General features: G+C 38.9%; 7 protein-coding genes and 2 pseudogenes across 10 annotated transcripts; 6 read left to right on the top strand and 3 right to left on the bottom strand.

The window, feature by feature from the left end:
• Nucleotides 1-23,222: 23,222 nt before the first annotated feature.
• On the top strand, nucleotides 23,223-24,620 carry LOC145111778 (putative carbohydrate esterase At4g34215). The gene is made up of 2 exons (XM_079048053.1): nucleotides 23,223-23,863; nucleotides 24,181-24,620. The coding sequence occupies exons 1-2, from the start codon at nucleotides 23,282-23,284 to the stop codon at nucleotides 24,478-24,480; spliced, it is 882 nt and encodes a 293-aa protein (XP_078904179.1). The 5' UTR covers nucleotides 23,223-23,281; the 3' UTR covers nucleotides 24,481-24,620.
• Nucleotides 24,621-69,181: 44,561 nt separating this feature from the next.
• LOC145111716 (putative isoaspartyl peptidase/L-asparaginase 2) lies at nucleotides 69,182-70,869 on the bottom strand. Its single transcript, XM_079047985.1, has 4 exons — nucleotides 70,602-70,869; nucleotides 70,126-70,359; nucleotides 69,913-69,999; nucleotides 69,182-69,807 (listed from the first exon to the last, which is right to left on the bottom strand). The coding sequence occupies exons 1-4, from the start codon at nucleotides 70,761-70,763 to the stop codon at nucleotides 69,322-69,324; spliced, it is 969 nt and encodes a 322-aa protein (XP_078904111.1). The 5' UTR covers nucleotides 70,764-70,869; the 3' UTR covers nucleotides 69,182-69,321.
• An 11,100-nt stretch (nucleotides 70,870-81,969) lies between these two features.
• On the top strand, nucleotides 81,970-83,853 carry LOC145111593 (F-box protein SKIP2 pseudogene; annotated as a pseudogene).
• LOC145111648 (Mannose-P-dolichol utilization defect 1 protein) lies at nucleotides 83,823-86,325 on the bottom strand. The gene is made up of 8 exons (XM_079047930.1): nucleotides 86,024-86,325; nucleotides 85,519-85,672; nucleotides 85,058-85,130; nucleotides 84,849-84,915; nucleotides 84,723-84,782; nucleotides 84,337-84,397; nucleotides 84,202-84,243; nucleotides 83,823-84,097 (listed from the first exon to the last, which is right to left on the bottom strand). The coding sequence occupies exons 1-8, from the start codon at nucleotides 86,177-86,179 to the stop codon at nucleotides 83,988-83,990; spliced, it is 723 nt and encodes a 240-aa protein (XP_078904056.1). The 5' UTR covers nucleotides 86,180-86,325; the 3' UTR covers nucleotides 83,823-83,987.
• A 1,165-nt stretch (nucleotides 86,326-87,490) lies between these two features.
• On the top strand, nucleotides 87,491-93,061 carry LOC145111440 (uncharacterized). Of its 3 annotated transcripts, XM_079047824.1 has the most exons (10): nucleotides 87,491-88,139; nucleotides 89,007-89,064; nucleotides 89,611-89,681; nucleotides 90,064-90,159; nucleotides 90,553-90,632; nucleotides 90,708-90,861; nucleotides 91,004-91,141; nucleotides 91,224-91,871; nucleotides 91,952-92,490; nucleotides 92,566-93,061. In XM_079047824.1, exons 3-9 carry the CDS (start codon nucleotides 89,667-89,669, stop codon nucleotides 92,018-92,020), a joined length of 1,200 nt encoding a protein of 399 aa, XP_078903950.1. In that variant the 5' UTR covers nucleotides 87,491-88,139; nucleotides 89,007-89,064; nucleotides 89,611-89,666; the 3' UTR covers nucleotides 92,021-92,490; nucleotides 92,566-93,061. The 3 variants fall into 3 exon arrangements, with proteins under 3 accessions (XP_078903950.1, XP_078903901.1, XP_078903863.1); XM_079047775.1 differs by lacking the exons at nucleotides 87,491-88,139; nucleotides 89,007-89,064 and having other exon boundaries at nucleotides 89,662-89,681; nucleotides 90,064-90,632; nucleotides 91,224-91,526; nucleotides 91,593-91,871; XM_079047737.1 differs by lacking the exons at nucleotides 87,491-88,139; nucleotides 89,007-89,064 and having other exon boundaries at nucleotides 89,662-89,681; nucleotides 90,064-90,632.
• Nucleotides 93,062-95,062: 2,001 nt separating this feature from the next.
• Nucleotides 95,063-95,931, top strand: LOC145113237 (uncharacterized). Its single transcript, XM_079049347.1, has 2 exons — nucleotides 95,063-95,627; nucleotides 95,714-95,931. The coding sequence occupies exons 1-2, from the start codon at nucleotides 95,063-95,065 to the stop codon at nucleotides 95,929-95,931; spliced, it is 783 nt and encodes a 260-aa protein (XP_078905473.1).
• Nucleotides 95,932-100,612: 4,681 nt separating this feature from the next.
• On the top strand, nucleotides 100,613-102,432 carry LOC145111365 (protein RER1A-like). The gene is made up of 3 exons (XM_079047671.1): nucleotides 100,613-101,141; nucleotides 101,847-102,027; nucleotides 102,129-102,432. Exons 1-3 carry the CDS (start codon nucleotides 100,768-100,770, stop codon nucleotides 102,183-102,185), a joined length of 612 nt encoding a protein of 203 aa, XP_078903797.1. The 5' UTR covers nucleotides 100,613-100,767; the 3' UTR covers nucleotides 102,186-102,432.
• A 1,405-nt stretch (nucleotides 102,433-103,837) lies between these two features.
• On the top strand, nucleotides 103,838-105,498 carry LOC145111304 (protein RICE SALT SENSITIVE 3-like). Its single transcript, XM_079047610.1, has 7 exons — nucleotides 103,838-104,052; nucleotides 104,134-104,187; nucleotides 104,261-104,398; nucleotides 104,491-104,605; nucleotides 104,693-104,734; nucleotides 104,817-104,873; nucleotides 104,955-105,498. Exons 1-7 carry the CDS (start codon nucleotides 103,895-103,897, stop codon nucleotides 105,465-105,467), a joined length of 1,077 nt encoding a protein of 358 aa, XP_078903736.1. The 5' UTR covers nucleotides 103,838-103,894; the 3' UTR covers nucleotides 105,468-105,498.
• A 2,192-nt stretch (nucleotides 105,499-107,690) lies between these two features.
• Nucleotides 107,691-109,863, bottom strand: LOC145113227 (putative cysteine protease RD21C; annotated as a pseudogene). Its single transcript, XR_013710750.1, has 5 exons — nucleotides 109,421-109,863; nucleotides 108,906-109,141; nucleotides 108,675-108,815; nucleotides 107,979-108,210; nucleotides 107,691-107,792 (listed from the first exon to the last, which is right to left on the bottom strand). The product of XR_013710750.1 is annotated as a putative cysteine protease RD21C (transcript).
• Nucleotides 109,864-131,445: the final 21,582 nt, after the last annotated feature.

Below are 131,445 nucleotides of genomic sequence, written 5' to 3'. Positions count from 1 at the left end.
AAATCAGAACAGATATGAATACCATAACCGGTATCAAGGACCCAAGAGTTAGAATGGGGTGAGTTATTAGATAAGATAGTGTAAATACCTGCATGGTTGGGTTTAACTTTCCCATCCTTCACATCTTGCTGGTATTTTGGGCAGTTCCGCTTCCAATGTGACTTTTCATGGCAATAGAAGCATTCAGCCTCTTTTGGGTCAGAAGAAGGAGTGACGAAACCTTTCTTGGTTCCACTTGAAGAAGAGCCATCAAGGGTCCTAGCCTTGGTACCCTTCGAAGAGCTCTTCTTCTTCTTCCCTCTACCTTTCCCGATTGCCAAAACCGGGGCGGAGTTTGGAGTAGGAGTGTTAACAACCGACTTACCCTTAAGACCTTTACCAGTCCACATCTCATGAGGAGTTTTGGCAACTTTCTTTGTTTACAAGTTTATTTCATTTTCTACATGTTTTTAAAGTAGATTTTTATTTTATTATTTTACTTTTGCAAACAAAACCCCCCTTTTGTGATCAAAGTACCTTGCGCAAAGAGGTATAGACTTTTGTCTCGTGTCTCTATGGTTCGACCCTGCTTGCCTTGTACTACTTTTTAGTGCATTAAAGTAGTGTATTTGGAGTCTGTTGTACCTATATCATTTGTTGGTTTTGACTCGCCTAACACCATATAAACAAATAAACACTCTTATCAAAAAGTGTTTATTAAGTTAAATAAACAATCCTAAACATCCCTTTACTCTCTTCAAGTGATATTGTATAAATGTCTAATGCATAAAGTTATGCATTAAACACTTGTTCAATCTCACTTATCTTCATTTACAAAATCGTAATACATAATATAACATTCAAGTTTTGGTAAGTTTCCCTTCTAGACCTTAACGCAAAATTTGTTAACATTTTGGGCCATGGCTAGTACGTGGGGTGTAGTTTGAGAGTACGCTTAGCATACTAGCCCATTTGATGGTCGCAGGTTTCACCCACGTATGCAGGACGTACGTGGAGTACACATGGCGTATGTAGTGCAGGGGCAAACCCTAATTTTTAGGGTTTGCACCCTATTTAAACCTCATTATAACATCTCTTGGAAACTTATGATTAACCTCCATCTTCCCTTACCCTGAAAACGAAACCCTAAGTGCCTCTTGTGAGTTTTAAGCTTGTAAGTGTGATTTTGGTGATGTTTTAGTGAAAGAAGAAGAAGAACTCTTGGTGGTTGATTGAAGGGATAGCTTGAGCTTGTAGATCCAAGATTTCCTTCTCATTTGCAAGCCTTTTGAGGTAAAAAGCTCTCACCTTGATGGTCATTTGTGTTAGATCTACTTTATGGTGTTTCTTGATGATCACATGTGGGGAATTTTCCCCTGGAAATCCCTATGGGGTCTGGGTTTGCCCTGTAAAGGAGCTCGAACTCGGGGTGCTCATTGCAATATTGCGAGTAGGCTTCCACTTAATTCGTTTGTCGTTTCCAAAAAAGAAGAAGTAAAGATGAGCTTTTCATCTACTCCAGAAGCAATGGATGCTAGATCTTAGCTCCATTTAGGCCCTATGTTCATAAAAATGCAAAATTTATGGAGTATTTTGGTCCATGCATGTACTAAGATTTTTATTAAGCTCCTTTTTGAGCTTTGAGTGCCAATAAGCCATGCATGCATGTAAAGTTGCCATCTTTACGTGATAAATTACCCTTAGGGACCAGATTTGAGAGTATAGCTAAAGGTCTTAACTGATTAAGTGCCTATTGAAGAAATCTAGTAAGCAGAGGAGTGCGTTGGGCGTACGAGCTTAGTACGCCCCGCGTACTCAACAGTTGGGTGTTTGGGCTTGGCCTTCTCGGTTTGGGCCATAGTTTGGGCTTTCTAAGTTTGGGCCTTATTGGGCCATTAGACTTATGTTTTGGACTTGGGACTAGAATGTCAGGCTTCCTTGTATTTAGGCCCATGATGGGTTTTGGGCCCAATATGAAAGATTGCGCCATAAATTGGGCTTTGGGTTGCCATTTAGGATTTGGGCCTTTTGAGTAGTTGAGTTGGACTTTGGCTTTGGGCCAAGTTAGATAAAGGGTAAAATGGTCTTTTACATTTGTTATGGGTTAAGTAGCTTGGATTATTGGTTATGGGTCGAGATCCAATTAATAATTGGATGTTATTTTGATGATGATAACGCGGGGATTTTCCAGACCAGCAAACAGAGATTCATTTGAGTGATTCAGCTGCTAGAGGTGAGTTTCCTCATTGTGTTTATCGGGTCGAAGGCAACAATGCCGGCCCATGGTTTGTTATGTGTAACACCCTAAATCTGGTACGACTTGAAACCCTCCAGAATTTACATTTTAGCATAATTGGTCCTTTAAGTACGTTGGGCATACTTAATTGTACGCTTAGCGTACTATGTATGGATGGTTACGGTGGAGCTGGACGTACGATGGGCATACGTGCCAGGGGTCCAAAACCCTAATTTTCGGACATGAGGCCTATTTAAGCGATTTTAAGTCCCTTAGACTTAACCCTAGAGAGCCTCCACAGCCTTAGAACGTTCTTACACTCCAGAGAAACTTGTGAGACCATTTTGAGCTTTAAAGAGTGCATTTGTGGCCTTTTAGTGTTCATTCCAAGAAGAAGAGGTGGTCAAGCAAGCTTGGGACGAGTTGGTGCTTCAAGAACCCGCATCTTGGTCATCTTGCAAAGCTTCTGGAGGTAAAAAGCTTGAATCTTTCATCTTAAATCTCTAGATCTAACTAGGATTTTCTATCTTGTCCCTTTTGGTTGATTTTGGACCTCCATTGGGGAGTTAGGCAACTCCAGAGGATGGGAATGATAGATCTGGGGTCCCTTGGTCTTTTAGTTTCATAAAAATGGAGTCTTGAAGGAAGTATTGGCCTCATGCATGGGTTAAAGACCTTGAAAAGGTCTTAATGGAGGTGTTGGGTGTATATGAACCATGCAAAGGCATCAAGTTGCCAACTTTATGCCTTAGGATGTCATAAATGTAACGCCCGTGTTTCTGGGCTAAGCATTAATGATGATATAATAGTCTAGGTCAACCATTGGAACTCGTTTTGAAGTAATAAGAATGAATTATGTGCTTTAAACTTAATTATTATGATTAAGAATAAAAATAAGCGTCGAAAATTAATATTAGATAAAGCCGATATCTATGAAGGAAGTTATAGTGGTCGTGACAAGGATTCCGGATATATAAAGAATGTCGAAATCCGAGTTATAACGAAGAAGTTATTACATGTCGAAGTTTCGCGACAGAACCGGTACGACACTACGTGACGTAAATAGTGAATTTACGATAGAACGATTTTTAGCCTTAGTGATTTAAACGAAAGTCGTAGAGTTCGTTAAACCGAGAGTGTGCATAAAAAGAACACCTAAATCTGACTTCGTATGAGGAAGTTATGATTTTTCTAAGTTTCGACTTAGCAGTATGCAGCCCAAAACTCGGAATTTAGATAAGGTGATTTTTAGCCGAAACAATCTAAACGATAATCGAAGATCTCGTCGATATTAGTTCAACGGTAAAAAGACAGACGAAAACGGACTTTTCCTGTCCCGGCCCGTTAAAAATATAATATTAAAAATGAAGTCAAATTAGCCGACAGAGTCTAAACGAAAGTTGTAGAGCATAATTTTACCTACACGTGGATATAAAAAACGTCAAAAACGGAGTTCGTATGCGAAATATATGAATTTATGAAGTTCGGAACACAAACTTCGAGGTCTGACTGAACTCACGACGTGAAGATAGAATTTCACGACGTGAACTCAGTGAACGACACGTTTCGAGCCTAGAAGACACACGGCAAGCCTAGGAGGTTACCAGGATCAAAGTCACGACGTGAACACTTACGGTTCACGACGTGAATGTCAAATTTTCACCCTATAAATAGAAATCGAGGGTATCTGGGAATGGTTGCTAATTCACACTCTCTTTCACTCTCTATACCCTCTCTAGCCATCTTAAAACACCCCGAAGCCTCGGGAACCCCCCTAGCACCCAAAGAAAGCCTGAAGTTCCCGAGAAAAAGAGTTTTCCGAGCCGAAACTCTGCCCGCGTGAAGCCCGGTTTTTCAGAAAACATCCCGGTTTCATCGAAGAATATTGTTTTAAGGGACGAAGTGCTGTCCAATCGCCGTCTTATCACGTGAGTGTATAGTCACTTTCATCTTACACATATATATGAAGTATTTTATATAAAATACGTGCTATGTGTATATATGTTGTTTGTTTATTTGAGATGGATGATGAATGAATATTTTATACAAGTTTTAAACTGTATATGCATTTTATATCTACAAATATGTTGGGTAAAACATGGGTAGATGAAAGATTGTTTTATACAGATTTTGAACTGTATATGTATTTTTATACCTACAAATATGTTGGATAAAACATGGGTAGATGAAAGATTGTTTTATACAGATTCTAAACTGTATATGTATTTTATATCTACAAATATGTTGGGTAGAACGTGGGTAGATAAAGAATGAGGGATGAAAGATGATATTGATGTTATTGGAAGTTGCGCCTAATAAATAACATTGGCAGCTGCGCCTAATAAACAACAATGGCAGCTGTGCCAATTAGAGAATAAATGATGTTGTTGGCAGTTGCGCCTAATAAATAACATTGGCAGCTGCGCCTAATAAACAACATTGGCAGCTGTGCCAATTAGAGAATAAATGATGTTGTTGGCAGCTGCGCCTAATAAATAACATTGGCAACTGTGCCTAATAAAGAATAAATGATGTTGTTGGCAGCTGCGCCTAATAAACAACATTGGCAGCTGTGCCAATTAGAGAATAAATTATGTTGTTGGCAGCTGCGCCTAATAAATAACCAATTAAAGAGTAAATGATGTTGTTGGCAGCTGCGCCTAATAAACAACATTGGCAGCTGTGCCAATTAGAGAATAAATGATGTTGTTGGCAGCTGCACCTAATAAATAACCAATTAGAGAATAAATGATGTTGTTGGCAGTTGCGCCTAATAAATAACATTGGCAGCTGCGACATAGGCAAAGGTTGACTTCGTGCTTATTTCTTAGGTTAATCCTTAGGAATGAATGAACGAGGAATAACTGATTTCTTAGGGTGGGTCCTTAAGAGCAAAGAAGATAATGGGGGTGGGAAATTGGGCTGATTGTTTGATGATTAAACATAATAAATAAATTTATTGTGGTTGATGAAATTAATAAATTTATTATTTGTGGGTTGAAAACCCTATATGCTCACCAGGCTCCCAAGCCTGACCCACTCAACTTTTTATATTACATGTAGTGGACCTAGAGCATAGTTTAGATGATGAAGAAGGATTTTTGGATCATAGGCCAGTAGTTGTAAATAACTGTTGTAAGGCTTATGATGTACTGTTTATGCTTTTGGTCTGTATCGGAACATGACATCCCAAGGTTTTGATATATAATGAAGATACATATTTCTTTAAGAAATGTTTTGATAAATTTTTTTATCATGTTTTGTTTTGGGGACAAATTCCGCAACATGTTTTAAAAGATTACTCTGATTTTATTTCAAAAGCATAAACTAAATCGGTCTTTTCTGGCTGAGAAATTTGGGGATGTCACAGTTGGTATTAGAGCATTAGTTTAAGCGAACTAGGAATTTGTAGGATTTCTAGACTTAAACTTAGAATGCTAAGCGATGATTGTGAGATGAGTGTCTACCATATTTTAGACACGAGCACTAGTATATTTTAGGAAAGTTGCCTAAAATGATTTTATGTGCTAAATGCTATATGTTTGCCATATATGATATTATTTGTTCGGATATATGGTCTGTTGCCGACCGGATCTGGAAATTTTATGTGCTCAGGATTCTAAACGTTTAATTACGATATTAGAACTAGCATGTAACTTTTCGGAGTAATAAGGAGGAATACGCGTCAAAACCTTCCTCTATCTATATTTTTGTTCCGATATGCTGAACGCCTGCTTTTGTGGACATAACGTCATGGTAAAGACTCATAGTGAACTGCGTAAATGGAGGAAATGAGAAGGTTTACGATAGTAAATGATACCTATCGGAAGATATCGTAAGAATGGTATCTTGCCTCTAGAATACGTCTTATAAAATAACAGTACGTATAGAGGAGTACGGTACATCCGAATGTACACACTTGATTGGCGGGATGATAGAACGGTTGGTATAATTTCTGAAGTTGTCTTATCGTCTGGCGTTTCCATCACCAACCGAGTTGAAGCAGAATTGATGATTGAAGATATGCATGGAAGAAGTCCGAGTAGAGTCTAGGGAAATTTTTATGATTATTTGGACACATTCGTATGTGTTAAATTGTTTTGTGATTTTAGGAAATAAGAACTTGGGGACTGCGAGACAATACTTGGGACGATTATGAGTAGGTGTGGATAGTAGTAGAGGCCTATACTACTGGAAGCACATGACTCACACTTGGATCAGGGAAAGTCACAAGGTTACCAAAAATAAAAATAAGCGTCGAAAATTAATATTAGATAAAGCCGATATCTATCAAGGAAGTTGTAGTGGTCGTGACAAGGATTTCAGATATATAAAGAATGCCGAAATTCGAGTTATAATGAAGAAGTTATGACCTGTCGAAGTTTCGCAACAGAATCGGTACGACACTACGTGACGTAAATAGTGAATTTACGATAGAACGATTTTTAGCCTTAGTGATCTAAACGAAAGTCGTAGAGTTCGTTAAACCGAGAGCGTTCATAAAAAGAACGCCTAAATCTGACTTCGTATGAGGAAGTTATGATTTTTCTAAGTTTCGACTTAGTAGTATGCAGCCCAAAACTCGGAATTTAGATCGAGTGATTTTTAGCCGAGATAATCTAAACGAGAATCGAAGATCTCGTCGATATTAGTTCAACGGTAAAAAGACAGACGAAAATGGACGCCGGATGAAGAAGTTATGAATTTTTAACGGATTTTTCCTGTCCCGGCCCGTTAAAAATATAATATTAAAAATGAAGTCAAAATTAGCTGACGGAGTCTAAACGAAAGTTGTAGAGCATAATTTCAGCTACGCGTGGATATAAAGAACGTCAAAAACGGAGTTCGTATGCGAAATATATGAATTTCTGAAGTTCAGAACACAAACTTCCAGGTCTGACTGAACTCACGACGTGAACATAGAATTTCACGACGTGAACTCAGTGAACGACACGTTTCGAGCCTAGAAGACACACGACAAGCCTAGGAGGTGACGAACACTTACGGTTCACGACGTGAATGTCGAATTTTCACCATATAAATAGAAATCGAGGGTATCTGGGAATGGTTGCTAATTCACACTCTCTTTCACTCTCTATACCCTCTCTAGCCATCTTAAAACATCTCGAAGCCCCAGGAACGCCCCTAGCACCCAAAGAAAGCCTGAAGTTCCCCAGAAAAAGAGTTTTTCGAGCCGAAACTCTGCCCGCGTGAAGCCCGGTTTTTCAGAAAACATCCCGGTTTTCATCGAAGAATATTGTTTTAAGGGACGAAGTGCTGTCCAATCGTCGTCTTATCAAGTGAGTGTATAGTCACTTTCATCTTACACATATATATGAAGTATTTTATATAAAATACGTACTATGTGTATATATGTTGTTTGTTTATTTGAGATGGATGATGAATGAATATTTTATACAAGTTTTAAACTGTATATGTATTTTATATCTACAAATATGTTGGGTAAAACGTAGGTAGATGAAAGATTGTTTTATACAGATTTTGAACTGTATATGTATTTTTATACCTACAAATATGTTGGGTAAAACATGGGTAGATGAAAGATTGTTTTATACAGATTCTAAACTGTATATGTATTTTATATCTACGAATATGTTGGGTAGAACGTGGGTAGATAAAGAATGAGGGATGAAAGATGATATTGATGTTATTGGCAGCTGCGCCTAATAAATAACATTGGCAGCTGCGCCTAATAAACAACAATGGCAGCTGTGCCAATTAGAGAATAAATGATGTTGTTGGCAGCTGCGCCTAATAAATAACATTGGCAGCTGCGCCTAATAAACACCATTGGAAGCTGTGCCAATTAGAGAATAAATGATGTTGTTGGCAGCTGCGCCTAATAAATAACATTGGCAACTGTGCCTAATAAAGAATAAATGATGTTGTTGGCAGCTACGCCTAATAAACAACATTGACAGCTGTGCCAATTAGAGAATAAATGATGTTGTTGGCAGTTGCGCCTAATAAATAACCAATTAAAGAGTAAATGATGTTGTTGGCAGATGCGCCTAATAAACAACATTGGCAGCAGTGCCAATTAGAGAATAAATGATGTTGTTGGCAGCTGAGCCTAATAAATAACTAATTAGAGAATAAACGATGTTGTTGGCAGTTGCGCCTAATAAATAACCAATTAGAGAATAAATGATGTTGTTGGCAGTTGCGCCTAATAAATAACATTGGCAGCTGCGCCATAGGCAAAGGTTGACTTCGTGCTTATTTTTTAGGTTAATCCTTAGGAATGAATGAACGAGGAATAACTGATTTCTTAGGGTGGGTCCTTAAGAGTAAAGAAGATAATGGGGATGAGAAATTGGGCTGATTGTTTGATGATTAAACATAATAAATAAATTATTTGTGGTTGATGAAATTAATAAATTTATTATTTGTGGGTTGAAAACCCTATATGCTCACCAGGCTCCCAAGCTTGACCCACTCAGCTTTTTATATTACAGGTAGTGGACCTAGAGCATAGTTTGGATGATGAAGAGGGATTTTTGGATCATAGGCCAGTAGTTGTAAATAACTGTTGTAAGGCTTATGATGTACTGTTTATGCTTTTGGTCTGTATCGGAACATGACATCCCGAGGTTTTGATATATAATGAAGATACATATTTCTTTAAGAAATGTTTTGATAAATTTTTTTATCATGTTTTGTTTTGGGGACAAATTCCGCAACATGTTTTAAAAGATTACTCTGATTTTATTTTAAAAGCATAAACTAAATCGGTCTTTTCTGACTGAGAAATTTGGGGATGTCACTGTTGGTATCAGAGCATTAGTTTAAGCGAACTAGGAATTTTTAGGATTTCTAGACTTAAACTTAGAATGCTAAGCGATGATTGTGAGATGAGTGTCTACCATATTTTAGACACGAGCACTAGTATATTTTAGGAAAGTTGCCTAAAATGATTTTATGTGCTAAATGCTATATGTTTGCCATATATGATATTATTTGTTCGGATCTATGGTCTGTTGCCGACCGGATCTGGAAATTTTATGTGCTCAGGATTGTAAACGTTTAATTACGATATTAGAACTAGCATGTAACTTTTCGGAGTAATAAGGAGGAATACGCGTCAAAACCTTCCTCTATCTATATTTTTGTTCCGATATGCTGAACGCCTGCTTTTGTGGACATAACATCATGGTAAATACTCATAGTGCACTGAGTAAATGGAGGAAATGAGAAGGTTTACGATAGTAAATGATACCTATCGGAAGATATCGTAAGAATGGTATCTTGCCTCTAGAATACGTCTTATAAAATAACAGTACGTATAGAGGAGTACGGGACTTGTACCCGAACCAATTTTAGATCTGACGACTTCAAGGAGGACCGGTGTGGGAAGGTCCCTTATATGGAAGTCCTGATCGTTACGATTTATGCCTTTTCAGTTCAGCATGGTGGTGATACGATTTGGAGCAGGGGGATCAGGATCGGGATCTGGATCTGGGGCAGGGTCAGACGACACTGCCGATGGGATTGATGAGAGGTTGCGCGAGCTTATTGCAACCGAGGTTACCAGGGGAATCCTTGACGCTACCCCAGTCATTTTTGGGACAGTCAAGGAGGGCATGATGGAGATCATGGAAGAGAGACTCAGGGCATTCAAGGATGAGATTACTGCGGGTCAGGTTGGGGCCCGAACTCCCTCATTCCGGGAGTTCAAGGCGTGTGGGGCGCCATAGTTTTTCTGGGCTAGGGACCCCATTGTTAGCCGATGCTGGGTGACGGATATCGAGAACGCCCAACGCATGAGTTCTTGCCCGGATGCGAAAAAGGTGGGATTTGCTTCTTGTATGCTGAGGAACAGGGCCCGAGATTGGTGGGGCGAGGTTACGAGTCAGGTGGGAGCAGCCGGTGTGGCTGAGATGACATGGGCCGAGTTTGTTCGGCGATTTGATTTGGAGTTTTCACCAGCCATTGAGGTGCAACGACTCGTGCGGGAGTTTCATGACCTTCGGTAGACTACCGAGACTATGGCGGAGATCACCGCCAAGTTTCGGGAACGAGCTTTGATGATTCCGCAGTATGCTACCGACGATGACATGAGGAGGACGAGGTATCATTCCATGCTAAGGGATGATATCAGGGAGTTTGTGAGCTTCATAGGGTGCAAGACCCTGAACGAGATGGTGGAGAAGGCCTCTGAGCGGGAGATGGAGTTAGACTCCCGCACCAAGAGGAAGCCTGAGCAGGCACAGACAACAGTGGGTCAGGATAAAAAGCCTAAGACCTCGGATTTATCTAGTAGAGGCCAGCAAGGCCGGGGCCAGTGCGCCAAGTGCGGTAAGCCGCACAATGGAGCTTGTCGAGTAACAGGCTCGGGATGCTACGCATGTGGCCAACAGGGCCACTTGAGCAGGGATTGCCCCAAGAAGGGCTTGATTTGTTTTCACTGCAACCAGACCGGCCATAAGCGGGCCGATTATCCGAGGTTGCAGGCAGGGGGAGGAGCAGCGGCGACGCCCAAGCCCGCCATGACGAGGATTACCGATGGCCGCCCTGTCAAGGCGGAAGCTCCAGCGGTGAAGAGCCATGCATTTCAGCTGACTACCGAGGAGGCTCGGGCAGCTCCGGACGTCGTGGCTGGTACGTATCCATTATTCTCTGTTCTTATTATTTGTATGACATATGTGTACTTTTTGCTTGTATAGGGACCTTCTTGGTGAATGGTATGTCTGCTCATGTCTTGTTTGATTCGGGTGCTACCCGATCGTTCGTGTCACTTGCGCTTAGCAAGAAGTTCCGGGACGCGCCGGGAACTTTGGATTTCCCGCTCGAGGTAGAGATTGCAGACGAACGCACTGTGAGTGATGCGACGGTGAATCAGGATTGCGTCCTGAATGTGTTGGGCGAGAGGTTTCGCATGGATCTGGTCCCGATACCGCTGCGAGGGCTAAAGGTGATTGTAGGGATGGACTGGTTGGGGGCCAATGTGCCCATAATTTATTGCGAGTGCCAGCTGGTTAGGGTTCGAACCCCAAGTGGGGGAGAACTGGTTATCCATGGTGAGAGAGCCTCGAAGGGGCCGATTCTTTGTTCGGATGCAAGGGCTAGGAGGTTTCTGCAGCAAGGATGTACGAGATTTCTGGCTTATATCTCGGATACGAGGGTGGAGATCACGACAGATATGGGCAGCGTGCCGGTTGTGCAGGACTTTCGGGATGTTTTCCCCGAAGAGTTACCAGGAGTGCCTCCGGAGAGGCAGGTGGAGTTTCGTATCGACTTGGTGCCTGGTGTCGCTTCGATAGCAAAGGCACCATATCGTTTGGCACCACCTGAGATGCAGGAGTTATCTATGCAACTTTAGGAGCTGCTAGACTAGGGGTTCATACGTCCGAGCAGTTCACCGTGGGGAGCACCGATCCTTTTCGTGAAAAAGAAGGATGGATCGCACAAGATGTGCATCGATTATAAGGAGCTGAACAAACTAACGGTGAAGAACCGTTATCTGTTGTCGAGGATCGATGATTTGTTTGATCAGCTGCAGGGTGCGTCTTGGTTTTCCAAGATTGATCTTCGGTCGGGATACCATCAGATGAGGATTCGGGAGGAGGATATACCGAAGACGGATTTCAGGACTCGGTATGGGCATTATGAGTTTGTGTTGATGCCCTTTGGGCTCACCAATTCCCCAGCAGCGTTCATGGATCTCATGAACAGGGTGTGTAGACCGATGCTGGATCGGTTGGTGATCGTTTTTATTGATGATATCCTGGTCTATTCTAAGACCAGGGAGCAGCATGAGCAGCATTTGAGGGAGGTACTGGAGACCCTGAGGGCGAAGAAGCTTTACGCAAAGTTCTCCAAATGTGATTTCTGGCTGCGGGAAGTACAGTTTTTGGGGCATGTCATTAATCAGGAGGGTATTTCGGTCGATCCAACCAAAGTGGAGGCTGTGATGCGGTGGGAAGTGCCGAGAAATGCGTCAGAGATTCGTAGCTTCTTGGGTTTAGCGGGCTATTACCGAAGATTTATCCAAGATTTCTCCAAGATTGTTGTGCCATTGACCCGCTTGACCAAGAAGAATGTGACTTTTCGGTGGGGTGCGAATCAGCAGATGGCTTTTGAGACCGACGGAGGTTATGCGAGGCTCCGATTCTAGTACTACCTGAGGGGTTGGACGATTTAGTGGTGTACTGTGATGCGTCGATTTCAAGGTTAGGTGCGGTATTGATGCAGAGGGGACATGTGATTGCTTACGCCTCGAGGCAGCTGAAGCCTCACGAGGCGAATTACCCCACACATGACCTGGAGCTGGGGGCGGTGGTGTTTTCCCTCAAGATTTGGAGGCACTATGTGTATGGAGTGCGGTTCGCTATTTATACCGATCACAAGAGTCTAAAGTATTTGATGGATCAGCAGAACCTCAACATGCGACAGAGGAGATGGCTGGATGTGCTGAAGGATTATGATTGTGACATCCTATACTATCCAGGGAAGGCCAATATGGTGGCCGATGCATTGAGCCACAAGACGGCGGGGTCCCTGATTGGGAACGTTTGTATGAGGATGACGGTGATTTCTCCTTTTTTGGATATGATCAAAGGGGCCCAGGTCGAGGGAGTGAAAAAAGAGAATTGGAAGATAGAACGGATTTGGGGACAGTATCCTTTGTTTGTTAAGGATAGCCGCGGCCTTTTGACACAGCGTGGCCGAGTATGGGTATCCGTGACGGGGGGAGTGAGGTAGAGGCTGTTAGAGGAGGTACACAAGTCCAAGTTCTCTATACACCCAGGGGCTACGAAAATGTATAGGGACTTGAGGATGAATTATTGGTGGGATTGCATGAAGCGGGAGATCGCCTGGTTCGTGGAGCGGTGCTTGACCTGCAGGAAGGTCAAGGCCGAGAATCAGTGGCCGCATGGCAAGGTACAGCTACTCCCAATTCCCATGTGGAAGTGGGAAGAGATCACTATGGACTTCATCATAAAGTTACCTAGGACGGCGAGGGGTGTGGACGCCATATGGGTGATCGTAGACAGACTGACGAAGAGTGCCCACTTCGTTCCGATTTCTGAAAGTATATATGCAGAAAAGTTGGCGGATATATATGTACGAGAGGTGGTTGCTAGACACGGGGTGCCGGTGTCGGTAGTCTCCGACAGGGATGTCCGGTTTACTTCCAGGTTTTGGAAGAAGTTCCACGAGGAACTGGGCACTCAGCTACATTTTAGCATGGCGTACCACCCTCAGACTGACGGTCAGAGTGAGAGGACGATCCAGACGCTGGAGGACTTGCTTCGAGCATGCGTACTGGATTTCGGAGGTAGGTGGGATACATACCTTCCACTGGCAGAGTTTTCGTAAAACAATAGTTATCGTGCCAGTACTGACCGAGCTCCATTTGAGATGTTATATGGTCGGAGGTGCAGAACTCCGGTGTGTTGGGACGAGGTCGGGCATCGAGTCATGGGGAGCACTGTGGTAGTTCTCAAGACCACCAGACTGATTCAGCAGGTGCGTGACCGGCTGCGAGTCGCGTAGAGCCGCCAGAAAAGTTATGCTGACCGACGACGATCAGATCTTGAGTTCCAGGTGGGAGATTTCGTGTTGCTGAAGGTGTCGCCCTGGAAAGGGATCATCAGGTTTCGGAAGAGGGGCAAGTTGGGGCCTCGGTTCATAGGTCCGTTCAGGATCACGGCCCGGGTGAGCAAGGTGGCATATCGCTTAGAGCTGCCAGAGGAGCTTAGTCAGATTTACAATACCTTCCACGTGTCTCAGCTTCGGAAGTGTTTTGCTGACGAGTCCGCGGTTGTTTCCTTGGATGACATTCAAGTGGATGGGAGCTTGAATTATGTCGAGATTCCGGTCGCCATATTAGATAAGAAGACAAAGGGTCTTCGGAACAAAGAAGTGAAGTTGGTAAAGGTGCAATGGCTGCACTGAAAGGGCTCCGAATGGACTTGGGAGCCGGAGGAGGAGATACAGATGCATTACCCCGATGTGTTTACAACTACGGACTTCGAGGACGAAGTCTAGTTTAAGTGGGGGAGAGTTGTAACACCCTAAATCTGGTACGACTTGAAACCCTCAAGAATTTACATTTTAGCATAATTGGTCCTTTAAGTACGCTGGGTGTACTTAATTGTACGCTTAGCATACTATGTATGGATGGTCGCGGTGGAGCTGGACATACGCTGGGCGTACCAGAAGTACGCTGGGCGTACGTGCCATGGGTCCAAAACCCTAATTTTCGGACATGAGGCCTATTTAAGCGACCTTAAGTCCCTTAGACTTAACCCTAGAGAGCCTCCACAACCTTAGAACGTTCTTACACTCCAGAGAAACTTGTGAGACCATTTTGAGCTTTAAAGAGTGCATTTGTGGCCTTTTAGTGTTCATTCCAAGAAGAAGAGGTGGTCAAGCAAGCTTGGGACGAGTTGGTGCTTCAAGAACCTGCATCTTGGTCATCTTGCAAAGCTTCTGGAGGTAAAAAGCTTGGATCTTTCATCTTAAATCTCTAGATCTAGCTAGGGTTTTCTATCTTGTCCCTTTTGGTTGATTTTGGACCTCCATTGGGGAGTTAGTCAACTCCAGAGGATGGGAATGACAGATATGGGGTCCCTTGGTCTTTTAGTATCATAAAAATGGAGTCTTGAAGGAAGTATTGGTCTCATGCATGGGTTAAAGACCTTGGAAAGGTCTTAATGGAGGTGTTGGGTGTATATGAACCATGCAAAGGCATAAAGTTGCCAACTTTATGCCTTAGGATGTGTTAACAAACTTAGATCTGGCTTTTGGTCGTAAAGAAATCGAGTATTAAGCACTTAATGGAGAAAGTGCTTAATCTGGTTGTACGTTGGGCGTAACCCAGTGTACGCCGCGCTTAGTCCCAGACCCCAGTACGCTGCGCATACCAGGATGGTACGGCGAGCGTACGCATCACAGTTGGGCCCGAATCTGTTTTGGGCCTTGGAGCTTTTGGACCTCATTTAGTTATTGGGCATGGTTGCATTATGGGATTTGTGAGTCATATCATCTGCTATGGGCCATGGATATATTGATTGGGCCTTGTTGGGCCAAGAGGCCCATTAATGATTTTGGTCTTGGACTTTGGGCCCATTAGCAAAGAAATGATATTTGGGCCTTCATAGAAGGACTTGGGGTTGGGTTTCACTTTTATTATGTGATGTCCTAACATGGGTTAATACTATTGATCAGCACGGGAGGTTGCAGGCAGTTAGGAGAGTAGTTTCAGATTCTTCGGACGGAGGTGAGTCTTCTCACCATACCCATGGGTCTAAGGCACCAAGGCCGGCCCATTTTATGATATGTGATACACTAGCTGTAGTAGAGTTATGTGGTATGATAGTTAGCTTTGTGATAAGTTGTATGCTAGTGATTATGTAATGTTTGCATGAAAGACCATGGTGGGAGCCCATGACACTTGGATGTAAGACCATGTGGGGGAGCCTATGGCCGTCCGGCAGGGAAAGACCATGGGGGGATCCCATGTCACTTAGGTGTAAGACCATGTGGGGGAGCCCATGACATCCTTATGCAGGGATATGTGTTAGAGATAGCTTTACAGCTGATATGATATGTTATGTGATAGAGATAGCTTTTTAGCTAATGTTATGTGGTAGAGATAGCTTATTAGCTAATATGATATGTGTTATATGGATTGTGTGTGGGGTATGCTCTGGGAAACTCACTAAGCATTAGCTTACAGTTTGTAGATTTGTTTCAGGTACATCTGAGCCCAAGGGCAAGGGCAAGGCTTGATGGAGCGGCGTGCACTCTCTCACCGATATTTTATGGGACACTCTGATGTTTTTGAATAAAGTTGTAATGAATGTGGATTTGAAAACAATCTGTTATGGGATTTCATGGTTACTGGAAATATGTGTGACTAATTAAAAATGAAAATTTTCTTTTGAAAATTTGGGTCGTTACACTATGTTAGGATGCTAGATGTCTGTGTGAATCTTGCACGTGTTATGTGCTTGTATGCTTACCGAGCAAGGCCCGATGCCAGGCGGGGTCCGATGACCATTATGTATGCTATTTATCTTTGTGATTATTGCATATGTTATGTGTTTATCTGTTATATGATTATATGTACACTAGGCGGGGCCCGATGTCGGGCGAAGCCTGATGACTGACAGATCTGTATACCGAGCGGGGCTCGATGTCGGGCGGGGCCCAATGACGGGCAGGGCCCATTATGTGTTTATATATATGGTATGTGGTATTTTAAGGAACTCACTAAGCTTTGTACTTACGGTTTTCAGGTTATGTTTCAAGTACTTGTGGTTCGAAGGGGAAGAGATCGGGATGATTGTAGTGCAGACACCACCTCATTCGGCATTTTATGATTACTCTGATGTTTTATGATGTATTTGATACACTTTGTTCCACCATGGTTTTATGATGATGTTTTGGATACTAGATTTATTAATTTAAAAATGAAAATTTTGGTATTAATTTTGGGACGTTACACATAACCTTATACATTTGATACTTCTTCAATCTCACTTGAGGTTAGGAAATCGTAGATGAGATTGAGGAGAGAAAATCATAGATGTAGTCAGAGGAAATCACGACCAAATGCCATTTGCGATTTTATCATATGCCAAAATGGAAAGAAGTTAATTTTTTTATGCAATCAGAGCTCAACTGACGAAATCATAACCCAAATGATGAAATCACAGTGCATGAAGGTTCGCCTGCGATTCGAGAGATCAAATATCCTCATACCTTTATGTGGAGCCTAAGATTGTCTCTCCAAAATTAAGAAAGAAGATTAAGAGAAAATTAATGGATTCCATATGTCATTGTTGTAAATTTATGTGGAGCCTAAGATTGTCTCTCCAAAAGAGCCCTTGTGGAGAGAAGGGAGACTCCAACATATATAGCTACTTATAAGACCGTGACGCACCGATGTGAGATACACTAACACTCCCCCTCAGAGTCGGAGGCTCGATGAGGATAGACTGGGATGTGTTGAGCCACGGGGGTGCGGAACGCCGACTCAGATACCATGTAAATATATATGGAGCCTAAGATTATATCTCCAAAAGAGCCCTTGTGGAGAGAAAGGAGACTCTAACATATATAGCAACTTATAAGACCGTGTCGTACCGATGTGAGATACACTAACAATTGTTTTATATAAGTATAAAGATAAATATGAACAAAAAGTATAAGGATATTTAATTTTTCGATTCTTAATTCCACATGTCATTATTTTTTGAAATGATTATCATATGATAATGATAGAAAAAAATATTGAAATAATTATCATATGATAATGATAGAAAAAAATAAAGCTAGAATGACGTATGTTAGGATAGAATGATGTGTACATAATATGGCATTTGCCAAATATGATTAGATTTGTCCTATTTTTTTCTCAATCTTTTACGGTTATATTACGGTATTAACACACCATTAATGGAAACTAGAAATGAGGCCCGTGCGTTGCACAGGTCGGATTTTTTTTGTTGATGTTTGGCAGGTTACGAAAGTAGGATGCTATAATGTCATTCAAATACAATACAGTTGGATAGATTGAATAGAGTATAATGTCCTAATGTAAGAAATGAAAGTAAACAAATAAATTAGTGTACGTTGCTATTTTTTGCATTTAACGCTTTTAGCTGATAGTAAAAACATTTCGAGTCGAAATCCCATTCCTCATAACTTGAATAAAACCACCTGAAGAAGAAAAAATAACATATTTTCTATTATTATCGTATTGACATTTTTGTTGGATGAAATTGTGCATACTAATAAAAAGGTTACAATATCAACCCTTATCCATCAAGAATATGTTATTTAAAAAAAAGCAAAAAAAAACAAAACTTTTGGGACCATTTTTCCCAATTGCCATTTTTTTTTTAAATTAAAGCTAAACGAAACGTGTTTGTTGACCACAATTAGAATCTACCTCAAGGCATTGAATATTAGAAACGTTGCTGGTTTTCTCAACTTGAAGCCCACGTGGCGAAAATAACTACAGCAAAAACAATAATTATTTAGGGAAAATTATAGAATATAAAGTACAATGCCCATATTGGTAGCAAAATTTAAGTACATTGCTGTTTTTGTAGAGACATGTAAGTACGTTAGTGTTTCATTAATTATCACATTATAGATTGCCTTGAGTTTCAGAAGCTTCTTGGGAATATAACTGACAACAAAAGTCTGCCAACTACTCCTATGTGTAAACTGTAAAAATTCACATACATAATATTTATAATCATCATAAGAATTTGGAAAAAGATAATGTAAAAAAGCCAATATTGTATACCATACCAATGAAGGGTGGTTGTGTGTTTGACATGAGGTTATTTATCATCATACGAATCCATCTGAGAATATAAAAGGAAATATAACAACAAATTATCATCATGAATATTGTATGATATGATTTAAAAAAATGACTTTCAGATGTGCTTTTTACCTTTAACATGAGTTGTAGCTATTTTCAATCTGGTTTTCCGTTTGTTAAAGTAAAAAAAGATATAAACTTTATCATAAGCCCAAGATTTAGAAGAAAACGTCTGAGAGGGGTATTTGTGTAATTTATCGTAGTTGGTAGACTGATTTTTTGACATTCTGTTGGGCATTGAGAGATAAAAAGTACTTGAATGGATTTACCAAAAGAGTCTCGATATTAAATGCGACATTATATATAGGAAAAGTTGAAGAATCAATTTAATGACATGAATTAGAGGGTGTTTCGGATTGCTTGTTTAAAATGTTTATTAGCTTAGTGCTGGTTAATACCGGTAATGTGTATGGATTGCAAAATTAAATTTCTATTTATTTCGTATCAATTTTTAACTTATTAGAAACTCCTTATAAATAGGGAAAGCTAAATTACAATTTTGCCCTTAATTTATATAACAAAAAAGTCAATAATATGGGAGATGTCTAATTTGGTTATTTTACATCTATAAGCAAAATTGTAAATTGTCAAATACTGAAAGACAATTTATCAATTTATTACGTTTTGGAATTGTATAAGTTAGTAATAAATACTGAAAACCAATTTATCAATTTATCAATTTATTAATTTTTGAATAATAATTGAGAAGTAATTGAAAAAAAAATGTACTCAGATATCATACATTTCAGCTTTAATAGCTGCCGCTACATCAGCAATTGCAGGAAGACCAGATGAACAGAGGAACAATCCTAATTGGCTAAGGTTCTAAAAATAAAAAACATGTAACATCATTATATTTAACGGACAATCATATCAAAGGAATTAGAGTATGAGAGATTTTTTGGTCTTTCAAATAAAGAATAATGGAACTCGATTCCTCCCATTCACCATAAAATTGGTGAAATCCATCGAACATGATGTCTAAAAGAACATAACAGAATTGAATTCCGTTTTATAGAAACCAAACATACAATGGAATGAAATAGCGAATTCCAATTTCGTTGTAATTCATACCAGGAAAATCGGCATAGAAAGTGGTCATTAAATGCATAAAAGTTCTGAAAAAGTTGACCTGAAAAATTTACAAAATAAGTTATTAATTATTATATTATCTTACCAAACAGAAAATGTTACCTTAGTTACAGATAGAAAGTTGGTATGCATATATTTAAACAAAACTACAGCAAGATACTCGGAAAGAAAGGATATTCAACAGCTGTTACTTATGCTACAATTACTACATAATCATCAAAAACTTGAATCTTGAAAGCTTCTACCAGACAGGTGATTAAGTACCATTAACGGGCTAAATATGTTTGATTATGGGAATGAAAGTCATATTGCTTAAGAAGCCGTCTCTTCCCTTTGGTAGAAATTGGTGATTCTAAAATGAAAACCCTAAAAGAAAAATACAAATTAATTAGATAAATAGTAAGAACCATCTTTGTATCTTGTCTATGAAATTAATTGCTTTTGCAGATATCAAAAACTGGACTCATGCAAATAACACCAAACCATCTTTATATATATATATATATATATATATATATATATATATATATATATATATATATATATATTTATATATATATTAAAAATGTCCTAAGTTAGGAATAGTGAACATCCACCTTTTTTGGCAAAATTGGTCCTTCTTCTATATTAACTTTGTTATATTTAGTCTCTATTGCTATTGCTTTCTTTTTTGTCCAATTTATGCCAAGTTGTCCATTCTTTGTGGACACGTGTTCCAAAGGATTGCCACAACAGATTGAAAGGTTGGCTATTTTAGTCGCTGGTCAATGGGCGGTCAATGTCTTGAATTAGTGTCCTCGACACGTGTTGTGTCACCCTCTTCCACCTCCCCCGCTTCTAATAAGATGTGTTTCTCACTCATTCTTTCCTATCCCTCACCGACTCCTCCCTTTTTCTTTCCTTTTTGCTCATGAGACCACTCCAGAAAAATCTGCACACAAAATCGATTCTTCTCGTTCTTTCTCCACCGCCTTCTCATCCAGTATCTTCATCTCTTTCACCCGTCCGACATAGTCTTCCATACGCTCCCTCAGATCCCCAACGTCTACTCCGCCGATGTCGCAGGTTGAAACAAACACATCGAAACGTGTTTCCGATTCCGGTAAGTTTTCCATGAAAGATTGAAAACGGGGGTGGTTGTGGCAGATCCGACAGAAGGCGTAAGGGGCTAATTTCGGAAACTTTGCAGATATATATATATATATATATATATATATATATATATATATATATATATATATATATATATATATTAAAAATGTCCCGGTTTAGGTAACAGTGCATTCACTACAAGATAACCAAGTTTTTGTAAAGAGGTAATAACGTCAAAATTTGCATGACCCAAACGGGAATACCACACTTCAAACGATGCTTTGGGGCTTGAATGAGACACAAATGCTTGATGACTTGGGTGGAGGACATAGAGACCATTCTCACAGTTTCCGTTGGCTAGGACCTGCTTGGTGTGACGATCCTGAATAGAAAACGAAGGATAAGAAAGTAAGACATCCACCAACTTATCTTTAGTGAGTTTACTGATAGACAAAAGGTTGTGAATGAGATTCGATACAACCAAGATGTCATTCAAACGAAGATTATTATTGAAGATTGAGTGCCCTTTATGAGTGACAGGGAGGGACTTGCCATTACCAAAGGTAACAGATTCGGTACCTAGGGTAATTGAAGCATCGGAGACCGAGTGAGTGGTGGAAGTCATCTGATCGGTTGCGCCGGAGTCAACGAACCAATCAGGAACCAGAGACGAAACATGGCATTGAGATAAGAAGGCAGTGGCTAAGTCATTATCCTTCACATCGATCCCAACAGCAAATTTCTTTAAATCGGGACAAGCATTGGCATAGTGTCCATTGGTGCGACACAGTTGACAGTGGGGACTGCGTCTGCCACCCCGATTACCACGACCACCGCGAGACCCTCCATTGTTACCACCACGTTAGGGTTCACGACCCCCACGATTTCCAGGAGCAGTCGAAGCAGTCACAGGTGGTTCAAAATTGGCATGGAATGCGACTGGGGGTGTAGCGGAGTGATGTAGTGCCCGGATGAATAACTCGTGGCTTTCAGCCCGAGCGAGCAAGTCGGCGAAGGGCGGAGCAGGCCTGATTGATCGAACAGTAGTGGAGAAGGTCTCAAAGATGGGTCCGAGGCCACACAAGAACCAGTGCAACTGATCATCTTCATCAACGGGAAACCCGATCGCAGCCAACTGATCACACAGGGCTTTGAAGGCGCGACCAAACTCAACAATTGTTTTGGTTCCTTTCTGGATCAAGCGAAGCTGGTCACGAAGATTATGGACCCGTTCAATCGATGAGTTACCATAAGCTTTTTCAAGGGCAGCCCAAATTTGTCTAGCGGAAGTCAGACCCACAATAACAGTGATGGCTTCTTCCGATAAAGAGGCTTGAAGAATGATGATGCAGTGCTGATCGGCACTGACCCAAGACGTGAATTTAGGGTTCACAGCCACTTTTTCTGCAACAGTAATGGTGCTGGGTGGGCACGGGAGAGAACCATCAACATGAGAGAATAAGTCTTGATAGGTTAATATAGGGTGCATCTGATGCTTCCACAACAGGTAATTGGTGGAATTGAGTTTAACAGTTATCATGTGCATCAATGTGTTTAATGGGATTGATGCATCAGAAGAATTAGCCATGGAGGCGGAGGGAGGGAAGAACAGAAGAAGAAGAAGAAAAGACGGAAGTGAGAAGGGCAAGAAGAGGAAACAGGAGAGGACGATTTAACCCTCTGATACCATGAAAGTAAATTGGATCGAATGATCTCCTTGATAATAGGAGGAGACTATAAATAGATACAATAAATACAACAAAGGAATGAAGAAATAGAAAATTACAGGAACAACCCCTACATATATTAACTATGACAAGTTGTATAGATGTTAAAGTAAGTTCAAATAAAAACAGCAAATAGTGTGACAACGTAAAAACATTATGTTTATATTATTATTCTGTAATGAATGTTGTATATGTGTATTGTTGAAGTAATTTTAATATGAATATTAACATTTGATTATTCATATATTCGTTAAAATGTTATATATATATATATATATATATATATATATATATATATATATATATATATATATATATTAATGATATGTTCTATCTATGTATTGAGAAAACCGATTACACTAGCCTACTTTAGGATCATCAGAAATGACTTGTTAATTTGTTATCATATTCACAATTATATGAATACGTCCAAAAACTCACAAATCACAATTATAAGGATACATCCGAAAACAGCTGTGTGACTGTTTTCAAAGAACACCATTACGAGTTTATGATCCTCTCTCAACGACTCAAAACTAACTCCACTTTTTATATATTGTTACCCGTTTGGTATAATCTTAGTAATTAACAAGCAATTCGCAAATGTGACAAAAGTTTTTTTTATAGATAAAATGATAAATTAAACGGGGGGAATAATCTTTGCTTTGAAGTCGGGCAAATTATATTCTACTGCATTTCTTTGATTTATCGCTTTAAGAAAAAAAGAACCAAAAGACACACTACGTGCTATACCCCACGTACACACCCACAGCCAATAGAGATATGCTACTATTGTACCTCTCCTACGCTATTCTTTGGATCTCCTCCGCCGTTCCGGTAGTTATCGCCGCCGCCGGGAAGAGCATTTTCATCTTGGCCGGCCAAAGCAACATGTCAGGCAGAGGTGGCGTCGTGAATGACACCTGGGACAACTACATTCCACCGGAATCTTACCCTAATCTCGCTATCCTCCGTCTCAGTGCGGACCTCAACTGGCAATTAGCCACGGAGCCTCTTCACCGTGACATTGACACCGCCAAAGCATGCGGCGTTGGGCCTGGGATGGCCTTTGCAAGTTCGTTGTTGGGAAAGGATTCGAGCGTTGGGGTGGTGGGTTTGGTTCCTTGCGCAGTCGGAGGGACTAATATTAGCCAATGGGCACGTGGCGGGGAGCTTTACAAGCAGCTGATACGGCGGGCGGAGGCGGCGTTAGAGGGTGGAGGCACCATCCGAGGGTTGCTTTGGTTTCAAGGGGAGAGTGACACGGTGAACCGAGAAGATGCGGAGTCGTATAAGACAAGGCTGCAAAATTTTTACCTTCATGTGCGTGCCGATCTCCTTTTGCCGGTGCTTCCTATAATTCAGGTAATTTTTTTTATTTGTTTTTTTTTTTGGCATGAGAAATCATTTCACGCATGTATTAATTAATTTCAATCCAACCCCTTCATTTTTTTTTCATATATATGTCCATTTCAATATAATAATAATATAAAATATAAAAATCCGTTATATTTTAAACAAATGATACAAATATCATTACATTCTTATAGTCTTTTACCTTTATAGTCTTTTACCTAAAAGGTGATTATATTGTTAGAGTCTTGCAAAAACGTTGTTTGGTTTTTTTGGCTTATCTAAAAAAAGGTTACATGTTTTATGTTTTAAACGGGCATGGTATGCAGGTAGCATTGGCATCCGGGGAAGGAGAATACGTAGAGATGGTGAGAGAATGGCAACTAGGAATGGACCTGGTGAACCTACGAACCGTTGATGCAAAGGGTCTTAGCCTGGAACCAGATGGGTTGCACCTCACCACACCATCTCAGGTCTCTCTTGGCCACATGTTAGCCAACGCTTTCCTTCAAACACGGCCTTCCGCTCTTGCTCTCACGAGTGGTCATGTTTCAAGATTAACAATCTTCCCAAAGATTCTTTTCTCTGGGCTATTCGCTAATTTCTTAGGCTCGAGACTATTGTTTTAATTTTACTTATTAATTAATTGTAAAGGGAATATGATCATTGATGAAAGCATGCAATGCATTCAATTGCACGGAAAAAGCTTTTTACAAACGATTTTATTAATATATGGGTCTTGTGGCTTAAACCTAGGATGCTTTTCTTAAAGGAGTATAAGATATAGAGACGTTTTGTCTTGTTTTGTTTTACAAGTACTGATGTTGCGTTGCATTACCCCTAGCTTCTTTATTTTTTATTGAAACGTCATGATTTGAACTTGGATATATCATATAGGAATTAAGGAGATTAAGCCACCTGATGGTTCAGAGTAGTACTTTGTTATATGACAAAAAATTTACTAATGAATCAATATTCTGAGTAGAAAAATCTCACATTAAAATTGGTCACCGGTAACGACCCAATCTGTTCGTCACTATTTGTTGCTGAATATGTGTGTGTTCATTTAAAGCATTGGGAAAATGACTTAAATGTTCTACTAAGTTTCTAGGGTTGGTCCATTTAGTTCTTAAAGTATTTCCGGTTTGGTCCATTTAGTTCTTAAAGTATTTCCGGTGCTTTATAGGGACATAAGGTAGGAAACAACCTGCGTTTTTAGTCACAATAACCTATTTTAGCCAGTTTCAATGTCAAGTCAACTATTTTTGCCATATCAACCATTGGAAAGTCAACATCACATTTTTACAATTTCTTTGTTACCGGATCCAAACACAAACCCATCATCCTCTCTTGTTTTATCACGAGAAAATCTTTTATTTCTTCTCTCTACGCCATCTCCCTCTTGAACTACCTGTATCATTCCCTCCTCTTCCATTTCCAAATCTATTCTCCTTTCTGGAGATGAATTTCAATGAGTTTGCTTTGCTATCCATGAGTTTTATGCTTCAACATCTGTTCACGGAGGTTTGTCCCTCTGGCTTGTAGTAAGTTGTGTAACTGGATCTGGAACCCATGGAGTACTCGATTTCTTTGAGTCATTGCCTCCTTTCTGCATCATTACAGCTCCACTTCCCTTCATGCTTATAGAAACGCTCCCATGTGTTACCATTGCAAATCCATGTCTGTCAAGATCATCAAAAGCATAATCAGGTACTTAATCTCCATATCAGATCTCAAACAAAAAGAATATAATCAGTTAAATGTATGTAACACAAAACTATTCTTTGATTTTTTTTCTCTCTTCTTCACCACCAAATCGCATTCTCCTTCTTGAACTAGCTGAATCCTTCCCTCCTCTTCCATTTACAAATCCATTCTCCTTTTTGAACTACTTGAATCCTTCCCTCTTCTTATCAGACCGACTTCATAGTTGTGTTTGGATGCCATTGTTGAAAACTGTAACTGGGATTGAGTTGTCAAATTAGGGAGCCCTAATTTCCTAGATGACAAGGACGATTTCTACTTCAGGTTGTAAAGAAATACCCGAGTGAAAACCTCGCGACTCTCGTGAAGAGATACCTCTCCGGTCTAAAACTAACAGGTTCAACCACCACTACATCCATCACTCGACAGATCATAGAAATCGCCGCCTACTTCCTCCTACACCATGCCAAGAGTTTGCGGTGATCAGGGACTTTGGTAGTTTGTGAAGGATGAGGAATGAAAGGGAGGGAAGAACCAGGAAAACGTTGTCGTGGATTTGTGTAAGATCCAGTTTCTAGGTATTTGAAGAACGAAGGGAAGATGATTTATCACATACCTGGGTCAAGGGAAATGGGGTCTTAAGAAATGCTTATGTGGCAAGGGGTAACCGGTTTACCCTTTCAATTCTTCCAAAATGACCTAACAAACCCGACAAAAACTAATTTATGCCCTCATACAGCAACGAAAATACCTTAAGGACTAAATGGACCAACCTTAAAACTTCGTAGGACATTTATGTCATTTTCCCTAAAGCATTTGTAACATTTTTTTGGGGGTAGTTTTCAATTTAAATCTATATTTTTACCAAATAATATTTATAACTTGGTAACATTTTTTGGGTAGTTGCATATTTGATAAATAATGAAATATTGTTTTATGACATGATATTTGTAAAAATTTCATTAAAATATTCATAACATGGGTTGGAAGTCAGGATAATTTTAAAATTATAGTTAGATTTTAACTGAATTATTATTTATATTTAATTAGATTTTGATTTTTTTATTTAAAAAAAAATTGAAAAGAAAAACTCAAATAGATCATAAAACATATTTAAAAAAAAATTCAAAACAATTTGCATGATCTTTTTCCTTTTTTTTTTCTTTCTTTTAGTAGTGTGTGTCATACCCTATTTTATCACACTTTTATTTTTATTTTTATTTTTTAATTGAATAAAAATATAATTAAATAGAAATACTAATTGTAATTTTTTTATGATGTCCGCTCTAGCCCTCAAAACCATATCGAGCTCGTTTCTGGGGAGGTGATCAAAAGGTTTCGTTAAAAATTTCATATCCCAACTTCTTTGCTTCTCTTCTCTTCTCGAGCTTTTTGCTTCTCATCTCTAGCTTTCTTTTTCTCCTACGACTCTTAAAATTCAAATTATAAATTTCCAAACTACTAGCAACTCTGTGAATCTCATCTCCTTCCCTCTTGATACATACGTCCTTTCTTTTCGGTGTTTCCTACCTTTGTTGTAAGAACCTAAAATTTATATAAATTTGACTTTTAGTCAAATATTGACAAAAATGGCAAAACGGTTAATTATGAGAAAAAGATGGGATTATGAAGTTCACTTAATGAAAATGGCCAATAAGATTTTAAGTCACTAAGAAGAGGTTAGATGAGTAAGTTCAAGAGAAATAAATGAGAAGATGCATTTTTGGTCAAAAGTGTAAAATAGGAATTTTATGCTTTTTGGGCCAAGTTTGTGACGTAATAGATCTAGACCCGTATTAAGTTAGGAATATATGACTTAACTTAATTGTATAGTATGTTCCCACCTTCGCATGGATATAAAGATCATATAAAAAGGATAAGAAACGAAGAAGTTATGAAGGTTAGAAGTTGGGAAAAATATCCTAAAGTTGGAATGGAATCAACCAAGAGGTTGTCAAGCATCTACCGCGGTGCGGTGGGTTGATCACCACGGTGCACTGGGGCGTCTTCGTAAGAAAGAAATGTAATGTACTTTGCCCCACAGCGCAGTGTATGGGCACCACAGTGTGGTGGCCACAGTAGGATGCTAGTGGAGGAAGAGCACCACAATGCGGAAAGTAGATTGCCACGACGCGGTGGCTTAAGTGACGTCCATTGACCGAGGTCAAATGGTCACCATGGCGCGGTGAACAAGTAAGAGCGGCGCGGTTATGCACGCAGAACACATGTTATAACCTGTTAAGAACACATTCGATCCATTAAGATCGTCAGATCTATTGGGAGCTCAAAGGGGGCGATTTTGTTGCCCAAATAGTGCCAAGAGAAGATAGAGATGGTGGGTTGTTAGAATGTTATCCTTTCCACATCAAGGTATGATTTCTCTATTTTTGGTGAAATGTTTGATTAAAGGAGATTGGTTGAATTGATCATCCTACAGCTTGATTATAATGTTAATGATAGTGTGCAGGTGCTTTAATCAAGCTTAGAAAGTGATTTCCTATGAAATCTATGTATGTAAAGTGAGGGTTTGAAACCCTAACTAGTGAGTAGTCAATTGATGCATTAGATGTAGATTATAATGAATTGAGTAGTATGGGATGCTTAATTCATTAATTGGATTGGACTAAGAGAAGAGAATGAAGAGATAAAGTGTTGATCCATTAAGTGGTCATTTTGACCTTAAGAGTCATTAAGCTCTTAATAGGCTAAGATAAGTATTAAGATACTTGTAAATATGAATATGCCTAAGACCAAGAAGATGGACCCAGAATGCATCAATGGGGGAGTAGAGGAAAGTGGAACAACTAGTCTTCACTAACTGACAAGGTGAGTTATTACTCTCTCTCTCTCTCTAAGTTATTTTATACATTTTATGTATATATGTATGTATGTTTATGTATGTTAGAGGCATGTACCTCAGCATGACAAAGAGGAAGAAAAGGTAGTGCTATATAGATTATAACCCTATGTAAGATTATGTAAATGTGGTTATACATGTAAGACATGTATCTGAGCATGTATGTATAACCAAAGTATGTTCAAATGTATAAGGAAAATATATGGGTATTATAAGTAATACCCATAAAAGTAGATAAAGAAATAATAGGATTATATGCAATGTATTCCTATGCATGGTTAGAGATGAGAAGGGTACCCAAGAGATAGCAAAAAATGATAGAAGATGATTATATCCATTATAATCATAAGAGTAAGAATGTATGTTCAGACATAAATGGTATTGTGTAGAATACCAATATGTTACTAGACATAGTTATAGAATAAGTACTTAATGAGTTATGTTCTAGATATGTATTAGAAGATCTCTTGACGAGACAAAGAGATAGATTGTTCATGGGATTAGTGTTATGTGATGAGTCACATAACAAAGATATAGATGTAGAGATAGAGGTTCCTACGGGAACAAGAGCATGGTTCCTACGGGAACAAGAGCATGGTACCTACGGGAACAAGAGCATGGTTCCTTCGGGAACAAGAGATATAGGTTCCTTTGGGGACATGAGTGGGGTTCCTTCGGTAACAAGAAATAGAGATTCCTTTGGGAATAAGAGTATGGTTCCTACGCTGACAAGAGTAAGATTCCTTCAGGAATAAGAGCATGGTTCCTACGGTAGAAGAGTATGGTTCCTATAGGGACAAGAGTATGACTCCTTCGGTAATGTCCCTACAGGGTAAGAGATTATGATCCCTTTTGGGATGTAGATAGATGATTCCTGCGAGAATCCAGATTGTGAAAAGATATGTAACACCCATAAAATTCATGAAAAATATAAACTTTTAAAAACCAATCCATAAGTCATCATTGTTTAAAAAATAGTTTTCAAAACATGTTCAATATCAGAGTTTTCCCAAAATCATAAAACATAACACGAGGAGGTGCACGATCACGCCTTCGCCTTCCCGCGATCCTCTGAGGTACCTGAAACATAATCCAAAACTGTAAACCCAAAGCTTAGTAAGTTCCCCCAAAATACCAACACGTCACAATATCATAATAAGAACACCAAACAACACTAATACAGAGCCTTCAGTCCGACTGGAACGCCCTACCGGCTTGTAGTCTACCTGGTACGCTAACAGAACCTTCAGCATGACTGGTACGCCACACTGGGCCTTCAGCCTATCTGGAACGTTCTCTAGGGCTTCGGCCTGACTGGTACGCACCAGTGGCCTCCAGTCTATTCGGGACGCCCTGGGTCTGTTGGCCTTCAGCACAAAGTAGGACCGCCTCAACCCAACCATACATACACCGTGTCGACACACACACACACAGATATATATATATATATATATATATATATATATATATATATATATATATACACACACACACACATAACAGACAAGCATGCAAATAACCAGCCAGTAACAACAGACATATCTTACAAATCAAGAAGCATAGCATCATCCTATATACCAGGATACCGATCTAACATATCACTACAGTACAACAACATACATAACAAGATATCAAATCCAAAGGGTCGGCCTTGGTGCCTTCGACCCGCAAGTACAATAAGGAAAACTCACCTTGCAGACCGAACATAACTGATGAGGTCCGACTCTGAAATCTCAATTCTCTAACTGATACCTGTTCACGCCAAGTGAACAAATCCGTTAAGATCCCAAAATACCCTCAAGGTAAAACTTGGTCAAGGTCAAGAATCCATGTTGACCCAACACGTCGTGTTCCCCCTTGGCGACGCCGTGTTCCGCGAGCATCCAAACAGTCGAGAAAACCTCAGCCTACACGTCGTGTTCGCCCAAGTCCCAGCAGCTTAATACATTCAGCAGCCCTTTCAACTTCAAGAGCTCCAAAGTTCAGATCTAGACCAAAATGTGATTAGGAGGGGTAAAGTTTCCAACTTTATCCATTAGGACTACCAAAAAGGCCCCAAAAACCCAAATCACATGCTTGAAAAGCAAGGGCTTAGCCAAAATACTCTTAATCCTTAAGATCTGAAGTCCAACCCTTTCCAGAAGTGTTTACAACACCTAAACCATCCCAAAGGTTGGTGCTTTTTAGACATGCATGTCCAATGCATGTCTTGAACCCATATTAGGTCAAAAAGAGGATTTATGACCTAATCTCTATGCATGGCATCAAAACTTGGTTATAGACCAGATCCAAGCCACTACTACGTCACCTTGACCTGGAGATTCATAAAGTTGCAAACTTTATGAGATCCATCCCTTGAAACATCCAAGAACAAGGAGAAAAGGGACAAAACTCAAGATCTAACAACTTTGAATGATAATAATCGGGTCTTGGACACTTATAAAGGTCCAGAAGAGTGCCAAACGGAGGAATGGGGCTTGCTTGTTGGATCTGTGCTTCCTTCTTCCACCTTCTTCCTTCAAAACACCAAACTAGCTTCACAAATGGGAGAGGGAATAATTAGGGTTTCTTTCAGGGCGTGAGGAGCTGATGGGGGCTGAGGGTGAACAAAACCTAGCCTCCACATTCCTTTAAATTGGGAGAAAAACCCGAGAGATTAGGGTTTCATTTCAGCGGTCAACACGCCATGTTCCAAGAGGAAACACGTCGTGTTGCCCAAATAAAACATGCGCCTTGTCACATTTAGACACGCCATGTTGGTGCCTCCAACACGCTGTGTCCAAACCTCAATTATACCCAAGGGTGCTACCACCTTACCAATTGACATGAAATAGAAGTATATGGATGAATTTAGAAGTACATGAACATCGGGATGTTAAAATTCTACCCCACTTGAACTAGACTTCGTCCTCGAAGTCTGGCGCAACGAACAAATGCGGATAATGCTCCTGCATTTCAGGCTCCGGTTCCCAGGTCCACTCAGAGCCCCTTCGGTGCTGCCATTGAACCTTTACCAACGATACTTCCTTGCTACGCAAAACCTTCACCTTCCTATCCAGGATAGCCACCGGCCTCTCAACATAGTTCAGACGCTCATTGACCCGAATTTCATCCAAGGAAACCACTGCATCCTCATCCAATACGCAATTTCGCAGCTGCGAAACATGAAAAGTGTTGTGAATCTGACTGAAATCCTCAGGAAGATCCAATCTGTAAGCAACCTTGATGTAGCACCTGGTTCTTGGTATGTATTTTATTTCAGTGATTTTGCATTTTTGGCCTGGGACTCGGCGAGTTGAAGGCCCAACTCGCCGAGTAGAAGCGGGATGAGACGCGGGATTTAAGTGATGGACTCGTCGAGTCGGGTCCCGAACTCGACGAGTAGGCTCTGACTAGACAAAACCCTAATCTGAGGGTTTGCACCCTATTTAAACAACCTTATGCAGCCTCCATCGCCCCTTTATGCTCCCAGAAACCCTCCATAGCAAACCCTAAGTGTTTTGGTGCAAGATCTAAGGCTTTTGAGTGATTTTTGTGGGTTTTGACCTCAAGGAAGTAGGAAGAGCATAGAAGGATCACGAGGATACTGAAGGATTCGAGTTTGGTTCATCATTTGCAGTCTTTGAAAGGTATAACGTTTGTACCTTGCTTGCTTGTTTGTTAGATCCCTTTTTGGGGAAGATTTAGGGCTTTTTAAGCCATATGAGGTAGCCAACCATGATTGCAAACATGGTTGGGGGTCAAGACTTCGGATCTAAGTCTTGGGAGGGGTCACAAGGCAGATTTGGGTTGCTTTTGCACTCAAGGAAGGCCCCATGCAACATAAGAGCCATTTTAGAGCCTTTTTGGCTCAAAAGTCCCCTGCATGCACGTAAAGTTCGTAAATTTACGTGCTAGATCGAGCTTAGGGGCTTGGATCTATCATTTGGTCAAGTGTTGTACATCAGAAATCGAGGATTTAGGGTGTGGATGTTATCGACTCGGCGAGTCCGTTCTTGTGACTCGACGAGTCCAAGGCTTTGAGTCCCATATCTGTTGAGGGTCAAAAGGACTCAGTTGGGTGTTAGAAGGGTTGTAGCAGGACAGAAAGAGTGACCCAACGCATTGGACTTAATTTTAGACCTAGAGTTCATGGGACTCGACGAGTGCTAGAACAGAATCGGCGAGTCCAAGGCAATCTCCTTATGTTTGAAGATGAACTCGACGAGTTGTTCATACAACTCGGCGAGTCAAGGTCAGGACTTGTTCATCAGTTGAAGGTGAACTCGGCGAGTGTTCGTCCGACTCGGCGAGTCGGATGAAGGTTCATTGATGTTCGTAAGGAAGGGAACTCGTCGAGTCATTGCCAAACTCGACGAGTCGAGTCGTGGATAAGGTCGAGTAAAGGGGAGGGACTCGACGAGTTGACGGCATAACTCGGCGAGTCGGGTCAACTGGAAGTTGACTTTGACTTGGACTTGGTTAGGGGTAAAATGGTCATTTTACCCTAAGAGTAGATATCAGTTTCTAACTGAGTGTTTTGTGGGGATTGTAGCCGGAGGATTTCCGGAACAGCAGCGGACGGAGGTTTCCCGCACAGCTTTTCAGCAGTTTCTCGTACGAGGTGAGTTACCTTCCAGTAGGGGTGGGTCTAAGGCCACAATGCCGACCCACCAAAGAGGAGTATTTAGAAGATGATTGTCTTTGTGATAATTATCTTGGTCTGGTTACATGCTTTGGTCATGAGTTTTATTTGTATGACATGTTACGTGTATGATAGGGATTGGTTTCCCTGATAGCGGTCCTTAGGACCAAAGGGTAGGTCAGTACCCGGATATGCCTGACTGTATGTTTATATCTTGTTGTTGTATGCTAGTGGTAGGGGGTGGAATAGTCCCCAGTTACCGGTTGAAAGATACCGATGACAGTTACCGGTTGAAAGATACCGATGATGATTACCGGTTGAAAGATACCGATGATGATTACCGGTTGAAAGATATCGACGATGATTACCGGTTGAAAGATACCAAGGATATTATATGGTATGTGGTATGATGGGGGAACTCACTAAGCTTTGTGCTTACGGTTTCGGTTTTGGTTTCAGGTACCTCTTCGTCTAAGGGGAAGGAGCCGGCGGCGTAGCATCGCATCACACACACACATGATTTCCGCATGGAGCTTTCTGGGATTGTACTCTGATATGTATTATTTTATGACTTGGGTTTTCAGACATGATGCTTTGTTTTATGAGATGACGTGTTTTCACAGTATTTTCTTATGAATGTTTTTATGAGTCAGTTAATCAAAAAGAAATTTTTGGACTCGAAAATTGGGTCGTTACAAGTTGGTATCAGAGCCCTGGTTTGAGGGATTCGGACACACCCTCGGGGGTGTCTGGACTCAAACTGAGGGGCTAAAAGGTTTTTACAAGGAAAAATGGTTTGCTAAAATCTAAATGGAAGGATTTTAAGAAAGACGAAGTGTGTGATGCATGCGACCGGCTGGGCTCAAGTAAGTTTTCCCCAAGATACCCATACTTGATATGTTATGCTAAATGGTTTTGATTCAGAAAACTGCATGCTAGAATAGGACTAAGGATCTAGGAGGATGCCTTGTGTGCCTGATATATGATTCTGAGAATTGCATGCTAATTAGGGCTAAGGATCTAGGAGGATGCCTTATATGCCTGTTATATGAGCTGTATGCTAGGACTGTTTAGTTAGGGGAAGTGGTGGGGACTCCTAGTGCAGCTGATGGCGGAGGGTAGGTCGGAGAGTGCCCCAGGAAAGCCTGGGATGAGACTAGATGGAAAGGGATATTGGGTAAGGGACCTGGCAAAGTCGAGACAGTCCTTGAGGAAAGTACGGATAGATGTGGAAGGTAGTGTGGGCCCGTACTACTGGAAGCAGAGGATCCGTACTCGGATCAAGGAAGGTTGAGACAGAACCGGGAACCTTGGAGAGTGTGTTAGACCTCTCGAGAGTATGTATGATCTTGACATTATGCGTGTATTTTCAGCATGGTGACCACGCGACATGGAGCAGGAGGTTCTGGATCAGGATCAGGATCAGGCTCGGGTGCAGGATCCGAGCAAGTTGATGACGGGCTGCGCGAGTTCATCGCGTCCGAGATCACGAGGGGTATCCTTGATGCGACGCTGGTTATCTTCGGGTCGATCAAGGAAGGGATCATTGAATTGATGGAGGATCGCCTCAGGGCGTTCAGGAGTGACATGGCGGCCAGCCAGTCAGGATCGCACACACTGTCCTTCAAGGACTTCCGAGGGAGCGGTGCGCCGGATTTCCATGGGGCGAAGGACCCCATTGCTGCCAGACGATGGATTGCAGACATTGAGTCTGCACAGTTGACTAGCTTCTGCCCCGAGGGGTCGAAGGTGAGGTATGCAGCAGGATGCTTGAGAGACAGGGCCAGAGATTCGTGGGAGTCGGTTGGTGACTCTCTGGGAGCCTCGGCTGTTGAGGCTATGACATGGCCGGATTTTGTGACCCGGTTCAGGGCGGAGTTTGTGCCAGCTATGGAGCTTCAGCAGCTGGCCAGGGAGTTCTTGGACATGAGACAGACTACGGAGACTGTGGCGGAGATCACCGCCAAGTTCCGGGAGAGGGCATTGTTGGTGCCCCAGTATGCGGGTGATGAGGACATGAGGAGAACCCGCTACCATGATATGTTACGAGCTGACATCCGGGAGCATGTCAGTTTCTCAGCTTGCCCTACCCTGGATTCCATGATTGCCAGGGCTAGGGAGAGGTAGATTGATCTGGAGCACATCCGGAAGAGGAAGGCAGCGAAGGGGCTGACGACGGGGGCTTCGGGGAAGAAGCCCAAGGGATCCGATGGTAGGCCGAAAGGCCAGTCAGGGCGGGACCGCTGTGGGAAATGCGGTCGGTCACACGAGGGAGCTTGTTGCACTGGGTCGGGTTCAAGCTGCTATAAGTGTGGCAAGGTTGGGCATTTTGGCAGAGATTGCACTGCCCCTGCTCCTGCGATTCAGATATCAGACCTGATTTGCTTTCATTGCAATCAGAAGGGCCATAAAAAGGCCAGTTGCCCCAGATTGACAGCAGCAGCGACGCCGGCAGTGGCGCCGACTCCAGCGATAGCACGGGTTGTGGATGGCCGGAAGGCCAAGATCGAGGCTCCAGTGGTTCGGAGCCGAGCATTTCAGCTGACAGCCGAGGAGGCACGCGCTGCACCCGATGTGGTGACGAGGTATGATTTCTTATTTGTATGTTGTTATGTTATGTCGCTGTGATTTTGATATATTATGTGCCTTGCTTAGGATCGTTCCATGTGAACGGTATCCCAGTTCAGGTGTTGTTTGATTCGGGTGCCACCCGATCATTTGTCTCTCTTGCGCTTAGCAAGACGTTTCCAGAGTCTTCGGGCATGTTGGATTTCCCTCTAGAGGTCGAGATGGCGGACGATCGGTCGGTACGGGCGTCAGAGGTCTATCGGGATTGTGTTTTGAGGCTGTTTGAGGAGCGTTATCTGGTAGATCTGGTTCCCATACCTTTGCGGGGGAACAAGGTTATTATCGGTATGGATTGGCTGAGCCCCAATGGGGCAGTGATTGACTGCGCGCAGCAGTCAGTATGGATTAGGACCCCTAGTAGGGGAGAGCTGGTGGTTCAGGGCGAAGGGCCACAGCAAGGACCAGCTTTATATTCGGCAGCGAGGGCTAGGCGCTACCTCCAACAGGGTTGCGCAGGTTATGTCGCCTATGTTATGGATACCTAGGAGGCGGGTAGGGCGACGGTGGGCGATGTGCCCGTAGTACGAGAGTTTCCGGATGTATTCCCCGAGGAGTTGCCTGGGATACCTCCGGAGCGACAGGTGGAGTTTAGGATCGACCTAGTCCCTGGTGCGGCTCCAATAGCCAAGGCACCGTATCGGTTGGCTCCTCCTGAGATGCAGGAGTTGTCTACACAGCTGCAGGAGCTGTTAGACAAGGGATTCATTAGACCGAGTAGTTCTCCCTGGGGACCCCGATTCTATTTGTGAAGAAGAAGGACGGGTCGCATCGAATGTGTATAGATTATCTGGAGCTGAATAAGGTAACGGTGAAGAACCGTTACCCACTCCCGAGGATTGATGACCTCTTTGACCAACTACAGGGAGCGTCTTGGTTCTCCAAGATTGATCTGCGTTCAGGGTATCACCAGATGAGGGTCAGAGAGGAGGATGTGCAGAAGACTGCGTTTCGGACGCGCTATGGCCACTATGAGTTTGTGGTGATGCCTTTCGGGCTCACCAATGCTCCTGTCGCGTTCATGGACCTCATGAACCGCGTGTGTAGACCGATGTTAGACCGGTCTGTGATAGTGTTTATTGATGATATATTGGTTTACTCCAAGACGCGAGAGCAGCATGAGGAGCATCTGCGAGAGGTTCTGGAGACTTTGAGAAGGGAGAACTTGTATGCTAAGTTCTCCAAGTGTGAGTTCTGGTTGCGCGAGGTGCAGTTTCTTGGGCACCTTGTCAACCAGAACGAGATTTCGGTAGATCCGGCCAAAGTGGAGGCCGTGATGAGATGGGAGGTTCCGAGGTCTCCATCTAAGATTCAGAGTTTCCTAGGATTAGCCGGCTACTATGGGAGATTCATCCAGGATTTCTCCAAGATAGCTGTACCCCTGACCAGGCTAACGAGGAAGGTCGTGGTCTTTCGTTGGGAGCCTGAGCAGCAGGCTGCATTCGAGACATTGAGGCAGAGATTGTGCGAGGCTCCAATCTTAGTCCTGCCAGAGGGCATGGAGGATTTCGTCGTGTACTGTGATGCGTCCATCTCGGGTTTGGGCGCAGTATTGATGCAGAGAGGGCATGTCATTGCTTACGCTTCGAGGTAGCTGAAGCCTCACGAGGCGAACTACCTGATGCATGATTTAGAGCTGGGGGCTGTTGTGTTCACCCTCAAGATTTGGCGTCATTACCTCTATGGGGTTCGTTGTACGATTTACACGGACCATAAGAGCCTGAGGTATCTCATGGACCAGCCAAATCTAAATATGAGGCAGCGTCGGTGGCTTGATGTGGTAAAGGATTATGACTGTGAGATCCTCTACCACCCGGGGAAGGGCAATGTGGTGGCCGATGCGCTTAGCCACAAGGCAGCGCCGATCAGGGAGATCTGTCTGAGGATGACAGTGGTGACTCCACTGTTGGAACAGATTCGGGAGGCCCAGCAGGAGGCCATGAAGGAGGAACATCGGAAGAGAGAGTGGATTGTGGGGCAGGTTTCCTCCTTCGACTATGATAGCCGAGGGTTATTGACTCTTCACCGTAGGGTGTGGGTCCCTTATCATGGAGGCGTGCGCCAGATCCTGATGGAGGAGGCACACAAATCCAGATTTTCTATCCATCCCGGAGCGACGAAGATGTATAGAGATCTTCGTCCTGACTATTGGTGGCCCTGCATGAAGCGGGACGTAGCATGGTATGTGGAGCGGTGCTTGACATGTAGGAAGGTCAAGGCCGAGCACCAGAGGCCACACGGCAAGATGCAGCCGTTGGATATCCCGCTGTGGAAATGGGAAGACATTACGATGGATTTGATCACAAAGCTTCTCAGGACCGCGCGGGGAGTGGATTCGATTTGGGTCATCGTCGATCGATTGACCAAGAGCGCCCATTTTATCCCGATTCAGGAAAGTATTTCGGCCAAAAGGTTGGCCGACATCTATATCAGGAAGGTAGTGGCGCGGCACGGGGTGCCAGTATCGGTGATTTCAGATAGGGATGTGCGGTTCACTTTCAGGTTTTGGAAGAAGTTTCATGACGAGTTGGGTACTCGTCTGCATTTTAGCACCGCCTTTCACCCGCAGACGGATGGTCAGAGCGAGCGGACCATCCAGACATTAGAGGATATGCTGCAGGCATGTGTTTTAGACTTCGTAGGTAGCTAGGATACCTACCTTCCGTTGGTGGAGTTCTCGTATAATAATAGCTATCATGCGAGTATTGACCGTCCTCCCTTCGAGATGTTATACGGGAGAAAGTGCAGAACCCCGATATGTTGGGGTGAGGTTGGCCAGAGGGTCATGGGGAGCACCGAAGTGGTGCTCAAGACGACAGAGAGGATTCATCAGGTTCGGAGCAGACTTCAGACTGCTCAGAGTCGGCAGAAAAGTTATGCCGACAAGCGCCGATCGGACCTGGAGTTTCAGGTCGGGGATATGGTTCTCCTGAAGGTGTCACCATGGAAGGGCGTCATCCGATTCAGGTAGCGGGGCAAGTTGGGTCCCAGGTATATTGGACCCTTCAGGGTTATAGCCAGGGTGGGCAAGGTGGCTTATAGGTTGGATCTGCCAGTCGAACTCAGCCAAATCCACAACACTTTCCACGTCTCCCAGTTGCGGAAGTGCCTGGTGGACGACTCGGCAGTGGTACCATTAGAGGATATTCAGGTCGATGACAGCCTGAATTACATTGAGCGGCCTGTAGTGATTCTCGACCGGAAGTCGAAGGATCTGAGGAACAAGAGGGTTGAGCTGGTAAAGGTGCAATGGCAGCACCGGAAGGGCTCGGAATGGACTTGGGAGCCGGTGGAGGAGATGATGGAGCATTACCCAGAGCTGCTCCAGGATCGAGCAGCAGACTTCGAGGACGAAGTCTAAAATAAGTGGGGGAGATTTGTAGCACCTGGTTCTTGGTATGTATTTTATTTCAGTGATTTTGCATTTTTGGCCTGGGACTCGGCGAGTTGAAGGCCCAACTCGCCGAGTAGAAGCGGGATTTAAGTGATGGACTCGTCGAGTCGGGTCCCGGACTCGACGAGTAGGCTCTGACTGGACAAAACCCTAATATGAGGGTTTGCACCCTATTTAAAAAACCTTATGCAACCTCCATCGCCCCTTTATGCTCCCAGAAACCCTCCATAGCAAACCCTAAGTGTTTTGGTGCAAGATCTAAGGCTTTTGAGTGATTTTTGTGGGTTTTGACCTCAAGCAAGAAGGAAGAGCATAGAAGGATCAAGAGGATACTGAAGGATTCGAGTTTGGTTCATCATTTGCAGTCTTTGAAAGGTATAAAGTATGTACCTTGCTTGCTTGTTTGTTAGATCCCTTTTTGGGGAAGATTTAGGGCTTTTTAAGCCATATGAGGTAGCCAACCATGATTGCAAACATGGTTGGGGGTCAAGACTTCAGATCTAAGTCTTGGGAGGGGTCACAAGGCAGATTTGGGTTGCTTTTGCACTCAAGGAAGGCCCCATGCAACATAAGAGCCATTTTAGAGCCTTTTTGGCTCAAAATTCCCGTGCATGCACGTAAAGTTCGTAACTTTACGTGCTAGATCGAGCTTAGGGGCTTGGATCTATCATTTGGTCAAGTGTTGTACATCAGAAATCGAGGATTTAGGGTGTGGATGTTATCGACTCGGTGAGTCCGTTCTTGGGACTCGACGAGTCAAAGGCTTTGAGTCCCATATCTGTTGAGGGTCAAAAGGACTCAGTTGGGTGTTAGAAGGGTTGTAGCAGGACCGAAAGAGTGACCCAACGCATTAGACTTAATTTTAGACCTGGAGTTCATGGGACTCGACGAGTGCTAGAACAGAATCGGCGAGTCCAAGGAAATCTCCTTATGTTTGAAGATGAACTCGACGAGTTGTTCATACAACTCGGCGAGTCAAGGTCAGGACTTGTTCATCAGTTGAAGGTGAACTCGGCGAGTGTTCGTCCGACTCGGCGAGTCGGATGAAGGTTCATTGATGTTCGTAAGGAAGGGAACTCGTCGAGTCATTGCCAAACTCGACGAGTCGAGTCGTGGATAAGGTCGAGTAAAGGGGAGGGACTCGACGAGTTGACGGCCTAACTTGGCGAGTCGGGTCAACTGGAAGTTGACTTTGACTTGGACTTGGTTAGGGGTAAAATGGTCATTTTACCCTAAGAGTAGATATCAGTTTCTAACTGAGTGTTTTGTGGGGATTGTAGCGCGAGGATTTCCGGAACAGCAACGGACGGAGGTTTCCCGCACAGCTTATCACAGTTTCTCGTACGAGGTGAGTTACCTTCCAGTAGGGGTGGGTCTAAGGCCACAATGCCAGCCCACCAAAGAGGAGTATTTAGAAGATGATTGTCTTTGTGATAATTATCTTGGTCTGGTTACATGCTTTGGTCATGAGTTTTATTTTTATGACATGTTACGTGTATGATAGGGATTGGTTTCCCTGATAGCGGTACTTAGGACCAAAGGGTAGGTCAGTACCCGGATATGCCTGACTGTATGTTTATATCTTGTTGTTGTATGCTAGTGGTAGGGGTGGAATAGTCCCCAGTTACCGGTTGAAAGATACCGATGACAGTTACCGGTTGAAAGATACCGATGATGATTACCGGTTGAAAGATACCGATGATGATTACCGGTTGAAAGATACCGATGATGATTACCGGTTGAAAGATACCGACGATGATTACCGGTTGAAAGATACCAAGTATATTGTATGGTATGTGGTATGATGGGGGAACTCACTAAGCTTTGTGCTTACGGTTTCGGTTTTGGGTTCAGGTACCTCTTCATCTAAGGGGAAGGAGCCGGCGGCGTAGCATCGCATCACACACACACACACATGATTTCCGCATGGAGCTTTCTGGGATTGTACTCTGATATGTATTATTTTATGACTTGGGTTTTCAGACATGATGCTTTGTTTTATGAGATGACGTGTTTTCACAGTATTTTCTTATGAATGTTTTTATGAGTCAGTTAATCAAAAAGAAATTTTTGGACTCGAACATTGGGTCGTTACACTTGCCAACCTTGGCAATCACTTGAAAAGGACCAATATATCGGGGGACCCAATTTTTCCCTCTTCCTGAAGTGTATCACACATTTCCAAGGTGAGACCTTTAGTAACACCATGTCACCGACCTGAAACTCTAACTCAGATCGGCGGCGGTTGGCATTGCTCTTCTGCCAACTCTGAGCAGTCAGAAGTCTCTGCCTGAATTTTTGAATCAGCTCTATGGTCTATAGGACAACCTCGCCCCATGAGCCTGTGACCAACCTCGCCCCAACAAACTGGGGTACGACATCTCCGCCCATACAAGAGCTCGAAAGGCGGAGCACCAATGCTTAAGTCATAACTGTTGTTGTAGGAGAACTTTGTAAGAGACAGGTAGGAGTCCCAGCTCCTACCGAAATCGATAACACAGGCCCGCAACATATCCTCAAGGGTCTGTATCATCCGTTCACTCTGGCCATCGGTCTGCGGATGATAAGCAGTGCTGAAGTGCAACCTCGTGTCCAGTTCCTCATGGAACTTCTGCCAAAAGCAGGAGGTGAACCGAACATCACGGTCTGAAACAATGGAGACCGGAACCCACGACGAGCAACGATCTCACGAACATATACATCGGCCAACTTTTCGGTCGAAGAACTCTCCCGAATCGCCAGAAAGTGGGCACTCTTGGTCAATCGACCCACGATGACCCAAATAGCATCAAAACCCTTTGCCGTCTTCGGCAACTTGGTGATGAAATCCATCGAAATCTGCTCCCATTTACACATGAGAACCTCCAGAGGCTGCAGCTTGTCATACGGCCTCTGATGCTCAGCCTTGACCATCCTGCAGGTCATGCATCTCTCCACATACCAGGCTATCTCTCTCTTCATACACGACCACCAATAACTCAATCTCAAATCCTGGTACATCTTGGTGGCCCCGGATGAATAGAAAAACGAGACTTATAAGCCTCCTCCAACACAATCTGTCTAACCCCACCAGACATCAGATTCCAGACCCGACCACATCGGGTCTACAATCTGCGACTATCCGAGACCAATCTGACAATCTAACCCCTGATCCACTCTTTCTTCCAATTCTCTTCACGAACACCCTCAACTTGAGCCTCCCTGATCAATCCCAAAATTGGGTAATGCACCGATATCCTCATAAACGACACCCCATCTGAAGGTCCTGCCGACTTGCGGCTCAAAGCATTTGCCACTACATTCGCTTTACCCGAATGGTAAAGAATCTCGCAGTCATAATCCTTGACCACGTCCAGCCACCTGCGCTGCCTCATGTTCAGGTTCGAATGATCCATAATATACCTCAGACTCTTGTGCTTCGTGTAAATAGTACAACGAACCCTATAAAGATAGTGCCTCCAGATGTTGAGGGAAAAACTACAGGCATCAACTCCAGATCATGCATGGGATATCGCATCTCGCCCGACTTCAGCTGTCGTGAAGCATATGCTATCAACCGTCCTCTCTGCATGAGGATCGCCCCCAAACCAGTGATAGATGCATCACAGAATACCACGAAATCCTCAATTCCCTCTGGGAGGGTCAATACCGAGGCCTCGCATAATCTTTGTTGAAGGGTCTCAAATGTCGATTGTTGCTCAAGGCCCCATCGGAAATCCACCCCTTCCTCATCAGACGAGTTAGGGGTACTACAATCTTGGAGAAATCCTGAATGCACCTCCGATAGTACCCTGCCAAACCCAAGAAACTCTTGATATCTGAGGGAGATTTCGGAACCTCCCACTGCATTACAGCCTCGATCTTGGCCGGATCGACCAATATCCCATCCTGTTTAATGAGGTGTTCAAGGAACTGAACCTCTCGTAACCAAAACTCACACTTTGAGAACTTAGCATAAAGCCGTTCTCGCCTCAAAACCCCCAGAAGCTCGCGAAGATGCTCCTCATGCTGCACTCTGGTCTTGGAATACACCAGGATATCATCAATGAACACAATAACGGAACAATCGAGCATCGGCCTGCACACTCGATTCATGAAATCCATGAATACTGTAGGTGCATTGGTGAGCCCGAATGGCATCACTACGAACTCGTAATGCCCATAACGAGTCCGGAACGTGGTCTTCTCCACGTCCTCCTCTTTCACTCTAACCTGATGATACCCAGACCTCAGATCTATCTTGGAGAACCAAGATGCACCCTGTAATTGATCAAAGAGTCATCAATCCACGGGAGGGGAAAATGGTTCTTCACCGTTAACTTGTTCAACTCCCGAAAATCAATGCACATTCGGTGCGAACCATCATTCTTCTTGACGAACAAAATCGGCACTCCCCACGGAGAACTACTCGGTCTGATGAACTGCTTGCCTAGCAGCTCCTGCAGCTGAGATGCCAACTACTGAATCTCGGGCGGTGCCAAGCGGTACGACGCCTTAGCAATCGGGGCCACACCTGGCACAAGGTCAATCCTGAACTCGACCTACCTCTCGGGAGGCACACCAGGCAACTCCTCCGGAAACACATATGCAAACTCCCTAACAACTGGAACCTCTGAAACTGAAATATGGTCCCCAATCTGAGTGTCAACTAGATAAGCCAAATAACATGCACACCCATGATTAATATATTGTCGAGCCCTGGTCGTCGAACAAAACCCTAAATCCATCCTGGTGCCCTCTCCATAGATAACCAGTTCTCCCCTACTTGGAGTTCGAACTACCAAGCGCTGACCCTTACAATCAATCATAGCACCAAAATGGCTCAGCCAGTCCATACCCACAATCACGCAAACATCACCCATGGGAATAGGGATCAGATCGATCAGATAAGGCACCTCGAAGATCTCCAGAACACAACCCTGATACACCGATGATGCAGAAACCCCATGTTCGTTGGCGATAGAAACTCGCAACGGACACTCTAACTCCCCAATGGGCATATCAAACTTCCTACTGAACGATCGAGATACAAAGGACCGACTCGCACCTGAGTCAAACAACACTAGAGCAGGAAAGAGTTCACTAGGAACGTACCTAACATAGGCACATATAAGCATAACATAAAACATAATCAACAAGATAATGGATAGAAAAATACCAGTCACCACATCTGATGCCGCTCTGGCCTCCTCTGAAGTGAGCTGAAAAGCGCGACCTCGAGCCCTTGGGGGATCCGCCTTCCCCTCGCGCCCATCTGTGATCCTCAGTGTGGCTGGCGCCAGGGCCTACGCCGGATTGGCGGCGAGCAATGGACAGTTGACTGTCACATGGCCAACCTGATCACAATGATAGCAAATCCTGGAACTCAGAACTGGGGCCAACTGGCGGCAATCCCTCGCATAATTCCCCTCCTTGCCACATTTGTGGCACATACCTCCTGATCGACAAGCCCCGTCATGAACCTTGTCGCACTTCCCACACGTGAGGCCTCTCTAACCCCCAGATATAGAATTAGCGGCCATGAACCGCTTCGGCACCGGCTGCGACTGCGTCGGGGCTGGTCTCTTCTCTCTCGTCTGCAACTCTATCTCAATCTCACGCCGCCCGACGGCCTCCTACATCTCCAACAAAGAGTCATATCGCTGGGTGGAAACAAACTGCCTGATATCCGTCTTCAGAATGCTCAAGTAACTGGTCATCTGAGCCTGCTCCGATGCAAACTCAGGGCAGAACATGGCCCTCTCGGTAAACATCCTGGTGATCTCCGTCACCGACTCCGTCCCCTGCCTAAGGTCCAAAAACTCCTGGGCCAACCTCTCGCACTCCACTTGCGGCACATATATAGTACGGAACATCTCCGAGAACTGCTCCCAAGATACAACAGCTCTCTATTCAGCAAAATACGATCCCATAACAAGTCTGCACTAATCCTTCGCTCTGGACCTCAGGAGGTTCAGAGCGCACCTGACCTTCTGGTCAGTTGGGCAAGAGCAGGTGAAAAAGCATCCCTCAACATCAAATAGCCACCTCATGGCTATGATCGGGTCCTGAACTCCATCAAAAGTCATGGGCTTCGTACTGTCGAAGTCCCGATACTGAAAAACCCGACCAGATCCAACCCCTGCAGTTGCAACGGCCCCGGTAGCAGCAGCAGCCTCAGACAAAGCAACATAACGTTCATCAATGTACTCAATCATGGCGGTCTTAATAGACTCAAACATTTCTGGTAACTGAGCTCGAAAGCGAGCGACAACCTCCTCCTGTAGGATCTCCCTAATCCTGTCATCGGACGCAACTGGCCCACCCTGACTGCCAGCTCCCGATCCCGATCCGGACCCAGCCTCAAATCGTCTCGTCGTTACCATACTAAAAATAAATCAGGTAGATGTCAGATAACACACATATCATAACCGGGGAACCAACTCCCAAACAATTCCTAGGGGTTGTGACTTCCTTGATACGCGTACGGGTCCTGTGCTTTCATTAGTACGGGCCAATACTACCTTCCACACCTACCCGTATTTGTCTCAAAGGATCATAACAACAACCCCAACGATACAAACTAGCATGCTCACAAATGAGATCCTCACATCCTAGAGAAAAACTACATATCTCGAGACTGGCCGGCTGATCCCACACAACTCATCCTACCACTAACTGCCACACGACCCTCCATTGGTGCCAGATAACTATCGCATGAATACAATCACATGCCGCATAGTTTAAACAATCTTAAACTAAAAGACTCAATCCTACAACGGTTGGAATCAGACAAGAGTTACGCAATAGGACCAAATCTTTTACCCTAAGATCATTTTAACCTTGTAGCATGTGACTTAGTGTATTTACACAATAGCTAGTTCACATGCGAAAGAGTCAAACAACAATCAGTCAGGCATTCTATAAGAGATAAGGCATCATATATCAGGCAATTCTATTATACAATTCCTGAAGATCCCTATCCTAATACTAGCATGATGTTCTAACATATCAAAGCATAATCTCAAATAACCGTGTGGCAATTTGGGGTCTACTTACTGGCTCCGTCTGATCGCAAATGTAACACCCATAAAATTCAGGCCAATTTAAAACATTTTAACCCATTCAAAAATCATTAAGTTATTACAACTTGTTTTCAAAATAGATTAAACATCAAAGTATCCCCAGAACCAAATCACAAAATCATGAAATATGAGGAGCGGTACGATCACGCCTTTGCCTTGCCACGATCACCTGATGTACCTGAAACAATAAACTGAAAACCGTAAGCTCGAAAGCTTAGTGAGTTCCCCCAAAATACTCGTACACACATAACCATACACATACAACAATGAACATCATACTATGGGTCCAATCAACCGTCAGGTTGGAATACCCCAGGCCCTCAACCGTCGGATTGGAATGCCAACATACTACGAGTCCAATACAGACAGCCAGACCAACTACAGGTCACTAAGCATAGCCACATCCAATCTACCAGAATACCGATCTAACAGAGCATACCATCATATAGCCATCCTATCTACCAGGATGGCAACTAACATAACACAACAGTAACTATCTCAAATAACAAATCAAAGGGCCGGCCTTGGTGCCTTAGACCCTTGGGTATAGTGAGGATAACTCACCTTGCAACTGCCGAGCCGAACCACGAAAGCACAATCCCGAAGCACTGACCCCAACTCCAACACATATAGCCATCAATGATCCATTGACATAAATATCCAAATTACCATAATACCCTTAAAGGTCAAACTGGTCAAAGTCAAAGTCCTGGCCAAAGTCAACCTTCCTAATTGACCCTACTCGCCGAGTCAACCCGCTGACTCGCCAAGTTCCTAAACTCAGAAAACTCTCACATCACGACTCGACTCGCCGAGCCACCCCATGACTCGTCGAGTACAACAATCTTTGAGTCCTATCATGTCCAAATCACTGAGTCACCACTCAACTCGCTGATCTGATTCTTAACCAGAAGAGGTTGGGGTTTTGCGTTCTGACTCGCCGAGTCCAAGAACAGACTCGCCGAGTCCACGACAATCTTCAATAGACTCGCCGAGTTGTTCCTCCAACTCGTTGAGTTCATGCCTATCTTCAACAGACTCGCCGAGTCCAATAACAGTGTCGCCGAGTCCCTTTAGTCCTTTATTCATACAGAGGCTTTTCGAGTCATGCAGGGGCTCCAAACTGTAGATCCACTCTTCTAGGGCATGACTCTCACGTAAAGTTGCAAACTTTACGTGGAAACAAAGAGCTATAGGCCCAAATCAATCTAGGGCTAAGGTTTAAGCCAAGGATGCTTCACCAACAAGCCAAAGGCTGATACTTTGTGAGTTTCTGGACCAAGACAAGTCTAGATCTGAAGTAGCAACCTCAGATCTAGACCCCTAACCCGAAATAGATCTTTAACATGCCAAAATGGCCCCAAATCTCATTCTTGAATAGATATAAATGCAACAGAGTCAAGGTAACAGCTTGTTACCTCCAAAATGTGCCCAAGCTGAAGTAGATTCTGGATCTATACCAATCCCTTGATGCTAGCCTCTTGATCTTCAGGCTCTCTTCTCAAAACTCCTCCTCCAAAGCTCAAATATCTTTAACAATGGAAGCTCACACGATTTTAGGGTTTGCTGACTCTCAAGGGCAATAAAGAGGCTGAAGGGAGGACATATGGTCCTTTAAATAGGGTGCAACCCTTAAGATTAGGGTTTTCTCTTTTCAGCACCAACTCGTCGAGTCCAGCTGTCGACTCAGCGAGTTGGTCACTTAACTCGCGACCAGAACCCGCTCCGACTCGATGAGTAAGCGTACCTACTCGTCGAGTACCTTCTTCAATTTACACTTAAGTCCTTCAATCATACTTCTAAATTTTGGGATGTTACAGTAAACATCGCATCCTCCTTGATTATTTTAAAAACTATTTGAAAATTGTTTGAAAAATCTTTTTCCTCAGTTTGAGACTAGATTCACACGAGTGTTCCTCGAATTCACTCAAACCAAGGCTCTGATACCAACTTGTAAGACCCATAAAATTCATGAAAATTTTAAACTTTTAAAAATCAACCCATAAGTCATCATTGTTTACAAAAAAGTTTTCAAAACATGTTCAATATCAGTGTTTTCCCAAAATCATAAAACATAACACGAGGAGGTGCACGATCACGCCTTCGCCTTCCCGCGATCCTCTTGGGTACCTGAAACATAACCCAAAATTGTAAGCCCAAAGCTTAGCGAGTTCCCCCAAAATACCAACACATCATAATATCATAATAAGAACATCAAACAACATGCATAAAGAGCATTCAGTCTGACTGGAACGCCCTACCGGCCTGCAGTCTACCTGGTACCCTCACAGAACCTTCAGCATGACTGGTACGCCACACCGGGCCTTCAGTCTATCTGGAACATTCTCTAGGCATTCAGCCTGACTGGTACGCCCCCACTGGCCTTCAGTCTATCCGGAATTCCCTGGGTCTGTTGGCCTTCAGCACAAAGCAGGACCGCCTCAACCCAACCACACATACACTGTGTCGACACACATACACAACCATACACACACACACACTCACACACACACCATTTCTACCACATGTCAATCAATCAACTTCCCCAAATCAATTTTTCCCGCTCAATTTTCTAAGTGAATTCCTGAAATTACCCATTTAGTCAATTCTAATCGCCCCCAGCAAAATCAGGAGCGTGATCTTCACCTGTTTATTCTACATTTAAGAACCAAAAAATTTGGGATTTGAATCGGTGCTCTGCATATCTTCCGGTCTTGATTGTCTTCCTCATTTTCTGCCCTATTTCCTTATCCGATCCCTGATTATTTGAATTCAAAAGTTCTTAATCTGTTTTGAAATGACAATGATTATCAACGGTTAGTGCTAATCCTTATTCTTCTTCTTTGGGATTCAAGGCAATGTCTAGGTCGTGAAGCTATGGCGCCGTCTCCCCCCTCCCAGCTCTGACAACGAGGTTTGGAATTTAGGTTTGCTTTTTTACCCTTCTCCTTGACATTCCCCTTGACGTTTCCGGGTGGGATGATTTAGGTTTTTTGTATGAATATTGCTTTATAAAAATACTTATCTCAATATGATCTTCTATTTCTCCCTCCTTTCCTCCTCTCCTCTCTCTTTCCATCTCTATATTTTTTGTTATTTTTTGTTTATTTTTCGAGAATCAGGACCGAGGACACAAAAAGTGGACTTTTAGAAAGTATAGGCTCATCAAGAATGGTTTTGATTTTGCAGATAGATTTTGAAGCAATATTTCTTTGCAAGCCGATTTCAGTTTTTACATATGTTTTGTTCTCCAGATCGTATTCACAAACCCAATTTCTGAGATGGAGATAGATCTTCCATATGTTATCATCTTTCAACTGATTTTCTATGTTTCACATTTAACCCTATTTTCTAATATTGTTTTGGTTGAACATCTTAGCTACTCTAAGTAACTGGCTGGTGAATGATGATGAAAATATACGCAAACACGTGGGTGCAGTAATTTCAGATGTAGGCATATAGCATCTCTGGAGTTCTCATTCATTTGACCATTTCACCTAAAATCATAAAGCATCTCGATGATCGCCTTGAGGACAAATCTGTAAAAACACCTTTATGTTCTCTATTTCATTAACATCTATGTTAGGGTATTCCTATTTATGTAATATCTGCGTTTACCCTAATTGTTATTTCTTGATGTAAGTCCTTGTGAAAAATTATACCCTATAGAGGCTTTCAAATATATATATATATATATATATATATATATATATATATATATATATATATATATATATATATATATATATTGGAAGAAATTGAAGTATTTTCAATATTTTATTTGCCAAGATTACGATTTTCAACTCTGAATTTTTCCATTTACAGAGCATACACAGTTGGCCACATACTATCCTCATCCCTCTTCCCAGTTGAGCTTTCGGTCAAAGATAAGGTCAAAAACTGGGTCAAACTATTTTATAGAATATACTGGAGCAAAGGCAAAGGTTTGTGAACAGCTTATTTATGCATATTTTTAACTCAAATAGGATTACTTTTTCCTGTTTTAGTTTGCTAAAAATACATCTTTGCACTACTTTTTAGGTAATTTCCACTTGGATTGCAAGTTACAACTAGAGTTGCGAAAGTATCTTTCACTTAGGAGACAGCAGTGAGATTTCAATTTTTATTGGTTCTGATTTTGTTTGTTCTTGATATTTATGCTATTTTCTACACCGATAAAAATACGCTTTTCTCTTCCTATTACTCTCTCTAGAATCCGATGTGCCCAACTTTCTCCTTCTCGTAAGTGAAGTTTATTTTGCGATTTTTTCATTTGCCACAAAGAGAGGTAATTCTTATCTTTTCTCTGTGGTTTCTTTTGATTAGGGTTGTTAGTCTTATTTGCATCAAGTAATAAGTATGATGGGAACAGTAGTCTACATGATTTGCTTATTTTTTTTGGCTAGATATCTTCAACATATGACATCATCAGAAAACATAAAAGGAAATTTGCATTTTTTCAATACGTATTTCTATAACAAACTCCAAAAGGTATCCACTTTTAAATACTTCTCTAAATTATCTTTGTTTACTAATTTGTTTTTAGAGTTAAATGTAAGAAATAGCAACGTACTTCTGTTGATTTGTATATTATAGCATCTTATTTTTATTTCTCCTTATTATACCACTCTACCTCGAAAATTTAACTCAGTTGTAGCATATTCATCCAAATATTTGCTTAATTTTTTATATTTGATTGAATTTTGTTTTTTGGTTTGTAGATGTGTGAAGAAGCGGGTCAACCTATACGCCAAAGACTACAAAAACTCAAAAAGACTATTTGGTATGAATTGTGTGTTTACTCTGATTTTGGTTCTATGTCTTAAACAAAGATAAGAGAAGCTAAAGAGTAAAGTTTTAGTTCAGAATTAATTTCAGTGTCAATGCTTTTACACTTGCTTTAAATTTTAAAATTATTTCTATCATTTTATGACGACATGAGTTAAATTTAATTATTACAGTGTAAATGTATGATGAATTTGAACTGCTTGGAAGGAAGACAGTAAAGCGTGGTGGGATTTTTGTTTAATCTATTTTAAACATAATTTATCTAATCTTAATCTAGAAAAAATCAACATAATGAGTTACAAACATATTATGTACTAATGTAACCAATTTTGATTAATTATCTTGCGTTTAGCCCTTTATGTTTTTTTTTCTTTCATATATCAAAGTGTGAGGGAAATTTTCTTTAATATTTCAATATCGTTTATCAAGACATATTTGGTTAGATTAAAATGATAATAATAATATACTTTTAACTCATTAGTTTATAATAGCATTCTACTTTAACTTTTCCTATTACAACATTGTACTTTGTAAAATATCTTCCAAATATAAGGAAGTCGATTTTGTAATTAGAATGGTAAAATGTCGGGATAGGAAAGTAGAATGCTACAATAAACAAGTAAGTCAAAGTATGTTTCTATTTCTTGCATTTATATAAGTTTGGGCTAAATACAAGAAATTGACACACTTTCACTTTTCTGTTTGTTATAATATCCCAATTCTTTTACTATTTCTTGATGTGCTATGAAGTACGATCTCATCTTCTTCTACTTGATGTTCATAAATTTGATATTAGCAATGGGTATTATAGATCGAAATGAAAGTATGATACTATAATAAAAAAGAAAATGTTAAGTTGCTATGGTTGATGATATCACCGATTATCAAACACGCAAACATTTTTTCTTTTTTGCAAAACCAACTTATTCTTCTTATGCATACATTAAGTTAGGAATGTTAATTTATTTAGACTTTTGAGAATAAAATATTTTTAAATATCTAGACACCGAAAATTTTCAAGTGTTTTAAGGACCGGTTTCAAAATCCTAAGAACCGATATAACCAATTTCGGTTCCAAAATTAGTGTTTTAAAAACCAGTTTAAATACAAAAATAATATATGAAGATTAAAACAAGATTTGAAAGTCGGAAGTCCCGTACGCCCATTATTTTCTTTCCTATTTATTATGTTTTTTGGTAACCAATTAATTTTGATCAACAATGTAACCTAACGATTAATCATTAATATTTTGAAATATGAATCGTTTTTTTTTACAACCGTGGTATCCACAGGTTTTAAACCTAGTGTATATATATATATATATATATATATATATATATATATATATATATATATATATATAACAGACAAGCGTGCAAATAACCAGCCAGTAACAACATAAAGATCTTACAGATCACTAACCATAGCATCATCCTATATACCAGGATACCGATCTAACAGATCACTACGGCACAATAACATACATAACAGGATATCAAATCCAAAGGGTCGGCCTTGGTGCCTTTGACCCGCAAGTACAGTGAGGAAAACTCACCTCACAGACTGAACAGAACTGATGAGGTCCGACTCTGAAATCTCAGTTCTCTAACCGATACTTGTTCACTCCAAGTGAACAAATCCATCAATGGTCAAAGTCAACAGTCCATGTTAACCCAACACACCGTGTTCCTCCTTGGCCACGCCGTATTCGGCGAGCATCCAAACAGTCGGGAAAACCACAACCAACACGCCGTGTTGACTTGCAACACGTCGTCTTCGCCCGAGTCCCAGCAGCTTAATACATCCAGCTGCCCTTTCGACTTCAAGAGCTCCAAAGCTCAGATCTAGACCAAAATGTGATTAGTAGGGGTAAAGTTTCCAACTTTATCCATTGGGACTGCCATAAAAGGCCCCAAAAAACAAATTACAAGCTTGAAAAGCAAGGGCTTAACCACAATACTCTTAATCCTTATGATCTGAAGTCCAACCCTTTCCAGAAGTGTTTCTAACACCTAAACCATCCCAAAGGTTGGTGATTTTTAGACATGCATGTCAAATGCATGTCTTGAACCCATATTAGGTCAAAAAGAGGATTTATGACCTAATCTCTATGCATGGCATCAAATCTTGGTTATAGACCAGATCCAAGCCACTACTAGGTCACCTTGACCTGGAGATTCATAAAGTTGAAAACTTTATGAGATCCATCCCTTGCAACATCCAAGAACAAGGAGAAAAAGGGACAAAACTCAAGATCTTACAACTTTGAATGATAAAAATCGAGTCTTGGGCACTTACAAAGGTCCAGGAGAGTGCCAAACTGAAGAATGGGGCTTGCTTGTTGGATCTTTTCTTCCTTCTTTCACCTTCTTCCTTCAAAACACAAAACGAGCTTCATAAATGGGAGATGGAATGATTAGGGTTTCTTTCAGGGGTTGAGGGGCTGATGGGGGTTGAGGGTGAACAAACCCTAGCCTCCACATTCCTTTAAATAGGGAGTAAAACCCAGAAGATTAGGGTTTCATTTCAGCGGTCAACATGTCGTGTTCCAAGAGGAAACATGTCGTGTTGCCCAAATAAAACCCGCGCCTTGTCATATCTAGACACGTTGTGTTGGTGCCTCCAACACGCCGTGTCCAAACCTCAATTATACCCAAGGGTGCTACCACCTGACGAATTGACATGAAATAGAAGTATAGGGATAAATTTAGAAGTACCTAAACATCGGGATGTTACAAGATAGATAAGATAGAGAAATGTTACTCGAGAGAAACAATATAAGAGAGTTCTTTGTAAGAACTTAGATGTAATCCACAAGGAATAAAGAGTAAGGTATACACGAGGGATTTAAGAGAGGAAGAAATACTAAGGATCTGTGACGGGTCATAGGAGAGAGGAGTATGACCGGATAAGAATACCCGGTAATGTAGTGGGATGTTGTTTTCCATAAAAGATAAAGAAGATTTGAGTATGAGATGTGACCGTTGGGTCTAAATGAGGACATAATGTTGACTCGGTTCACAACAATATCTTGTAGAAAAAAAGGAATAATTTATTGGAAATAGTGTCTAAAGTTATTAACTAGTTGGTAATATTTCTAAATAATAATAGGGTCTTTTTGGTTTGGTCTCATGACACAAATAGCATTATAAAAATGGAGAAAATAAGTTGTTAATTTATTAAGGAATTAATAAATTAATTAGAAATTATTTTAGTAATTAATTAAATTGTTTTTAGTTAATTAAAGGGTTTAAATATTAATTAATCCAAGAGATTAATTGGAATATTTCAGAAGCTCCTCGAGAGTTGATATGGACAATTACTACATGTCCTTGGATAAGGATATGGTAGGTTTCAAATAAGGTAAGGATAATCCATAAAAGTTTGAAACCCTAAAGGATTTATCTGCTACCTATAAATATAGGGCTTGATATTAAACCCTAGATGACTTTTGGAGTCTGTATTCGTTTCCCAACTCTCTTTCTTCTCCATATACAAAAACCATAACCCCTCTCTAGGGTTATGGAATTTTAGAATAAACCCTAATAGGGTTTATTCCTTGTTTTGCTTTTGGATTCTTAGGTCTGACTACATTAGAGAAGTTCTATTTTAGGCTCTCTATCCATTGAAAGGTTGTCAATGACATGATCTAAGGATCAAGATGTAAGTATTCTATCTTTCTTTTGTTTGATTTTAACATTACGTTTCTAAAACTAGTAAAACCTAGATTCTAGGATGCCTGTGCACTTAGAAGAATCTTTTGATTATTCCACTACCTTTAGATAGTGTACTTGATGCAATAAATCCCCAACATAACTGATCACTTATCTAAGGGTTGATACTTAATTAGATTAAAGTTCGATAGTTATTGTGGAAGGCACACTTTGCTGGTTATTTGAAGATTATTCAACCAATAATAGTTAATGACTTATCCTAATGGAAAACTATTGGAAATGGGTGTCTAATGTCATAACTAATTGATATAACTTTGGGAATAATAACAAAGTCCTTTTAAGTTTGCCCTCTAGAGCTAAAATAATTAGAAAAAAGATTTAGGAGAGTAAGATAAATAGTTTATTAATTTATCATAGCTTGATAAATTAATTAGAAACTAGTTAAAATTAATCTAGAATTAATTTGGAACTAATTAAAATTAATTAGGAAATTGTTTAGAGGTACAGGGACTAAATATTGATTGTTCAATAGGTGAGCAACTGGAATATTCTAGAAACTCTAGAAGGGTTGGACGAAAATTGGAAGGGAATTATCCCTTGAAATTTTTGTCCATGTCTGTTGATAAGGCAGGGATTTGAATTAGTATTAAATCTGATTATTTAATTAATTCAAATTTTCTTTCTCTGCAGGTTTTCTCAGCTATAAATAGTCCTTCCTTGCCTTCATTAATTTCGATCCTAACTTCCTTGCACTCTGAGATTTCAAGTTTTGCAAGCCTCTTCTCCTCTCTCCTAATTTTCTGGTGTTTAGTCTTTTGAGTGTGATCATTTAGAGACATTCTCTTTTGGGTGCTAGGACCTTCCATAAGCTTCAATATTTTCGAGATCTACATGGATTCAAGAAGAAAATTTGATTTTGCTTAAAGGTTAGTAATCCTATCTCTCTTTGTAGTATTATTTAGTAGTTTCAAATGTAGGTTGCTATAACTAGTAAAACCTAGATCCTAGGTTACATGTATACTTAGGGTTATTTTAATTGCTTTTGTTGCCAAATTGTAGTGTATAGATGAAAACCTATCAACTATGTTTGTCAGCTACACAAAGCCTTATACAGGCTTAAGAAAGCTCCTCAAGCCTGGTACCAGCGTTTTTATGTCTACCTCTCCTCCATTGGATTTCACAGTAGTCGTTATGACACTTCTCTCTTCACTTTTCATCGCCGCTCTAAGGTCATATATCTTCTTTTGTATGTTTATGACATTACTCTTACTGTGTCATATCCGTACTTGATATCTCGTGTTATATCTCAGTTGTCATTTGAATTTGCCATGACAGATCTTGGTGTTTTATCTTTTTTCCTTGGCATTGTTGCTATTAGGACTATCCAAGGTCTATTCCTATCACAAACTGTGTTTGTCAAAAAAATCCTTTATCGTGCTGATATGTCTTCCTGCAATCCTTGTAGGAATCCCACATACATTAAACGCAAGCTTTCTGGAGCTGGAAATCCGGTTACTGACTCTACTCTGTACCGAAGTCTGGCTGGTGCTTTTCAATATCTGAACTTTCACTCATCCAAATATCGCCTATGCGATTCAGAAAATATATCTTTAGATGCACGATCCTCGCGAACCTCATTTATTTACAATTAAGCGCATTCTTTGATATCTTCTGGGTACTATGTCTCATTGTCTTCACATTCGTCTGTCTCATGTCAACCATTTGGTTGCTTATTCCAACGATGATTGGGTTGGCTGCCCTCAAACTTGTCGCTCTACTTCTGGGTTTTGTGTATACCTTGGGGATAACCTTATCTCTCATTCTCTTGGTCTTCCAAGCATCAATACGTTGTCTCTCAGTCTAATGTCGAAGCCGAGTACATGGAGTAGCTAATGTATTTGTTGAAGTTGCATGGATCCTAAATTCAATTCTTGAACTATCATTTCCATTATCTCGTACTACAATCATCTTTTTTGACAATGCCAGTGCCATGTACTTGGCTTCTAACCCATTTTAGCACTAAAGAACCAAACATATGGAAATATATTTACTGTAACGTCCCATTTTCACAACAAAATTTTTCAGTTTTATTTATGGTAAAACACCATTTTCATAAAATCCAAGTTAAGAAAAACCATTTGTTCCCAAAATACAATTGTTCAAAAATTAGAGTAATGTAATAAATACGAAATCTCCATGGCTGCTGATGAGTGTGTATAGTCATACCTTCGTCTTCCCACAATCACCAATCGTACCTGAAAAACATTTAATCCACAACTGTAAGTCAAATCTTAGTGAGTTCCCTAAAAATATCACATACAACACAACATAATAAACAACTATGGGTTATCAACAACCCGTGGGACTATCAAGAGTCCCAATGGGCTAACAGCACGCCTTGTGGGTTATCAGCAACCCTAGGGACTATCAACAGTCCCAATGGGCTAACATCACGCTCTGTGGGTTATCAGCAACCTTGGGGACTATCAGCAGTCCCAATGTGCTAACAACATGCCCTAGAGCTATCAGCAGCTCAGTAACACATAATAGCAGTCCCAATGAACATAGAAACAAGAAACATCTACACTAGTCTACCAGTCTAACAACTCACTACCATAAGTCGAGCCTCACACAGTACTCTACTTCACCATTAACATACCAATATTGAATTCATAGCTACATGTAATCAGAGGTGAGAAAACAGTCGAACAAGTGATACCACTCTAGAGCCACAACCAAGAGTGCTCAGGCTATCCTACATGACTACATACAACCCTTACATGACTACATACAACCCTTACAACACTCAAGAGTTCTCAGGCTATCCTACATGACTACATACAACCCTTACAACACTCAACTAGACGACTACCAACCTCTGGGTACTCTTGATGGGTTTTCAGCAAAACATACAATCCTATGTGTGCATGCAACCCTAATTGAATTGAATCTAGGTTTTCTCTAATTGAACATCCAACTTAAACACAAAAGAAGAAACCCTAGGTTCTATGTATTATAATCAAATTCACACAATAGGGATTAAAATACATACCTTGATTGTTATATTGTAATAACAATCTAAAAACCTTGCTTGAAAGACCTTTGGTAGCAAGCGCCATAAGTGTCGCGCCTCTAAAGGCTCACAAACAAACCTAGCAACCAAGATTACTATGGAGAGAGAGAGAGAGAGAGAGAAGGGAAGTGGAAAATTCGGCTCTAAGCCTTTCTTGGAGTGCATGGGACGAAATCCAACCCTATAGGGGTTTATATAGGTGATAAGGAAGGTTTAGGACAAGGCAGGTGTATCTTAAATAACATTAATCCATTAACTTCCTCCCTAAGGCTTCCAAGGCACCCTTAGTGCCCAAGGAAACTCTAGGAGCACCTAGATTTCATTCCCCCCCCCCCCTCCCTCTAAGGGATGTTCTAGAATGCTCAATGGTCAACTATTGAACATTGTCACCTTTAGTCCCTACAGTTTCAATTAATTCCTTTAATCCCAAAATTAACTCCAAGTTAATTTATGATTAAATATTAATTAAAGTATATGATTACTAATTAATATATTATTCACATAATACATTAATTAAATCATTTATTTTGATTTCAAATTAATTTATCAACCAAGTATTAAATTAATAAATCATTCTTCTCTCTCTAACAGTCATCCTATTCCATTGCCAGGTTTGAAGGCAACCCAAAAGGACATTGCTACTATCAATTCAAGTTTATAACAGTTATAGTTATGGACTTAGACACCTAATCCAACAGTCTCCCACTTGGATAAGTCTAATAACTATAGTTGCAAGTATAATTACCAAATTGACGAGCAAATTGTAGCTACCAAAAGTCGTTGTCGAACTCTGACCCAGTCAGTGGCATGTCCTTAGATAAGGGATCAAATATTCATCCGTTCTACAAGATATCGTATGGACACGAGACATGGATTATAATCAGTCTCTATCCAATAGTTGTTTCCCGATTTCCGTTTTATGACAACTGACTACAGACTACAATTGAACACATCAAATTAGTCCAGGCTTGGCCAAGCGCTTAGGGTGTCATCACTAAATCATCGAGGGGCCCACATATATCGCTTTTATCACATTTAGAGTAAAAGGAACGGATAAACTTTGACTCATATGCTTGTACTATTTACTCATCAAATCATACACAACAATACGTTTTAGAACATCAAGTTACTAATGCGTTTACGTATTATCAATGCGGAACCGACTTGTAAACAACAACTCATATGTCTCCGTTTCAAGAATATAAGATATTATCGTCTCACAGTCACCCGTGATAAAATCCATGAAGTGATTCAAATGAGCGTGGGTTTAATCCAATACTCAAATCCTATTTCAGGAGTACTCATGAACACTGCAGCAAACTTGTGCTATTTCTAAGCACTTAGACAATCTACAGACGGATTCATGACAGTCTTAATTCACTACTTACTTCCAAAGTATGACCGGCTGTGAATGTTTGAATAACCTAGTTATTCGGGAAGTAAAACATGCGAAGTGAAACACAAGAATAGCCTAATCCAATATGGTCTCAATCTTTTGAATATAAATAAAACACTTATTATTTAATCACCATATTAATTAGACCTTACTCATTGTATAATGTTTCGATCAATCAACTAAATACTTGAATTAAAACAATAGTCATCCCATGCTCGAAGCATGCACATTATGTTTATCTATGGTTCTTCCTTTGTGAAGTAGATCAATTGAACACATTTCCAATGATGCTCATTACACAATTCCCTAATCCTTATTATAAGTGTAAGAATACCAAATTCTTGTCACTACTAGAATTTGTTAGAGTCTAAACTTACATGCAATGTTCCCTTTTGTAATGTCAAGGTACCAAAGTCACAGAGACTTTGCCAATGATATTACAAAACATTCCACTGGAGATTTATTACAGAACAATTCCATGGAGACGAAGTCTCACATTCAAGGTACATTTCTTGAACATCCTTCTTGCATAAAAGTTTCTAACTTACACATAAATTCTTAATATCTAACTCCCATTATGGAAATATTTCCATAATTGCCATATGACTATCCATTCTAAATAGAATCCTATCTATTCAGAATTATATCAATATGGTACGTCCATTACTTATACTTCCAACTGTCCCAAGCAACCAATCTTTGGTAAACCTTAGATTGTCGTTGATAGTTGTTTAATGATTTTAGTCATATCCGGTTCTGATCCTTTTTCCTTCTTAATTCCATAGGCATTTGGAAAATCAGAGCGAGTGAATATTATAACATATGTGATCAATCCTATATCTGAAGCATATAGGATTCGATACATAATGTCTTACATAAAGACATGATACTTTATCAGTCTTTTGCTATAATATTTCCATATATAGAATTTCCTATGTTGAAGCATTTCAACATGACATTCATATACGTTCATGACTAAGTTCTATTAAAATTTCAATCTAAACTTTTAGATTCGAAATGAAGTATTAATACCCTCTCCCTTAAGTCTTACTATAGCGAAACAATTTCCAAATTATGCGACTTTGCAAATTTAGAACTTTGTTCCCTATAAATAGCATTGCTAACTTGCAACACTTAACATAATAATCACGCTCCCACCAGCATAACAATTATGTTCTTACCAGAATAACGATTATGCTCCCACTAGTTTTAACATGTACTCAGAAATCAATTGGACTTCTAGAAATCAATACCTATTGAATTTCTTACCAAAGTTCAGATTTCTGATACGTGGTGCTTTGATAAGTCTTTTCCAAGACTTCTCAAGCTCATACACCCTTCAATAGATAGGTTATGTGTGTGTCTAAACCTTTTCAGAACTTATAGCGATAAGTCCCAAATGTTCAAACTATTTGTCATTTCTCACAATTCGAACTATGAAAAGGGATGTCGTAATCATACTCGAATTTGAGAACGCAATTACCACAGCTGCTAACCCTAATCCTTTAAACTCTACTTGTGAAAGTGTTTCCTCACAATCATTTTCATGAAGTAGAGAGAAACCTCTTACCTATTAGATTTTATGGTGTATGTGTTCCTATCCATGTGAATTCGTCACTTCCAACCACTATCATAGAGACAAGGTTTATTACAAATTCAAAATTTTATGGACTGAACTCGCTTAATCTCAATTTCTTGCCATTCGGCAGCACAAGGGCCTACCATTGCTTCCAAGTTATTGAGCGGCTCACCCATACTGATCAATGTACTTTCATTAATCAAGGTGCTTTGTCTTATGCAATCAAATGAGAACTCATAGAACTCACATGCATAGTCAACTTAAATGGAATGACACAGAAACAAGAATATGTCAACACGATAGGTTACAAACCTCCATTCGTGTGCTAGTGATAAACAATAGTTTTATTCTTGATTAGTTCTTGAAACTATTCAAGATCATTAAGATTCCCACTGACCTCTTGACATATAAGATTCTATGTCAAGGAACATTTCTCGACAAACAAACATTTAAGAGTTAGTGCGAATTCTTATCAAGAAAAACACTTCATACAGTTGGTCTTAGTTGGTCTTTGTTTTATCCAAAACATCACAACTTACCAATTTCAAATGTGCAAGACTCCCACTGACCTCTTCACATATAAGATTCTCTGTCAAGGAACATTTCTTGACAAACAAACATTCAAGAGATAGTGCGGATTCTTATCAAGAAAAACACTTCATACAATTGGTCTTAGTTGGTCTTTGTTTTATCCAAAACATCACAACTTACCAATTTCAAATGTGCAAGAGTAAGGAACTTTCTACTCCACATTTCATGAGGTGTTATAAAACTTACTTAGAATATGTTACTCAAGGTATAACTTGGAGGAACGAGAGTATAACTCTAAACACAATTTTGGAACGAAGTATGACTCATCCTTTTGATTTAACCATTTCAACAATTCCCGATACCTCTTCTTAGTCATGTGAATGCACTAAGATGTCCTTAGAGGACCAATTGTGATATGGTTCCATAATCATTAGGATGATCATAAAACACGATACTAAAGTACTTCTCCTTTCCTTTCAGTCTGGAGAAACTTTTATCTTTCTGCCTAATTGGTTCTTCTTATTCGTTCTGCTATACATTGAAACTTTTCTAAAGTGTCAGAATTATACTTAATCATATAAGGATAACCATATTTACCAAACTTTTAGTAAATTATGACGAATAGTCTTATCGTTCTTTGTGGTGGACCTGAACAGTTCACATCAATGTGTACTAGATCCTTCAGTCCTTCACTTGACTCACATCTACATGTGAACAAGGAATTTGTCTTAATTTCCCAAAGATGAAGGTTCTCATTCATCACACAATACAAGTCGCATGATTCCAAGTTTCTGTCCAATTGAAACTTGGGTGATGAGAATCTTTCCTTATTTGGTAAATTTTTTACACTACCACAAATGATATAACTAAGAATCAAATCCATTTACAACATTTCTAACAATATATAAACACCAATTTTCACAAATTCCATTGCAAGGAAACATAAAATAAGACAAAATCAAAAAACAATTCTTTATTTATAAAATGCGGAAAACTTGTCCTTACAATGCAAATTCATATGAAAACTATGTTTCTAAATATTCCTAAGCAATCTATCATAACTCCTAAGCAGCAGCTCAAAATTCTGATCATCGAACCATGCGATTGAAATCCATCTCTTCGCGATCAGACTCAACTTACTCTTTCTTTAAGCTTCCTTTCTTTTCTTCGATCCTACAAAACATCAAAATGAAATCTTATCACATCATGTATTAAGAATCTATAAATAGGAACTTAATAGGGTTAGATAGTGGACTTATCTGAAGTAGAGTCATTCAGTTTGACTTTACCATCCTTGTGATCCTTAAGGTAGATACGGCAGCTTCGCATCCAATGCCCTTTCTCTTGGTAATAGAAACAAACAGACTCTTTTAGAATGGTGCATGGGACTATCTCAGACTCAGCCTTTCTCTTTACCATTTGGTCAAACGGTTTGACCTTGGCCGATCCCTTTCCATTGGGAAGAGAAAACTTTTCTAGACTTCCAATGTTGCCATTGTCAATGTCCATGGAAGTTTGGGAGGTAGATCTTCCATTCAAATTTGCTTTACCAGTGCGCCAAATCATTGTTGATTCAGTAGCGATTAACAAATATGTTAGATCAATAAGGGTCACGTCGTGGTCTGTCATATAATAGTCTTTATGAACTCGCTATATGATTTAGGAAGTGATTGAAGAACCAAGTCAACAGCCAGCTTCCTCGAGAAAATGACACCCAAAATTCCCAGTCTGTCAACGTGCGACTTCATCTCCAAGACGTGAGCACATACAGACTTTCCATCTTGGTGTTTGCTTGCTAATAGGGCTTGAGTGACCTTGAACTTTTCAAGTCGACGAACACGTGGGTCAGGGAGAATTATTGGAGGAGGTGGAGGAAGAGAAGTTTCACCAAAGCCCGAAGAAGGGATTGATCTTTCACCTCGATCTTCACATGGAATATCATCTTCATGAGGAAAGCTTTTTCCAAAAGGATAAAGAAGACCATAGTTGTCAGAACTAGGCATCTACAAGGGAGAAATTCAAGTTAGTTGATTTAATCCTTAATATAACACCCAAATGAAATATTAAGGCTAGGACCTAATACAATAATTCACAATTCGGAAGAGGGATGCCGTAATCCAATTGTAACTTATTTGTCGGTAGGTAAATGACGAATTACCAATTCCACCACGAAAACGAAATTTTAAACGAATTAGGTTTTTAAATGAAACTCCTAGATCTTTTGAGATTCATTAACCTTTTCAATGGCATGTTTAATCTCGATTATGCCCTTCAAGTTTGTGACTGGGATACCGAGGATCACAAACAATGTGTGAATAACCATGCAAATTAGCTTGGTACTCTCGATGTCATTTATCACCTAATCAATGTGTCAGTTAACCACACACGCTCCATTGATCAACAATAATTTACGAGAAACCCATTGTTATCCTTTATTAGTCCAATATTAGTGTGCCGGTTAACCACACACCCTCCACTAAAGACCAATAAGGTGCAATGTGCAATTTCATGGGTTAGCATCAAATTCACATTTTCCTAAAGTAACTAAGATTGGGAATTATAAAAGGTTTACTTATTTTATAATTCATTATACTTGTAATGAGGATTTAGTGTCCTATCCTACCCGTTCGGCTAACGACCCTCCACTAGTCAATAGTGTGGTGGGTAAGAGTGAATACCCAAGGACGGTCATTTTACAGGTCGCTTCCTTAAACACCCTTATAGACCAGCTTCGTGAATGAGGCATACTAACGGTAAGACTGACCTTTTCTTATACATATATATATAACTAAACCTTTAATCTTATATAGTATAGGGTGTATTTTTAAACTTTTAAAATACTAAGGTTTAATCCTTTAATAAATTAAGCTTTTAATTTAATTAGATTTAAACCTATCTATGGATTTATAAATTGTCTTTTAATTAAACATTTAATTAATTTATTAATAAAATCCATGAGGATGTATTTTAAACTTTTCAAAATACTAGGGTTTTAATTTTAATTTTAAATTTCAAAAATTAAACTATTTAATTTAAGTTTAAAAATTAAAATAATTGATTTAATAATTATCTATTAATTAAATCAATTGAGGATTATCCATTAAATTAATCAAGATAATTTAACCTAATCCCAATCCCCTAATTTTCGAAAATAGGAGGGATAAAATTATCTTAATTAAACAATTAACAAGATAATTCCTAAATATTCGAAAATCACTAGACTTTGGGAGGAAGGCAAGGGCTTCATCCCTTGCCTTATTTTCGAAAAATTCTAAGGGTTGGGAAACCCTTAATTTTCGAAATTTGAGGCCAAAGGAAAGAGTTAAAACCCTAACCATAAAATCGAAAAACTAGGGTTCTAAAACCCTTATTTGCGAAAATTGCAAGGTCAAGGGTTTAATTGCCATAAACCCTAATTTTGTCAAGTTCAACCAATTGCATCAAATACAATAGAAAACAATTCCTAGGCTCTGATACCACTGAACCACTGATGGGTTTTGAGCAAAACATACAATCCTATGTGTGCATGCAACCCTAATTGAATTGGATCTATGTTTTCTCTAATTGAACATGCAACTTGAACACAAAAGAAGAAACCCTAGGTTCTATGTATTATAATCAAATTCACACAATAGGGATTAAAATACATACCTTGATTGTTATATTGTAATAACAATCTAAAAACCTTGCTTGAAAGACCTTTGGTAACAAGTGCCACAAGTGTCGCGCCTCTAATGGCTCACAAACAGAACCTAGCAACCAAGGATTACTATGGAGAGAGAGAATGGAAGTGGAAAATTTGGCTCTAAGCCTTTCTTGGAGTGCATGGGACGAAATCCAACCCTATAGGGGTTTATATAGGTGATAAGGAAGGTTTAGGACAAGGCAGGTGTATCTTAGATAACCCTAATCCCTTAACTTCCTCCTTAAGGCTTCCAAGGCACCCTTAGTGCCCAAGGAAACCCTAGGAGCATCTAGATTTCGTTCCCCCCCCCCCTCTAAGGGAGGTTCTATAATGCTCAATGCTCAACTATTGAACATTGTCACCTTTAGTCCCTGTAGTTTCAATTAGTTCCTTTAATCCTAAAATTAACTCCAAGTTAATTTCTGATTAAATATTAATTAAACTATATGATTACTAATTAATATATTATTCACATAATACATTAAGTAAATCATTTATTTTGATTTCAAATTAATTTATCAACCAAGTAATAAATTAATAAATCATTCTTCTCTCTCTAATAGTCATCCTATTCCATTGTCAGGTTTGAAGGCAACCCAAAAGGACATTGCTACTATCAATTCAACTTTATACCAATTATAGTTATGGGCTTAGACACCTAATCCAACAACTCTAACCATATACAACTACCCTTATGCCAATATAAACAACTATGGGTTATCAACAACTCTAGGACTATCATCAGTTTAAGGACTATCAGGAGTCTTGGAGTTATCAACAACTCGGTAAATACTTGTAACAACCATCAGCTACTAAGACTCAGCTAGTCTAGCATGCACCCTACTATGACATAGGTAATATAGTGAGAAAACTCACATGAATCGAAGAACCAAGAAATACATCAACACGCTCACTCCCTGCATTGACTGCTCCCGCGAACCGACTAGCACAAAACCAAGGTAGATCCTTAATCAATAACCCAAGTAATTCAATTTTGAACTAAAGTTAAACTAGTCAAAAAGTCAACGATCAACAGGTCAACGACCACCACATCGTGGCCAGCTAAGGACAAAACAATCGATCATCAAAGCACCACGACGACGTGGCAAGCCCTTGGCCACATCGTGGGATTTGGCAGAATGCCAAATTCTTCATTAAGTGCTTAATCCCTACATATGCTAGCCCAAAACTTTAGATCTACTTCTTTTTAATGACGTAATGGATAAAGTTTCCAACTTTATCCATTAGATTTCCATTCAAAGGCTAAATCTACAACCCTAAGTCCATTAAGTCCTTGATGAGGCTATAACTTGAGCACAAACACAAGATGCACCAAACATGGTCCTTTTTCGTATTCAACATAATTTTAATGACCTAGAAAAGCCGTTACAAGCTCTAGAGTTCTTCAAACTCCAAGAGCTTCCAAGGAAGGGACCAAAATCTTTCAAAACGACTCAAGCTTGCACCAGGAAGAACATAAGTCAAGATGAGAGTTGTATACCTTCAATCACTCAGAAATGTATAGAAGATAGTGGAGCCAAGTTCACTCCTTGATCCCTTGCACCAAGATGGACTTCTTATTTCCTCAAGCTTCACCTAAAATCCAAAGAATAAGTTGTAAATCAAGAAATCAAGCCTTCAATCTTGCATGGAGGATATGGTTTTGTTTGGAAGGGATGGAAGCTGAAGAGGATGCCCTAAACCTAGAGTTTAGGGGCTTAAATATGGAATAAACCCTAAAAGATCATGGGCTTGGACTGCAGCAGATACCACATCGTGGCAAACACCTAATACGCGATCCATGCATTTGACTTGCCATGTTGTGGTGCTCCTACACCACGTCGTGGCATAAGGTTTTTCCCAAAAATCTTACCTTGGCTTCCTCTAAGCCCTCAACTAATCCATTCTCGAAAATGGGTGGTACATTTACATAATGTTAGGGAACACGTTGTCATTGGTCAAGTGCGTGTGTGACATGTTCTATCTGCCCATCAGTTTGCTGATATATTTACAAAAGGACTTCTTATACAGTTATTTCTATACTTTTGGAACCGTTTACGCATTAGTGAACCCCCTGCTCAAACTGAGGGGGGCGTGTTAGCTTATAATTTATTTTTACATGATGTATAATGTAGGGTCCCTATTGTAAATACTATATACACGTTTGTACTATTTATAGAGATGGAATACACAAAAACCCTAACGAGTATTTTCACTATCAAACAGTATCCACACCCTTTATAAGGAATGCTTAGTTCTCATTCCCAACCGATGTTTTTTATTGAATCTAGATTTCGGTTCGGATCAGATCCATTTCAAATATTTGGTTTATGTGTGCACCTCTACACCCTACCCATCCATCCACCCACCCCACACCTACACACATATTCACACATTCACACCCATGCCAACACCAACAAGCCCATGATGACACTGACACTCACCCCACCCCTACACATATATTATAACATCCCCAATTTTACGGCCCGAAAATGACCTTTTCTTTATGCTTATTTTAAACATAGTATTCTTTATAGATGTAGAATTTTTCCCACAATAATAATGTGAGATAAAAGAATTTCCGAGGAAACGTTTTTCATTGATTATTTAAAAACTTTGGATGTCATAACTGATATAAGAAACATAAGCATAAACATAGCCATTACAGGCCTCACAACAACTTATTGTACTAATGGCCTAAACTCTTCCAATCTCTTAGTGGATTCAAACATCACTATCCATGTACTTCCATACCGCTACCTGCGATACAAAGAAATTGAGTGGGTCAGGCTGGGAAGCCTGGTGGGTACATAGGGTTTTCAGCTCATAATAATATAATTATTTTGTTTTAATTATATATCAAACAATTAACTCGATTACCCATTCCCGGTATTCTTATTATCTAATCCAAAAATATTGATCTCTAGGTACCTGTCCTAAGTATCATCGTAAGCGGCGGGTAGACAGTACTGTTTCAGGGATTCCTTAGCAGTATATGTCAATAAGGCAACCATGGGGGATAGAGTACATCTACACCTATAGGTTGCGAGTTTGCTAGTGTTTCACCAGACTATGTAGAAGAGTTTGTGGCTGTCATCTACACCCTGTAAGATGACTATATTGTTAATATAATAGTACTATAAAAGTTGTGGCCACTTATCATCATTTTTCATCTCTCATCGTACTATAAAAGTCTTGGCCTCTTATCATCAATTTTCATCTCTCATCACCCTTCACTACCCAATGTATTATAAGTATGAAAATACATATACAATTAAATCATATGAAAATCATGGCATATCATTTCATCTAACACATAATATTTAAAGTAAGTAATGTACTATTTCTTATACTTTTAAATTTTTTATTTAATAATATTTTTCTGAAATGGATTATAATAACGTATGTATCTATGTTCTAACTAATTTATTTGATACCAGCAGGTTAATGGTTGAGAATCGATGTTTATGATATTTTGAAATCTTTTATTTTTGAACGAAATCGTTTGAAAATTTTTTAAAATTGATTCTTGCAAAGATCAATGTAGCTCTAATTTAAACGATCTTCTTTTATCTTAAAATCCTGACTCCGCCCCAGAATTTAATTAATACCTATGATTATATTTTCCACTTCATATTACATGAAAGTTTTCTATGCTTTTTATCCCGTATTAATTTTAGATTATTAATTAAGTATTTTTTTCCATCGTTGTTAATAGAATGCTAGATTTGGGAGAAACATGATGAAAGAATCTTAGAAGAAGATTTTGTCCTTTTCTGCCTGAAGCAGAATCTTATAAGATACATTTGCTATTTTGTGGGAAAGCAAAGATCTTGAATGCATGTGCGACTGTGCGTATATTGTGGCATACTGGCATGAGGAAGAAAACAAAGAATCTTGAGCAAGATTCATTACTATTATTCCAAAACTACCCCTGTGATGGTTACACTTGCGGTGTAGAATAGAAGGACAGAAGTGGTACCATTAGTTAGGAGAGCTTTTGGGCACGGGAAAGGCCGATTCAGGACTACTTTGTCCATGTCTACTAGCTCTTTTTAAATACCAACAAAAAATACATATCAGACATTAGCTATGATCTACTCACATTCTTTTGTATAAATTAAGCACTTTTGGCCCCAAATCATATCAAATTAATAATGATAATGGTTTTCCAGTGTTCTTGCTAGCACTTAATGGTAGACCAAGTTCAGGATATGACAAGCTGGCGTATTTGATAAATAATGTATGTGTGTTAATTGTTATCTTATATGAACATTCAGATGATATATGCATGGTTTTGTTAGAATATATTAAACGATGGGTGAATAACATCTGATGATGAATAAATAGTTTTATAATGCACATTTTATTTGATTCCAAACTACACAGCATTATAATCCTTACAATGAATCCATGATTAAGAGTTAGGACACATAAACAATGTGTTTATGTGTCTAATTAATCATTACAATTAAATCAATCCCAAATCCCAACTTCCATGAACCCATTTTCACTAGCACATCCCCTAAACATCCCTACACAGTTAAACCCATATGCCACCTCACCGGTTTTGGACACCGCAATCAACCCTGCTTTCCCTTCATCTAACCTTTCCTTAATCACAAAGTCCACCGCCTCCTGCAACCGCAACCCTTTATACTCCATCACCGCCGCCACTTCACGGGCAAGAGTCCCCCGGATTATGGCCTCACCTTCCCCAGTGCACGAGACCCCACACAAGTCACATGCATAGGTCCCTGCGCCTATAAGTGGTGAGTCACCTATCCGGCCCATTCTCTTGTTTAGAAGCCCACCGGTTGATGTTGCAGCGGCGCACCGCCCTTGGCTGTCGACCACCACACAACCGACCGTCTCTGGTGCGTAGATGCTGATCGGAAGCCCGTTCATGTGTATTGGACTCTGTACTCCGGTTCCACATACTTTCGGTATCCTATAATCAAACTGTTTCGAAACCAAGAAACAAAAGATATTGAGATTGAAGATGTATTTTAGCACATTACCACGCTTTTTAATTCATTCAACGTAAACGAAAGGTAAGGTAATTACCACAATGGAATCAGCTTCTTTTGCTAATTTGAGCATTTCAACGTTGTCCTGGGTGATGAAGTAGTCGTTTTCCACCCGATCTACACCCTAAAAATGCAGAAAGTAAAATGTAAGTCATCGGAACACAATTACACAACTGTAATAAGATTTAGCACTTTATTAAGAGAAATTTTGGTGTAGAAATGGAGTTTATGAATGAAATTAGTGAGGTACCATTTGTTTGGCGAACTTCTCGGCGCCGGAAAAGGCGAGATAGGAATGTGGGGATTTGTCCATGACTAAGCGAGCTAAGGAGACGGGATTCTTCACGGTTGTGAGCCCTGAAACGGCGCCGCATCGTCTACCGGGACCATCCATGATACTGGCTTCCATTTCCACAGTACCATTCTCGGTCAATGCAGATCCACGGCCTGAATTGAACAGAGGATCCGTTTCCAATTCACGAACCTACATTAAATTCAATGAACCACTCGAATTCGTTATTACGTACGGACAAATAATCCAAAGAACCAAATGAAATCGATTCGACGTTAACCTAGATCTGAAAATTGCAAGTCTCAATTCTCAAACACATGGCATGCAAGACGAAATTGCGACTCCACAATCCACATGATTCTCGATAATGTATTGCAAATCATGAAAAATATTGACGGAGTGCATCATAGAGAGGAACGAAGAAGAAAGCTTACGACGAGTTCAACGACGTCAATGGCGGGAACAGAAGAACGAAGAGCAGCGATTCCGAGATTAAGGCAGCGTGTGAGAAGTTGCTTCGCCTGTTCTTGGCGTTCGGTCGGAAGGTTAGGATCAACGCCGGCGCCGCCGTGTACTGCTATTGCCCACCCAGCCATTATATCTCTCTTTGTAGATGTATATGTATCTCTTTGAAATGTTTTCAGAAAATTGTTGTTGCTTTGTGTAATCTTCAAATTAGGTTTAGCGTAATTAGAAAGGTGGCGGGATGGGGTATTTATAGGGGATTCCGGATTTCAAATTTACTTATTAAATCTGACTTTATGTTGACAGAATATATTTTAAGTTTTTAATCAATAAAATTTTATAAAATCAATAACAAATGTAATAACGTAACCTTAAAACGTATTAAATCCGGTTCAAAATTTTTGTAAGTTGTTAAGTTGGATTAAGCTTGATTAGCTGGAAGACACGATGGATGCTCACGTGTTAAATGCCAACGAAGCTTCTACTTTGATTCTTATCATGCTGAATGAGATTTGGTTCATGCTCCTACTTTATTAGGAATTAAATATGATATATTATAAATGTTTTATAATCTATCACTAAAGTTAATAAGGTAGTATTAATGTAGCGAGGAAATGTGATTACTTAAAATGGCAAATTCGTGTTTTATTGCTTGAAAACCGGCTTTTACACAAACTGAATTAATGATTATTAAAGGAAAAATGGATCGGTCAAAGTTGGGGTTTGATTGTCTCTATCTGACCAATGAGATTACCTTTATGTAATTTGGGGGTGTAGCTATTATTTGGAGTGCTACTTTAATTAAGTATTTTCTTTTTTATATCAATTAAATCCATTGTTGTGTCATCAAATCAATCGGGTTTATTTGTGGTGTGTCTTTGGACTTGGTTACATGTCCACTTTATGGAGTTGAAGAAAAAACAAGTTATCATCTTTTGTTAACTTGTGATTTAGCAAAATTGATGTTATCCACATTGGGAACCGGTATGCTTTGAATTCCTTCGACCCACCATGAGTTAAAGAAGTTATTTCCGTATTTAATCACATTAGGAGTTCACGACTACAATCAAAGGTGCTAAATGTAATTGTGATTTTACCTTATGATTTATCTGCTCGGAATATAGCGTGCTCAACAACCACCACACTTGCACAATGCAAAAATATTGAAGAGATTAAGTTAACACATGTCATTTGCAGAGCCGGTCCAATGTTTTTTACTACCCAGGGCGAGATAAGAATTTTATGCCCTTATATATAAAAAATTTACAAAATAAAAAATACAGTAAATTTTATAATCAAACATATAAGACAAACAAAAACCTACAAAAATCACCTAAACAATGTCTTCGCGTATTTTTTGATGGAAAACGGATCTTAATTTACAATAATCAATATTTTGTAAAATATCATTTGGATACTTAAAATTGCTAATCCATTCCACTGAGTCATGGTACTTTGGAGACAATAAAATTGCTAATCCATTCCATTGAATCATGGTACTTTGGAGATACGATATCAACCAACACATTATGAACATATCCATTCTTTTTTCGTACTCAATCATTTGAATAAATGTCCAAAGATTTTCACATTTGTATGCTTCATCCACAACATTTTCTACAAAATTTGTAACTCTATAAATAAACCAATTCCATCAATATCATGTTCTTCACCATTTTCAAGTTAGACTCAAGATTTAAACAAATTTTTTTTAATTCATTATCAACTAAAGAAACTAATTTGGAGCTATCAAACAAAAAACCAAACGTACATACAAAACATTATATTTGTTTGACTCCAATACTATTTACTATTTGAGTTTAACTCCAATACTATTTAATATTTCTTAAGCGTCATTAATAGCAAAGTGAATCCAAAAATAAAAAATAGTAAACAATTTTTAAAAACAACTGTCTAATAACAACATGATGAAATAAATTTATACCTTTCTAGAAACAAGAACACAAGGCAACATATTTTGAGCAAAGTCAGATACTCAGGTTTCAATGTAGACAGAAATCAGAAGTTCAATAAATCAGCCACCTGATTCACATCAAAGAAACAAGAAACAAAAAAAAAGTTTAGAAAGGTTGACGGCAGCAAATTTCGAGTTAAACAGAAAGTAAAATTGACATGAGAAGAACGGAAGTAGAGAACTAACCGAAATCTGCAAATCACTTGAAGAGAAATAAGAAATCAATCCTTTCGTTATCCAATTCCAAGTATTCAAAATAAATCAAAATCAGATATGCCTCCTGATTCTATCATTCACATCACAGAAAATAATCACTTAAGCAGATACAATGAAGAAACCCACAAATCAGATTCGAAATTAGAAACAAATTAAGAAAAAAATCAAAATTAGAAACAAACTAAGAAAAAACAAACTCACCCAATGGCCCAAATCAGTTGAACTGTTGAAGAGAAACCAGAAATCAGGAAAAATACAAATCCAACAGGTCCTTACAGCCTTACTTCTTTCTTTCGTATTCCTCTTGCTTCATGCAGGAAAAAATAGAACCCAATCAAGCAAGTGGGGAATCGGAATTGAGAACGAAAAAGTGAAAAAAAAACAGAACTTGATCGATTGAACTATTGAATGTAGCAACCAACAGGTTTAGGGAACTACAGATATTTAGAATGAGAAATTGAGAGTAATGAATAGAAATCTGACATCAAAGAGATGATATAGTTCAGGTTGTGATTACCGAATCGACAACATCAGGTTTCTAGGCACGAGAGGACGATTCGTTTTTCTATGCGCATTTGAATGCTCGGATACTCAATCGATGCGATTGGATGGTTGTTTGGCATGTGTCGTTCCCTTACTTTCTTACGTCCGAAGACATCAGATCACAAGATGGGCTAATAATTTTGGGCCACTATTATATATATTATAGACATATTTGGACTATTTTATGCCCCTAGATATTTGATGCCCTGGGCCTAAGCCCAAGTCGCCCATGTGTTGGGCCGGCCCTGGCCATTCGTATGAATAAAATAATAGAGCACCAATTGAAAATTTGATTTGGAATTTATGGTGCATCTTTCCTTTGTAATTCCCCTCTTATGTAAAGCATTGTTTTTGCTCGTTTAAGCTTTAGTGCTAGCTTATTGCTAATATCATTCATAAAAATTATATATATAGAGGTTTAGGTTCTATGGAAAACAAAAAATCCTAAAAAAACCCCTTAAAAATAAAAAAAAAATGCATAAAAAAAATACTTAAAGATCACAGAACTTTTTTTTGAATTTTTTATGAAAAATCGCAGCTTTTAGCATAAAATCGCTGAAATTTAAAAAAAAAACAAATTTAAAAAAAAATTGATTTTTTTTTTCAGCGATTTTATTAAAAAAGCTGCGATTTTTCTATAAAAAAAATTAAAAAAAAAAAGTTATGTGATCTCTAAGTATTTTTTTATGTATTTTTATGATTTTTAGGGTTTTTTTAGAGTTTTTTTGTTTTTTTTAAATAACCATTTCATATATATATATATATATATATATATATATATATATATAAGAACTGATTCATACACAACAATTTTATCCATACATAACAATTTATGCGTTAAAATGTTGTACTATACAACTCTATAAATAATAAAATTGTTGTGAATGTAAAAAATTATATATATATATATATATATATATATATATATATATATATATATAATCAATTTTTTATGGTTAGTTTTACCATATGCATCTTTATCTTCTTTAACACATCTTGAATCAATAGTCACAAATTATTCAAATATTATCTATTTTCAGTAGTAATAATAATAATAATAATAATAATAATAATAATAATAATAATAATAATAATAATAATATATTTTACAGCATGCTTAGATTACATTGGGTCTAACCTTATCCTCTCTAATAAATGAAAGTTTTTTTGCTACTTGTCACACTCTCATTCAATTTGCCAATTGTTATTTTGTGGTTATTTTGAATTAATTTTTTTTCCACATGTCATTTTATGAGTTTTTCTATTTTATTAAATTGCATATAATATTTTAATGTAATAATTGCAATAAATCATCTATAATAAATGAAGGTTTTTTTGCTACTTGTCACACTCTCATTCAATTTGTCAAATGTTATTTTGTGGTTATTTTGAATTAACTTTTTTCCACATGTCATTTTATGAGTTTTTCTATTTTATTAAATTGCACATAATATTTTAATGTAATAATTGCAATAAATGTAGTAATAAATGGATATTAATTTAATTAATAAACTTACCTTCTAATTTCAAAATTCCAAAAAAAAGCTCATTAGTTTCTTTTCTTTATTTAAATTATTTGTTTAAATTTAAAAGATAAAAAATATTTACATCATAATAATTCCTTATTTTTCTTATTTTCTTATAAATTCAAAGTTCTTAAATATTTTAACATTTATATTTAATTTTTTTTTAAAATTAACTCATGTAATACATGGGTATCACAACTAATACTCAATAAAAAAATAGTACCGTTATAGCCATTAACACGGTATCATCCTAACTAACATGTGAAATAATTGAATGATAAAATGAAGTTACGAAGTAACCGACAAACAAATATTTTAGATATATACATGCAAGGTGATAAGGATCCATGGTGGTGATTGGCTGGATGATGAGTTAGAAAAGGATTTATTATTATTATTATTATATATTTATATTAGATTCAGATTAGAGTGCAAAGTGTTTAATATGCATTGCGGACGGAATGAGTCTTACCTTATACTTTGAAAGGACTACACACACCCCATTTTGAATTCAAATTCTCATATGGAGATGCCACGAATGCAAAACGAACCATCATCTCTACATCATCGGCCTTTCAAGATACGATGAGACATAAGTCTACACTTAAACAAAATACAAAATTGTTTTTCATTGATATGTAAAAGACAATAAATATCATTAACATAGGTAATAGTAACCCGACAAAATTGCAAAAATGGTCCTTGTGTATGCATTTTTTTTGGGTTTTGGTCCAAACCACGAGTTTTTTGGATTGATGGTCCTTTTGAGCTAGTTTGCTTGCAGTTTTAGTCCCTGTCCAAACTAAAATGACTATTATACCCTTAGTGAATTTAGTTTTCATTTTTCTTTTACTTTTTAAAATTGTTATTATTAATAAATATAAAAGTGGGCCCACTTATCTCTCTCTCTCTCTCTCTCTCTATATATATATATATATATATATATATATATATATATATATATATATATATATATATATATATACTCATCTCTTAAAATACCGACCCCTTTTGCTGCTTCATATTCGACTTACACTCGACGGGAATGACACAAGGGAGGAAGGAGGAGTTGGTGGTGATCGAAATCAGTGGCTGGCGATGGTTGGAGTCCTCACAGTGGCAGCGACCAAGGTGGGAGCGGGTGGTTCGCTAAAGACTTTACGAATCGCTAGGAGGGAAGCCGATCTTCGGCCACCCCTATGGTTTAATCTCCAATCGGCAGCCACAGACAAAAGAAGCAAAGCAGTTTCAGTGAGGTGACTAGGCAGTGGTTTAAGGAAGAACTTTCAAGGCCGGTGATCTTCTTAGTCTCATTTAACTCGTCGCCGACGACTTCATATGCAGGGAAGAGGAGTAGCAGAAACGACGATCGCTTTCGCCGCCATTAATGGTGAGAGGGGTTGTTTTTGTCCTGTAACACAAGCGATGAAGGAGGAGGGGTTCTTCACCTTCGTGGGTTAGTTGAACAATCGAAGGTGATGGCTGGAACAGGGCAACAGTGATGGTGAGGGGCTGAAGATGGTGGTGGCAATAAGGCTGCTCCGGTGCTCTTCTCTGCTACATTCATTTTTTGTTGTCGGCTGTGGATGTGGGGTAGCGCTCGAAGTGATCGTAGGGTGTTTGGGGTGATTAATCAACAGGAAAGAAAATAAGGGAGGAAGGGAGCTGCAGAGGTGGTGGCAGTTTGTCTTATAGTGGCGATTTGCAACGGAGTGGAGGAGGAGGCGATCCCGCCATCTGATGTGGTAAGGGAGGTTGCTCCGGCAACTCCCTCGTGGTTCTTCTTTCTGTTCCGGTGGCACACCCATAGAGGGGAAGCAACAACAGCAAAAGGGGGTGTTTAGGTGTGTGTGTGAGAGAGAGAGAGAAAGAGAGAGAGAGATAAGTGGGCCCAAATTAGTTATTTATTTTCTTTTTCCTTTAAATTAAATATAAAAAATATACCAGAAATGGCATTTTAGTCTTTTCAGTTTTTTGAGGGACCAAAATTACAAGCAAACTAGCTCAAAAGGACCATCAATCCAAAAAACTCGTGGTTTGGACCAAAACCCCAAAAAAATGCATACCATAATGACCATTTTTTCAATTTTGTCTAGTAACCCTCATTTGATGGCATAATGTTGATCGTTTGGTATAAAACGGTATAAAATAGAATATAGCAAGGTTGGAATCATATATATTTCAACCTTGAGGTGGTTTGTCTTTCAAAAGAATGTTTAGAAAGACAATTTGTTTAAGAAAATATAAGGTTAAAAGAATAATCAATAGGATGTCTACTTAAGGAACATCATAAATTAAATTAAATATACATGTGACACGCCTAACTATTTTAAAAATTAACAACTTAAATTTAGAGAAAACGACATAAAAGGGTAATATAGTTTTTATTATGTACATGTTAAGTCTTTATCATTTTTTATATATATATAAAATAAGTCGTTGAACTTATTGTTTTTGTACACATTTAATATTTAAAACTGACCACTCCATGATAAGTTCTCAGTTGGTCCTAAACTTCTTTTTTTTTTTTTTGCAAAATAAGTCTTTTTTGTTTTTGTACACATATAGCCTTACCAAACACAACACATACTGGTATTTTTTTTAGTTCCACTTAACTATTATTTTGACTATTTAATTGCTTTTTTTTCGAATCATAAAAGATTTGCTTTGTAACTCTCGCCGTACTCGATTCTCCGGTAGTTGTCGCCGCCGATGACATCTCCAACTAAGAGTATTTTGGAATTAACAAACTTCTTCATGATCATGGTGTCCTTATCATCAATGTGGTTCATCAGAATGAGGTGATCTATATGAAACTGGTTGAAGAACTTAAGATTAGAGTTGCAGCAAGGCAACGACGCAGACCCATACCCCCCAGCATTCTACGGGAATGGAATATTGAAGATGAACAATGACCATCAATCTTCCAAAAAGAATGGATTATTCCAGCAGAATAAAATAAAATACAATGAAAAAAATATATGTAATTGTATATTCTGGTAGAATGATTTATATATTGTATTTATTTGTTATTAATAAGTGTACATTCTCATAGAATAGTATATAAATTTTTTTCTTTTCTAAGAATGTAATGAAATTTTTTTAAACTTTTATCCAAAATTTTGTTATTTTTCAAGAAGTTCATTAAATCAAAATATATATTATGTCAGAATGTATATATTCTTGTATGGTTCAATCATAGTTGTTATTTTTCAATATATTGATAAACATATTCCGTCGGAATTTCCAAATTAGGAGAATAATCATCCATACAATCAGATTTTTAAAATTAATAGAATCTATTTTCCCTTAAAATATGCAATTTTCCTTAAAATATGCAAATTTCCTTTATAAAATTTATATTAATTGACTAAAATACCTTTCTAGTTAAATTAGATGATATTTTTCAATTATATTTAATTAAATAATATGTAATAATCACTTTCTTAAAATAAATAAAATTGATTGATCCACATTTATGCATACAATAACACAATAATTACTTTGAATAGAATAACCTAGGCCTATATATATATATATATATATATATATATATATATATATATATATATATATATATATATATATATATATATATATATATATATATATATATATATATATATATATAGCATATGAGATAATCTCAAAGATCATTATATAGATGGATTAAATCACGCATAAGATGCAATAAAAAGCAAGCATAACGAGCATGTGCCATTGTCTTTTATCTTAAAAGCAAGGCAAACATGATAGCGTGATGTATTTCCTTTCCCAAAGACAATACACAGAGAAAATAAACTACCATAATATGTAGGTCTAAATGATAATTTAGCTCTAAAAACAACCATGACACTATTGTTGATGTTACTCGTTAGGGTTAGGTTAATATCCATTAGGATTTAAGTTAGGCCAAAAGCTTATTTTGTATTTTATTTATACGAGGTTAAATCTTTATTATGATGAAGCAATATAAAAGCATTCTATAATATAACATGGTATCAGAATCGTTGTCTCGCACTCCATTGGCTCAACATATATCAGTTTATCGGTTTATCCTCATTGAGCCTCCGACTTTAAGGAGGCGTGTTAGTGATGTGATACAATCCAATAAATGTTTATATGTGTTGGAGTAGGAATGAGCATACGACCTGTTAGACCGCATCGAATCTGAAAAAGAAAAACCGATATCGGACCCGAACCGAACCGGATATTCATATTAGTGGGCCGGTTTTCGGGTTTTGTTTTTCCCACTAATCAGGTTTCGGGTTTTGACCAGACCGTACCCGGAATACGGGATTTAACCCGGACTGGAACGGAAAACATTTTCACCTTAAGTTTTTTTTATAAATATCACCAACAAATATTTATTACTAATTTAATCATATATTTATGACGTTTCCAAATATAAATAAATGAATTTTAAGGATCTAAGTCACTGTTGTTATCGTCCTCTAATGATTATAAAAACCAAATAAAAATGTTGTTATCGTCCTCTAATGATTATAAAAACCAAATAAGAATTTTTCAGGTGAATATGAACTAAGTGACTCCAGGGCATGAGGCAAAGCCTCATGTTTGCAGCGGGGGATTAGTCGGTGCGCGAAAGCTGGCCCGGAAACCCTCGTTAGGGAAGTTCCCTTTCCAATATATATATATATATATATATATATATATATATATATATATATATATATATATATATATATATATATATATATATATATATATATATATATATATATATATATATAAAAGTAATTGATTATAATAATACTTTATTTTTTTTCACCAAAATATATTGTATTTGTTTTGAAGAACACAACATAAAATTTATTACATTTATTTTATTTCATTACGATACATTGAGTAACATATAATTTTACGAGATATCTATTTACAAAAAAAATCAGATTGATATAATGCAAACAATCTGATTTTATGAATTTTTTTAATAGAATTGTGCAAACAGCAAAGATACGAAATTACGAATGACGGATGTTACGTAGTAAGATTATAATTTGAAATAATATACTCGAGACCAGAGAGTAACATGACAAACAATATTCGAAACCGTAAACAACAAATATGCGAAACCCATAACCGAAACCGTAAACAACGCTGCCAAACTCTAATTCGGTCCAAAACCTGAAAACCAGTTTAGTACCCGGAACTAGATCGGACCGAACCTAGACCCGATACACCCAAAAATGGTCCAGTTTTCGGGTAAGGTAATTCACGATTTTTGGTCTTCGTTTTCGGTCTTCGGGTCGGTCCGGTTCGGGTTTGACCCGTTGCTCATCCTTATGTTGGAGAGATGATCTTGGGATCCACATTTTGTCACATGGTATCAGAGCTCTAGATTAAAACTCTACTGACGACCACAACCCGCAGCCGCTGCCTTCCACGTCCCGACTTCTAATAATCGTCAGATTTGCCCTCATTATGCTCAATATTTTTCTCTTTCTTAACGTTAATTTGGTTGACATATGGAAGTAAATGAAAATACTTAAGTGGTGTTTCTTTTTAACTTAATGAGCTTAATATGGACAACACTTTAATATGTTGGGATATATATAAGCGCTTCTTTTTTACTTTATTGATAAATAATCTTAGCTCAAAAAGAAGAGAGGGGAGGGTTTACAAACACCTTTTGACAAGCCTTTGCTATGAGTAGACTTCAAATATGCATTTTTCCACAATTGCCCTCGTCTTCAATATCAAATCACGTTCGAGTAAATCGGATTTCAATCTCCTAATGATATCCCGATTATATCTCTAACTTTCATTCCTCTTCTTCCTCCCCAAAATCAAGATTCCATCATTATATATTTCAAGCTGGTCTACATTTGCATCATGACAAATACAATCAATATCATCTTCTGCGGTTTTTTCTTGTATCTCCAAAAATTGGCAATTTCGCTTTCTTCCTCTTGTCAATGAAGTTTTAATTTGATTTTTTTTTTCAATCGACGTAAATAACTTTATGTGTATGATATGCTATTGATTAGAATCATAAAACTCAAAAGAATATGATTACCAATGAATTAAAAAAAAATGTATACTATAATAAACAAAATTTGACTACCTTTTGGCCCGTCCTACAATTTCTTTTGTGACTCCGGTATCCTTTCACCACTTTAGATCCTCATGAATTCAAAGAAAGTATTATGGACATGTGTGGTGGCGGATGAGTATTCTTTTGATCTTATGTTTTGAACTGCATATTGTCCATACCGGTAAAAAACAAAGTGTGTTGTTATATTTTGTTATTTTCCTTAATGGTATATTATATAAAAAATATTATATTAATTTTATGCAAAGTGTTAAAAAACTTGTAGGTAGTTTTTTTTATAATTATTTTGATATAATATAAATAATGTAACACAATTATTCATTCACACCGGTTTATATGATAGATTGTGGTTAGACATTGTTTTAGAGTATGAACCAAGATAGTCTAGCTCATACGAAAACCAATCGCACCAAACACCATAACCAACATGTTCCGTCACATCATAGCATCTCTCCAAGACCCATCACATAAACTTTTCTCATGCTGACCAAATCAATAACTAATATATTATTTTAAAAACAGGTTTATAAGTGACTAATTCATAAGTGTTGAATATGTTAAAACGACCAAATATATACATATTTAAAGAGAATTCATTTGAATTGTCTTTCAAATTGTATTCACGTGATAGGTTTTAATTTTAGACTAATTTTGAACTGTTAATATTTGACAATTATAAAGAAAACCAATAGTTTCTAAAAGTTTTAAGTAACTTGGGGGTATTTAATAAAATAAAATAAAATAAAATAAAATAAAATAAAATAAAAACGCATATCTAAAGTTTATTTTATTAAAAACAATATATGTATGCAAATAAGTTTGTTTAATGCTTTATTAAAAGTAAGCATCATGCCATTTGCTTTCTCAACTACATGCCACATTGCCACGCGATTAACGTAATGGAATTAAGTTGCAATAAATAGAATGTGAGCTCATGGTAGTTTATCTTGAGCCTTCCCCCACACGAATATTGCTGCATATGTTGGTTTATAATGTTTTAAAGTCCGTATTTTATTCGGATTCTGAAATCCAAAGGCCCGGAAGCCCGACGTTGAAGATTGGCATCCAATAAATACGCGATTCAAGGAACAGTCATTTCCTTTGTCTTTCTGCGGCTGCCGGAGAATATTTCTCCGCCGTGGATGGGCCAGTTGCCTTCATCCACTGCCGGAGTCCCCAGCTGCCGTCGAAACGACGTTATTTATCAAAGTTGTGGATCAATGGCGCAACAAGATTTGTCGGTCTTTCTTTCTCCTTTAATGGGGAAAAAGATTGACGATGGTCTTTGTGTTGCCAACGGTATATCGAATCTTCCAGATGATTGTTTGGCTTGCGTTTTTCAGTTCCTTGCACCAGGCGATCGGAAACGATCTTCGCTCGTTTGCCGGCGTTGGCTCGAGGTCGAGGGACAGAGTCGTCACCGACTCTCCCTTAATGCCCAATCGGACCTCCTATCTGCGGTGCCATCGCTTTTTTCTCGGTTTGACGCCGTCACGAAGCTTTCTCTCAAATGCGACCGTAGATCGGTGAGCATCGGCGATGATGCTCTCATTCTAATCTCTCTTCGTTGTCAAAACCTTACCCGCCTTAAGCTCCGATCGTGCCGACAGTTAACGGATTCAGGCATGGAGAGTTTTGCCATGAATTGTAAGAAATTGAAGAAGCTGTCGGTTGGATCATGCACTTTTGGAGCTAAAGGAATGAACGCTGTAGTCGATAATTGCTCGTCCCTGGAAGATTTATCGGTGAAGCGGCTACGCGGCATCGCCGATGGAGACTCGACGGAGCCGATTAGACCTGGTTCAGCGTCATCGTCTCTTAAGATGATTTCTTTGAAGGATCTCTACAACGGACAATGTTTTGCTCCGCTGATAATCGGATCCAAAAATCTTAGAACCCTAAGACTTTTCAGATGTTCCGGAGAGTGGGATGGGGTTCTGAAACTTGTTACGAATAACATCAAGGGATTGAGTGAGATGCATCTGGAGAGGCTTCAGGTAACCGATATTGGTCTTGCAGCCCTTTCGAATTGTGAAAATCTAGAAATCCTTCACCTCATAAAAACACCTGAATGTACTAATTTGGGGCTATCGTCTATGGCGGAGAAGTGTAAGCTTCTGAGGAAGGTTCATATCGACGGGTGGAAAACAAACAAGATTAACGATGAAGGTTTGATCAGTGTAGCAAAATACTGCACTAACCTTCAAGAGCTGGTACTTATCGGTGTGAATCTTACCCGTGTAAGTATATCGCCATTGGCTTCAAACTGCCAGAAGCTAGAGCGATTGGCGTTATGTGGGAGTGAAACCATAGGTGATGTCGAGATTTCTTGCATAGCTGCTAAATGCACGGCGTTGAGGAAGCTATGTATCAAGAGTTGCCCTGTCTCTGATCATGGAATGGAAGCTTTAGCACTTGGGTGCCCTAATTTGGTGAAGGTGAAGGTGAAGAAGTGCAAGGGAGTCACCTGTGACGGTGTAGGCTGGTTGAGAGCTAGCCGGGAATCATTAGCTGTGAATTTGGATGCTTTGGTGGTTGAAAATCAAAACCAGAATGCAACCGTTGAGGTGGTGGTGGAGGACCAACAACCACCACCAGCAGCTAGTGACATTGGAGGAGGTGCTAATGGTGGTTCTAGCAGTAACAGGAGGTCAACATCATTGAAGGCAAGGTTGGGGCTTACATCTGGGAGAAATTTAGTTTCTTGCACTTTGAGACGGTGGTCAAGCTTTAATGGCGCTTCGGCTTCACAAAGTCATTAGGAAAGAGATGTTGTCAAAATGATTATGTTGCTTTTTATGTTGGGTATAAATATTTATGTCAAAAGATTGTTTTTTCTTTTTATATATCATGATGATGAAAATAAATACCGAAGCGTTGTATAAGTATTTGAGTTGACTAGTCTGATCACTGATGTGAGAAAGAGAACAATCAAAGATAATAAACATTTTTGGAAATACTAGATAGAAACAAACAGGTGTAAAACTTGGAAATATAAAGATGGTGGTGGTGGTATGATCTAATCTGCTTTCTTCCTCACTTTCTTGGGTGGCTGTGGCTTCTGGTACATGATGATTTGGGTTAAGATTGCACCGTTTGTCAATATCCCGATAACAGAACCCATCACAACTTCAAACAGAGCAAAGGATATCAGCACTTATAATGATTTGGGTTAAACATTAAACATTATTAATAAGCCAAAAATGGGAATGTTTAATTGTTTGCATACATACCACTTGTTGGGGCTCCTTCTTGGAGGCTGGTGAAAACTCTTACTGCAAAATCAGTGATCACATACATACATATCAGCATTTGTGTATATAATTATATTGGACACAGACAGACAATAAGAAACAAGTAGAACTGACCTATAGAGCCAAGAGAATTCATAAATGAAGTTATGAAGCTAAGCTCCCCTGTGCTTTTGTTCTGCTCAAACATAACATACTCATTCACAAAAACCAAAAAATGTGGCATGTCTACTGTATTTGATGTATACTAGACTTGGACCATGACATAATATAACAAACTGTACTGTATTATTTTGGACCGATGTCAATGGGACAAAAGGTGGAAAAAAATGAGACCAAGACTTGCTGTCAGTTAGTCATTTGAAGTATTCAAAATGAAGACTTCATTTAATTAAAGTATTTAACATGAAAAACTTAAGAAAGTGTATTACACTTTAGGAACACATGTGCAGAAAATTTTCGACAAACAAAACAGTAGATATATAATATAATCAACAACTTACTTTAAGGTTTTCCCAAATTTGAGGGACCCTGGCAAAGAAAAAGACTGCATGCTGGCATGCCTGAAACCAACAGTTTCATCAAGTAAATTAGCAAATTCCAAAAATAAGTTAAAAGAAAGAACTTACATATAGGGCTTCAAAAAGAAGGGGATCAATTTTCCCAGCTAAGATTGTTGGTGCTATCCCACAATATCTGTCGCAGTCTCATTGAGGAAATGAAATTCTTATATATATATATATATATATATATATATATATATATATATATATATATATATATATATATCATGTGTTTAAAGAGAAATAAAATAACCATCAGAATCTAAGAAGGATACAGCAGAGCACGGATCCATGTTGAGTTACTGACAGGCTGAGAGAAATAATATATGGTTGCAACTAAGATTATAGCTGCAATGTCCATGAAAAAAAAAAATCACATTACAAAATATCACAAATCCAACTGATCAGATTGGAATGAAATGATTTACTTTGTGTATAAACAACATTTAACCATCCTATTCCTAAAAATAACCATACTGTGTGATTGCAGGTGGATCAAGCCAGCCTGAAGAACATTATTCAAAATGGAAATTCACAAAGACTCATGATCTGAGGGTAGGAACGAATTTATGTTAATTCTTATAAAATCAGAAAGGTTCATCAACAAAACATGCCAAAAATAAAGATTGAAGAGCAATTAGCCAGCTAATCATATCCTCATTCTCTGAACAATTCTCCCATATTTATGTGGTGAACTTGTGAAACTATCTAGAAATTAACATGGTGCTTGCTATACCTTGGATCAGAAGAAAGGCTAACTCTCCATAAGCTGAAAATGGGAGACCTTTGTGAAGACAATATGCCAAAGCAATGGTATAACCAACCACTTCCATTTCAAAGGCCATAACGCTAAGACCTCTTACACTTTTATGTTGCATGATCTTCATAATCTGAAAGAAAAACATAATTCAAAATCCCAGTCCTAATTTCTGCAAACTAGCATTAGAGATCAAAATATGATATAGAGTGCACTCGGCATGGCTTAAGTATATATCGATTTAAAACACGTTACCATATTTGAAATTGATTAAGATTGTATCGATAATTACAACCTAATGATCAAGAGCTCAATAGTTCACGAAATTGGAAAATCAAAGGAAGAATTGCATTAATCTGAGATTTACATCAATTTGTAACCAATTGACAAATAATTGGAAGAATTGGTGGAATCGCAAAACCCTAGGGAGGCATGGAGACCAACGTGATGAAAAATAAAGTTGACGCAAATTGAATTGGTTAACCTGAGGCAGTTTAACGGTGGTGGAGGCAGCGACGATGGCGTAACCTAGGAGCTTAGAAATCAAAGGAAGCAGGCAGTCCTTTTCAGGGAACTTGCCGTCACTTAACGATCCAAACACGCAGCTGAAGTCCATTCCCAGGAACTCCATTTGAACCATTTTGATGGTCCGACGTAATGAAAGATACAGAAATGGCCTGAATTGTTGGGAAAATCGCCGGTGGCTTTGTAAGAACTCCGGCCAAAAATCTATAGCAAGATTTATGGATGGGTTTCTTCAAAACTGAATCACATCAACAGAAATTGAAAGGGATCTGTTTGGGCCACTGTTAACTAAGCGATTGACTTTCCCATAAATTATTGGGCCATAAAACAATGATCCACATAACTGGTCTAAAACAAGACTAAAACCAAAAAAAAATATGATCATCATGAACCGTCCTATAAAAAAGTGGGAAAATACAGCAAATAGACAAAAAAATTTGGGTCAATTTCGAAATTTAGTCATAAAAATAGATTTTTCCGGCTATAGACATACATTCCGCGGAACCATGAAATCTCCGCGTAGAGGGGGTAATTTCGTAATTTCAACCCTTTTTTTTGAGAAAAACGAAGGGGTCCTCTTTTGGTCCCCACTGGTCCCCGTTTGTGTTCGTCACTCCGCATCGCCTCGCATAGTCGTTCATCGAAGACTTCAAATCCGGCGGAATACGCCGTCAAACGACTTCAAATCCGGCGAAATCGAGTATATAGCACTTGAAATCCGTCACCGATGGACCGCGAATTCCCCGATGTTATGGCCGATGGATACGGTTCCCGGGTATTTCTCACATTCCCATCTAATTATTAATGTCGAAAATGTCGAATATGATTCAAATTAGAGGAAACCCCATTTTATTACATTGAATATGTATACAGTTTTAGAATTTTTAGGTTTACAAATCACAGGAACGATTTTTGGGATGATCCATTTCCGCGGAGGGGGACGTCAGTCCGCAGAGGGTGCTCCGCGGAGTGATGTGTTATGTAACATCCCGTTTAAATAGAGTAATTAAATAATAAATCAGGAGCCCCGGGAAGTAATTATTATGATTATTTTATACTATTATAGCCCAAGATCGAATAATAATTAGTGGGTGTTGGTTTTAGGAAGTCAAATGGCAAGAATTGAACCTCCAGGGGCTAAAGTGTAATTTTGGGACTTAATTTGTAAAGATTTTCATAAGTCAAGGAGTGTTTGGTATTATTTGGGGCATAATATACAAGAAATTATGGAAACAGGGGTTAAAAAGTAAATATCGGATTTATTTTGTAAGGATTTTAGGAGACAGGGTGGGAATGGTAACATTTGGATTAAATTTGAAAGGAAATGGAGAAGGAGGGATCGGTTTTGTAATTATGGGCCAAAGTTGTATGGAACCGGGTATATATCTTCCTTACCCGTCAAACCCTAACTCTAAGGGATCCCACTTCAGCCGCAATAACCACCTTATGCCTCCCTTCACACCAGCCGCCATCCCTTCTTCCTCCGATCTCCGACACCGCTACCCCTTCTGTCGAGTCGCAGCCACTGCTGTTGGAGTCGTAGAGCACCACCATCACAGCCTATGTCGGCTGTGACGTCGAGAATGGCCGGAGAAAACGCCCAAGAGCTATGGCATCACCGCTACCTCACCCTCTTAGTCAGAAAACAACCATGATGTCGTCGTTGTAGCTCCTGCCGTCGGAGAAGCCGAGAACCCCGAACACCGGCGTGTGGTTCGTAAATGGTTAGATCCTCCACTGTTACATCGCCGCCTTATCTTCTTCTAACTCCAGACGTCGGACGTCGTTCGTAACCAGGGAAAACCACAGGGGGCGCCGATGTGGTCGTGGGAGGACCGACCAAATTGCTGTTGATGGGTTTCATCCTTAAGGTCACCACCATGCGACTGCCACCACCATGAACCGCTAGGTGGGTGGTGGTGTAGCGGTTCTGGGGTCCTTGTGTGTGTTTACTGTTGCATCGCATGCTTTGCGAGTTGCTGCTGCCGGATATTGAAGAAAAGACCCACCATGGCCGTCAGCCATAGTGGCCACCGCTAGCTACCATGTTCCGTCGCCACCAGCCACCATGGAAGGTGGCTGTGTGTGTGTTTTGTGTGTGTTTAATTAGTGTAGTGTGTGTGTTTATTTGTGATTTCATTGTAAATTGTAAAAAAAATGGAATAAAGAATTTGAAAACCACCACCTTAGGGTGGTGGTTGCCGTCTCCTGCCGCCACCGGCCGCCGTGTCGGGTGGCGGTGTGCTTTGATTGCGTTTGGACCTCGTTTGGGGGATGTTTGGACAATGTGGGACCAAAGAAACCCTAGTGGGCCCAATGGAACCCTAATGGGCCTTGTAAACCCTAATGGACTCTAATGGACCCCAATAAAACCCTAATGGGCTTAATGATATTCTAGTGGGCCTAATAGGCCCAATAAAGCCCTAATAGACCTAAAAGCCCAACCATTTGATTAATGGGCTAGTATTTGGGTTGGAAACCCTAATGCCTTGAAACCCTAATTTTGGGAATCGATTGAGACACACACATGGGAATTATTTAATAAGCTTAAATATTAAATAATAATCATTGGCAAACTAACTTAGCAATAAAGTCCTTAATGGATTAAGTCCTTAATGGATTAAGTCCTTAATGGGTTAAGTAGGAAACTTAACCCTAATCATCATTTTATGTGAAACCATAATTTCACTTGGGCCTTAAGTTGGGCCTTTCTATTGGGCTTTGATGATTAGGATAATAATGGGCCATCCAAGAACAAGCAAATGGTCTAAAATAATTTAATGGGCCTAGGGTAAGGTCCATGTAAGGGGTTGGGCCCAATTTGGAAAATTGGGCCATATGTTGGGCTTTGGCCCATTATTTTACTTTTGGGCTTTTGTAGTGAGAGTTGGACCTTGGGCTTGGAACCCAATTATTAATTGGGTATTGTTTGATGTGGACAGTTCGGGAATCTGTCAACCAGCAGCGGGAGCTTCACCTGCGGGAATTCAGCAGTGCCAGGTGAGTTATCCTCACTATACTAAGGGGTCTAAGGCACCAAGGCCGGCCCATTGGATATGTTATCCTAGCAGTGTTAGATGTTGAGTATGAGTTAGTGTTGCATGCTAGTGGTTATGCCAGTTAGGTAGACCTGTAGGACTACCTGTGATGTTATATGATTATTGCATGCTTAGTGGTTATGTGGTATGTTATATGTTATGTGGGATGGGTTGAGGTTGTACTGCTCCGTGCGGTAGCCAACATACCTTAGGAGCATTCCAGTTACGGGCTAAAGAGAGACTCGTACTATGGGCTCGGGAGCATTCCAGTTACGGGCTAAAGGGAGACTCGTACTGTGGACTCGAGAGCATTCCAGTTACGGGCTTAAGGGAGACTCGTACTGTGGGCTCAGGGGTAATCCAGTATGTAAAGTTGGGGACCCATTACATGTTGTTCAGTTGTTATGTTATGATATTGTTGATGTTGTTATGTGGATTGTATGTGTATCGGTATTTTGGGGGTAACTCACTAAGCTTTCGGGCTTACAGTTTCAGTTTATTGTTTCAGGTGCATCAGGGGATCGTGGCAAGGCAAAGGCGTGATCGTACAACTCCTCACTTTTTATGACTTTGTTTCTGGTATACTCTGATATTAAACTATTTTGAAAACATTTTGTAATGACTAATGGGTTTTGAATTGTTTAAAAAGTTTTAAATTGGCTTGAATTTTACGGGTGTTACATGTTACCTCCGCGGAATGTTATAATCGAATAAATGCAGGTCTCCGCGGAGGCTAGAGGTCACTCCGCAGAGAGGCCTCCGCGGAATGACATTAAAAATGGTTTTTGCACAATTTTTTTTTCTGCTTTTGCTGCCCTTTTCTTTTGTGTACTTAGTTATATATAAAAAGTATGTTGCTATTTATTTCATAAACCGAATTAGAAAAGTAATTTTGGAACCTTGTTTTTTATTTTCAATTAGTAATGTTTTAAATGAAATAAGATTTTTTTTTGTTGTGTAGCACGAAGATCTCAATCAAAAAGCGGATTTAACTTTGAAAGGCGTGGTGGGGACTATCATTAAAGACTATTTTCTGCGCCTAACACAATCACAACGAGTATTATTCGAAGTTTCCCCCTTTGGAATATTCTTAGGAATGCATATCCCACATGGTGATCTCTTACTTGTGCATATGATGATGTTGCACGAAGTAAGGTGTCAATAAAAATTTGAAATGAGGAGGTTTTTGTTTGATATGGAGGGGATCCAGTTGGATTTTGGTGAAACTGAATATATTCTCATTTGTGGTTTAAAAGTTGGTCCTTATGTGGATTTACTCCATGACGAAAAGGGCCAGTCAAATTCAAATCTCCGTGCTCGGTTGTTCCCAGATAGTTCTGATGCACGTTTGCGGCTGAAAGATTTAGAAAACTTGATTATGTCCCCGAATTATTTGGCACTACAAGATGAAGATGTTGTGATGCTTATCCAGCTTGTTTTTATGTTGAAGGGTCTACACGGACGGGACGTTAAAACGGGCATTCCTGCAGCAGTATACAAGCTTGCTGATAATATAGATGATTGGAACAGGTATTACATTTAAAACAGACATTCTCGCAGTAGTATGCAATGCACTAATTATAATAAATAAATTGAAAATTGCAGGTTTGCATGGGGTACGTATTTCTGGAAATATACTTCGTCTTTGATGCGTGGAATGTTTAAGAAAATAGAAGAGTTTAGAGTATTGAAGCAGGCCAATCCCGAATCGAAGAAAGTACACAAGTATACCGTTCCCGGTTTTATGCTTCCCTTTAAGGTTACTTTCTAATGCATTTAAATAGTTATCATTGTTTAGTTTTTTATACTATAAAAATTTGAACTTCGTTTTTTATTATATAATAAGTTTGTATCATGAATTTTATAGTATAATAGAACGATACTTACATTTTTTTTCATAGATATGGATTTTGGAGACGTTCCCAGAGGCAACCAAGTTTTATATACGCACGCCGACAGAATTGTCACGGATGAGGGCGTGGAGAAGTAAAACACCGTTATCTTGGGTTCAATGTTGTCGAATAATGAATGTGTCTGTGGTATTCTTTTTATATTAACAATCATCTATATTTACAAATTCCAATGTATTTTCATGTTAAACTAACAATCTGATTTTTGCAGCCTAACAACCAACCTATTAATGTCGTGGCAAACCCGGAGGAGCTGATGTTGCCGTTTTATGTTCGTTATGTCAATTGGACTCTTAACCCTGTAGAGTCTCCCCCACGGCAATATAGTCCTGTCCGAAATAGTCCACCTCATGTTGCCTCGCCTGCTCGAAGAAGAATGTACAAGTCCGAAATAAAAACATCTTCGACTGAATCTGCCACAAATGCTTCTTCCTCGCAACATCTTGAAATAGAAACAAGTTATATGTCAAACGACACATCAAGATTGGTAAAGAAGAAGAAGACGAGCACAAAGGTATTAGTGAAGCGTCTACTAGGCATTGTAGCTGACTTAAGTTCTAAAGTAGACCGTGTATTACAGAAAAAAGATGAACCAGATAGAGGGTTTCGAGAGGAGGAAGAGGTGGAGGAGGAGGAAGAGATGATGAATGAAGAGGAGGAAGAAAAATATTACCATGATACACATTTTGACTATGATGATATAGGTACTCATGGTTTGGAGGGGGAATTTGGGCCTACACCTACGCATGTTGAGCCGTCATCGGACGTGGGTGAACATCACACAAAAGAAATGACTCCTATTGTTAGGCCGCAACGAAAGAGGAGTGTTCCATGGTATCAGCGGACTCCGTTCACAGTGGTACAAAACTCATATTTTAAATTTGATATATTTTTAAAATATTAACGTATTGATAATTATTTAACATGTTAATTTTTTAGTTGCAATCCACACCAAAATTGAAGAAAATCACCAAAGCAAAGAAAAAAAAAAGTGGTGAAGAGTCCTGAAAAAGCAAATGAAGACATTGTGAATGAAGAGAGTAATGATGTTTCAAATCATCTCCTGCTCGACAGTGTTGAAGTTGCCAGTACGTTGAGTTTTTGGAGAGAACGGAATACGATCTCTTCCAACCTAAACACTAAACATAGGCTGCATATGCTCACACTGGATGTGGAGTTTTGGTCGAGGTTACTTGCAGTTACTGACGCTGGGTGGTTAATTTCTTCGGTAACATTCGTTAAATATAATTTTTAACTACATTTTTAGACGATAATTTATATAAAAAACTGTAACATTTTTATCTTAAAATGTACAACATATTGCGATATGGAGTGACTTGCTCATGGAAAGACGGCCGACGAACGCAAGGTGGACGATATTCCCTCAAGAACTTAATTTGCAAAACGGAAAAACATATTTTCTTAGGAATATAGCAAATGGTGTCGGAGGCCATCCTAAATGGAAGGATGTGGATATGGTTAGTTAAGTTTATTAATTATTTATTTTATATAGGAACTGAATTAATGACTATTAAATTTGTTTTTGTTTGCAGGTTCTATTCCCCATAAACGTTCCTCATGCCCATTGGTTTTTGGCAGTGCTACATTTAGATATTTGGAAAGTACACATTTATGATTCAGCACGATGTATGAATTACTTCACAACGTACTTGACTGGTGGAGAATTCAAAAGTTTTGGGGATAGTATAATCGAAGAGCTAGATGTCATTGACTACTGGAAGGATTTCCCCGATCGACACAAAGACAACGCAGTTGTGGAGTTTATTGATATTGTAGACGCGCCACAACAAGAATATATTACTAATAGAGGGGATTGTGGAGTATTCGTAAGCATGTATATGGAAATGATTGCTTCGGGGGTACCGGTGAAGAGTGATAAGCCATGTAGAGATGCAGGATTTCTCTACAGAAATAGGATGACAAATATTATTTGGGATACTAAATAACTTGATGTTTGGAAGTTTGTATACATTTTTATGAAATACTTGTTTTTAGTAGTTTTGTTTAATATAAACAACTTTTGTATCATATATTTTTTGAAACATAATTCACCAACATATATTACGATACATTAAAAACATAACAAACATTTGAAATAACATAATAACATTACAGAAAACATTACAAATAAAAGATGAATGATTAACAAACATTACATAGAACATTACGAATAAAAGAGTCGTCTACATAAAAAAGGGTTTATTTCTAACCAGATTCCAAACGTCCGTATACTCGAACTCAGTTTCATCAAACTGGCACAGGTAATATCCGTTCACGTATTCAAGAAGTTCTTCATCATCAGCATCAGAGCATCGCATTTTCTCATAATTGTAGCATCGATTGTATCATGTGACTTTAGTCTTTAAATCCATCCATTTACTAACAATATCGGGTTTTAATCGTTCTTGTCCTTGTCCCACCTTATAGTTGAACAAAGCTACTAAGCGGGACCATTCATCACCAATAAGGCAATTAAGGGGAGCCATTACCGGCAGACCCTCGTAAACAGTAATCCAGCATCGTGTTAGGACCAATACCTCTGTTGTCGTCCATGGAGATGTACCATTTGTTGGAGCAGACGCATTAGACAGATTAGCTGCATTTGAAGACGTTGGTACATTGGATGCCATTTTGTGAAATGATCCCTTACCTCTAATTCGGACGTATAGATACGTGCTTTACTATATATAAAAAGATAGGTAACGCGGACTGACAAGTCAGTAACGCGGAATGACAAGTCAGTAACGCGGACCGACCATTCGTTTTGCGGACTGACAAGTCAGTAACGCGGACTTACAAGTCAGTAACGCGGACTGACGAATAGCTATGCGGACTGATAAGTCAGTAACGCGGACTGACAAGTCAGTAACGCAGACTGACGAATAGCTATGCGGACTGACAAGTCAGTAACGCGGACTGAAGAACAGCTCTCTGCGGAGTTGAAGGGTCTATATATTGTCATGGATGATCGTTGGATATTTGCGGACTGTCATGTCTATATAAAACGACAAAAAAATTACGTATCACTTCATCTAATCTATTTTAGTTCATGTACTTTTGTATGTTTTACAATGGGTTCAAACCCATGGACCGCTAACGAGTATTTGCTTCTAACTCGTGCATATATTAATGTCTATGAGAACACCAGTTTGGAGGATAGAATGTTTTGGGTCCTATTAACGAATACCTTCAACACTGACGCTGAAACCACCATAGAAAACCATCGCAGCACGCTTGATATAGCTGTAAAATGGTATGAATTGAAAACAGAAGTTGTGTTATTCAACGATCTTTATAATAAGATTGAAGACGATCGTGTGAATGATACTGAGGAAGACATCTTGGAGGCGGCTAAAGAAGAATACAAATCCATTAGCAACGGACAGAGTTTCGAGTATGAAGCCCCTTGGAATCTTTTGAAAAATGTCCCGTTTTTTTAACTAGTACTGCGTTTTGTATTGTTCTTGTATTGCTTTATTTATATGTAATATGGTATTTATCCTTTATTTTTTGAAACATAATTCACCAACAAATGTTACGAAACCATACATTCAAATAATATAATCTGACAAACAGGTTACACGGACTGACAAATAAGTTACGCGTACTGACAAGTCATTTACGCGGACTGACAAGTAAGTTCTGCGGAATAATGTATACTAATTCCTTTTAAATTGGACAAGCATTTTCATTTTTACAAGGTGTCGAAAGTTGTGAAAATGAGTTCAGTCAATCAGGTATTAAGAAAAAGTTTCTCCAGCCTACCAACTTTTTTCCATAATCTGCAAAGAACCAATCCTAACACCTTCACGTACATTACGAAAGATCAGTACAATTGTTTCCAAATTTGTTTCGTGGCATTGGGATGCGTGGTATGTAATCCCTTATAGTAAATAAATATTTAGTTATTTCAAGTTGTTATATGCCTAATATTTTTATCTTGACTTACAGATTCGCACATTTCTCACGTCTATGATACCAATCATATTTGTTGGTCAAGTACCTCTAATTGGGGCGTATGTAAGATCCATGTACATTGCGGTTGCTTTAGATGGAAATCATGAACCCCTTCTCATAGCGTTTGCTTTGGGAACCATAAACCATGACAATTCATGGTTATGGTTCATGAGGAGGCTTAAAGAATGTTTAGGTGACAATATAGAAGTTGGTTTCATAAGCCATATGTCTGATTTCATAGACTTTGCAGTTCAAAGAGTCTACCCTGATTCATATCATGGCTATTGTTGTAAAAATATAGCCGAGAAAATACACGCTTCCATCGGAAGCAATACAGTCGTAGAGCAGTTGTTCTGGAAGACTTGTAAAGCGTATAATTTGTCTCATTTTTATGCATGTTTGAACAACTTAAAAAATGAGGTTAATGGGAATGATCTTCATTGGCTTGACAATATTCCCATTGCAAAATGGGTACGGGCTTGTTTTCCAAGAGTACGTTTCAATGTTAAATTCATTGACATTCCCGTTGTTGTCAATTGGTTAAGAACAAACATGCATGAGTTTCCAATAACAACAATCATTGAAATGGTCCATGACTCGATGCAAGCAGTGTATCTTCAACGTGCTGCGTTTGGAGGTAATTATAAGTTATGACATCACTCAAATGGTCAATTGATATGTTATTATACGTTATGACATCATAATTTTTGTTTTTTGATTCAGTTCATTTCACAGGGGATTTTCATGGTCTTCTAACCCCTTATGCACTTAAGGTGATTCATAAAAGATTTATCCACTCGAATGGTTGTAGGATTACGCATATTGTTGGCGACAGATATGAAGTGAGTAAGTATTCAACAACCGAATCTGTCCAATTAGACCGTGGTATTTGTAGTTGTGGTAAATGGAAAAATGAGGTATACCTTGTGAGCATGCTATAACTTCACTACAAAGACTTGAAATTGCAGAAATCCAGAAACAGACCATCCTGTCGTACGCTCTTCATTTTTACTAACTACTTTTTCAGCCCACTCGGTTAGCACTGTTGAACGTTTCCCTGTAAAGAAGATATATATAATTAACTTATTATTCGACCTAATTAAAGTCCAAATTAAATTCATACCTCCTTCGATGCGACGCTTGTTACACCATTCCTGTGAAAGACGACGGAAGAACTCAAGAAGGGGTATTATAGGCAATGTTCCTTGCATCTACAGATAGAGCATTCATGGACTCTGCACTGTTCGAGGTCATGTAATCGTACCATTTCGACAGCGAATATGCTCTAGTCCATTTAGCACGGGGAATTTCACTTAGATATGCTGCTACTTGCGGCCTAGTAGAACTAAATCTATACCACAATTCTTCAAAAAACATTTCTTTTGTAAGCTTTCACAAGCCTCCAAAACAACACTTTTGTTTTATCATTTTTCCCAAACCTGTGTACTATGTTTCCTAGTAGATGAAAAACACACAAGCCATGATGAGCATGTGAGAAAACATTTTCAATACTAACCCGAATTGCATCGGCCCTATCAGTTACAAAAGTCAATTCTTGACAATCACCAACACATTCATACAACTTTTCAAGAAACCATGTCCAAGTAAGACCACTCTCTTTTTTGCATATTCTGTGCGCAAGGGGCAATATCTGGTTGTTCTCATTCATAGTTACTGCATGCAATATGGTTCCCTTAAAATCAGCCTTCAAATGGGCACCATCTATAATTATAACTTTACGAAAAAAACGTTTGAACGCTCGTATCTGCAATATATTAAAATGGAACACATAAACACTCTATAATTTTTTTAAAAAAATTATATATTAAATAACAACAAGTTTTTTGTATTTACCGTGCTCCCAATGGCATAAAAACAACACTCGAAACAATCTTCAGAATCTGTTTGAATATAGGCCACTGTACCGGGATTATGCCTCTTCAAATTGTGAAAATAAATAGGAAGTTTGGAAAAACATTCTTCAGAGGATCCCAACAACAGTTCCATAGCATATTGTTTTGCACGCCAAGCTTATTTGTAATCTACATTGATTTCCAGCAAAGCATTCAAATCCCTTGATATTTCATTAGGCCTCCAAACCTTGGAACGAGTTTTTCCCATAATCTCATGCAATATAGTGCCCATCACTTTTTTATTAGCATGCTTATGATTAGGGTGTATCTGTAATGACGAACATGTGTGCACGTTGTTGAAAGTCCTGATTTCAAATTCATTAGTGGGATCAAGGCGTTTTGCATATAAACGCCAACTACAGTTCTCAATTTCACAATATACCTCATAACGATTTTTGTTAGAATGTTTGGTCTTAAACTGAAACTTTTCTCTGGTTGCTTTAAGACTCAAAGCAAATATTAGTTGTTGTTTGTTATCATATGTTTGACGAACAAACATATCATCATTTGGACCTAAATTATGAAATGGTCCGGGTTCAACAATAGGATCAGGACAATCAGGTATGGGAGGCATACCGTCAAATATGTCTGAAGCTTTTTTCCCGTGTGTGAACTCATCTTCTGACCATCCTTCATTTGACTCTTCACCGTCTGACAAAGTTTTGTCAGTCAGTCTTCCAAACTCATATAAATTTTTTTCTTCAATCGTATTCACTGCCACAGTTTCTTCTTGTGGACACTCTTCAACATTATCAGATACAACGTTTTCAACATTGTATGGTACAATCTTGTCAACCGCTTCTGTCTGTTTGACCAATCCCTGAAACACCTCTAAATACAAATGCACAATCTCATTCGTTTCAGAAATTACATTTCTGAGTTGATGAACATTTGCTTCGTCTAAAATATTCATAACATACCCATGAACCGGGTGTTGAAATGACAATGATATATTACTATTGAACACATTAGCCTTAATTTTGACCAAATCAAACAATATTCGACGATCAAAATTTGGCGGAAGCAGTAAACCTAAGTTGTTAAACTTTGGTCTAACGTAGGTGTTAATCCCATTACTTATCTGCCAAAAACCACCAGTACATAAAATAACAAAACTCATATTTTTTTTTAAAATGAAATGAAAAAGAACTGATCTATTGTATAGATAATCGACCAAATGGAGCTAAAAAAATGAAAAATAACACTTTGTATCAAAAAAACCGTCTAAAATGCGTTGCAACCACCCATTCCGCGGAGACATTAATCTCTCCGCGGAGCTCCTCGTCACCTTCTCCGCGGAGGAATTTATGAACGCCAAACAACTCACTCCGCGGAGGTGTTAATGTATCCGCAGAGGGCCTACGCGGAACAATCTTTTAAACATTAAAAAATCAGACTTTTGGGTGGTCCGCGGAGATGACGTCATTCTGTAGAGGTCCGCGGAGGGTCCTCCGCGGAATGTATGTCTATAGCCGGAAAAACCTATTTTTATGACTAAAATTCGAAATTGACCCCCATTTTTTGTCTATTTGCGGTATTTTCCCTAAAAAATTCCGGTCTATTGGACCGTTACGAGACCGTTTCAAGATTGGTCAAAGATCGACTCGAGACCAGTCTCAAAAGTAACATTTTTCTTCTTTTTATTAAAATTTAGTGCATCATTCTTAGTAAGTCTTAATGTATCATGTTAATCATATACAATTGTTAACGGGAAACTTGAAACCGAAACAAAAATATATTGAATCCGAACGGAAGAAAAACCGAAAATTAACCGAAAAAGGCGTATCCAAAGACTGCGGACCGGACCGAAAAAGGACCGGTCAAAAGAAAGAGCGGACTGAAAAAAGACACAACCATTCCAGACCGGTCCCAAAAGACCAAATTGTTTCGAGACCGACCCGAAATCGGTCTGAGACCGCCAATGTGCATCACTGATAACTCTAGGTATGAATGTTTGATTTAAACTGAACGTTTTTTGTAGATCAAGACCTAATCGGATCAATTTTTAGATATATATTGGGCCGGGTTTTGGATTTTAGGGTGATAATTATGGATCATATTGGTTATCCATTCATATTGAATTTTTTTTTCCGGATTTTGTATAGAAATAATAGGATTTTTTTTTTCAAATAAATATCTAATAGCCAAGTTTTTACATGACCTATTCATATCCAGTGGATTGGATATATCTTATTCGGATATTTCAAGATCGGCTTTTAAAAAATTTGGCTCAAATATTTTCGGATATGAAAAAATACGGATGTAATTTGTGCACTACTAAATCCAGTAGAGGTGTACATATAAAACTGAGTTTTTTATCCGATGGAAAATCCAATCTGGATTAAAAAAAAAACGATCAGCACAAAACCAATGGACTGAGATTAGGAAAAGAAACCGAATATGCCACTCCAAACTTAGTATAAATAGATGTTGGTTCGGATGGAAACTTTTGGTTTTGTTCAGTTTCTTGGGGAAAATGTATATTGTTTCCTTCTCAATTGAAGTTTTGATTTCTATCTACAAATTGAAATATTCCTTTTTTCAAAGGTTCAATTTTTTTTTTCATTACTTTTTTTAAAATTAAAAACAATGTAGGTACAATCTGGAGGTTCAGTTTTTTTTATTACTTTTATAAAATTAAAAGCAATTTAGGTTTGATTCCAAAGTATGCTTGTAATTTAGGTAATGATAGATTCAGTTATCAAATTGCTTATTATAAACATTCAATATTGTTTTTAAGCTTGTTAATAGACAATCATTTTGATACCCACTTGACCTTCTTGAAGATGAAATGAGCAAATATGTGGAAGTCCAAAATCGTTTCCTTAACCATCTTCTATTTGATCATTTCTTCATTAGTGTGTCTCATAAAGAAATTAATGAAAACAGTAAAACAAAAAAGTTGACGTCAGGAGTAGACGTGACGCAGAAATACATAGTAGGTGTTGCTGACATTGAAATAAATTTTGCCGATGCAGGAAAAATAAGTAAAAAATGGAAAAATCGAAATGTTTTCCACTACAGACAGAAAAAGTAAGTGTTGCCGATGCCACACCGGGACACCTATTAAAACCGCCTCTGGTTGACGTCAAAGTAAAATCGTCGATTATTTACAAACTCAAGCGCTTTTATGTTAATATCCTTAACTATCCAGTTATGTATGTCTTATTCGAATCCGGCTCCACCAAATATCCATTTCCCATACAAAAATTCATACATAAACAGCGTATCCAAAATCCAATTCTTCAAAATGTGATCATCCAGATTGATACTATTGATGCCACATAGTATATTTCTCACAAAATGAACTCATAAGGCCTTCAAGTATGTTTAACTTGAGGCCGGTGCATCATCCACAACACAATTTCACACAATCTCTGCCAACTTGATAAAACGGTGTTTACACTAAGAGAAAAAGAGAGAACGAGAGAATCGGAGAGACGATGAAAGAAGAGAGAAAAAGAGAGATTCTTTCTTTCTTTTTTCCATGACTCATGATAGCCGGAGCCACACCACAACACAATTTTTTTTTTTTTTGGAAATGGTGTTCATGTGTGTGGTAAGGGTACCAAATTACCCTTGGAAATACTGTACATTGTATTACTGTTGTGAATTTGCTATGACATATATCGGTTTGCTTTAAAATCAAATTTATTCAAAATATTTTGTAAATCGGTCTCCAGCCGCAAAATCAAATTTATCCAAGTGACTCAAAGTACACAAGTTAGCCACTTAAAGTTGAAACTAACTTTTGTCGTACCTAACAGTCTCTGAGAACCGGCATCTGGATCTCTCTTTTTTAGTCTCGGCATCTTCCTCGTTGATCCTCAATACAGAGAGGAAGAAGAAGAAGAAATCAATAAAATGAATGTTGCTGGGGTGGTTGGTGGTGGTAGTGGAGGCGGAGGCGGAGGAGACACCGATCTCAAATCCTCATCACTCTCTGAATGGACCTTCACTGTATCCCGCCGATACCAACACCTCCTCGACAAGTCAACTCCACACGTCCTCCACCGTTGGATCGGTTTCGCCGTCGTCTTGTTCATCTACGCCCTTCGTGTTTACTTCGTTCAAGGTTTTTACATCATAACTTACGGCCTCGGAATCTACATCCTTCAGCTCTTCCTCGCTTTCCTTTCCCCTCAGGTTGATCCAGAACTTGATGGTCCGTCTCTACCTACCAGCCGATCCGAAGAATTCCGCCCCTTTGTCCGCCGCCTACCTGAATTTAAGTTCTGGTGCGTCTGTTTTCACTTGCTCTGTTCCTAATCGTATGTTTGATTTAGGGCTCTTACAATGCGCCTGTGATTGTAGATTCTCCCCTCATTTTAGCTATACATTGACTAATACTTAGTGGCAAATCTCGATTGAATTGCCTGTTGCATTTTAAACACCATCAATTATATTTTCGTGATTTCACAGTTGAGAAACCCTAATTGAGGTTAAGCTGCTCGAATTAGGGTAATACCAGTGGTATTTAGTTCTAAGTATATGATGCCACTGTGATTTATGATTTAAGGAGCTTACCTGATCAAACGGAGCCATTTGGGTCAGAATCAGCAAACTAATTAATCAATGTAAATAGTTTTATGTAACTGACAAGTTGATATCAAATTGATGACTTTGAAACTGAGAAAACAAGAATCTATGCGTCTTCTTTGTTTACCATATGATGTAACTATAGATGATTAACTGATAACTGATCTGCTGGGAACACAAAACTGATTTGGCTTTGAGCCCGAATTATACAAACACTAGAAATTATGTATCAAGTACTCCAGAATCCACAAATCTAGAATGTTGGAGTCTCAATGGAAAGTAGAATCTGAAAATCAAGAACTCCACATGTGTATCACCTTAAATGCAAGATAATGGAAAGCAGAATCTGAAAATCACAAATTTTTTGTTGATGAAAGATAATATCTTCTTCTCTTTAATTGCAGGTACTCAATTACAAAAGCATTTTGTATCGCTTTTACACTGACATTCTTCAGCATGTTTGATGTGCCTGTATTTTGGCCAATTCTATTGTTCTATTGGCTTGTACTCTTTGTTTCAACAATGAAGAGGCAAATAATGCATATGATAAAATATAGATACGTTCCCTTCACTTTCGGAAAACGGGTACCTACAAACTCCCTCTTTTGATTTTCTTTCCACAATTCCATCTTTTTTATCATTACTTCCATAAACCCTACACTTTTTACATGGTATTCTTTTTGCAGCGTTACAATGGAAAGAAAGCATCTGTGGTTGATGATGGAGACTCTGGTCGACCTTGAGCCTGTGGTGAGTGGTGAGTGGTGAGTGGTGAGTGGTGAGTGGTGAGTTCACCTCAAATATATCTATCTTCTTTAGGGAACCACGGATTTGTGAAAGCCATAGAAAAAGTGTATTCTTTGTTGTAGCATTTTTTTTTCCATGTAGTATTTATAGTTCCTTTTTTATTCGAAATTTTGATCAATCACAGTTTGGACGCCTTTTTTATTTATAAATTAATAACAATTTCTTCTATTAGCAACACAAAAAGTGTTTTTCTATTCTGGAAAATGATTATTCTTCCAGCAACCTTTGAGCTGATAGTTGATAGATGGATGGCTTCTAAGACTAGAACCGATATTGGTTGGGTGAGTGGTTCGAACCAAGTGGTGCACCTTTGTGGGTTAGGTTAGGTTAGGTCCCATGGGGTGGGGGTATTTGGGACCAATAAAGATTGTAGAATCTATATTCGAAGAGGATGATTTATGAAATGTATGGCATGCCATTGGAGATTGGTATTACAGAATTGTCCTATTGTATGTGTCCCTAGAATTAGAAATGGCAAAGGGTTATTATTGTTGTGGTGGGGAGACCATGCAACTGTTGCCCATATGGGTATGGGTCTTGGGTGGGTGCCCCTTCTCCCTTTTGATTTGTACTTGTCAAACCTTTCCTTTCTTTCCCCACATTTCCACTCAAAGTACTATTCATTTATCCTCCAAAAATACCATAATAATTACTTGTCATAGATTCATTATTTTTTCTAAATTAACGACAATTTTTCTTCTATAAGCAACTCAAAAAATTGTTTTCTTTTCTGCAACAGTGTTAATACTTACCAGCAACCCCAGCTGATCCACATTATGATTGTCTATGCATGAATGACATAAGGGCATGCCTAGCTAGTGCGCAAACTTCATTTCTACCAAATATAAAACAATATTTACGTAGTTTATTAACCAAAACAAGATCATTTTATGTATTATTTTGTTAAAATTTTGAAAGTAACGATGATCATATTTACTTTTATCTTTTCTTTTCAAATTATGTATCTTGACATGTTGTCAAGCATTAGCTAGGATTCATATCTAGAGGCATAGGACCACTGTCTTACCCTGCCCCTCCATTTCAGCTGGCATTCAAGGGCAACTGTCAAACACAGGACCATAGATATATGCCCTCTTTTTCTAGTGCTTCCTTAAATTTCCCACAACTTGGGTAAATTACACCATTTCCTAAATATGTTTTCTTCTAACTTATCAATATGTCCACAAAAATAAATTTAAACCTTTTCTATCACCAAAAAAAATCTTTGTTACACTTTTTGTCCCTCAAATAAACTCATTCCCTGATGTTTACGACTGAAAATGTAACACTTAAAATTGCGCATAAATTATTACATCTATCCATTTTATTAAAAAAGAAAATATACTCGAAAAAACCACACTCAATGAACATGTAGCCCCAGAAACACACGAACACAAGGTCGGGCATATCGACCGCATGCTTCACCCGAAACTTTTCAACATAATTGCAATGACCACACCAACAAACACACACTACAGTTGTACTCCGTTAACTTGTAAGGACCATAGTCTCCCCCGATTAAGACAACGGGACCCACGTGTTTTCCAAAATCTAGCATTCGGGTTTCCAACTAGCTATATCCATCAACAACACTCATACAATTCATTTTTTCATGTGTGTTTGAGTGCACCAATTACCAATAACAATGGAGGGACTTCCTATGTTAACTTGTCTCATACAACACACCTTGAAAAGTCTATGCACCTGTTTTTCATCAGATTCTTCTTCAGATAACATTACTTCCCGCAAATGGGTGTATGCTGTTTTCTGGAGAATCTTGCCTCGAATCTACCCTCCTCCCAAGTAATCACTAATCAAAATCCCACAAATGTTGTGCTGTCTTCATACTTTAGTAATGAATCGTATGTTATTGTTTGGATGCAGGTGGGATTATGAAGGAGGTGTTCTTGATCGAGCAAAAGGAAACAAACGTAACTGGTAAAAAACGTTTACATTTTTATCAATCTTTAACGTATGATTTCTAATAATTTTGGTTCATGGTGATATATAGGATTCTTGTTTGGGAAGATGGGTTTTGTGATCTTGATGAATGTGAGCGAATTGGGAACAACGATGGATTCATGAAGGGTAGATTTGGAAGTGATATCTTCTTCAAACTGTCCCATGAAGTTTACAATTATGGAGAAGGGTAAGAAGTAGGAACTAAGAACACCAACATCAATCTTTTTTATGTTGAAGAACTTAAACAAGATTTATGAAAGTTTTTTGAGTGGCATGCAGATTGATAGGGAAAGTAGCTGCAGATAACAGTCACAGATGGGTGTTTAAAGATGGATCAAATGAGCAGAATACTGATCCAAGCTTTCTTTCTTCATGGAATGCAACTATTGATCCTGTAAGTAAAACCCTAATTTGATTGATTTGATCTTCATGAAAATTTCTTGTTATTTGATTGCTTTAATTTGTTACTTTCTGTAAACAGCAACCAAAAGCTTGGGACTTTCATTTCAATTCTGGGATTAAGGTTAGCAAATCTCTTTTAAATACAGCTTTTAATGCATAATAATGTACGAATTAATTAACATGTTCGTTTCTGAATGAACCAGACGATTGCAGTGATATCTGTCAGAGAAGGTATTATCCAACTGGGGTCTTTTGATAAGGTACAATTTTTAATTGGTAAGGTACAAGTATGTTGTGGAATGTACAAGTTCTGATGCAGATGGTACAACATATGTATGCAGATTCTTGAAGATCTGAATCTAGTATTAACGATTCAGAGGAAATTCAGTTACCTACGTAGCATTCCGGGGTTATTCCATATTCAACGACCGTTTTCCACTGTACAAGTACAACAATGCCCGTACAATCCACTGAAGCACAAAACCATTGGATCTGAGGAGGCCCAACAAGTAATCGGGTCAAAAGTCAACATCCACACGGGAGAAAGTCAACATCACAAGGGTCCGGTTTGGTCATTGGGTTCGGGTTACAATACCCAAGAGAATGGGCCACCGTTTTGGCCAATTCCACCCCTCTTGCCGTATAAATTTGGATCTCAATATGACTCGACCCGGATTCGGAATGATGGTGTGGGCCAGTGTTTGGGTGATGAGATATCTCAGGTCAAAGATCCGGTTCAAGAAAGGAAACCTGGTTGCTTCCACCCGAGTGCTGGGTTAGTTGTGGAATTAGGGTTTGGGGCTAGGAAGGTAGCTCAAGAATGTGATGTAAAAGTAAAATCTCAATTAAGTTAATAAGGAGAAATTTGCAATTATTTGGATATTAGTTTTATTTCCAGATGTTTTATTATTTTATAATAAAGCTGAAATGGAGTTTACAAAAAAATTCATCGGTAAACGAAACTGCATCTCAAACCGTTAAGTCGGAACAATGAAACAAAAAAAAACCTTCTTTTGTAAATACATCAACAATATAATGAATAAGGGTGAACATTTAGACCTGTGGACCGGACCGGACCGGTTCTCGATTCTAGGAATCCATCAAAACCGGTCCGGTTTTTTTCCCGTTCCGGTCCAGTTTTTACACCGGTATATAACCGGTTGGAGCCGATTTAAAAAAAAATTGTAATCTGTGAAATTTTTTAAACAACCATAACTCATTCGTTTTAAGTCGGATTGACACAACGTTTTTTCCAACGTTTAATTTACAATTTATAGATGAATTTAGACTATAAGTTTGTTGATTTTGGTATTATATTCAATGAGTTACAGTGTTTCAAAGTTGAGCTATCAAAGCTGAAAAGTTTCAGTTTTTCAGCAACATTTTTAAAATTTTGTAATCTGTGAAAATTTTTAAACAACCATAACTCATTTGTTTTAAGTCGAATTGACACGCGATTTTTTCCAACGTTTAATTTACAGTTTGTAGATGAATTTAGACTATAATTTTGTTGATTTTGGTATTATATTCAATGAGTTACAGTCTTTCAAAATTGAGCTATCAAAGCTGAAAATTTTCAACTTTTCAAAAAGATTTTTAAAATTTTGTAATCTGTAAATTTTTTTAAACAACAATAACTCATTCGTTTTAAGTCGGATTGACCTTCGGTTTTTTTCAACATTTAGTTTACAGTTTGTAGATGAATTTAGACTATAATTTTGTTGATTTTGATATTTTATTAAGTGAGTTACAATCCTTCAAAGTTGAGCTATCAAAGCTGAAATATTTCAGCTTTTTAACTATTATTTTAGACTATAATTCTGAATTTTATGTATCTTTGACAGATAAATCATATGAAAGAGATCTTGGTGAACTTGATTTATATGTTAGTTGCTTTTATTTGGAAAATTAATTTTGCAAGCTATAATATTATAACATCAAGGTAGATTAGTTATGCATGAAACGAAAACGTAATTATTTTTACAAGTTGTATCGTACCAAACCCAACAACATATTTGTTTTAACGAGTTCTATCAAACCCAAAAACTTATTTTAACAACTTATACTCTATGCAATTAAAGTTGTACCGGTCCAAACGAGTCCAAGCACCGGAAAATCCGGACCTGGACACGGATACGACTCATCCGGTCCGGTCCACGGTCCACAATATTCTCCATAACCGGTCCGGTCCAAGAGCCGGTCCGGTCCGGTCCGGTTCGATCCAAATGCTCACCCCTAATAATGAATTAATTTATTAAAATGTTGGAGCCTACCATAAAAAAGATGTTTATTACATCCACTTTTGGTTATTGTCTATTCCTCCATGAATATACTATTTCGTGTGTTGGCATTTGGAAGGAAAATACACAAGGTTGTCCCGGAGAAATACACAATAATAAAAAATGGAGCGTTGACTCGTTGAGTGGTTGGAGGTTGACCGGATTGTTGGTGGCAGGAGATGAGGCGGTGGGGGATGAAATATGGACAGCGATGAAGATGATGGTTGGGGTTGAGGTTGTTTGTAAATTTCATAATATTAAAGATTATTATTTTAAATAGGTAAAAAAAAGAAAAAAAATATAAATTTGTATTTTTGCCTTGACCACGACCACATATGTAATTTCTCCATACCAGAATAATGATCTCTATCAAAATTTTAGAGGTTGGACTAAACCTGCTAAATAGATTGAACCATAGGGACCAATTCTATCTAAGGCATGATAGGGCAATGGCCTATAATCCAAGATCTGGATTCTCTTAACAAGCACTCATCATAGTCGCACACATCACTATTGCCTATACATTAGTATAATAAATATTAGTTGGTTGCTATTATGAAATGACAACAACCATTCAAGATTACAAATTGCCTAATATTGGTCAAAAGATGTTGATTCGCTGCTATCGTGATAAAAAAGTTATAAATATATATGTTGCATGTATTATGTATTATTAGTGAAAACATAAAAGTACATTGCTATTTGGAATATATAATTTATTATTTATGGAAGGTTTATTAAAGTGAAAGCAATATAAAAAAGAAAACATGGGAATCAATGCAGCTTGTACAAATTAGCATCTGATATATAAATCAGATGGTAATTATCAAATGGAAATAGATTTCCAATTAAAATAACACAAATCACATGATCAATGGCCGTTTTCTTTTCTCTCTTCCCCTGTTACACAAGATAAAAAAATATAAATGTTACTTTTTTTAACTTAAAAATTAATGTAACATGAATTAGATGGTGCTTGATTTACACTTTGGAGTCTCATCTCATTCTCAAATAGATCTTTGGGACAGAAAATATCAAAAAAAAATAAAGGACTCCACATATCTAACAGGTGAAACAATATTTTACCTGTGGGGTTTGATGGGTTCTGACTGGTTTTGATCGGGTAAGATGCCAATTCGGCTATTCCACATTTACCGGTTATCTCATTTACATTGCGTTTCAATTTTATGTAGCCTTCGTCCCCCCAATTTGTACCCCATGCGTTCCTCAATAGCCAGTAGTCTTCACTATTTTCAGTCCCGTAGCCAACTATAACTAAACTTAAGCTCAGTTCGGATCCACAATCACCATCGATACCCTGACAAATTTAATGAAATTAGAAACGACTTGCTCCAAAAACAAAGCTTCAATCAAGTATATAACCATAAACTCTTTTTTCTTTCCACTTCTCTAAATATCTCATCATTATACAGGAGCAGAGTCTTACAACTCCTATCCATACACGAGACAATTAAAACAAGGGTGCCTAATCTTTAATTCCGTTCACAAAAAAAAACCTAATCTTAAATCTTAAATAATTTAATATGATATTATTTTCCACCAACCGGCCCACAAAATGACAACCCTTGAGCCTCAAGCCCTAAACCAACAAATTCCATGGAGACGCACTCCGAAAGATTAACCATGAATCATTGGGCAGAACTTGTAATGAGTTGGGCCATAATAAAATAAGATTATGATATCTTTTTGAACTGGTTTCACTAAATTCAAAAATTATGACAAAAATAGAGGGAGGTAAGTCAGGTAACTGGGATTACTTACCGCAGTGTATGACTGGAAATCATCCATTTTGAGTTTAAGAGCAACAGCTATAGGCTGGTTTGCAACGGCCTTCTTTAATTCTGTCTCGTTGTTCACCGGAACATCTGCATAACCATCAATGGAAACAACTTTTGTGTTTTTCTGCACAATTAATTGGTAAACAGAATATAATAGTCAAAGTCGAACTGGGACTAATCATTAATCACTAGTAGAAGGAAATATGATACATACCTTGCATTTTAAATCCGACTCGTCCGTGAACGGATAGTCTTCTTCAGTGTCTATACCGCCATTTTTTATGATGAAGGTAAAAGCATCAGTATAAAAACCACCATTGCATCCATTGTTAACTGTATCATCAGTATCACAATCAATGATTTGTTGTTCTGATAGTGTGATCAGATCACCTGTCACGATCTGGTTTATCCCTTCTACTGCTGCGATAGCTGAGAATGCATAATCGCCCCCTTCAATTCAAGGCACATGCATGAATCCAGCATATTAAATATTAATAATCAACTTAATTTGGAAAAGTAATTTATCCGTTAGTTTACTTTTCTCCTAGACAGAACGAAATCAAAATCACTAACGCAACACTTCCATCTAGAATCGTTAGTGATGGATAGATTAGATCCACCATTACCTACATATATAGTTGCAAAATTTATAATCTTTTCATTAGCAACACAATCAAAAAAACGTACGTGCTCAAAAATATATAATGATCTATAAAATAACTCACTCACCACATTTTTGTTGATTTTTGATGGGGGCAACGGCACCTTTGGTCCTCCAGTCAACGGAATCAGGCAGCACATCATCATCGGAAAGAAGAGAATAGCGGGGAGTACTCGTTGTCACCTTATTGTTAGACAGTTTCCGTTTAGGAATATTGGCGACGGTGTAGCCTAACTGGAACTCTTCCTTGGTCAGATCTGAGAACTTGTTGAGTCCAAGCTTGTAGGAATGTTTACCCCCGGAGTTGTGGTCTTCTATGTGCTTGAGGTTGTCTTTTGAAGATCTGAAACCTCTTCTCCTTCTCCTCAAGCGTGTTGTAAACTTTACCATGTTTCACCACCCAGGACTCGTACAATGCTTGGACTTCGTCCTCTGCGCGCCACCTCGACGCCAATGCGAGGGAGGTGGTCATGACCACCAACAAGAAAATCGCCATTGGAAGGAGCTTCATTATATTGTTGGAGCTTCTTCTCTTGAATATTAGATAAGAGGAGAACGATGAGTGTAAGTAAAAAGGTGGCTGGAGGGAATGGATTTATAAATTATAATGGGAGGGATGCCGGATGCGAGCAAATAATTGGAATATAATTATTATATACAAACCTTAATGTTATTGTTATTATTAAACTACATATTTACATTTACACAACTTCAATTATTATTATTTATTAATGGAGTGGAAAACGAGACAACGAGAACGGATATAACTTAAGACTTGAAGAAGAGAGGGTGGGCTTTGAGGCACCAACGTGTGAAAGTTTCTATAATATACATACTCTAATTTAGAATTTAGATATGATTGCATTTATAATGCAGTATAAAATAAAATGAAAATAAGTTTATATATATATATATATATATATATATATATATATATATATATATATATATATATATATATATATATATATATATATATATATATATACACACTAATTTAAATATGATTGCATTCATAGTTCAGTATAATATATAGTTAAATGGATTTTATATATGCCATTTATTCTTTGAATTGTCCTCGTTTTGCTGCTAGTAAATAATAAACAATTATTTAGATATGATTTTGATTGCTTGTACTTTCAAATGCCATTTTATTTTATGATAAAACTGAAGAGTATTTTATATCTTCTTCGTCAAAATTTGGAGTGAAAAAACAAATGAACAAAAATAAAATGTAACAATTGTGATTTTTGACACTGAATAATCGTTATTAACGAAAAGTGGTCAACGTTGAGTTTAATAGGCTTAATATATATATATATATATATATATATATATATATATATATATATATATATATATATATATATATATATATATATAGAAGCGTTCAATCGAGAAAATTTGAGAACAAATTTAAACCACACAATCACTACCCACCACTACCACCCATCACTACCCACCACCACCAACCACTACCCACCACCCGCCACCACCCACCACAACCACCACTCGCCACCACCACTCATCACTACCCACCACCACAAACCACCACCCATCACTACCCACCACCACCCGCCACCACCACCACCCACCCACAACAACCACCACCACCACCCGACACCACCATCACCACCCACCCAACCAGCACCACCCACCTCCACCACCCACACCCACCCACCACCCACCAAAACCATCACCCATCACTATCACCACCACTTGCAACCACCCACCCACCCACCACCACCCATCACCACATACCACCACCACCCATCACCACAACACCGCCTCCACCACCCGCCGCCACCACCCCCACCCCCACCTGCAAAGATTTGTTATTGTGTTTTTGATTCATTAGTTCTTCTCGTGTATATAATCACATGTGATTATATGTATCGAGTCACATGTGATTATATGTATCAAATCATATATGATTTATATGTTATTAAATACATATAATCACATGTGATTAAATACACGTGAAAAACTAGTGAATTGAGAATGCAAAAATGAATATTGTCCACGTAAATCATATGTGATTAGATACATATAATTACACGTGATTATATGTATTTAATAAAATATTATTTACGTGGACCGTATTTATTTTCGTGTTTTCGATTTAATATTTGGCATCGTGTATTAAATCACATGTGATTATATGTATTTAATCACATATGATTTACATGGACAATATTTGTTTTCACGTGTTGATTCAATATTTGTTCTTATGTATTTAATCACATATGACTCGTATGGAAAATATTTATTCTTGCATCGATTCAATAATTGTTCTAATATATTTAATCACATGTGATTATATGTATTTAATCACATATGATTTATGTGGACAAGATTCATTATTTCTTTCTCAATTCAATAGTTGTACTCATGTACTTAATCACATGTGATTATATGTATCAAATCGTATATGATTTATATTGATAATATTCATGATTCAATATTTTTTCTTATGTATTTAATCATATGTGATTGTATGTATTAATCACATATGATTAATGTGGAAAAAGAAAAACTATTTAATCAAAAACGCGAAAATGAATATTGTGTATAGAAATCATATGTGACTAAATGTACAAGAACAACTATTGAACAAGAATGTGAAAATGAATATTGTCCATATAAATCATATCTAGTTATATACATATAATCCCATGTAATTAAGCACACAAGAACAACAACTTAATCGAGAACGCGAAAATAAATATTTTCCACATAAATTCTATGTGATTAGATACATATAATCACATATGATTATATGCATTTAATCACATATGATATATGTGGACAATTATAACACCCCATTCCTGGTACGAAAGTAATTCTCTAAATGTTCATTTTATAAGAGCTACTCGACGAGTTGGTAGCCCTAACTCGTCGAGTAGGTGCGAGCTGGACCGCGGGGTTTAAGTGGACTACTCGACGAGTCGGTAATGGACTCGGCGAGTAGGTCCATCAGGAGGAAACCCTAATCCTTAGGGTTTGCACCCTATTTAAGCATCATTATGAGTCCTCACCCCAGCCTCCATCACCTCCACAGTCCATTCTCGAAACCCTAGCAACCATTGAGTGTCTTAAAGCCTTTCTTGCCATTTTTGTGTGATTTGAAGTTAGGAGAAGGAAGAGATCCATTGGTGATTCAAGAAGAGGCAGAAGATCCAGAGTTTTAGTTGCATTTCAAAGCTCTTGAAGGTATAAAGTTTGTACCTTGACTTATTTTCACTCAGATCTTCTTGAAAGCTTGTTGTTGCCACTTTTGGGGTCCTTTCCAAGATAATTTCGGGTAGAGAGCTTTTGGGTCTATAAGGATTTTAGATCTAGGCACTCTTGAGCTCCAGAAGCTCAAAGTTACCACCTTTATTCAGCCAAGATCCCATTCTATGCCCTAGACTCTCATTTCTAGCTTGTTTTGGGTGATTTAGCTTCATTGCATCATGCATGCACGTAAAGTTAGCAACTTTACGTGTTATTCTAGCCTAAGGAGTCCAGATCTATGAATTGGAGGCAGTGGAATCACCTAGGAACAACTGTATAGTCCGAACATCCAATGGACTCGCCGAGTTGTTCTTGGGACTCGACGAGTCGGATCGATGTCCCCAAACCCTTCTTCGATTATGAGTGATACCACTGAGTTAAGGAGATGACTCAGCGAGTTGGACAGGAGTGAGACTCGGAAACAAAGGAGCTCGACGAGTCCAAGGTGAGACTCGACGAGTAGAATCGAGATGTCCCGATGTTATGACCGTTTGAACTCGACGAGTCGGTAGAGGGACTCGACGAGTTGGGTTGACTGAGAGTTGACTTTGACCCTAGCGTTGACTCTGATCAGAAGGGTAAAATGGTCATTTTACCCTGAGAGTAGTTATCAGTATTTGATTTAGTGTTTATGGGATTTGTAGTCGGGGAGTTCCGGAGCAGCAGTCAGACAGTTTCAAATTTAGCATCTCAGCAGCCAGCGTTTCGAGGTGAGTTTACTTCCAGTAGGAACGGGTCTACGGCCACAATGCCGGCCCGTTTAGTTAGCAGTAGTTCCGGACTTCGGTTCGATGCAGTAGTTCAGTGTGCTTGATGTCTTTGTGATTCAAGCATGTCTTTGTGTTATGTGTTCCGGACTTCGGTCTGATGCAGTATGCAGTATATGTGTTTATGCTAGTAGTTATGATTATGCTATGCTATGTTCAGTCAGTTCCGGACTTCGGTCCGATGCAGAGGGCAAGGCCCTGGTTAGTTCCGGACTTCGGTCTGATGCAGAGGGAAAGGCCCTGGTTAGTTCCGGACTTCGGTCCGATGCAGTTTTCGGACTTCGGTCCGATGCAGAGGGCAAGGCCCTGGTTAGTTCCGGATTTCAGTCCGATGCAGCTTCCGGACTTCGGTCCGATGCAGTGGGCAAGGCCCAGTAGTTGCTTTATATGATATTGTATGGTATGTGTAGTTTGGGGGAGCTCACTAAGCTTCGTGCTTACAGTTTCAGTTTTGGTTTCACGTACTTCAGCTAGCAAAGGGAAGGGCTCGGGATGATGGCATGACACACAACACAGTTTTAGCCTGGGAGTTAGACTCTGATATTTTGATATGATCTTGACACTAGTTTCGATTTGATAAATTTATTATGACATTTTGAGATACATGATCCATGGATTTATCTTTTAATATTTGATATTATGGTTTAGTATAGTTTTCAAACAAAAATTTTTGGGTTGTATTTTTGGGATGTTTCAAGTTGGTATCAGAGCCTTGGTTTGAGGGATTCAGGCACACTCTCGGGTGTGACTGGACTCAAACTAAGGAAATGGTAAAAAGATTTTCAAAAGAAAAATGTTTTCAAAGGAATTTTTGAAAAAGAAAACTTAAAAAGAAAAGAGTTTTAGAAAAGCAAAAAGAATTTTTAGAAAGAAAAGAACTTTGAAAAGAGAAAAATGGTGGGGTGCATGCAATCAGCCGAGCTCAAGTAAGTACTCACAAATTACCCATACAAGTTTATGCTATGATTATCAGTTTCAGTTTCAGTAGAACATCATGCTAGAATAGGAGTAAGGATCTAGGAGGATGCCTTATGTGCCTGTTATATGTGTTTCAGCTATATGAAAATTGCATGCTAGTATTGAGTAGACAGTAGTAGGATAGCCTGTTTAGGTTATGCCTAATAGTATGAGCTTAGCATTGTATGCTAGTACAATTTCTTGTTATGAGGATAGGATTGCTTGAGTAGTCTCCTGTGTCTGAATGCTGCTTGCTTTGTGCTTTGTGGGACTCTGCGTGATGAGAGTTAGTCATTAGGTGAATACGTCACGTCACATGTGATCAGGGTTGAATAATCTCATAATGCTGAATTTGACCCTATTGCGCAGCTCTTGTTTGAGTCTAACCGTTGTAGGGACGAGTCTTCTACTCGAAGGATTATCTGAGCCTCGCCACATGTGATGGTATTCGGGTAATGGCTAATTGGCATTACAAGGAGGCCTTCAGCAGCTGAGGACTGGGTTGGGTGGAGTCAGAGATTTCCCTAGGGCAAGCCTAGGATGAGAGTAACAGAGATCAGTAGCAGTAGAAGTGACTTGGTGGAGTCAAGGCAGTTCTTGAGGAAAGTACGGATAGATGTGGAAGGTAGTATGGGCACGTACTACTGAAAGCAGAGGATCCATACTTGAATCGAGGAAGGCTGAGATGAGGCCAGGAAACTTGTAGTAGTAGCGATCCCTCGAGATATATCAGTGTTTCTGACGTTTGTCATGATGTGTTTTCAGAATGGTGGTTTTACGCCCTAGGCCAGCAGTCGGCAGTTCAGGAGCCGGCGAAGGATCAGGATCAGGCTCGGGGGCCGAGCATCTAGATGAGCAGACCAGGGAGTTCCTCTCTTCAGAGGTTACTCGCACCATACTTGAGCAGACTCCTGTGATCTTCGGTTCGATCAAGGAGGGTATTTTAGAGCTGATGGACGAGAGGTTGAGCACATTCTGTGCTGAGGTGGCGACCATGATGGGGTCGCGCACACTCACCTTCAGGGAGTTCCAGGCTTGTGGAGCTCCAGACTACCATGGGGCACGGGATCCCATTGCGAGTACCAGGTGGTTGGCGGATGTTGCCAATGCGTTCCGCACCAGAAGATGTCCCGAGGGGGACAAGGTCAGACTAGCATCCTGTCTTCTGAAGGACAGGGCACGAGATTGGTGGGAGGAGATCGGGCATGTTATCGGAGATGACGCAGCTCTTGATGCGATGACCTGGGCTGATTTTTCTACCAGGTTCAGAGCCGAGTTTGCACCGGTTATTGAGGTGCAGCAGTTAGCCAGGGAGTTTCAGGATCTCACTCAGACTAGAGAGACAGTGGCGGAGATTACCGCCAAGTTCAGGGAGAGGGCTCTTCTCGTTCCTCAGTATACGGCTGATGAGGAAATGAAGAAGGCCCGTTATCATGAGATGTTGCGGAGTGATATCCGCCAGTTTGTGAGCCGGTCCAGCTGTAAAATGCTGGATGACATGATTGCGAGGGCTCGTGAGAGAGAGATAGATTTGGAGATGGAGAAGAAGAGGAAGCCAGAGGCGGCGTCTGACACAGGGAGTTTGGGCAAAAAGCCCAAGGTAGCGGATCACAGATCCAGAGGAAAGAAGAGCCACAATAGGTGTGGAAAGTGTGGGAGATTGCACGATGGGGAGTGCAAGGCAGGGATCTCCTGGTGCTACAAGTGCGGCCGGACCGGGCATATGAGTAGAGATTGTACAACCACCACCACCACCACAACAGCTGATCTGATTTGCTTCCATTGCAATCAGAGGGGACATAAAAAGTCCCAGTGTTCGAGTTTAGCAGCAGCAGGGAAGGTGGCAGCACCTGCCCCTGCTACTTTGAGGAGTATAGACGGCCGTCAGGGCCGGGCTGAGGCGCCAGTGGCGAAGAGTAGATCTTTCCAGATGACAGCAGAGGAGGCGCGGGTGACTCCTGATGTGGTGACGGGTATGTATTTTCCTCTTATCTCTGTATTTGATATTGATTGTTTCTCATAGTTATATGTTTTCGTATAGGGTCGTTCTTAGTGAATGGCATTTCAGCTACAGTATTGTTTGACTCGGGGGCTACCCGATCATTTGTTTCACTTGCGCTTAGCAAGAGGTTTAGCAGAGCTCCGGGGGAGCTGGATTGTCCACTTGAGGTTGAGATAGCGGATGACAGGACCGTCAGGGTCGCGAGAGTACATAGGGGGTGTTCGCTGCAGTTATTTGATGAGCAGTTTTCAGTGGACTTGGTTCCTATTCCCCTGTGAGGGAATAAGGTTATAGTGGGTATGGATTGGCTGAGCCCCAATGGGGCAGTGATTGATTGTGAGTTGCAGTTAGTGAGGGTTCTCACTCCCAGTGAGGGTTCTCACTCCCAGTGAGGGAGAGTTAGTGATTCAGGGCGATAGGCCACAGCGCGGACCAGTTCTTTGTTCAGCAGCAAGAGCGAGGCGCTACGTTTAGCAGGGTTGTGCGGGGTACATCGCCTATGTTATAGATGCCCGGGAGAAGGGTAAGTCAACAGTTGACGATGTACCAGTAGTGTGAGAGTATCCGGACGTATTCCCATAGGACTTGCCTGGGATACCTCCGGAAAGACAGGTCGAGTTTCGGATTGACCTGGTTCCGGGTGCGGCTCCGATAGCCAAAGCACCGTATCGGTTGGCTCCTCTAGAGATGCAGGAGTTGTCTACGCAGCTCCAGGAGCTGCTAGACAAGGGTTTCATCAGGCCGAGTAGTTCACCATGGGGAGCCCCGATCCTGTTCGTGAGGAAGAAGGATGGGTCGCACCGTATGTGCATAGATTACCGGGAGCTAAACAAGGTAACGGTGAAGAACCGTTACCCACTCCCGAGGATAGACGATTTGTTTGACCAGCTTCAGGGAGCATCTTGGTTCTCCAAGATTGATCTATGGTCAGGATATCACCAGATGCGGGTCAGGGATGAGGATGTGCAGAAGACCGCTTTTAGGACCCGCAATGGTCATTATGAGTTTGTGGTGATGCCGTTCGGGCTCACCAACGCTCCAGCCGTGTTTATGGATCTCATGAACCGCGTATGCAGACCGATGCTGGATCGGTATGTGATAGTGTTCATTGATGACATCTTGGTTTATTCCAAGACTCAGGAGCAGCATGAGGAGCACCTGAGAGAGGTGCTGGAGACGCTGAGGAGGGAGAGACTGTTCGCGAAGTTCTCCAAGTGCGAGTTCTGGTTGCGCGAGGTGCAGTTCCTTGGTCACCTCGTCAACCAGAAGGGTATACTAGTAGATCCGGCCAAGATAAAGGCCATGATGCAGTGGGAGGTCCTGAGGTCTCCAACTGAGATTCGGAGTTTCCTAGGACTGGCAGGGTACTACAGGAGATTCATCCTGGATTTCTCCAAGATAGCAGTTCCGCTCACCCGACTGACCAAGAAGTTGGTGGTGTTTTGCTGGGGGCCTGAGCAGCAGGAAGCATTTGAGACCCTCAGACAGAGATTGTGCGAGGCTCCGATTCTCACCCTGTCAGAGGGAGTAGAGGATTTGGAGACATTACCTCTATGGGGTCCGCCGTATCATTTACACGGATCACAAGAGTTTGAGGTACCTCATGGATCAGCCGAATCTGAACATGAGGCAGCGCCGATGGTTAGACGTGGTAAAGGATTACGACTGTGAGATCCTTTATCATCCGGGCAAGGCCAACGTAATGGCCGACGCCCTGAGCCACAAGGCGGTAGCTGCCCCGATCAGGGATATTTGTCTGAGGATGACAGTGATTTCTCCATTGTTGGAGCAGATTAGAGAGGCACAGGTTGGGGGCCTGAAGGAGGAGAGGCAGAAGTGTGAGAGGATTGTTGGCCGAGTAGCTTCCTTTGACTATGACAGTCGAGGATTGTTGACCCTTCATGGGAGAGTTTAGGTACCGTACTGGGGAGGAGTACGGCAAGTACTAATGGATGAGGCCCACAAGTCTCGGTTCTCCATCCACCCGGGGGCGACGAAGATGTACAGAGATCTTCGACCCGATTATTGGTGGCCCTGTATGAAGCGAGACGTAGCTTGGTATGTGGAGAGATGCCTGACCTGTAGGAAGGTCAAGGCGGAACATCAGAGGCCCCACGACAAGATGCAGCCGTTAGACATTCCTGTGTGGAAATGGGAGGATATCACTATGGATTTCATCACTAAGCTTCCCAGGACCGCACGTGGAGTTGATTCGATTTGGGTCATAGTGGATCGGCTGACCAAGAGCGCGCATTTCATAACGATTCAGGAGAGCACATCGGCCGAAAAGTTAGCCGATATTTATGTGCGCGAGGTAGTGGCACGACACGGAGTGCCTGTATCAGTAGTATCAGATCGAGACGTCCGGTTCACTTCCAGGTTTTGGAAGCAGTTTCATGACGATATGGGGACTCGTCTTCACTTCAGCACCGCTTTCCACCCTCAGACGGACGGGCAGAGTGAGAGGACGATTCAGACTCTTGAGGACATGCTGCGGGCATGTGTTCTAGATTTTGGTGGCAGTTGGGATACGTATCTTCCATTAGCGGAATTTTCGTATAACAACAGTTACTACGCCAGTATTGACCGCCCTCCTTTCGAGATGCTTTACGGGAGGAAGTGTAGGACCCCGATTTGTTGGGGCGAGGTCGGTCAGAGGGTCATCGGGGGCACTGAGGTGGTGCTCAATACCACAAATTTGATCCAGCAGGTCCGTAGCAGACTGCAGACTGCGCAGAGTCAACAGAAGAGTTACGCCGACAGGAGGCGTTCGGACTTGGAGTTTCAGGTGGGTGATATGGTCCTCCTGAAAGTGTCACCCTGGAAGGGTGTTATCAGATTTCGAAAGAGGGGCAAACTGGGCCCCATATTCATTGGTTCGTTTAGGGTTTTGGCCCGGGTGGGTCGGGTTGCTTATCGGTTAGATCTTCCAGCAGAGCTCAGCCAGATCCACAGCACGTTCCATGTTTCTCAGTTGCGGAAGTGCTTAGTGGATGATTCAGCAGTGGTACCCCTGGAGGACATTCAGGTTGACGATAGCCTGAACTATATCGAGAGACCAGTGGCGATTCTAGATCGCAAGGTGAAAAAGCTGAGGAACAAGTCAGTAGAGTTAGTTAAGGTGTAGTGGCAGCACCGTAAGGGTTCGGAGTGGACGTGGGAGCCCGAGGAAGAGATGAGGGAGCACTACCCGAAGTTGTTTTCAGATTCAGCAGACTTCGAGGACGAAGTCTAAGACAAGTGGGGGAGAATTGTAACGCCCCATTCCTGGTACAAAAGTAATTCTCTAAATGTTCATTTTATAAGAGCTACTCGACGAGTTGGTAGCCCTAACTCGTCGAGTAGGTGCGAGCTGGACCACGGGGTTTAAGTGGACTACTCGACGAGTCGGTAATGGACTCGACGAGTAGGTCCATCAGGAGGAAACCCTAATCCTTAGGGTTTGCACCCTATTTAAGCATCATTATGAGTCCTCACCCCAGCCTCCATCACCTCCACAGTCCATTCTCAAAACCCTAGCAACCATTGAGTGTCTTAAAGCCTTTCTTGCCATTTTTGTGTGATTTGAAGTTAGGAAAAGGAAGAGATCCATTGGTGATTCAAGAAGAGGCAGAAGATCCAGAGTTTTAGTTGCATTTCAAAGCTCTTGAAGGTATAAAGTTTGTACCTTGACTTATTTTCACTTAGATCTTCTTGAAAGCTTGTTGTTGCCACTTTTGGGGTCCTTTCCAAGATAATTTCAGGTAGAGAGCTTTTGGGTCTATAAGGACTTTAGATCTAGGCACTCTTGAGCTCCAGAAGCTCAAAGTTACCACCTTTATTCAGCCAAGATCCCATTATATGCCCCAGACTCTCATTTCTAGCTTGTTTTGGGTGATTTAGCTTCATTGCATCATGCATGCACGTAAAGTTAGCAACTTTGCGTGTTATTCTAGTCTAAGGAGTCCAAATCTATGAATTGGAGGCAGTGGAATCACCTAGGAACAACTGTATAGTCTGAACATGCAATGGACTCGCCGAGTTGTTCTTGGGACTCGACGAGTCGGATCGATGTCCCCAAACCCTTCTTCGATTATGAGTGATACCACTGAGTTAAGGAGATGACTCAGCGAGTTGGACATGAGTGAGACTCGGAAACAAAGGAGCTCGACGAGTCCAAGGTGAGACTCGACGAGTAGAATCGAGATGTCCCGATGTTATGACCGTTTGAACTCGACGAGTCGGTAGAGGGACTCGGCGAGTTGGGTTGACTGAGAGTTGACTTTGACCCTAGCGTTGACTCTGATCAGAAGGGTAAAATGGTCATTTTACCCTGAGAGTAGTTATCAGTATTTGATTTAGTGTTTATGGGATTTGTAGTCGGGGAGTTCCGGAGCAGCAGTCAGATAGTTTCAGATTTAGCATCTCAGCAGCCAGCGTTTCGAGGTGAGTTTCCTTCCAGTAGGAACGGGTCTACGGCCACAATGCCGGCCCGTTTAGTTAGCAGTAGTTCTGGACTTCGGTTCGATGCAGTAGTTCAGTGTGCTCGATGTCTTTGTGATTCAAGCATGTCTTTGTGTTATGTGTTCTGGACTTCGGTCTGATGCAGTATGCAGTATATGTGTTTATGCTAGTAGTTATGATTATGCTATGCTATGTTCAGTCAGTTCCGGACTTCGGTCCAATGCAGAGGGCAAGGCCCTGGTTAGTTCCGGACTTCGGTCCGATGCAGTTTCCGGACTTCGGTCCGATGCAGAGGGAAAGGCCCTGGTTAGTTCCGGACTTCGGTCCGATGCAGTTTCCGGACTTCGGTCCGATGCAGAGGGCAAGGCCCTGGTTAGTTCCGGATTTCAGTCCGATGCAGCTTCCGGACTTCGGTCCGATGCAGTGGGCAAGGCCCAGTAGTTGCTTTATATGATATTGTATGGTATGTGTAGTTTGGGGGAGCTCACTAAGCTTCGTGCTTACAGTTTCAGTTTTGGTTTCAGGTACTTCAGCTAGCAAAGGGAAGGGCTCGGGATGATGGCATGACACACAACACAATTTTAGCCTGGGAGTTAGACTCTGATATTTTGATATGATCTTGACACTAGTTTCGATTTGATAAATTTATTATGACATTTTGAGATACATGATCCATGGATTTATCTTTTAATATTTGATATTATGGTTTAGTATAGTTTTCAAACAAAAATTTTTGGGTTGTATTTTTGGGATGTTTCAAGTTGGTATCAGAGCCTTGGTTTGAGGGATTCAGGCACACTCTTGGGTGTGACTGGACTCAAACTAAGGAAATGGTAAAAAGATTTTCAAAAGGAAAATGTTTTCAAAGGAATTTTTGAAAAAGAAAACTTAAAAAGAAAAGAGTTTTAGAAAAGCAAAAAGAATTTTTAGAAAGAAAATAACTTTGAAAAGAGAAAAAGGGTGGGGTGCATGCAATCAGCCGAGCTCAAGTAAGTACTCCTAAATTACCCATACAAGTTTATGCTATGATTATCAGTTTCAGTTTCAGTAGAACATCATGCTAGAATAGGAGTAAGGATCTAGGAGGATGCCTTATGTGCCTGTTATATGTGTTTCAGCTATATGAAAATTGCATGCTAGTATTGAATCGAGAATGTGACAATGAATCTCATCCACATAAATTATATATGATTTGATACATATAATCACATGTAATTATATGTATTTGGTCAGATATGATTTATGTAGACAATATTTTTTTTTTGCGTTTTCGACTGAATAATTGTTTTTGTGTAATTAATCACATGTGATTATATGTATATAATCACATATGATTTTAGGTGGACAGGATTCATTTTTTTCTTATCGATTCAATAGTTGTGCTCATGTACTTAATCACATACGGTTGTACATATAATCACATGTGATAAAATACATGAGAATAACTATTGAATCGACAAAGCAAAAATGAATTATGTCCACATAAATCATATGTGATTAGATTCATATAATCACATGTGATTATATGTATTTAATCACATATGATTAATTTGGATAAAGATTTGTTTTCACGTTCTTGGTTTAATATTTGTTATTGTCACACCCCCAAACCAGACGGAGGAAACGTCCGGGGGTGGAGGACTTCAATTGTAGTATCACAACACATGCATCATAGTAATCAAAGTACAAACAACCATTGTATTTAAAAGGTATAAGTATTTACATGTGTTCAATCATTGTATATTGAACCAAAATATAGTTATACAAAAGAAGATATGACTCAACATAGCTCCATCTTCTCAAAAAGCTCGGGGAGTACCTGTGTATTATTTCCCTGAGAATACAAGTAATTTGAAAATAGAGTATCAACATAAAGTTGAGTGAGTGCATAAGTGTTTATGTTTAAAGGATGTCTCTCTATCTTGTATATGTAACTTGTTCCAGAAAATCCTATATTTTCTGTTGTATATGAAAAGTAGTTTTATTCCCATAAAACCGTTCTCTGTGTATTAATGTTTTGTATTTGTATTACTTATGAAAACTTGTAACTGAGAGTGTGCCTGGCTCCACCAGCTGTTGTTGAAAACTGTATTGAATCTTTGTATTTTGTATTCTGTAAACTGGTACTTTGAAGGTGTACTTTCGTTTAGTTATTTATACACTAACGTATTGTTAATATCTTTTTAATGAGTTATTATAACCATACTATGACTGATGGCCTGAAACAAACGCTTTGTGGGCGTTTAAACTGGTGATAACAATTGTCACTCATCTAACTGTAGCTAGCAGCCTGAGTGCGGGGTTGTCAATCCCGATATAGATCTACACACACTTGTTTCGATCCCCGGCTGGAAATTCTGGTTATAATGCCAGGACTTTTCCTATGTTGTCTAAAGTGAATTAAACAACCTGAATAGAGTGTCTCATAAAAAGCATATAAACGTTTCATGTATATTAGTTTTGAAAACCCAATCATTCTGAAATAATGATTGACAGTATGTTCTTGAATCAAAACCTAATCATTCTGAAATAATGATTGACAATATGTTCTTGAATTAGTATTCCAAACATGTATTTGATAAGTGTAAATCTTGATTTGTTCTGTATCAAAACCCTAGTTTCTTGTAAGACTGTGTATTCTAGTATACTTGTATCAAGAATTATTGTTCTATGTATAAATTATACCTATTATAATTTATATGTACTTTCTGAATGTGTATTAAACAATGTTTGCATGTAATCCCTTGCTCAGCATATTACAAAGGTAGTTAAACTGATGAAATCACTATTATATTTATATACATATACAATTTTATATATAAGTAAAATTTAAACGACACTCAGACAAATAACCGGTACTTTAAGCCCACATCCAAACAAGGAAAAGGACCCAGAATGAGTTATCAGTCCTAAGTCTTTTAAATCTCATTTATATACATATATATATATATATATATATATATATATATATATATATATATATATATATATATATATATATATATATATATATATATACAAATATGAATTTTTGGGAAAAATATAAGTTTATAAAAGAGTTTAATGTTTTGAGTATTTTTAATGATTTAATGTTGTTTTATCATGATTTTATAACACAAAGTTCTTGTGTTATGCTTGTATTCCCCCCTTAAAACAGTAGAAATTATGAACATACGGGGGTATGTACTCACTTGATAGGTGGTGAATTGGACGGAGTTTCGTTTCACGAAAAGGAGTTTGTTTGTCGAGAAACCGGCTCAAATTGGGCAGAGTTTCGATAGGAGAGAGGTTACTTCTCGGGAATCTCGGGGCTTCGAGGCTTGCTTAGGGTTCGAGACTTGATACCGGGGCTTTAGGGGTTGTATATGAGTTTGTGGAAGTGGAAAATGTGAAAGAGAATGAATTTAGGGGTGAAAAGTGTAAAAAGATCTGGAACCCTCGCATGCCTTATGTAGGCCGAAGCCTCGGGTCCGAGGCTATACGAGGCTGCCACGCATCGGACAGATGGCGAAGGAAGGGGGCTTCTTCAGACCGCAGGCTCGCTGCTGGCTGGCTCGGATTGGACCGGACTTCGGTCCAATAGAAGACTGACACGTGCGAAGGAGGGTGTCCGAGGGGTATCTCCGGGGTATCTCATGTGAGGCTGTCCGAGTAGGATTGGATCGCGGAGTTGGTCGAATCAGGAGGTGCCACGCATGGCTTCGGTCCACTCAGTAGCTGCCACGTGCGAGGTGACGTGTCACATGCGAAATTGCCCGGTTTTCCTATTTTTCTTTATTTTTGTGCCAAAACTTGCGAAAATCATAACTTTCGCATACGAGCTCCGTTTTTGGCGTTCTTTATATGCACGCGTAGGTAAAATCATACTCTACGACTTTCGTTTAGACTTCGTCGGCTAATTTTGACTTTATTTTTAATATTATTATTTTAAACAGACCGGGACGGGAATCCGTTAAAACTTCATAACTTCTTCATCCGACGTCCGTTTTTGTCTGTCTTTTTACCGTTGTACTAATTCCGACGAGACCTTCAATTCTCGTTTAGGTTGTGTCGGCTAAAAATAGCTCGATCTTAATTTCGAGTTTTTAGCTGTACACTTCTATACTGGAACTTAGAAAAATCATAACTTCCTCATACGAAGTCAGATTTTTCCGTTCTTTTTATGAAAGTTCTCGGTTTAACATAAACTACAACTTTCATTTAGATTGTTAAGGCTAAAAAGCCTTTTATTGAGAATTCAGTTTTTTACACTGAACAGTGTTTTGTCGGTTTTGTCGCGGATTTTCGATTGGTCATAACTTCTTCGTTATAACTCGGATTTTAGTGTTCTTTATGTTTTTGGAAACCTTGTTACAATCTCTATCACTTGGTTCATCCCAATCGAGATTGTTAAATAATTTATTTTTGAGGGTCAATTATGTAAATATGCATATTATGCTAAAATTTCTCTTTATTATTATAAAAAGAAATACACATTGACCTATACTATTACATAGGTTTTAAATAACGATTTGTTACAGTTATCGTGTATATAATTACATGTGATTATATGTATCTAATCACATATGATTTAAATAGACAAGATTTGTTTTTTCCAAATAAAATCATATGTGATTAGAAAAATATAATCACATCTGATTAAATGTATTTAATCACATATGATTAAAGTGGAAAAAAACAATTATTGAATCGAGAACACAAAAAAGAATCTTAGCCACATAAATCATATGTGATTAGATACACATAATCACATGCTATTAGGGTATCTGTGAACAATAACATAAAACAAGTAATGCCTACATAATAGGAGAGTTAGTACTCACCTCCTTGATATTGAAAATTAGCTAGCATGAGCAAGATGGATCCTTTCCTTTCCGAGAACCTACACAAAAATTATAACATTATTTAGCTTGTGTTTGTTGTATTAATCTTATAAAACTTATGTACATATTTCCTTATTTTCTCTTTGATTGTACTCCTCTGTTTGGGATATGTTTTCTTACCTTTCAACCCATTATTAAATTTTGATAAAATTATATTGGTAAAGTTCCCTCTTTTATCTTTTCAGAAATATAAAGATCTCATTCTAATGATTTTTGGCTTATTTTATATTAAATTTACAAGTTTGTAACTTTTAGCTGTCACTTTCTGGACCACTCAACACTCTTAGAATAAACTGTATCAATGTACTTAGAATTACATCAGTCCCTTTATATGTTGGAAACTATACATCCATATCTAACTATAGGCTTTGTAATTTTGGCATTTGGAGTTCTGATGAATTTATTATGATTTTTTGAAGACAGTGCATGAAATCTGTGACAACATGGACCAGCCTAAGAAGATTGACAATTTTACCCCTCAAGGAGTTGGAATTTCGAAATATGATTCAAAGTTTGAAGAAAGTAGACACGCTAAGATTTCCAGAAAACTAAGTCTCATGATTTTTAGATGTTCCTATTGACTTGCACGGATTTTAGAAGTTGGAGGACAGATTTGGGAAAAGTTTGATCATAATATCTTCTAAATCATTTTTGGTGTTCTATTAAGGAATTAATGGTTAAGCCTTAAGTTTATCACTTTTAACATGATTGTTGGTTACTTATTAGGTTATAGAGATGTGAAATTCAATTTAACCTAAGGGCCTTAATGTTTAGCTTAATGAGGGTTCAAAGTTAAGGATTTTCAAATAAAATATCACTTTCATACTGATTAGGGTTAAGTTGCCAACTTAACCCATTAAGCTCTTTAAGTCACCTCTTTCGAGTCCTACACAGAGGCAAATTAAACAAAGATATCAAAATATGTTTGGGGAAACTATGCAAGAATATAAAATCCAGTTTATAATCTCAACAACCAAACATTCAAGTTGTTGAATATGTTTGGGGAAATAAAGTCCAATAAAAAAAAACAGAGGCAAGTTAAACAGAGACATCAAAATGATGTTGTTTCAGCAAAAAAAACCATCAACAAGCACCTACAGACTACAACAATAAATACACCACCTTATTCTTTATTTATTTGTGGAGGTTTTTTCATTGAGGCATTTCATCGAACACTTGGTGTTCATAAAAAATATGTAAGCTGTCACAATGTCTATGAGATTATATGAAACAAGATAAAAGTTAATTACCCAAATGAAAGAGTAATGAAGCAACAATAACATCAAGAATCACTAATCATCCAGCAAGTATGTATTTGACGTCATTCAAAACTCATAAGAACAAATATGTGTAAGGAATAGAGGACAATTACCAAATATATTCGACGCCTGCTCCAAAATAAGGAACCAAAAGATAATCGAGATCTGAAACCCTAGCAAAAAACTCGTTGTATATTGAAGAATCACTTGACCAACAAAATTCGGAAATCAAATCAATCGTTTGTTTGGCGAGGGGATCATCTTCCAAAGAAGAAATGGTGGTTATGAGAGGAGAAACGAGAATACGAGAATGGAAAGTTTGGAGATTATGGAGGAAAGGAGCTCGATTACAGTAGATGAAAGTGGTTTCCGATGAGGGGACGAGTGAGGCGGAGGGAGGTGCAGACAAGAAAATAGAGAAAATAAATGAGTAGGTCTTTTTTTGTTAGATATGTGGGTCACAAACTGATCAAACATGAGTTGAGTGAAATCCAAATGTTTATTCTTGAACATAGTGTACAAGATCCTAAGTTCAAACAAATTTAACTGGTCAAGACTTCCAGTTTTATGCCTTAGGAATTTACCGATGTGTAACGTCCCAAATTTCAAAACATTTAATCCACAACTATAAGTATAAAACATAGTGAGTTCCTCAGTATACCACATATTCCTGTTACATCTTGGTATTGAGGTATTTCCATTTTAAACCCTAAGTATGAGAATTTATTGCATTTTAGCCCTTGGATGTGAATTAATTGCAAATTGGCCCACAATGGCATTTTCATAATTTTAGGCAGAACTTGAGTATGTTGGCATACAGATTAGTTCACTGGGCGTACGTGCGTAAGTCCCAAACCCTAATATTTAGGGTTTGGACCCTATTTAAGCATCCTTAACTCCCATATATTCTTCCTTTCATCAGCCTCCAGCCTCATTTCGACCACTTTGCAAACCCTAATCCATTTGAGAGCATTTGTGAGCCTTTGAGTGTGTTTTGGTGATTTTGAAGGAGGGAGAAAGAAGAGAAGGTCATCTTGGAGAAGTGGAACTCTTTGGATCCAGAATATCAACATCATTTGACACAATTTGAAAGTAAAAAGCCCTGAACTTGATGAAGCGTTGATTAGATCTTGTTTATCCATGAAATTGTGTTCTTTTGGTCCCATAAGCTTGGTATTATCAGTATGGATTACTCTAGTCCATATAAGCTGTCCTTTTAGACATTTTGGAGCATCTAAAAGCATAAAAATGTAATCTTGATTGTTAGTTTCCTTCCATGCATGAGTTACAAGGTCTTAATGGGTTAAGTAGTTAGGGTTTTTGTTATTGGGCACTTGTTAGCCATGCAAGACCATAAATTTGGAAACTTTATGGTTAAGGACGTTGGTTTAGGATTTGATATGGATTATGGACAAATGAGCTTAAGGATTAAGCTTTTAATAAGAAAAGAATGAACCCATTTCATACGCTGGGCGTATAAGGTCAACTCCTCGCAATTTGGTCAAGCTTTGTGTACGTCATGCGTACCAGCTGAGTACGTTGGGCGTACTCAGCTCTGTTGACCAAGTTTGATTTTTTTGACTTTGACCAAGTTTGACTTTTTGACTTTGACCAGGACTTGACCAATATTGACCTAAGGGTATTTTGGGTATTTTGATTATATGTTAAGTTTGGTCATGATCCAATGAATAGGTGACGGGTAGATTCGGAGCAGAGATTTATTCAGTTATTGTTCGGACTGAGAGGTGAGTTTTCTTTATTATACTCGTGGGTCGAAGGCAACAAGGCCGGCCCACTGGATTTGATATCCTAGTATTTTGATTGATGTTATGCTTAGTATGTGGTAGATCTGTATGATTACCTGTTGTAACGCCCGCAGATTCGGGCTAGTCATTTTAAAGATAATAAGCATTAAAAATTACTTTTTGGTAGAAGATTATTTAGAGTATATAATCTTAACCAAGTTATATTATATTTCACAAGGATTCCGTGCATATAAAGAACGCTGAAATCCGACTTATAACGAAGAAGTTATGACCCGTCGAAGTTTTGCGACAAAACCGGCACGGCGCCGCGTATCGTAAAAAAATGAATTTTTGATAAACTACTTTTTAGCCTTAGCAATCTAAACGAAAGTCATATTATATTTTAAACCGAGAACGTACATAAAAAGTACATCCAAATCTGATTTCGTTTGAGGAAGTTATGATTTTTCTAAGATTTAGCAAAACAGTGCACAACCCGAAAATCGAATTTTAGATCAATCGATTTTTAGCCGAAAAAACCTAAATGAGAATTTAAGAGCTCATTAATAGGATCTCAACGATATAAGGATAGTCGAAATCGGACATCGAATGACAAAGTTATGAATTTTTAACGGATTTTAACTGTCTAAGTCTGTTAATATATAACTTTAAAAATAAATTCAAAATTAGCCGACGAAGTCTAAACGAAAGTTGTAGATCCCGTCGATACCTACTCGTGGATATAAAGAACGTCAAAAACGGAGCTCGTGTACGAAAGTTACGGATTTTAGAAGATATTTAGTTTTTGGAATGATCTGTGAGTGACACGTGGTGCGATCTGGGCCACTACTTCCTCCCCACGCCTTGCCACCAGATGGTGACACATGGCATGAGTACGCCCAGCGTACCCATCTAGTACTCCCAGAATATGACCTTCAGACAAGCTATAAATAGAAGTGTAAATCACTTGTTTTTCTCACATCTTTCTCACACTCCTCTCCCAAACACCCCCAAACCTTCAAGGTTTTTCCCTAGCACTTCCTAGGTGTTAGAGGCAAGTCCCAGAGCGCCAGAAGGCCCCGAGAAGAAGAGATTCCGGCTCAGAAGTTCTGCCCCTACAGAGCCTGGTTCCTAGCTAAACCCCCTTGTAAGTGAGTTATGCTTACCCTAACTTTAAGTATAAATTATGTTTAAGTTCATTATCGTTATTATGAACCTATAAACAATACATGCGCTAAGAATTATAAATTATACAAAGTGTTATAACACCTTTTTAACTGCTCATGATACGGGGAATCTGGTTTGAAGGGCCGCTTGGGTTGTTGGATTTCCAAACGGCTTAATTGCTTAGATGGTCCTGTCCTTCGGTGTTTCATGTCTGGCCCCTGCCTGTACATAGTAGTTGAAAATTATTTTTTAACACTTATATAATACAAGAAAAATAATATTGCTCGACTAATAATTAGTCGCAATAAACATTAGACTAAAATCTAGTAATAATGATACTAGGTTTCGTCGAAGGAAAAGACGATTGTTAGAAGCGAAGCGCTGTCCAAATTTCGAGACGTCACTTTAACAAGTGAGTGCATAGTCCCTTTCATGAACATGATTTTAATACAAATATTGATTAAAGTATTAAATATATGTTTGTGTGTGAAATATTTGTTATTGCCTGAAATACGTGTAAAGAGCATATATGATAATATATGATGGTTTAGGATACAGAGTAAGCCTATATTAATTGAGATGAATATTGGGTAATATTTTTTTATGAGTACGAGTGAGATATAAATGAAGGGTAGAACTCAAAAATTTGCCTTTGATTAGTGAGCATGGATTAGACATGGTCATTCGTCCCTAGTCCGAGAGTATGGATTGTGCATAGTCATTTGTCATTGATCCGAGAGCATGGATTAGACATAGTCATTCGTCCCTAGTCCGAAAGTATGGATTGGGCATAGTCATTTGTCATTGATCTGAGAACATGGATTAGACATACCTGATCCGGGAGTATGGATTATGTAAATCTATTAATTTTAGATCTGAGAGTATGGATCGTGTCGTTGTGAGGAGTGACGGGGTGGGGTAAAATTGCTTATATGAGGTGAAATTGTATATTACGAGTTCTAATATATATATATATATATATATATATATATATATATATATATATATATATATATATATATATATATATACCCACAATGCTTTAACATATATATATATATATATATATATATATATATATATATATATATATATATATATATATATATATATATATATATATATATATATATATATGTTAAAGCATTGTGGGATTGAAATCGCTATGTACTTGCCAGGTTTCCCAACCTGACCCACTCAGTTTATTTGTATCACAAGTATTAATGTGAAGATACATTACACTGAGAGATTAAAGGAGATGTAAATCATTAGTGTAAATGAAAGTAAGGTCTGTTTATGCTTATGTTTCTGTATTGACGATGACATCCCAATATTTTAAAATGAATAAAATACATTTCTTCGGAAATGATTTGATAATATATTTATCATGTTTTTTTGGGAACAAATTCCACAATACTATTTTTCAAAAAGGATACTCTGATTTTTTTTTGAAAGAGCCAAAGCTTTCACACCCCCAAACTGGAACAGCGGAAACGTTCGGGGGGTAGATGACTTCATGTTAAGTATCACAACACATGCATCATAGTAATCAAAGTAACAACAACCATTGTATTGATAATATAATATTTACATT

The sequence above is a fragment of the Lactuca virosa genome, chromosome 1 (genome assembly GCF_052849685.1).
Source record: "Lactuca virosa cultivar CGN04683 chromosome 1, Lactuca_virosa_CGN04683_v6, whole genome shotgun sequence".
In the NCBI taxonomy this organism is placed as follows: Eukaryota; Viridiplantae; Streptophyta; class Magnoliopsida; order Asterales; family Asteraceae; genus Lactuca; species Lactuca virosa.
This window is presented reverse-complemented; position numbering and strand designations above follow the sequence as displayed.

Bases quoted from the DNA above. Each gene is read 5' to 3' on its own strand.
- LOC145111778 (XM_079048053.1), top strand. From the start codon at position 23,282: ATGCTACTATTGTACCTCTCCTACGCTATTCTTTGGATCTCCTCCGCC. The intron at 23,864-24,180 runs GTAATTTTTTTT...CATGGTATGCAG, and splicing joins CGGTGCTTCCTATAATTCAG to GTAGCATTGGCATCCGGGGA.
- LOC145111716 (XM_079047985.1), bottom strand. From the start codon at position 70,763: ATGGCTGGGTGGGCAATAGCAGTACACGGCGGCGCCGGCGTTGATCCT. The intron at 70,000-70,125 runs GTACCTCACTAA...CTGCATTTTTAG, and splicing joins AGAAGTTCGCCAAACAAATG to GGTGTAGATCGGGTGGAAAA. The intron at 69,808-69,912 runs GTAATTACCTTA...GTTTCGAAACAG, and splicing joins AAGAAGCTGATTCCATTGTG to TTTGATTATAGGATACCGAA.
- LOC145111648 (XM_079047930.1), bottom strand. From the start codon at position 86,179: ATGGTTCAAATGGAGTTCCTGGGAATGGACTTCAGCTGCGTGTTTGGA. The intron at 84,398-84,722 runs GTAAGTTGTTGA...ATGTTTGAGCAG, and splicing joins AAATTTGGGAAAACCTTAAA to AACAAAAGCACAGGGGAGCT. The intron at 84,244-84,336 runs GTCAGTTCTACT...CTGATTTTGCAG, and splicing joins GAATTCTCTTGGCTCTATAG to TAAGAGTTTTCACCAGCCTC.
- LOC145111440 (XM_079047737.1), top strand. From the start codon at position 90,277: ATGAGGAGGTTTTTGTTTGATATGGAGGGGATCCAGTTGGATTTTGGT. The intron at 90,862-91,003 runs GTTACTTTCTAA...TTTTTTTCATAG, and splicing joins GTTTTATGCTTCCCTTTAAG to ATATGGATTTTGGAGACGTT. The intron at 91,872-91,951 runs GTACAAAACTCA...TTAATTTTTTAG, and splicing joins AGCGGACTCCGTTCACAGTG to TTGCAATCCACACCAAAATT.
- LOC145113237 (XM_079049347.1), top strand. From the start codon at position 95,063: ATGTACATTGCGGTTGCTTTAGATGGAAATCATGAACCCCTTCTCATA. The intron at 95,628-95,713 runs GTAATTATAAGT...TTTTTGATTCAG, and splicing joins TCAACGTGCTGCGTTTGGAG to TTCATTTCACAGGGGATTTT.
- LOC145111365 (XM_079047671.1), top strand. From the start codon at position 100,768: ATGAATGTTGCTGGGGTGGTTGGTGGTGGTAGTGGAGGCGGAGGCGGA. The intron at 101,142-101,846 runs GTGCGTCTGTTT...CTTTAATTGCAG, and splicing joins CTACCTGAATTTAAGTTCTG to GTACTCAATTACAAAAGCAT. The intron at 102,028-102,128 runs GTACCTACAAAC...TTCTTTTTGCAG, and splicing joins CCTTCACTTTCGGAAAACGG to CGTTACAATGGAAAGAAAGC.
- LOC145111304 (XM_079047610.1), top strand. From the start codon at position 103,895: ATGGAGGGACTTCCTATGTTAACTTGTCTCATACAACACACCTTGAAA. The intron at 104,053-104,133 runs GTAATCACTAAT...GTTTGGATGCAG, and splicing joins CGAATCTACCCTCCTCCCAA to GTGGGATTATGAAGGAGGTG. The intron at 104,606-104,692 runs GTAAGTAAAACC...TTCTGTAAACAG, and splicing joins GGAATGCAACTATTGATCCT to CAACCAAAAGCTTGGGACTT.